This window comes from Eleutherodactylus coqui, chromosome 1 (assembly GCF_035609145.1).
Source record: "Eleutherodactylus coqui strain aEleCoq1 chromosome 1, aEleCoq1.hap1, whole genome shotgun sequence".
Lineage (NCBI taxonomy): Eukaryota > Metazoa > Chordata > Amphibia > Anura > Eleutherodactylidae > Eleutherodactylus > Eleutherodactylus coqui.
Genome location: NC_089837.1, coordinates 64,035,920 through 64,180,098, shown reverse-complemented (window position 1 = coordinate 64,180,098; position 144,179 = coordinate 64,035,920). Strand labels below are relative to the sequence as shown.

General features: G+C 46.9%; 2 protein-coding genes across 3 annotated transcripts; both read right to left on the bottom strand.

Annotated features, from left to right (window-relative positions):
- Window positions 1-19,519: 19,519 nt before the first annotated feature.
- On the bottom strand, window positions 19,520-58,698 carry SDC1 (syndecan 1). Its single transcript, XM_066596883.1, has 5 exons — window positions 58,585-58,698; window positions 26,709-26,787; window positions 24,887-26,010; window positions 23,700-23,826; window positions 19,520-23,172 (listed from the first exon to the last, which is right to left on the bottom strand). The coding sequence occupies exons 1-5, from the start codon at window positions 58,639-58,641 to the stop codon at window positions 23,006-23,008; spliced, it is 1,554 nt and encodes a 517-aa protein (XP_066452980.1). The 5' UTR covers window positions 58,642-58,698; the 3' UTR covers window positions 19,520-23,005.
- Window positions 58,699-82,579: 23,881 nt separating this feature from the next.
- Window positions 82,580-136,067, bottom strand: PUM2 (pumilio RNA binding family member 2). Of its 2 annotated transcripts, none has more exons than XM_066596861.1 (22): window positions 135,923-136,067; window positions 120,932-121,250; window positions 112,197-112,265; window positions 110,147-110,255; window positions 105,314-105,501; window positions 104,512-104,684; window positions 103,440-103,710; window positions 102,618-102,720; window positions 99,946-100,068; window positions 99,302-99,456; window positions 98,401-98,530; window positions 98,181-98,324; window positions 97,728-98,015; window positions 96,528-96,764; window positions 94,783-95,050; window positions 94,197-94,326; window positions 92,565-92,693; window positions 91,944-92,081; window positions 90,641-90,766; window positions 87,667-87,788; window positions 86,588-86,780; window positions 82,580-86,339 (listed from the first exon to the last, which is right to left on the bottom strand). In XM_066596861.1, the coding sequence occupies exons 2-22, from the start codon at window positions 121,235-121,237 to the stop codon at window positions 86,208-86,210; spliced, it is 3,534 nt and encodes a 1,177-aa protein (XP_066452958.1). In that variant the 5' UTR covers window positions 121,238-121,250; window positions 135,923-136,067; the 3' UTR covers window positions 82,580-86,207. The 2 variants fall into 2 exon arrangements, with proteins under 2 accessions (XP_066452958.1, XP_066452967.1); XM_066596870.1 differs by having other exon boundaries at window positions 99,946-100,065.
- Window positions 136,068-144,179: the final 8,112 nt, after the last annotated feature.

Below are 144,179 nucleotides of genomic sequence, written 5' to 3'. Positions count from 1 at the left end.
GCGAGTGCATTATATAGGCGGTTCTGTTCCCACTGTCATTTTTGGGGCATAGTTGGCACGCCAATAGTGGCTTGTTGAGAGAAATATCCGGAGGGAGGAGGTGCAATAGAGTATGTTAGCCTTTTGCTGGGCTTTCGGCACCAGACTTGAGTTAGCTGCCACTGGAGGAACTGCGTTGAGAACCCAGTGTCTGATTTACGAAGGGAGGGATAACATAAGGGAATCTTTAAAGGGGTTGTCTGGGACATTTACTATGGATGACCTGTCATCAATAGTTGATCTGCTTAGGATCCCTGCCAATCAGCTGATCGCTGCACCTGCTGTTAGTGCGAGCAGCGCTGTGCTATTTGAGTGGCCCAATGTGGTACTGCAGGCACAACTCCCATTGAACGTTGCTGTTGGCTACTAGGAAGGACTCCACCACTCCTAGTTGGCTGCCCTAGTCAGACTTAGCCCTGAATTAAGCAGGGGATTGGACCCAATGACCCTGGAGGTCCCTTTCAACTCTATGATTTTATGATTCTACTAGCCATACACTGTACTCTACTAGCCATGCACTGTGCTCTACTAGCCATACACTGTGCTCTACTAGCCATACACTGTGCTCTACTGTGTGGACAGTTTCTAAACCATTATGTATTGCATTATGAGCTACATGAAGCTTACTAACCTACTGGATGTGCGCTGTGATGAGGATGATGTAGTACACACATTCCTCATTGATAGCATTATGAAGGATCCTTACTGGTTGGTAAGGAATTAGGAGTAGTGAAAGTACAGCCAGTACAATTGTGTTGGTGCTTCACATTTGTGGAGCATTTTCCCTATGGGCCACTATTCAAAGAGTAGGACTTACCTGAGCGTGTCATGCAGTTTATGATGGCATTCGCACAAGAGTATAATGAGTGGCTCCATTAACCCATTAAGGACCAGGCACTGTAAATTTACGGCACTTGGTCGTATATAAAATTACAGCGGGGATTAAAGCCTTCTGCAACCAATCAGAAGCAGGACAAGTTGTCAGCTGTTAGTAACAGCTGATAACCCGGAGGAGGAGGGAGAAGTGGGTTTCAGCCCTTTCTGCCTCCTCCTTTATTTAGTACACATCGCTCAATGAGCACTATGTACTAACAAGTGAAAGTGGAAATCTTTCTTCTACTACGTGAGTCGGCAGTCAGTGACTGCCGGGTGACCTCTGGCATAGCAGAGCTACAGGTCCCAGCAGACCCTGATCAACTCTATATGTGACTAATGTCACTACAGGGGATGTTTCTCCCGTAACTGAGGCTCCTATGGATGCGGCTCCTATGGATGCCCCAGCTACAGTGGAAAAATGTCAAATAAAGAAAAACCAAAAATATGTGAATGTCCCCCAGAGGTCTTATATGACGTCATGGGGGACATAGATAGTAAAAAACATAATTACAGAAAAACAATAATATATACATAAGCAAGAAAATAACCCAAAGCCGACACCAACCAGAGCTGTCGCCGTATGCGCCCCAAACCATACATATTATATATCAAACGTCCGAAACAAAATGAGGAACCCGATCCGATACTTTATTTTAGCGTAAATATACAAATTAAAAATAAAACAACAACAAAAAAACTATAAATTAAAAAATAAAAAATTTTTTTTAGCTTTTTACCCCCAATAAAATAAGAAAAAAGGGGAAAAAAAGTCAGTGAAAAAGATATTAAAAAATAGCCCTATATGTCACGGGGAAAAAAACGCAGCAAAAATAATTTTGGTAGCTAAAGGAAAAAAAAATAGGGCAGTAAGACCACCACATGGGTAAAATCCCTGAAAAGTGTCTGGTCCTTAAGGAATAAACACAGTGGGAGCTGCTCACTGAAAATCACCGTCTTCTATTGAGTGGAAGAGCTGTAAGTGGAGGTATTTTTAGGAGGTTCTTCCATAAGACGACACAACAGATCTTGAGATACAACATATAATGGCCAAAGATGTAGTTTATACCAAGCTCAACAGCTTCATTATGGTAAGTGATCTGCAGCACAGCTCCCACCTACCATGTGCCATTCAGAATACTGGTGTCTTATTATATAGCAGGGCATCTTTTGGACCCTCATAGGCGTCAGGGCTGGGGCACATTTATGAAAGGTCGTATAAAAAAGTCAAAATTATCTTTTCAAATGGGTATTTGCGCAAAAATGTGCAACTTTCTCCCATTTTGCACTGGCCTGCAACTTTTCATAGAAGTTTAGCAAATTTCTCCCAATGTTGTAAACTTGACTCCCTTTCAGTGAATTGTTGGAGCTCCTAATCATCCGGCAGAGCTGGATGTGGCTCACAGACTAGTTCAATGATATAGTATACAAATTTGTGCTCCCACTTGACCTGCAGCGTTGCAGCGTCCGTTTTATGTAATTGCTTTAACATGCTGTAAACAAGTGGTGTCAACCCTGAGGCCGATTAATCAACTCCCGTTCTATTAGACAGGAGTGGCCCATTATGTCATGAGACGCAGCAACCCTCTATTAGAGTGTCTGCCACAGCAAATGACATTATGAAATGCCTGATCTAAATCATGAGTTTAGTTACAAGACTTCTGCTTTACGTAATTACTGCTCTGAAAAGTTGGGATGCCTTTCCAATAAAGTTGGTAGGGCAAGTATGGCTTAGATGTGTGCCCACCCATTGTAGTGTTGGTCAGCTGACCAGTATAGGTAATGGTAACACTGCTCAATTTGATCAGTGTTGGCCTTAGGTTAGATGGCACACTTTGCAGAATTCATTCCCAACCCCCCCTTCCCCCCTGGTCTTAATAAAAGAACAATATACATATATATTCACTATTAGTCTGTTTGTATTCTGTTTATGTAGAGAGCAGCAACATAGCAGAATACGCCACACAACAGCTCAGTGAATAGTGTACCAGAACCAAACTCATAACATGAATTCAACACCAGAACCAACTTCATAAATACAGCACCAGAATCAAGCTCAGTATATAGACACAATACAAGATCCAAGCTAATAACAAATGCAATTTCAGGATCAAGCTCATAACATAAGTACAGTACCAAAACTAAGCAATTGTGTTGCCTCAGAACATCAGAGGGTTGAAGACAGAGCCAGGAGGAGGATGGTTCATGTAGCTCTACAAAACACTGCCTGGGCAGACTTAAGGGGGGCAATCGCTCCCAGCCTACATTTGCCTGTTTTCCCCCACCCCTTTCCTCCGACAGTCCGGTCACATGTAGCTAAGGTCGGCCATCAATATGCTCATGTATAACATAGTGATAACCCAATAGCTGCTATGGGCCTATGGTGAGAGGGTTCTATAGTTCATGATGACCTAATCCCTCCTTCTCTATGGGTGGTTTGAATCTGTGGAGGGTCATAAAGGGGAAATGGGATGGGTACGTGAAGCCTAGTGAAACATAAAACTTATGATAATAATATTTATTTTATAGCGCCAACATATTCTGCAGAGCTTACAAGACAAGGGAAATAGAAACAAGACTACAGTTACATGAAGTAATTAATTGATGGAGACAGTAGGGGTGAGGGTCCTGCTCCAACAAGCTTACAAACTACAAATAGTGGGGTGATACAGAAGGTAAAGGGGCTGGAGATGTGCACAGTATGCCAAGGCGGAGCGTGTAGGATGGTATACACAGACAATGGTCAGGCCGTATAGTGGCTGAATCGGTATGACTGCAGGGGGTGGTTGATTACGGCTAGCAGGAACTGCAGTCGGTAGGACAGGGAGCATGTTATCCGAGGGGTACAGAGGGGTTTGGTTTAGGGGATACGATATGCCTCCCTGAAGAGGTGCATTTTTAGAGCACGCCTGAAGTTTAGTATGTCAGTGATTGCCTGGATAGCTTTTGGTAGCGCGTGCCAGAGGATTGGTGCTGCTCTGGAGAAGTCTTGGAGGCGGGAATGAGAAGTTCGAATTAAATGGGCACTTAATCTGATTTCTTTAGCAGAGCGGAGAGCGTGGGCTGGGTGGTGGATTGAGATGAGGGAAGCAATATAGGGTGGTGCTGCGCTGTGGAGGACTTTGTGGATGAGGGTGGTGAGTTTAAATTGAATTCTGTATTTGATGGGCAGCCAGTGCAGTGACTGGCACAGGGTAGAGGCATCCGAGTAGCGGCTGGGCAGGAAGATGGGCCAGGCTGCCGCATTCAGGATGGATTGGAGAGGGTAGAGTCTGGTGCAGGGGAGGTCGATCAGCAGCGAGTTGCAATAATCGAGCCGAGAGTGGATGAGGGCAACGGTGAGCGTTTTTAGCGTGTCCACGGTGAGAAAAGGGTGGATTCTTGCGATGTTCTTGAGGTGTAGCTGACATGTTCGGGCAAGAGATTGGATGTAGGGGGTAAAGGAGAGATCGGCGTCAAATATAACCCCAAGGCAGCGTGCATGCTGTCTGGGAGTGATGGTGGTGCCACTTACTGAGATGGAGATGTCAGGATGAGGTCGGTTAGTAGAGGGTGGAAATACCAGTAAGTCAGTTTTTGAGAGGTTCAGTTTTAGGTAGAGAGAGGATATAGTGTTAGAGACAGCGGACAGACAGTCGGTGGCATTCTGGAGGAATGTTGTTGTGATCTCACAGGAAGAGGTGTATAGCTGGGTGTCATCAGCATAAGGGCGAGCACCCACTGGCGTTTTTTTACCTGCGTTTTGCGTTTTTCCTGCACAGGCATAGAGATAACATGTGTTCCTGTCCACTGGCGTTTTTTTTGCGTTGCGTTTGCGTTTTTAACATAGGAACTGTCAGTTGCATATGTGTCCTTATTTTTCTCCTAATGCACCCATGAAAGTCAATGGAAATTAATGGAAACGCGGCGAAAACGCTGCGTTTTTTTCCCGCGGAAAACGCAAACGCCAGTGGGTGCTCGCCCTAAAGGTGGTATTGGAGGCCAAATCTCCTGATGGTGTGTCAAATAGAGGCTGTGTAGATGGAGAAGGAGGGTCTGAGAACTGAGCCCTGGGGGACCACAACAGTAGGGTGAAGAGGAGGGGAGGTGGAGCCAGCAAAGCAGACACTGAAGGAGAGGTCAGATAAGTAGGAGGAGAACCAAGAGAGAGCAGTGTCCTTTAGTCCAATGAAGCAAAGCATACTGAGGAGGCGTTTGTGGTCAACAGTGTCAAATGCTGCAGAAAGATCGAGGAGGATCAGCAGGGAGAGGTTGCCCCTCGATTTGGCCGTCAGGAGATCGCTTGACACTTTAGTTAGGGCAGTTTCAGTCGAGCGTAGGGGGCGGAAGCGGGACTGTAGGGGGTCAAGAAGAAAGTTTTCTGATAGCTAGCTTATAAGGTGGGAGTAAACTAGGTGTTCTGGTAGTTTGGAGATGAAGGGGAGGTTGGAGATGGGTTGGTAGTTGGCAGCATCTGTCGAGTCAAGAGACGGTTTCTTTAGCAGTGGGGATATGATATCGTGTTTGAATGAGGAGGGGAAAAGGCCAGAGGTCAGAGAAAGATTGAATATAGTGGTCAGGTGGGAGATGACCACCAGGGGGAGGGACCGGAGGAGGTGTGAGGGAAGAGGGGCGCTAGCGCAGGTGGTGGGGCGAGTAGAGGAAAGCAATCTGGAGACTTTTTTCTCTGTCGTTGGTCTGAGTATAGAGAGTGAGCAGGAGCTAGATGCAGTACTACCCAGACTAGGGTCAGGGCTAGTTTAGGGTTGGGAGGTTATTTCCTGCCGGGTGTCATCAATGTTCTTTTTGAAGTAGGCAGCCAACTCTTCAGCCTTGAGATCCATCATGGGGGAGGTGGAGGGGGCTGCAATTTTGGGCTGAAAAGGGGGTGGAACGTGTCAAAGAGTCGTTATAGGTTGTTAGATAGTAAGGAGAAGAGAGAGGTAAAGTAGACGTCTTTGACATGGTGAAGGGCTAGGCTGTAGGTTCTGAGCATGAATTTAAAGTGGCAAAAGTCTGCAGACTTTTGGGACTTTCTCCACAGCTGTTCAGCACACCTAGAGCACCGCCGGATGAAGAGCGTTTGAAGTATGAGCCAGGGTTGCTGCGGTCTTCATCGGATGGCTTGGGTCACGGGGGGCGCCGCTTCATCTAGGGCATGTTTGAGAGGGATGTTGTAATGTGCGGCAGCCAGGTTGGGGCAGGAGAGGAGAGAGATAGGGGACAGAGAAGACTGTAGGGACTCAGCAAACTTTTGGGTGTGAACGACCTGAAGGTTCCTGTAGGTACGGTAGGTAGGAGGGTCTGGGGAAATACTAGGATGCTTGACAGAGAGAAGGAGAGGAGGTTATGGTCCGAGAGCGGGAGAGGGGAGTTAGTGAGGTTGGAAGCAGAGCAGAGACGGAGGAAGACCAGATCAAGAGTATTGCCATCCCTCTGAGTGGGAGAGGCTGTGAGTTGTAAGAGACCAAGGGAGGAGGTGAGCGATAGAAGCTGAAAGGCAGATGGGGAGATGGGGTCATTGGTGGGGATGTTGAAGTCTCTTAGGATGAGGGTTGGGATTTCATAGGAGAGGAAGTGAGGGAGCCAGGCAGCAAAGTGGTCCAGAAACAGGCGATGCAACACAAAGGAAGGCTCCATAGGGAAACATGGGCTACAAAACTTCGCAAATCAAGGCTGTATAAAGCATGACCCAATTTTTCTTTCTCGCAACATAGCAGCCTACAAAACATCGCTAATGTTAAGGAACCCATAGGAAAGCATGGGCTTCACACACGTGATTTGTAGCGCTGTCGCATCGCGAGAGAATCGTGCAATTTTGTCGCCCGTGTGAAAGCGACCTATTGCAGTCCACAGGGGTTCTTGATGACAGGAATAGCGCTCAGACCAGCTGTCAAAAATACCAGAAAGCATGGTGAGTGCCCCAAGCAGAAGTGTGAACACAACCTTTGTTCGAGGCCATAGTTTGGTTTTGTCACTAAGCTATCCCAGTAATAGATAGAAACAACTGAATAGAACTCAACGCAACACAATGACTTTTTATTGCCAATTTGTTTTATTTGATCTTTTTGTGCTAAAATTACATTAAAGGGTTTTTGTTTATTTTTTGCCTTTTTCTAATGACAAGAATATGAATTCCCAAAGAGTAACGAAGATTAAGAAGATTGACTCTTGTTGATCAGCAAGATAGAGTGCAGTTTGAGGTTGGGATTTTAAAGCTATTGCTTTAAGCTCTTTGCTAGGAGATGTAATCATTTTTCGCAAAAATATTTTATAGTTTGAGTAATCTTGTCCTGAGGCCTCGTACAACAAAACCTGCCCGAAATTACCTAACACTACTCCTCTGTTACTAAACGGAAGTATTATTAACCTCTTACAGCTAGAGAGAAAACACAGGCCTGAAGACCATTTCATCTCAGCATAGAAGCTATAAAGTTACAGGCCCAAAGCCTGAGACTGCAGGACTGAGAGATTCTGACACTTCCTGTCCTGATATCTATATCCTGCCTGGCTTAAAAAGTGGCAGTAATATGTGTATACGTGGGGACATTTGTAAGGTGGCAGCACCCCGCAGAAATGTCACAGAAGACTTTTTGAATAAAAATATTATTTTCTCACAGAGGCACACCAACTTGTTGGTTACTTTCACTTAAAGTGGTACAGCACACTTGGTGGGAAATACTCTTAAACAGTTCATAATACCAAGATGCCAAAAGGATTGTGTGCCACACCATTAGTCCCCCAGAGAGTCAGGTTGCATTCAAGATGGCTTCTGGCTTTTCCCTGTACCTTCCATGCCTCTGATGATCTCAGGGAGGCCACCCTCAACAATAGTCTATCCTTCCTAGACGTTCCTCGTGAGGTTGCACCAGTCACTTATTTATGACGACTCCGGCACCTCTGTGGGTCCTTGTGACTGATACACTTCATGGGATTACTTCTTGATCATCCATGACTGCATATACATACAGCCCTGTAGGCTGCCTAACACTTGAGCTTACGGAGTATGGACCCTGACTACCAAGATGATCGAAACCATCTAATTCAACTGGAGCACGGTCTTTCTTACACACCACTTGGAATAGTAACCCAGTTCAGTAACTTCACTTAGTGCCCTTTTACATGGAATGATTCGTTCGATCATGCAAATTCGAATGATCATTCAATGTAAACATGGCCATTGATGAATGATTCATTCGCTTATTGTTCATTCATTTTATACAGACATAAAAATTATCGTTTCGTATAAACTGTGCTCGTTCAGATTCCCTGGTCTTTTGGCCTGATGTGACCCTGTGGACACCCAACACACCTTTCATTAGGTTACACTCTCAGTCTCTTAATGGTGGGCTTCCATTCAGCAATACAGAGGGTCTACTACCAGAGCTGCAACAGCTACAATAGTGTAAGGGTCTGGATATGTTATTTCTGTGGTACAGGCGTCTAAGAGTGAAGCACTGCCCTCACAGTAAAGCGGCTCTGGAGTTGTGCTTTAAGCCCCACCACCTCTGGTCTGGGACCTGGCCGGAAAGGAGATGAGGAGTGGAAAATTCATTCTGGGGTCCACTGTACAGCAACATGCAAATAATACCTGACCCCATTTGTAAATTCCTGACAGCTACATTTTCCATACACTTCAGTGGAAAGGTGGCTGCGCTTGTGTCCACCGAAGTATGTGCCACTCAAGCAGGTGCATGGGGTTGAGGGCCCACCGGGGGATTCACCTGGTCTCATGTGGACTAGTCTGAGCGTGGTCCATGAGATGCACAGATCCCGCCAAGCATGGTGGCCTGTAAATGTACACCTTCCGATGACCACTGCATCTGGAATTGCAAGTACCCACTAAACATCTACGGAGGTCACATTACCAGGGGCAATTTCAATAAGGTAACTGCACAGTTATGCTTAATTAGCATCAGTTATACAATAACCATCACTTGCATAATACACATTACTAATGTGCAATAACCTTCAGCACTTATGCAATGAATCCTCTTTATAGCATTTCTCCCAATAGATCTCAGCATTTGCACAACAAACATTAGCATTTTACTCCTCACCAGCTAAACTCTAGCAAGCACAACAATTGTATAAGATTACCTCAACATGCACTCGCATTTTAGTGCTTTTACTCTTAACCCGTTAGAGATCGCAATACGCCTTTTTACTGGCCTCACGAACAGGATTTAAAGATGTACATACATCTTTTTAAGGCAGGTTTTTGGCTGGCTACTGACAGCCAGGTTCCTGCTCTATCAGCCAGTAGCAGAGAACCCTCCGATCCTGGCAGCTTACCCCTCACATGCCACAATCAATAACAACTGAATGTAAACAGATGACAGAACGAAGAGGCTCCTTTTTTGACACCCCGCAATGCAATCACAAAGTACCAATGGGTTTCCATGGCAGCCAGAAGTCTGACAAATCAGCCTACTAGGCCACCCTCTGGCAGAGTTTAATAGGCTGCTCTCATAAGCTTTCATAGAATTACATAAGTAATGCAGTGTCCTATTCTAGCGATTGAACAATTGCATTTTCAAGTCCCCTTCAGGGACTAAAAAAATAGTGTAAAAAAATAAAAATAAATAAAAAGTCTAACTTAAAGAGAAAAAAAATGAATAAAGTATCCACAAATTAAAGAAAAAAAAGTCAAACATAATAGGTATTACCACGTTCGTAACAGCCTAGACAATTAAAAGATTTTGATATTTATTTTTTATTTTATGTGTCTTTATTGTGCAAAAGTAGTAAAATATAAAAAGTCTATATAAACCTGGTATCGCAGTAATCGTGCTGATTCACATAAAGTTATGTTATTTTTGCCGAACGGTGAACGCTGTCAAGACAAGACCTAAAATCAATGACAGGATTTCTGGAAAAAAAAATTTTTATTCTCTGTCCCCCAAAAATGTACTAAAAGTTATACCAACATATGATATGTACCCCAGAGTGATGCCATTAAAAAATACAACTAGTCTCACTAAAAACATGAGCACATACGGCTTTGTGAGCTAGTTATGCTTCTTGCAATGTGATGATGGTTCTTAAGGCACACAATAGGATGGTCTCTAAGGGGTTAATCAACATGACTTCATTACATTTCCCTTAGAAGAATCTTATCAAATCTCTACAACTACGCTCTCGCCATATGGTATTTACCAGACTACGCTAGATTAACTTTTCTAATCTGTTTTACCATTGAAATCAATTTGGGATTTTACTAATTCTTCCCCCACCCCCATCTTTATGTGGTTAGCTGTTTCATTTTCAGGTTTTTTTTTTGTTTAGTTCTAACAGGGTTTCCTTATACCTTATTAGACAATACTTTTTTATGGAAGAGGTCCCCTGATTAGCCTCCTTACCTTTTTGAATGAGAACTTTGTAATACTTCATTTTCCCTCTGGAGGCGCTGTAGGGAAATTGAACACTTACTACCAGATCTCTTCACAGTTTACAGCTGATTGCTGTAGGTACTAGTGAGGGGACACTGTGATCTGCTTGTTGTCAAATGACCCTTCAAGAAGGAAGAGACTGTCCAAATCAGAGAACCCCTTTAAAGGACCCTATTTTAAAAGCATTAGTGCCTAGGCCTTAGAATGAGCATTGCCTCCTAGTATACCGTACAGCTTGGTCTGCAGGGTGTATTTGCACAGCTGTGGTTAATGTATGACTAATAGTATTGTTAAATCATTACAGTATGAGTCTACGGCCACTCCTTACAGAAGCCTGGTACCATCTAACTGAAAGTAACCCAGTGTTTGTTGGGCAGGTTTCCATGGAAGTTTTAGATAGGCTTCAGAAAAAAAATATTTCCGTTCTATCGACCCATAACACCACCCTCATGATGTGGTCTGATTTGCTGAAATCTCTGACCCGAGACATATGGCAACCAGGCAGAATAAAGGAGAACAAAAGTCTTGGCACTCACTTCAGATACACTTTATAGCAGATAAGGACAGAAACCAGCAGATAGCGAGAAATCTGACCGTGTTGAAACTTGGCTTATCCCTGCAGTTGTGGGAGAAAACTATGTAGAGATAATACTTACAACTTACCTGTACATGCATGCGTGGAGTGAAATTCCTTTAATTTGGTATCTGATTATCCAGAAATGAAGCAGGAGGCCTACCAAAGGCCTCAGTGTCTGCCAGGTATCTCAGCCCATCAGACCTCACCTCCAGCAGTCTGCTAGGCTGACGACTTATGCATAGTATACTGCATTACAGAAGTAATGCAGTGTACTGTGCTAGCGATCAATCACGATCTTGTATTGCACAAGATCAGAGCAAAACAAATTAGGGAATTCTTTGGAAAAAAAAAATGCTCCTATGGATGACCCAGTTATAGTAGAAAATAGCAAGATAATACATGAGGCCAATCCGTACTAGCTGGGGAGTTCTACAACTAAAAATACAATAGTGGAGTTTAAACAAACCTTTAACTCATAGCAGGAAAAAAATGGCTGCAGATTTCCAAACCTGTGGCTCTCTTGCAGATACGTCGTGGAATTTCACAGCGGGTTTTGTTTAGTTCAAAGCAACGGCTGTGAAATCTGCGGCTGTTTCTGCACCAAAATCCACAACAAAATTAAGTAGATTCGATTGCGGAATTTTAGTGCAGATTCACAGTGGATGTTTTACACTGTGTATGAAACCAACTTAAATGCTGCAGATGTTCTACCCCTGAATCCACAGCATTTCCGACCTTAAGGCTGGGTTCTCACTCACCGGAATCCCAGCGGGAATCTCGCGGTTTAGCCGCAGCGAAAACCCGTGAGATTTCCGCTGGGAGAAGCGCTGCTTCAAAACGCGCGAGATTTCCGCTGGGAGAAGCGCTGCTTTAAAACGCGCGACACTAAGCCTATAGGAGAGCGCGGCTGCAGCAGAAGGAGGAAAAAAATGGACATGCTGCGACCGGCGAATCCACGCCGCAGCGCTGACTTTGCTGCGGCAGATTCGCCGTTGCGTGTGGATGAGATTTCTGAGAAATCTCATCCACATGGCTAGCTAATCACGGGATTAGCGGCCGCAGGCGGATTTGCCGTGGCGAAATTCCGGAAGGGATTTCCTCAGCAAATCCGCCCAGTGTGAACCCAGCCTTAGGCTAGTTTCACACGAAGTGTAGACTTAAGGGCTCCTGAACACTTGCGTTTTTCTTGCGCGTTTTTTTTCACACGATTGTCAATGGAACTTTCCAATGTTAAAAACGCATTGCACAAAAATCGCAAAAGCACCAACTTGAGATGTGTTTTTAACATTCGAAAGTCCCATTGACAATCGCGTGAAAAAAACGCGCAAGAAAAACGCAAGTGTGCAGGAGCCCTTACAGTGTGAATTCGCACATTATCTTGTTGTGGATTTTGGTGTTGAAATAGCTTCAGATGTCACTCATGTGTTGAAGTGAATGAAATCCGCTGTGAAATATACAAGTAGAGCATGCTGTGGATTTCAAAATCCGCATCATAACTCGAATCCACAGCAAACATTTTCTGTTAGGCTGTATTTGCACGCGCAAGTGAAATAAAAATCAGACCTATAATTGCGATTTTCAGGCTTCTGGGACGTATTTCAGTATTAAAAAAAGGGCATCAGGCTTATCCAGGGAATGACATTGTCATGTTTCACAGCATGGTGAGTGTTAATAGAACAAAACCCAAAAGATGACATGGTGGAATTTCTGGGGTTTCTTTTACATATCCCCCCCCCCCCCCCAAAAAAAAAAAAAAACCAAAAACATAAAAATACACACATGTACTCCCAGATGGTGCAATTAAAAATTGTGCTGCAAAAGAGGAAAATGTTCTGAAAGTGCCACAACTTCTATATATTTTTGTCTACATAGCTAAGAAAATAGCTTCATCATTAAGGTACAAAATAGGTCAATCATTAAGAGGTTAAGGGATCCAGTACATGAGCGGGAGATATGAAGGTGATCTGCCAAAGAATGTAATGTATTTTCTTACAGAGCAGCCGGTTCGTGGTCGATCCCAGGGTTGTATTTTTCTTTCCAAGAGTCAAACAGAATTTACTAATTATGTCCTGCAAAGTTCTAAGAGAAATCTATTGCAAATTTGGAAAAATTGTAGTTTTTGAAACGGGGTTCAACAATTTGGTTATAGAAAGTTCATAAAATTTTTTGATTGTCACATTTTGTACTTCTTTCATACTAAAATGATGTACTGCAAAATTAGCGCGGTACATCCTATCAACACTGACAATTCTCTTTGAGGCGGCCGTATCTGCAGGCGCCTGGTTAATATGACCAGGATCAGGTGACAATCTTCGATGCAGGATGAAGACCTGAGGGTAAATAGTCAGAGGTCAATGGGTCATAAAATGATCCGAGGTTCATTGATCTTCCGTTCTGTTCCGTGGAATAAACAATGATTATCTTCTGAGGAAAAGTGTTCTGCAGCCTGTTAAAACAGATGACTTACCAGCCTGTTACACTGGGCTGACTGAATGGTCATTGGTAAGTGATCATAGCCCGATGCAAGTATGAACCCTGATCAACTGTCATGTACGGTTTTCTGGCTTGGTTTCATATTCCCAATCATTGTTTTACAGACTTGTTAAAAAGTCGTACATTGATCTGAAGGAATTCTGCCATCCAATAGGTGGCGCTGTAGAGGTATTGTGCCATCTTTATTTCCCTGATCGAATGACAAATGATTAGAGATGAGCGAGCACCAAAATGCTCGGGTGCTCGTTACTCGAGTCGAACTTCCCGCGATGCTCGAGGGTTCGTTTCGAGTAACAAACCCCATTAAAGTCAATGGGCGACTCAAGCATTTTTGTATTTCGCCGATGCTCGCTAAGATTTTCATTTGTGGAAATCTGGGAAATTCACGAAAGTGATGGGAACGACACAGAAATGGATAGGGCAGGCGAGGGGCTACATGTTGGGCTGCATCTCAAGTTCCCAGGTCCCACTATTAAGCCACAATAGCGGCAAGAGTGGGCCCCCCCCCTCACTGTCAGCATAAAGATCGTTCTCCTCTGCCACAGCTGCAACAGCTGTGGCAGAGAAGAACGATGTTAGCCCATTGAATTCAATGGAGCCAGCAATACAGCCGGCTCCATTGAAAGCAATGGGCTGCCGGCGAGCGCGGGATGAATTTTCGGGAAGGGCTTAAAAATATAAGCCCTTACCTGAAAATCATCCTAAAATGTGTAAAAAAAAAAAAAAATGTATACTCACCTTTCCGCTGAAGCCGGAGTTCAGCCGCGTCTGGCCGGCAGTTCGCCTGAACTGCTCTCTGTAGTATTCAGCAGCCGGGGATTTAAAATCCCCACCTGCTGAATGAGCTGCCCCTGATTGGTCCCTGCGCTGAGCCAATCAGAGGGAGCTCTCACTCACACCCATTCATGAATTCATGAATGGGTGTGAGTGAGAGCTGCCTCTGATTGGTCACAGCCTGAGCAATCAGAGGGCAGCTCATTCAGCAGCCGGGGATTTTAAATCCCCACCTGCTGAATACTACAGAAAGCAGTTCAGAACTGCCAGTCAGACGCGGCTGAACTCCGGGTGCAGCGGAAAGGTGAGTATACTTTTTTTTTTTTTTTTTACACATTTTAGGATGATTCTCAGGTAAGGGCTTATATTTTTAAGCCCTTCCCGAAAATTCATCCCGCGCTCGCCGGCAGCCCATTGCTTTCAATTGATCCGGCTGTATTGCCGGCTCCATTGAATTCAATGGTCAGTGCTCGTTTAATCGAGACGAGTACTGCGTGGTGCTCGTCTCGAGTAAAGAGCATCTCGAGCACCCTAATACTCGGACGAGTATGCTCGCTCATCTCTACAAATGATACTTTGCCCTTTTGTTATTTAGGAGTTACATAGTCATTAGTTGGCAGTAGATCTCATGTAAACAAGGGATGTGCTGTAAACAATGATCACTGAATGAGCCAGGAAACGATCATACAATCACTTGTAGATGTCAGAATCTAAAGGCCTCCCCACATATACGTTAGCACTTTATCTAAAGCCGCCACTATTGGTGGAGCTACTCAACATCACCCTGACAAGCAATATCAAGGGAAAGGAGGTTCAGGGATGTTGGATTTTAACAAAAGATAAGCTAGTAGCAGAGATGTTTGACTGAGGCTTATCTCCCTAAAGTATAGAAATGCTTGGCCACTCCAAACGTTCATGTGCATGGGGAAGTTGGTGGAAACCGCTCTTAGAGGCTTCAAGTGTTCATAAACCTTTATCAGTCACAAGGAATATATTTATTAAAGAGATTTCCTTAATTTAACACTATCCAATATGTGAAAGATGGGTCCAACCCACCCAGGGGTCCCACCCAACAGCACACCACCTTCACTGCACTACCATATAGACAGCGCCACTCATGTCTATGCAGTGGTCTCCAGTAATGCTGCTGAGCCCCTTCACTCCAGACAGCAATTTTAAGATACTTCGCCTAAAAATGGTTGTACCAATATATAGTTATCCAATATCCTATTGATAGCGGATAACCTTCTGATCAGTGGGAGTTCAACTGCTGGGACCTCCAGCAATCCCAAGAATTTGGATCCATATGAAAAGGAGCAGAAGACTCTCATGCACACCGATTCTCCATTCACGTCAATTCCAGAGCTGGATATTTCAGAGACCAAGCACTCAACAATCTCTGGCACTCATTCAAATTAATGGAGTGGCGCACACAGGGAATCCGTTATCTATGAATGATTGCCCGTTTATTATGAATGCAGGCAGACCGGAACGATCCCTGGCCCGCTCCATCTCCATTTCACTTGGCAAAGGTCATTCCTATGTAAAAGCACAGAAATGATAGTCACTAAGCCGACCTGTGGGGCATCTACGTGCGATGGATTGTCCTGTGTAGAAGCTCAAGTCTCTGTAGGGTCGTATTAGTCTGGTGTTTTGACGGTCCTGCAAAAAACCCACTTCGTGGCTATGTATTTGCAATCACTTTGGCCTCCTGCACATGCCAGGGTCAGATCCGGCATGTGGGATACTGCAGCATGATGTGACCTTGTGCCTGGCCGGTGACCATGCTCAGCTGTACGGATTCTTTTTTTTCCCCTGTACTGCAGGAGCGCTGTCCATCATGCCAGGGTGCATGCGCAGTACAGATAAAACCGCGTCGTCGCTTGGCAATGACGCAGATCCTGCAATCTTTCTGCAGTGCTTACCACGGAGGGGCTGCAGGATGGGCGGCTTCCATTGACTTTAATGGAAGCAGTCTGTGTGGAAAACCGCATAGAATGGAGCATGCTGTGACTTTTCTGACGCGAGTGGAAATTTCCGCTCATGTGCAGAAAGCAGCGGCTCTCCATAGGAGGCCATGGGTGGTATTTGCTGCAGAATCTGGGAGCAGCCACCGGCCCCGGATACCGCAAATCAAATCCACCCTTGTGCAGGAGCCCTTACGGTTACCCTAAAACTAGATCATTGCCCTACAATTCAGCAAAATGTTTGCATGTGATGAGAACACATACAGAGCCATTTCCCACGAATGCACTAATCAGTCTAATTCTTTTGCCCTCATGCATTCTAATACCTAGAAAAGAAAAATCTTGCCAAAATTTGGCTTCATTCAACTTAAATATTGAAGACCATCTACAGGTCATTTACAGCCATCATCACCTAAAGCGCTGTGGAATACGTTGGCGCTATACAAATGATTATATTATGTGATAAGGATTAATCAGATGGCAAGAAGATTGTAAGGTATAAACCCGACTCCACATGTCCGCTCGGTAAATAGCACTGCTAGTCGTCACCTTTAAAAGTTAAGCCCTTAGGATCAGAGATTTGTCAACACGGTCATTGTGCCACCTTATCGAGAACTGTGTCAGCAAATAAAGTCATCAGACAGGTGTAAACTTGTATACATACAGATCATCTCTGCGGGAAGGTGACTGCCCTATAATAACTGCTGGTCACAGGCGTATGGCTGCACTTCCAGACATTATAGGCGGGGTGGACAGCGCACTTGTCCAAAAAAGGACAGCAGCCAAAAAGCCACCCAGTGGATGTAGGACCAAAAAAAGGACCCTTTCCCTCCCGTGCTGCATAATAAAAGCACTGAGTTTGTGATGCCTTAGCTCTTACTGAAGCAGGAACGTTTGGCTGCTATGGAGGCCAAGCCCTACACATTTTAAAACACATGGCCGGATATAAAAGGACACCTGCTAGTCTACAAAAGACATTTCAGGAGTTGGCAGATTTCTAATTTCTAGATTTAGTGTCCCTTTAAAATTGTACCGGAGTTTAAAAAAATATACCAGGTTCCCCTTACCCTCTTCATTTGCTGCCGTTCATACCATTTCACGTTTAAGTGGTCCGATTTTCAGCTAGTCTTTCATCTTTCTGTTGCTCTGCTGTTTGTAATCCACTACCAGGCAGGGAGCATGCCACAAGCCTAATATTCTGCCAGTAGTTTACTGTCCTGTACTTCCTTTCCATGTTTCATTCCCGTCTCTGGTCCATTCAGCAGTGAGGCAGGATCTAAACGCTCAGCCATGTGTTGTCCCAAGATTCAGGCAGAGACATTAGGGCAGATATACTATTTGAAATGAAAACTTTCTGATGCAAATTGCACAAGAAAACGGTTGTGCATGCTTTGTGCTACATTTACTGTGCGTTTTAACACTGACATCTGAAAATAGGGCATGACTAAAATTGCACTAAATATTGCACCACATTTTTAAAAACTGTCAGAATTTGTACAATTTTTGGAGTACACTAAGACAACTAGTGGGTGGTAAACGTAAGAATTTACACACACATATATATATATATATAGCTCTTTGTCAAAAGATAAACAGAACATTAGTTGTGGCTGGAGAAGTTTTGCGCTGTCGACATAGTTGTACAAGGACCTTTTTTTGCAGTATGTCTTGTAGTTTCTATTGGCATTCTGGGGCTGTAACAAAATCAGTCAAAATGTTACCATTGTGAAGTGAACAGCATTTCATGATCGCATTACAGGGGGCCGTTTGGTACCCTGCAAAAAACTGATTGGGGAATTTAAATGCCGCTGTCAAATCCCACAGTGGTATTTACAAGGTTAGTGTTGCCAGGTAGTGTCAGCTGTGAGAAGCAGCCAGCACCTGCATAGTATGGAGGGAGATTACCCCCTGCCCCCCATACAAACCCCAAAATGCACAGGACCCAACTACGTTGTGTTAGGCCTCTTGTCCACGGCATGTGCGGATTTCCGCTGCGGAAGACATGCGTGTCAGTGCGGATGTTTTTAAATGCTCGCTGGCAATTGCAGATGCTCCATGCGGAGGGAAGGTGGAGGAATTGCATGTTTTAAGTGCCTGCCTTCCCCCTCCTGCCTACTTGGTCTCCAAGCACCAGAGGGGCATCCGCCTACAAATCCGCTATTGAATTGCAGATCGATCACTTCCATAGGAGATCTATGGAGCCCATCCGTGTAGAATCTGCAGTAACATGAAGCATGCTGTGATTTCTTTTCCGCATGCGTCATCCACAAATCAGATCCGCAGGTGTTAATTGAAGTGCGAACGCCCCATGATTCCCTATAGGCGGCTTGAACAGCGGATCGGTCGCAATTCACATCTGCCCATGGATACTGAGCCTTAAGGGGTTAATAGTAAAACTGCCATTCTCCATAAAGGGCTGTCGAGGAGATAAGTTAACTTTGTGTGAAAAGCTAAAATAAATACATCTGTTGCCAAAATGTCAAAAAAGTTCGCAAAGTGACTAGTTTAAAAAGAGAAAAAATGAAATTGCCCCATCATGTACAGATGTCCTCAGATACAAGTTATGGGCTCAAAACGTTACAGACCTTCGTAGCAATGGCGGCATCAGCCATCAAGTAATGTGTAAATATCTGCCATCTTTAGACTCAGATTATTTTTTCTATGTGGTATAAATTGGTTCTACCAACTACATTTCGAGACCAAGGTAAGAATTGAGGAAAAGTTGAAATTACCAATTTTTTTCATATTTTTTTGTGCACAATTCAGGCATTATTGGACCAAAGATTGATTTTTTTCCTCCTTTGCATTATATAAAATGAGGAAAATAAATAAAATCATCAACTTTGCAGCGGTGTTTCACTTCAGCCAAAAGTAAGGGGTCAAAATCCTTCTAGTATTCAATCCATACACCTTAAACGTGCAAGAGGGATTCAATTAATCTTCCATCATCCCACGCTCCTGATCATGCCAGCCTCCAACAGCTCGCTGCAGCAACCTCCCTCGCTTCAGTGATTAAGGGCAAGCAAACCAAGCCCATCTATTTCCAGACGTAATGGAAGTTGGGGGCACATGAGATGGAAGCTATGGGCAATGAGAGTTGCACCAGAGATTCTCAGGTGCAAGGCATCACCCATGTAACCCCCCCCCCCCCCCCTACCATTCCCTTTTGTCTGCAATCTCCCTGTAGCTATAGAAGTGAATGGAGCGGTGCTCATATACACCAATGTCAGATATTGGGATGTGTAGAGGTTGGGATTACTGGGGATACCAGCGACCAGACCTTTTCTCTATCCTGTGGTTAAGGGTCATTAGACATTGTATGGTCTGAATGGATTACATAAGATGTGTTTAAGAGGGTCACAGACTGTTGTCAGCACTGAAGTGACTGTTCATCACAGGCGTTGATAAAAGTATCCACAAAAGGGTATTTTAAAGTAAAATTTTATTGCCTTTTACCTTTACAATATGTTACAGAAAACATTTTAAAAAGTCACATGGTACAAAGTAATAAAAGTTCCTTAAACTTTGCGATACAAGAGTGTAGCGGTCTAACGCCAGGAACAAGGTGGTGATTCAGAAGCGGTGGGTTGTGACAACCGTTGTAAAGGCACGTTTAGAACGTAACGCAGCAGGTTTATTAATCTGAAAACAAAGAAACAGCCAGCAGGTCTTCAAAATAAACAAAAAACACAACTTTACTTATTGCTTATTTCTTGTGCATTAATCCCTGAGTTGTGAGCCCTCATTATTGGTTTTTAATTAACTACATCTTTCCAATCGTAAAGTTGGCCATACACATTCGATAAGTCAGCCGAACCCAGTAGGATCATCAGATGATTGGATGATCGAGAAAGGAGGATCAGGTTTTAAGAACATCGATCTTTTGGTCTTACTGGAGATAAAACTGCTGCTAGCAGGCTTACTCCCATCTTGCCTTAAGATAACCACATGCATTCTCACCAGAGCCAACTGTGCGCATTTATGGTAGAGTCAGGAGATACGGCTGTTTGGTAGTCTGTGCATCAGCTTGTGTATAGCCTGCTCAGTGCCAGCAAGTGCATTCTCACCTGAGCCTTGCAAAGGGGTATTAAGAGATGCAGGACACTTGCATCCAAAGTCACTTCATGGATCCCATCCACCGGAGTCTTCAGATGTTGTATGGTTGTGTTGGCAAGACTACATGCCACCATTGTCTCTTCACAGCCGATGCAAGGTTTGGCAAGAGGATGCAGTCATTGCGACACCGTCCGACCACCATTTAAAAGGTATTCTTGGGCATACACTTATCGCCTAACCTGTGAATGGGTGACAGAAGTGGATTGGTGTGGGTCTCACTAGAGACCCCCACAATCCCAAGAACAAGGCTCCCCATGTCCCCTTTACTGCACCCTATTGCAAGTGATGTGGTAACCAAATGCAGAAGCGGACGAGTGGGCACAGTGCCACACCAGTCATTTTAACGAGGCGGATGGAAATGGCCAAGTACAAGCGCTCGGCTATCTCAGATAGTCCCATTGAAGATGAATGGAGCAGTAGTGTTCACTTGGTCACTATTCGTTCGCATTCCATGTCACTATTAGGGTGGTGCAGAGAAGAGGGGGGCATGGGATGCCTGTTCTTGGGATTGCTGGGGGTCAGCAGTAAAACCCCTGCCAATTGGCTTTTATCACCTACGTTGTAGATAGGAAACACCCCTTTAAAGATGCAGTTTGCCCAAAACTGGTTCTATAAAACTGGGCCAGGGAGAATGCAAACCAAACAAAAAAAAAAAAAGTAAAAAAACACTAAGAATTTATTGAACCTATTTACAGATAAACATGCCATTCTGCAAAGCTTTCCATAAAACCCCAAAGAATATGGAGTTCGAGTGCTGGCATCAACTTTAATGGGGCCTGCAGAAGCTGGCCACACAAGTTCCCAGAATAAGTGTGGTAAAAGGAATTCTTGTTCTATATTTTTACAGATTCACTAAGTTTTCTAACTAAAATATTCCCCAGTACATATATTACAGCACTAGTGTATCGAGAAGAATAAAAAAAAAGAAGGTCTTGGGCAGATGGGAAAATACCCACATGTGTGGCACACCTCTACAGAGATATTGCTTGGCATATAAATACTGGGTCACGGTCAGAGTCCATATACAGTCACTAGAACACAGGAGAAGCCATAGAATTACCTCCACAAAAATCTGATTACTATGGCAGTAAGAGAAGCAATGGCCTCTTCCTTGCAGTCACCTTTGTCCGTCTTCGATTGCTCTAGTCCTAAGGACTTGATCCTCGGCTATGCTATATAAGGCCGTAGTACATCCATAGCAACCGGTCTGTTTCAAACGTAGACAGCAGGAAAGGCAATAAAGACTTGAAGATTAAACTCTTCAACATAGGCAGTTTTATTTACCAGATTTTGGCAGAAAAGCGGCTTTAATACCATTACAGAGAGAGTCCTGTACAGCAAACAGCAGCACAGGGAAACTTAAAAACCTGGACTGAACCCGTAGGGGGTATATAAAAGGGACATTTTATCCATCATATATAGCATCCTACAAAAGGTGTAGAACATACATATAGTTTATATTCAACCATCCCAATGAGCAGACTTACGGCGGTATTACATCAATCTTACAAAAACAGAAGTGAGGCGTTTGAGCAAAAACCTTCCCTGTAACAGTTCAATATATGAAGTTTATAATGGGATTGTAGTGTTTAAAAATATTTTAAAAAAGTTTAACTCCAACTTGCTCAAATTATAAAAAACAGTTTAGATGGTCAGACCTATAATTGCCAGCCCTCCGCTAAAGAACTAGTGCGCTCATCTCCCCCCCCCCCCCTTACTTTTAGGTCCATTTTATGGAATGACACATTTAAAAGAAATCTGCTTAATTCAATCTTTGGAAGTACGAGTGAGAAATGACATTTTTTCTTCTAAGCACGACGTACTGTACAATATAAGGAACCAACGTTGCACGTCCAACAACTGCACTCACTATACTCATCCACTAGTAACATTTACAGCAAAAATATACAGATACGTAAAAACAAAAAGGCATAGTGTTATGTTCATTAAGGTTGGCACTGTGAAGTAGAAAAACGTTTTTTTGGAATTGCTAAAACAAAAAAACAAATTTTAAAATAATTCTGCAACAGCAAACAGAATAACTGTTAAAAGAAAACATTTAACAAGCTAGTGCAAGGAGATAAACTATGCATTGTAGAAAGGTGCACATTTAACCACTGACATTCCGGGAATCAACATAACATTCAAAAACAAGTGAATAAATACGTGCGGCAGTTTAAAGCATTAAAAAAGAAAAGGAAAAAAAAAAAAACAAAAAAAAAACCAGAAACGAACAAATGAAAAGACACCTAAAGCATCTGGGAGAAATTGGATGTACATTTTTGGAGAACCAACTTCTGGGTTCCTATCTAGATGTACCGTATGTTTGGTGTTGGGAATGTAAAGGTTTTCTCAGGATTCCAGACTTAACACTTGTATATTAAGTGCCATCGTGGACATCCAGATATACTGGGGTTCCGTACCTTTTATCGATTTGGGGACAAAAAAGGGGGGGGGGGGGGGGGGGGAATAAAGTCTATGTATAACTATATACAATTGAAGAAAAAAAACAGTTATTTCTGGGAAGAGGTTTGTGTTGAAGGTACTTTCTTCCTGAAAAGGGTCAGAGCGAGGTGTGCTCTGTGACGATGTACCAAAAAGGAGTCCAACGTGTGCGTGCCGTTCTAGAGAGGCACTGTACTGTGGAAAGGCACGGTGAAGACTTTCTCCATAAATAGTGTCCAGTAGTCGTCCTTTGAAACAAACAAAACAAAAAAGCCACAGAGCAAAAGCTGTGAGCCAAGAATGAGGAAGTAGAGGCCGATCTCTCAACTGGGATCTGAAGGCTTGCTGGACTATGCGTAGAACTCCCTCTGTTCCCGTGGTTTCTGATATCCACCATTGGACTGTTTAGGTTCCTCTAGAGAGTAGCTTCCTTCGTCTTTCTTTTTCATCCTATATAGTACAAATGCGACCAAGAAGGCAGCAAACACCAAACCGGCCACACCACCTGCAATGATACCTGGAAGACAAGAGGTTGTAAACGGTCAAGTACAAGACCACATAAAACAGCTCCATCGCAACACAGCCTGGAAAGCCCACCATTAGATCCTGGAGGAGGTAACACAGCCTCACTTCTAAGAACGCAAATATTTGCATCCTTCGTAGCAACCAGATAAAAAATAAAAATCTGGTCATGTTGATAAGAGCCCTTGCATCAGGGTCTACAGACTAAAGGCCCCCCACACACGCTTCTTTTGGCAGACCGGTGTTAAATGTTTATGAGGGTAGAGTTCAGGGTTTCAATGCCCGATCTTATGTTCCCCTTGGATACAAGTCAATGCCGAAGCTCTGACTGCAACTTCTTCCACAAACATGAACACTCGGTGGGCTGAAAGCCATTGAAGGTGTATGTGGGTCAGATGAATTGAGGCTTTGGATATGCCCAAAGTAATGTGCTTAGGACCATGCCCGTTGGAGATTAGCGTCTTCATTGTGATACTTCAACTATGGCAACCCATACAGAAGACCACGTAGTAACAATGTTACCTGCAAGAAGTTCTTTCCTTTCCATGATTCCTTGTGAGGCATTAGAAGAACCGTTATCAGGTGAGGGGTTTTCAGGGATCATTCTACCCTCTTTGACGACTGGAACAGTCCCTTCAAAATATAGTTCCTAAAAAAAGACAAAAAAAAAAAAGTTCCACCATGAACTATAAATTGTACTTCATTATACATCATGACATCTGCTGGGCGAGAGCTCCAGCACAGCACCATGTCTTACATCGCAGCCAAATACCTGATGCCGACTTTCTGGCCAACAGGTCTTCCTGCTAAACATATACTCATCTACAGTCAACAAGGCCCAAGAGCTTAGCAATAGGACTGCATGGCTATATAGCACCATTATCTTTAAAGGGGTATTGTGATGAGCTATCACCCATCCAGTGGATAGGCTATACCTGCTAGCTCTGTGGGGCTAGGAAAGCTGGGACTAGCCAGGTTGGATTGCCAGAATGGGGTCCCCGTGGCTCCCATTTACATAGGGCAATGGTCAAGCATGTGCACTACATCTTCATTCAGAAGTCTATGACTGATGGAAGTAGCCAAGTGCTGTACTGACTATGCTAGTCATTCTCAGACTGATTACTGGATATGTAAAGGGGTTATGCCAAAATAGAAAGGTTATCCTTTAACAGGAAAGGGGACAACCTTCTGATCTGTGTTGTGCGACTAATGGGACCCACCAATCTTGGAGGGTACCAAAAAGCGCTTGTGCACTGCCCCTCCATTTTAGGGTGAGCTATGGAAATTGCCGAATTCAAGAACATCCATGAAAAAAGGGGCAAAAGCATGCACACACACAACCGCTGCGCCATTCAAGCATGTACTGTCGGGACCCCCACCACTCAGGAAGTGATCCTCCATCTTGTGGGAAAATGTTATATCTTGGCAAAAGCCCTTAAAAGTGGTAACTTTCTATCACCTAAAACAAAGACAACCTCTGGCCACCAGTTAGTGGTCTCCTGCTCGACAGTTCTCCAAGTCGCCATTACCAAAACTGTTCATTATGCAGTCAAAATCTGGCACTCATTTTACATCCATGAAGAGGACTTGGATGAACCGTGGCAGCAACACTGAATGGAGGGCACCAGGTATGTTCTACATATTGATTAAACCATATTCGTTTAGAACGGCCTAATGAGAAAAACAAAGTTATACAAAGGAGGGCTTACCCCATCTGTCGGTCCTGATGATCCTTCCTCAGAGTCTGAAAGATCGTCATCAGAGGGACTCCTAGAGACGTTGCAGACAACCGTAGAGCTAGTGAAGTCATCTTTTTCTGCGTCACCATTTATTAGTGGACCAGCCGTTGTGCCTCCAACATCTGGAACATGGATTCTCCTGCCCTTTGGTTCGTGTGTGTGGACTTCATGAGGCTTTTCAGGTTCTGTAGACCCAGGTGTACTGGGTGTGGTATCGTGGTGATGTGTATGGTCAGGATGGCCATGATGAAGAGGTTTATCCTCAGCAACAGCAACTGTAGGTTCTTCTTGAAGGTTATCCTCAGGTTCAATCAGGTCAGAGGGAACTGTAGTCTCTTGTTGAATGTCTGATCCATCCAGTGAACTTGTGGTGGTCTGGTGAGGGTGAGGATGATGGTGATGATGATGGTGGTGGTGGTGGTGATGATCTTGTGTGTGAGATTCCTCAGGTACAGTTGAAGTTGTTAGAGTGTTTGAGCCTGGAAGCAGATCAGCATCTATTGCTTCTATGGCAACTTTCTCATCACCTGCATAGGTACTGGTAGAGCTGGAGGTGGTTTCTTCATGGAGAACACCATGCTCTATCAAATGCTCAGCAGTAGTGGTCAGGCTCTGGGGATGTAGTTCCGGCTCTTCATCTGGCACATCAACGGTAGTATTTACAGGCAAGTCATGAGGTCCTCCAACAACTTCAGGAGGAACATCTGTTGCATCATCACGTCCATCAGACTCAGGAGATGATGTGGTTGTATGATGGTGAGGATGATGATGATGATGGTGGTGGTGGTGATGGTGTTTCTTTGTGTCAATTTCTTCTATGAAGTCATCTGTAGAGGTTTGCTGGGACGGAGATGTTGTGGCTTCCTGCGTAGCCACTTCTTTGGCAACTGTATCAACAGCAAACAGGTCCTCGATTACGTCATTATGACCTTTAGTGGTTTCAGCAGACTTTGTAGTAACTTCCATTTTAGTTTCTTCCTGGTCCACAACCTCGGGCTCCTGAGCTGCTGTAGACCCCTCTATAGTAGGTACCAGAGTTGACACATCTGTAGAATGGATCTTTACATCCGAAGACTCCAAATTAACATTGAAAGCTTTAGAAAAACAGAAAATGAAACACGTTATATGGATACACTTATAATCTCAGAATTTACAGAGTAACAGCTATTAAAAAAAAGAAGGAACATATCAAAAGTTCTGATCAGGTGTTCAGAAGCTGAAAAGCCTGCTGATCGCTGAAATTAAGAGGCAGAAGTGCTCACCCGAATGCTGTAGTCCTTCACCTGTCAGCGCCTCTTGGCAGTTGAAGGAAGCATAGATGTCTATGGAAGTCTATGTCAGTCTTCAGCTTCCAAAAGGAGCAAAGAAGCAACGACAGCCGAAGGGACCCAAGTACTCTGGGGAGCGCTATAGCCACTTCACTCAAGTTTTGTAGTGGAGTCTGGGACCCCATTGATAACTGGACATGTCCCTTTGAAGTCCTTTGAAGGTGCGGTTACCCTAATAAAGTGACTGGGGCATTATACGGCACGATTGCGTATCCAAACAGCAATATTTGAGTCAAAGTCCTTTGTGGAACTGGCAGAGAACCTAGCCTAGATTTAGTTGGAGCACAGGGCAGCTGAGATGCGACTAACGTATGAACAGGCATGTACATCTTCATATATTGGTTGCATCATGGCCTTGGCTATATCAAGACTGGCGGTGGAAATGCTGGTCCTGGTAAATTTCTCCTTAAACCGCAGCAGAGTAAAAGGACACATTTAAATTAAATAGTAAGATATGCCCTCACCATCAAATCCTGAGGCACCAGAGAAATCCTCGTCATCTCCAGAACCGTCCTGGTCTTCAGGGGGAATCGTCTTCTCAGCCTGGAGATGGGGCAAAGAGGAGGTTAGTATTCACCAACCCAGGAGGAACATTCAGTACAATCAGAACTTACCAGGAAGGTAAGAAACTTACTACTCGCTTACCATATTGCATAGTGTATATGTCGTGCGTGTAGCAGGTGTTCACACGGCTTGTGCCATTAGGTTTTGGGTTTTTTTAACTCCCGCTAAGACATTAATCAGCATCTGAAATGCTAAAAACCTCATAAATAAGGCTCCTTTCACACCAGCACTTTCATTTCTGTTCAGCTCCATACCAAAATACTGGAACTGCTGGATCCAGAGAGTACAGAAAACAAGCGGCGCCCGAGACCCCATTGACTATAATGGGTTTATTTGGCTTCTGACACGCCAACTAAAATCTCCCAGACAATAGCGCAGCATGTTGCGCTGTGGTCCAGGATTTTGTACTGGAAGCTCCAAATGGAGCCTCAAATGCAGATATGAATAAAGTTTAAATAAAAAAAAATAAAAATAAAGCAGGATAAACAGATGTTAAAGAGCGGTATGGAGGAATGACATGACAGGCGAGACCTTTATATAGCCAGCGACATGTAATACAGTATTTACATGTGCAATAAGCACTAGAAGACAACCCCCCCCACTTGTCCCTGCCAATTAAAATCAGTTTTTAGATGCCACCAATAAAACTGAAGTCCTGGGTACATACATACATACATGGAAGCAGCACTTAGGGTCCTCATTCACAGCCCTCTCGCTCAGCTGTGCCACTGACTTGTATCGTATCACTGCCCATGGAGAGCTGGCCATGTAAGTGTTCGGCAGCTCCATTCATTTCAATGGGGCTTTGAAGAAAATAGCCAAACGGCACCCAGCTATTAGTCAACGAGTTGAAATGAATGGCGCTGCTGCACACGTGTGGCCAGCTCTTTGTGAAGACTGACGCCATACAGGTCAGAACAGCGCTGCAGAGTTCAGGGGAAGTGGGGCAAAAGCTCCCCCATCGGGATCAATGTAGTGGCTGGGCAGAAACTAACTTTTTCCACCAATTTACCCTTTAAAGGGGTTGTCAAGAATTTTACAATTAATGGACCATCTTCATGTTAGGTCATCATTAGTTGATCGGCAGGCAGTGTCTTCCAGATCCCTACTGTAACTAGAGACCCATAGCAGACAACGTGGGCCGTAGGTGCAGCAGCCTGGTTTGGTAATGCAGGCATAGATCCCATAAGACACTGCATTACCAACCTGAGCAGCTGCACTATGAACAGAGCCGCCCCCACCGGACAACTACTTACTCTTGAGGACCTAGTGTCTGGATAGATCAATAAAGTCCTAGAACTCCTATTTAACCTGTCTGTAAGGCTCATCTGACATGCAAGGTCTGCGTCTCTCCTGTTCACCCATCCGAGTCCTCCCAGACCGGCTCCCTCGCCCAGGGTGCCTTAACTGGTCAAACATAAGCCGTCCCAGTCAAATACCAAGATTGACCTCTAACCAAGTCATTGCCCTAGAGGCGGCTGTTCTCACCCCTGACCTTCCTGATATCTAGATGATACACTTGGAAGACAAGTGAAGATATCTATCATGACCTCAGATAACAGCAGTGTTAGTAGAAAGTCTCCAGGTCATCTGTGGGGTGAAATGCTCCTGCACAACCTATAACCATGGAGGGGAACATGTCCATTTCCTGCAGTGGGTTGGGAGGGATATCACTCCTTAAGGAGAGAACCTAGGAGGTGTGAGGAGATTTATAAGGCCATCCATGCTCCTCTGGGAAATATATGCAAATATGGAAGTTTGAACAACACCTCTGCAGCGCCACCTATTGGATGGCAGCATTCCTGCCAATCAATGTCCGACCCTTTAGACCGGTGTCTGAAAGTCGGAAATTGCTGCGTACGGCCAGTACTATTCCAGTGAAGATTGTGTGATGGACGAAGTGACCAATGAGTCTGATGGGTCTCGATCTCCATTCCCCCTTCACACAGATGGCACCTCCTTACCGGATGTCATTTCAAAATGTTGAAGTTTTCAACTTTTTAGCACATAAACCATCAGATTACGGTACAAGTAAGCTTTTTACCATACCATAGTGACTTGTCAGACGTTTTGCTCAGTGGAGGGTCCAGATGTCAAGACCCCCTACCAATCGTTAAAATGAATGGGCAAAAGCCATCATCTGAGAGCTATGCTGGTTTCGCTGGTGCCGTGTGGACTCTACAAGCCATTTATGGATCCTGAACAGTCACATTGCTCTGATCAGCGTTTCTGCCCTTTAATTTTAGTGGTTTCTGGGTGTCTCTGTACCCAGACCCCAATCATCAAAACTCCTGATACCCCTTAAGTGACTGCGCACCAACAGTACAAGTTTATGCAACAAAAACCAAAGTGGAAGCTCAACAGTAACATTCAGAGCTGCCCAAATACTAAAATGGGTTCAGCATATCCTTTCCTTATTGAAGCCAAATAGTGAAACCTTTCCCATTCGTTTTCTGTACAGGTACGGGGCGGCCATCTTTCGCAGGCTACGGAATTTTTGCAAAAGTCCAACCATGTTTGTTGTCACATTGGCACATGTGGATAAAGCATGGTCTGTTGCCGAAAAACAATTCAAGAGTGCCAACCAATATAAATAGTTCACTTCTACCATCAGATGCACGCTTGACCAAATTATGAGGTAGTTTGTGCATCATTGGGGCATTAAGACAAGTGCTCATAGAACAGTCAGTCATCCGGGGTTCGGGGGGGGAAGCAAGAGCTGCTAAGTTATCACCAAAGCTACACGAGTGCAACCCGAACCTGAAGTATCCATCTGACTGCCCCAGGGCCAAAACCGTGAAGCACAAGACGTGTCCTCCACACAGTAGGTATACACAAACCTCTTCCAATGTCTACGGTAAGGAGAGAGGGGGGAGGGGGGGGGGGGGGTGACATCCAATTCTTATGACCCTGTTTGGTCAACAAGACTCTGCCAAAGACCTGCAATGTAAGCCCTTCGTACAGCGAACAATAAGGGCTCTTCAAACAAAAGTCTCAAACATTAAACCTGGTTTTTCCAACTTTACACTCCTCAGGAGGACAAGTGTCTGCCTGCGCCGCTGATCCTCTGCCAGGAGGGCATACAATTCCCTGTGCCGTTGGCTGCACTGTGCAATTTGTCTGCCAAAGAGTGTGATGCTCCCGACGGTTCACCGGTGAGAACTGGAGTGGCCCTGATGGACAGACATGTACCAAGAGCAGATTTTTTTTTTTTTTTTTTAACAGATGTGCATCACAAGAGCACATACAGGGCACTGGGTAAAAAAAAAAAAACAAAAAAACAAAAAAACCCCCAAAAACACCGCAACAGCATAGAAAGCCCCATTTACAAGTGACCTATGGAGGAAGTCATACAGTCAGCAGATCCTCAGCAAGCGGTGAATTACAGAAAATTACAGAATTTGCAGCTTTGTAAAGTAGCATAAAATAGGGAAAGTAGCGCCGAGGGCAGAGGCCTCGCCCGCTGTTCTATTCCATTCAGAGTGTCACCAAGGACATGCAGGAAGTCACAGAGGCCATTACTGAAGCCCATTAATCACAGCAGTCATAACAAGAAGCCACTGTTAAGTCAAGGTTAAAACAACCTTCCAGCCATCTTCCCGAGGCTATTAGCTGCTGCTGAAGCCCAATACCTACAGTTTAAGTCCGCCCTGCAGAATAGAAGCCCCGTGGAAAAGTTTACAGTTTTAACCCTTCATGGTACAGAAGGAAAAAAAATTGATTGAATGAAGACTGCTGCATGCAACTGCAGTTCTCAACACATTAGGCTGGGTTCACACGGAGCAGATTTGCCGCGGAAATGCCGTGCGGAATTTCGCCGCGGTAAATCCGCATGCGGCTGCTAATCCTGGGATTAGCCAGCCAAGTGGACGAGATTTCTCAGAAATCTCGTCCACACGGGACGGAAAATCAGCTGTGGCTAATCCGGCAGAAACCGCCGCTGCGGTGCGGATTTGCCGAACGCAGCATGTCTTTTTTCCCGCTGCGGCCGCTCTTCCTCTGCTCGGCGCTGATCCCGGGTACACACCGACTGTGCACCCAGAACGTTTTATCCCTTGTCTTCTCCTGCGGAACAGGATTCCCAATGCACACTATCAGTGTGCAACAGGATCAGCGTCACTACACGATTACCGGTGGGGAGCTGCGCCACCCCGCCGGTAATCACTACAGTGGTGAGCGGCCATCGGCAAGTGTGTTATAAGTTTGCCACTACGGACCATCAGTCGGAGCCCCCAACTGTTGCTCGTTAAGCCCTAAAGCTCCGTGGAGCACAGTTTGGGAACGGCTGGCGTATACAGTAAGCTCCCTCTAGTGGTGGCCAGAACATTAATTTATGTGCTGGGAATTTGGACTACTGCATCCTGAAATCTGACCTCAAAACTATAAATGACATTAAGAAATAAAGTGTGAAAACTTTGAGGTTTCTCTAACCACAGTTTATTAAGGAAAAAGGAAAGTTAAAAAATTTGGAGTTTTCCCAATGACAGTAGTAAGAATTCCTGTGATCTGACAGTCACTTCACCCATTACTACTAAGGGAAACTAATCAAGAGTAGCAATGCAGGACTGAGCACTGTACTGATAAGCAGACGGCTACCGCGCTGCAGCCTCAACTTTCCCATAAGTGGGAGGAGACCATAAAATTCCCTAACGAGAATCTAAATACATAGACTCGTCCATCATAATTGTTAATGAGCTTTTAAGGTTTTGGCCGCGGGGCATAATGTAATGAACAGATCTTAAATCGTAAAACATTTACTAGGTTTTTCAGGCATGTGGTTACACGGATTAATGCTTTACTCCATGCTTAAGTCAAATGTAGTCACATCATGGGGAAAGCCAGATGACTACACAGTCTGCAATTAGCTACTGTAGTCATCAACTGAAACCTCAGGCCTCTAGTATGGAGTTTTCCTGCATATATATATTTTTTAATAGTTTGTACAGAATTAGATCTACAGAATATAATTTCCACAGTCAGACAGATTGAGGGCAACAACCCCTTAAAATACATAATGGCTGTACCAAATGCCCTGCATTAAGTTTGGGACTATGCCCAAGTGAAATTTTGAGCTAGTAGATGCATAAGGGTGCCATAATGGCTTCCATATGCTATGCACTAGGAAACTAGCAGATTCTGCTCCCTCTGTAGCATACACACATAACTGCTTCTTATATAGTTGTACTGAGCAGTGTAGGTGCAATTTCAGTAGCTGCAAGTCAATTACCAGTTAGCTGTTTCATATCTGATTATCAATCTACAGAAGCTTACCCCAATAGATAGGTAGCATGATTCCACCATCTTCCATTCCCCTCACTTCATGTAATCTTTGTATTTCTCACTAGAGATGGCCACCACATGGCAGACAGGCAGTGGACAGCAGGTTAGAAGAGAGACCCCTAGTAGCCAAGAACTCAAAACATGTTCTTGTACTGAAACATCTCTCGGGTAGATAAAGGAGTTTGCACTTATGTTAACACTGCCAATTTGATAACTAGCAAAAGTGGTCTAAGAACGTGGTGACCATTTAACCTCTGGTTAGGCCCTTTTGGTCAAAAGCTGGAGCTCCTGGTGCATGTGGAAGTAGAATGATGGTCAAGATTAATTGGCGGCGACTTCATGAACCCTCACAAGAAAAACTTGGAAGTGATCAGCGATCTCATGTTTGAGAAAGGAATCCCTAAACCGAGTCTTGCACAGCGCCGACTCAGGTCTTTGTTGCTTAGACCTTGTACTCAATAATTGGCCTGAGTGATACAGTCAACTGGCGTCACGAGTTAAAAGAGCACATCTTAAGACCCTAATTATTTCATACAGCTTAATACAAAGCCTTTAATAGAATATAATGTAGATTAAACCAGGGATGACTGGGAGAGCATGCTAACAGATGACCTAGATATGACAGCAGAGGCATGTTGTAAGCATGAGTCTAGGGAGTGTTCAGAAGGCCTGGAGACAGAGTGTCTGGTGGCTCAAGGAAGACTTGCAACAAATGAGTGCAGCACGAGAGAAGCCCTGCAGGCAAGACTTGGCAAAGGGAAAAGAAAAAAAAGTGAACATAAGACGCGCAAGACAACATAAGTCATTTTATATGAGGACCTCAGGACAAAATGCAGAGGGAGGGGAGAACCAACCACTCTGTCATTCTTATGGCGTGTCATCTATAATAGTGGTTGGAAAAGCTACTATAAATCTTAAGGTAGTTTTAGATGGTCTTATACAGCGGGAACCAATCAAAAAGAGATCATGTCAATTGGTGATTGTTAATGCCACAGAGACTAGTATGTGGGGCCAAGTGATCGCTGCCATGAGCGATCGTCCCCAAATAGAAAATACTTGCTACTTGGTTGACTGCGGGTACAGGGAAAAATAATGCCAACAAGCAAGCATTTGCGTGTTTGTTGGCATACTCACAAGAAAGTTGAGCATACCATTTGTCAATTGGTACCGTGAAAATAGACCCTTAGGAGCCGGCATTAAGCTTTGAGGCGCTTTAGCTCCATGGACTCTTCATTCATCCAGCTTGCATACAGGGGTCCCATTTCTGATTTTGCTTAATCCACATTAGGCCAGCTAGGACTTCGCAATTTAGTACAAGTAGTTGAGATTACTAGAGGGTCACCAGGCTAAAACACGGAATCCATGTTTTGGACAATGCATGGTAATTTTTTATACATACTTTTATGTTCTGTTGTGGCTTTGTAGTTACGACAACCCCCCTCCCAATCAAGTTCGCCCATAATGACAAAGTGACAGAATGTTTCTCAGATGAAAAACTAGAGGAATTCAAACTTTTTTTTACTGACACAACAGTCAGATCCTTTGGGATGGCACTTGCAATTTAGACCTGGGGGCTTTTATTTCTCTTAATCTTACAAGACGTTTTTACACCTTGGAGTCCCCTGTGGTAAATTCAGTTGATTGAACATAATTTTTTAAAGAGGCACGACCCCGTCTATATAAAGATCTCACAGCACATAGAGCCAGAGCCAAAGCCAAGCGATGGAGGAGGAAAGTACCGTCTGCTGCTACACTGAAAGTCCAAGAGCACAGCGGCTTTCATAATTCTTACATGGAAGTTTGGAACCACCAGGGCTCTACACAAAACTAAGTAATCGGAGAGGAAAATAAAAGGGCCATGGTAAGATGTGACCAAGAACAGTCACTCAGGCTGAGCTCCAAGGATCCAGTGTGCAGATGGAAGAAACTTCCAGGTCACCCATCATTGCAGCCTCCACCAATCTGGGCCTTATGGCAGAGTGGCAAGAAAGAAGCCTCTGCGCAGTAAAAGACACAAAAGCCTGTCTGGAGTTCGTCCGAGTCCTTTAGGTGCTTTTTGGCAAAGAAATCAGGCGCCGCTCAACACCATCCCCACAGCGAAGCATGGTGGTGGCCGCATCATGCTATAGGGGTTGATGTAAAACTGAATGGAGCAATGTAAGGAGATATTCTTAATGAACACCTGATCCAGAACACAAGGGACCTCAGACTGGACAGAAGGGTCACCTTCCAACACAGCAATGACCTTAAGCACACAGCCAAGACAATAGGCTTAGGGACAACTTGGAGTGTCCTTAAGTGGCCCAGCCAGAGCCCCGACTTGAACCCAAACAAACATCTCTGGAGATACCTGAAAACCGCTGTCCACCGATGGTCTCCATCCAACCTGACAGCTTGAGGGAATCCGCACAGAGTAGTAGAAAGTCCAGGTGTAAAAAAACCTAGTGGCATCATACCTAAAACGACTGGAGGTGGTCAAAGCTCCTTTTGGCAGCAGTTACAAAGTACAGGATCTGAATACTAGGTTAATGCAAAAGGCTGGTTTGAAGTTTTACATTTTTTAAATGAAAAACTGTTTTCAACTTGTCATGGCATATTGTGTGCAGAATGATGGGGAACAACATTTTTTTAGTTTAATTTGCACAAGGCCATAACAAAGTAAAAAAGTGGAAGTGTCTAAAGACTTTCTGGACCCAGTGTGTAAGGGATATCTTGTCACTAGTTTTTCTACAAGCATTGCATGGCTGTGACCACAAGCATGCGGCCGCTGGTTCTATTTCCAGTAGCGTCCTGAACTACCGCCAGTCACAAGCCTAGACCAGCCATAATCACATGCCCTTATTTAACACAATCTGCCTTCTTTCTAGTGACTAAATCGTTCCCTGTTCTCATTTAGAGTCAAGAACATCCTTATTCAAAGCCTCACAGTAGACTGGATTCGTCATGCATTTTAGGAATTTAAGAGTGGACAAGAAGAGTCCTTGACGAAGAGCCGTCCGCCAACATTGTAGACCTCCAGAACAATGCAAGCATTACACAAGGCAGAAACAGATTATGGCTTCATGAAGTCCAGCAACATACCCATCACCATCTCATCATTTTGCTCCTTGGAGAGCTAATCTGTCAAGTTACAAATGGCAATCCAGGCCTTGAAGGAAGGGTTCTCAAAACAGAGCATGAGGCTCATGACAATTTGGAGGGAACTACTGCAGGAAGGTGAGTGGTGGTACCGAGACAAAGTTCTCCAAGTTATATTTTAAAGGTGTTGTCTCGTAAACTACTCCTAGCCAATCCTCAGGATAGCTCATAAGTTGATGGGAGCCCCAGTGACCTACTGTTGATGACCCATTAAAAGCAGATCACCAGACCTCCTCCACTGATCTACTGCTGACCTAACCCAAGGATAGGCCATGAGTAGTTTACAACGCCTTAAAAAAGGTAATGCTTGCAGAAAGAAGAAGCTTCCTATTCTGTAAAGTAGGACTTCAGTTAGCAGAAAGGGAGTTTGTTGCCAAAGGTCAGTTTTTTTTTGTATTGTGCAATATTTAATAGTCAATTTTATGAGCACTTTAGCCAGATGGCAACTAACAAAAGGTGCCAAAGTTCCTGACTCCGAATCAGTCTACTGGCACAAAGACTTCTGGGTCAAGTACTGTAACCATTTCCTCATCTGTTCATAGGTGCCTCCGAGGAGGAGAATACATATCCTTGTGGCAAGAGTATAGGTAGGCAGATAAGTAATGGAGGTTGCTGAACATTTACAAAAAGTTCGGTCCAAATTAGTTTGAACCGAAAGCTTATCAAAAAACACAAAAACTGGTGTAAACCCACCCCCCCCCCCCCCCCCCCAAAAAAAAAAATACCCAAGTGTTATGTAGTGCTTTTATGGCTCTTCGTGTTATACAAAGGACTAGTGTTGAACAACCAACCAGTAGAACCCCGTTTTAGATTAAATGTTGTCAAGTTTGGCACAATCTTATAACCCCATTTTGGATCAGTCGTTGCCACTGGTTCGGTTTGCACAACACTACAAATGAGTTCATGAATAATCATCCACAGAACTAATGACTACTGGAAGGGTAGTCAGCCCAGAGTCTATATCCGACTTAACAGGCCTTGCAACATGACTAGGGGTATAAACTAAACCAGAGCACCCATGTAGATACAGCCATTTCATGGGTGGAGTTTTCCTACATCAAAGTGCAAGTCACAACATTGTGTTTAATTAGAACGTCTAGCGCCTGTGGCTGGGTTCCATGGTGCGGCTAAGGACATGCAATCGGCCCATTTTTCCAACTGAAAATTAGTGACCACATGGTCATTCTGCAATCTGAGATTATAGAACATCCGGCATGATCACCCTACTGTATACTAGCATTACTGGTGCCACCAGACCGCATCAGCAGGGTGTTAGCTAACAAACATGAGTCTCTTTAACGCAAGCTTACTTCTATGACTGCGACTTGCCAAGCCGATGTTTGCAGGTACTAAGAGCTGCTAGCAGACAGGAGGTGAGCGACGGCCGCAGAATGAGCCTGCCGTCACTTCTGCCTCGTGTGCCCGCAGTGATTTGCATGAGACACCTCATCAGGAAGGTCTGGAGCAGAAGAATGCAGAATTTACAAGGAAGTACCCAACTGAAAAAGGGAGTGCCAGCCTCTCCCGAGGCAATGTAACTAGAAAATAATGAGCCCAGAACAATCAGAGAAGTGACCATGGACATAGTTTTAACGACATCGAATATGAATAAGCAAGTGCATGTACAATTACAGCTCCATAGAAGACCAATACCGACACCGGCAATTGATTAATATCCTCTGGACTACCACTGTCTGAACTGATTTCCAGGGGTGACAGCGAAGATCGGGGAGCTGGACAAGTATGAGAAATACCTCTGCGGACTCCAGAAAATTGCCACAGGAGCACCAAAACTAAAGGCCCATTTACACGCAGACACAAGCTTTCAAAGGATTGAAAAATTACAGTTTGTGATAGTTTAGCAATTACATTCATTTGCACGTAAATGAGCCTCCAGCAGCTGTTTGCCAATCCCAGTATGTGGTCTGGACTTTGCAGGGTCTGCCATGGGATGTCAGCTGAATACAATGTAATCAGCTGCTCCCATGGAGAACACAGCATGCGGTCCCTGCCATCTCTCCGGCTGAACAATGGATTTTATGTTCATCTAAAAATCATCGTTCAGCCAAAGAGTGAAGGATGGAAGCATTTACACGCAACGATTGTCGCTCAAAAGCCATCGTTTGAACGAATTTTGAGTGATAACCGTTGCATGTCAATGGGACTTTAGTAATGGTGCCATACCTCATAATGGGTTTCCTTTTTATGTTCTGATTGGCCATAGCTGATCACAAACAGCTTTGTGAAATCAGACTACCAATGCACTAGACCTGCTCTAACACTACTAATGCACAGTAGAGATTAGGTAGTCTGAAGATTTTGGACATCTAACATGGCTGACAAACAGGACCTGGAACCAGCAGATCTAGAAAACAAGAACAGAAACCAACACTTCCATCCCGAACTTACGTTATACCTTTAAACCTATTCAAAAAGTGTCACACCCCTCCTGTAATATCACACACCCACCATGTTCCCCTGCTTTTCCCCCTCCAGGCTATTCACATCAAGCTGCTAAAAGTATTTCCTGATAAGTTTGATCCCAAGATCTTCCACAATTTTTGTAGTCTGTCTTTGGAATCCATTTTATCAGTGTCTTTCTGTAGATGGTCTCCAGAACTGACCCCAGGATTCCAGAGGTGGTCTCATCACAGCAGGATCACAATCTCCCTCTTTCTACTGGTAATACCTCTAACTATACAGCAGAGCAAGGGTCTCCTTCCTAGCTGCTTGTTCACACTGTGGACTCATTTTGGGTCGGTCAGAAATCAGGACCCCTAAATCCTTCTCTTCAGAAGTCCCAGATAACACAGATAAGCTAATTGGATACTCATTCTGAGGATACCTTCTCCACAAGTGCATTATTTTATTTGAAAAACCTTGAACTGCAGTTCCCATCGTTTTGACAGTTTATCCAGTAATGGCTTTTAGATAAAACGAGGTCAGATTGAACTGGCATTGTCATCACCGCTTAGGTAGCCCATTTAGACCGGACGATTCTTAGACGTGTGAAAACACTGAATGAGAACCGCACCATTCCCACTGAACAATCAGTGTGTAGACTGCAGAAGCAATGCACGAGGCGGCGACGATTTCTATGCCGGCCGAGCGAGAACCGCATGATTTGTTACTTGGTTCAAACACTAGCCATTGACTGAGTATCAGGCAAGGAAGGCAGAAAAGTAAATGTGCAGTAATATAACGCCTCCTCCGGTCCTGGGACAGAATTTTGTCTACCACAGAAGGGTTGCTTTAGTCATCAATTGTTTGGTCTGCAGCAAAAAATAAAAACAAAACAAAAAAAAAAACCACACACAACTATTGTGAATGGTCAATTACGACACTTCTTCCACTCAAGCCAAAACCACAGACTAAAAATGCAGACTTCCCAGTTTACAGAAGTGTCAATGCGTCGTTATCACTTCTGCATATTTTCTAAGACTTCAGTCAGTTGCATGAAACCCGCAGCTTCAGCTTGTTGTAGGAGCAGCGCTCAACACGTCCTGGACGGCTGCAGACTATTCACTTCTACATACAAGATGTATGGAGATGCTACATTGTAACGGCCCTGCTTGTATTGCCGTGCAGTCATTTGTCCAATTTGCCTTTACACGGGCAGATAATTATTCGGATTCCCTCATCCAGCAATATGAGCCATTATCATTCAGTGTAAATGAATAATTAGTTTGATTTTTGTTCGCTGTTCAGTTTCTACATACAGAAAACTGAACGATGTATCTATCGGCCGTGTAGACAGGCAGTTGCTCAATCATGTATGACTGCCTGCTTACTATGAATGGAGGCGGATGGGCCAGAGCAATCCCTGGTCACCCTCACCACCTCCATTCAGCAGCGGCACAGGAATGATTGGCACTGGGACAACCTGTTGGGCATCAACGCCCATTACACCCTCTAAGATAAAGGTATCCCCAGGAGTCAGAGGTGCCCCACCTACATGTCCTGATCCCCTCACCAACGAAGCTATGCACTCCATAGTTAGAAAATTCCTCTAAACTTCTAGAAGTTTAATAACTTTCAGGAGTAAATCCAGACGGCAACCCCAGATGTCACCACAACCGCTCACTTATGGGATGTATCGCCTCAGATGGTCAGTTAGGCAAGACCTTTACTTATGATGCTTTAGACCTGGAATCCCTTTTACCCTTGGTTGCAGTATCCATCATGTGCAACCTACATTCCTCCAGTTCAGTGGCATGGTGTTCGGTCACATCAGCATCGAAGTTCCGCTCAGAACCTGTTGATTTCTGCTAGAAAATAGTGCAAAGTACTGCAGCAAGCCGCACTATTTTGTCCTGTAAATTCTGGCAAAATAGCAGACATCGAACGAATCCCATTAGTCACATTCGGTTCCATCATAAGAATGGAGCATGAAACCGAAACTCCCCAACACTGATGTGAACAAACCCTAGTGGCAAGCTGCTGGCACCCAACAATTGCCGGGGTGAACCTGCAAGTATAGCCCAGAAATACTGAGAAACTCTACATCATGATCTGACCAGCATAGGAGATGTCCAGGTCAAAGGCAAGATTAAAAAAAACAAACAAAAAAAACAACAAAAAACAAAGTCTTATGTGGGTTTTCTCATGGAAAAGTCCAGGTATGTGTGCCTCTACCCCAGCTGCAGCAAGTCTCTAGGCTCAGCCACCCTTCATGGATGCAATAGCCCAGTGAATAGCCATTTAGGAACAAACACTCTCCCCTAGATGCCGAGCAACTTAAAGGGCAGTAAATCACATTCTGTACTTCCGTGTCTAGATGTTACTACATCAAGATCTCACCTACAATGGTTTATATATTAATCTGGCATTATTAAGATCCTGCAGTTATCTCTATGAACCCTGGGATCAGCTCTCGAAAAATAGCTAAAGTCCACTGCCAATAGCAAAGGTTTCCAGATGCATGAACCCCTTTCATTAAAAAAAGGATAAGAGACCAGGAAGGCATGTCTATAGGAATCAAAGTGTAATGGACAATTAAAGGACTTCATTAGTACTTAAAAAACGTGTGACCTGGCTTATCATAGGATGGTTCGTTAGCGCCAAGTCAGATAAAATCTCATCTGCCCTACTGGCCAAGTGTAGTGTCTACAATTATGGAGGGGGAGGGGTGGTGGAAGAGATTGTAACTTGAATTCAACAAATGCCATTTTCCACAACACAGGATATTCGGGGTGGAACAGGACACTTTTGGAATAAGCCATCTTTGCAGAGAACGTTTTGTAAGTATGTGAGCCATTTTGGCTATAACATGTTGCCAACGATACAGTAGGCATCATGAGAAGGACACAACCACTTGTAGCCATGTTCTGAAGAAATTAAAGAGGCGACTTCCTTAAAGACTTCTACCTCCGTTGTGGACGCTTGAGTAGAGATCTGGGACCCTTCATTACGGTACTACAGAACTCAACCGTGAAGAATCATTTCTTACAAGTTGCTTGAACACGTTTGCCCGATGTTACAATTCATCACTAATGCTGCCTTTACACCTAATGAGACCCTCACGATTCTCGTTTGCCCGAGCGGGTTATGTCATCCCAAACTCGTTCACACTTGGGCTGCCCGTTTAGACAGGCAAATCATAGTTGGGAATTGTGAACTTGTGAGCGATTAGCACTTTTACTGACAAGCCATACTTCTAGCGTGATAAAACCTTTATCAAACTACAAGATATTTTGACCGCTAGTCAATATTGTAAGACCTTTCCAAGAGCAGCAATGCCATTAACACACCAAGTCTAGGACAACTGTAGATACTCTATTGGCCGTCTTGTCTGAAGTAACCTATCCATGGATCTGTCCGGAGAGACTTCTTGTCGAGTAAGGGATAGGGCAAACCTGTGCCAATATGACCAACCTGGGAATCCTTAAAAACAACCGAAGGCTCTCACATTATGCCAAACAGGACTGTTAAGCGCTCTTGACTGAGGAGTCTTGAGGTTGTTCACCTTCCCCGTGCCAAGGTAGCTCCGTTAACCTTGAGCGAGCACATGAGTCACGCTTCCAGTCCCCAAAGCTTGAGCGAAGGTGGTGTACAAGGTCACTGGCTTCAGTGTACTCTGTCAGGACTAATCCTGTTGTGACTCAGTGTGAACAGTACACAAGGGATTGCCAAATCAGACAGAAAGACAAGTCAAAACCCATGTCTGTAGTGTTCGGACAATAAAATGCGATATCACTGGGAGAGTTCGTGCAGAGAGCCTCATTAAGAACTAAAGCAACCAGTTTTATATTTACAGAAATAAGTGGGGGGAAAAAGTAGGAAATTTTGCAAGAGTGGTTGGCAGGCATGCTACGTTTAGGTTGATTTAACGGTGGTTTTTGGAAAAACCCTGCACTTTGAGCTCAAGTCAGAAGTGGACCCAACAAGAATGGGAAATCTAAAAGAAGGGCTTCTACTTCTGTCTGGTTTTAATATTGGGTTTAGCCAGGGGCGTAACTATAGAGGGTGCAGGGGATGCGGTTGCACCCAGGCCCAGGAGCCTTAGGGGGCCCATAAGGCTCTCTTCTCCATATAGGGAGCCCAGTACTATGAATAAAGCATTATAGTTGGGAGCCCTGTTGCAGGTTTTGCATTGGGGCCAGAAGCTTCAAGTTACGCCTCTGGCTTTAGCTCAAAGAACTGCATCGAACTGTGGAGTTTCCAAAAACAAGAAATGTGAGAAGCCACCCCTAACCGGTCTACATGGAGGGCTATATAGTAACAGCATCAGATTGTAGTCTCCATCCACAAGTACAGAGGAGGATTACAGAGAATACGAGCTTCAGCCGAGGGGCTGAGATCTTATAGACCCCAAGAAGAGTCTAGGCAATAGTGGACAAGAGGGATGTATCATGTCATGTAGAAAAACCCATCCGGTAATCCAATGTGATAGTCAAGTACACAGCAGGTGCAGTCACACATTGTAGTAAAAGCATTGTAAAAGACAGTGATTTAGTAAAATTTTGACAAAACCAGGAAGAATGAACACATGCCAACAAGGTTTTGAATAAAGCCAAGTGAGTAAAAGTTTCATTTCTCTCTGGTAACATAATTGGTAATGTCTGGCTTCTGCCGTAACATGTAGGTCACTTGGCTCTTCAGACACATGACTGGATACGGGTGATGAACACACCCAGGTTAGTGTTATAACATGTCAGGTGTGATGAGATCTGCACTGGGCAGGATGCTGGGCTTGGCAGGGCTTCTGAAAAGTACAGATGACTAAGTGAAAATCAAAGCCGACTCCAGATAAGACACCGCGCCATTCACTAGATTGCGTTACAAGGAATAAGTCACGCTTCACTTTTCCTTTCCAGTGCCAGTTACCGAGACAAGGGATGGAAAGTGCGATTCTACTATATGCAATATTTAAGCAGTGGAGGTGATGCCAACTAGAGGTATAGAAAACGGGGGCCAATAAAGTTTTCCGGTTGAACAGACCAGACTATCAGTTACATCTCCGGACCTAGTCGATATGGGTGCAAAAGTCTATAAGGGCGAACAGCACATAGCGGTGCCATCACCTGAAGGGTGGCGTGTGGAAAGGCTTTATATCAACTAACAGGGGAACCCAAAGACTTAAAGTAGTTGTCCAATTACTTTTTCTAATGCCAATAAGCTCCTTCAAGAGCACTTACACGAGCCAGTAGAGGTGGCAAATACCTTTGTGACGTTTTCTTCATTTATTCCCCCCATGCATCTGGTGGGTTCATTTCGATTCATGGTTTCTGGCTACATCACTTCCCCCCTGCCTGCTCCTAGTCTCCCCCATGGATGCCGGCATGGGCACATGAACAGCAGGAAACTATGCAGACGTCAGCTCCATTGAGACTAGACGATGGGTACATCCTGCCTTCCTCCATCACTCGCATGCTGATCCCAGCCTTGGAGGAAGGCATGTACCCCGAACCAAACAGCACATCACTAGAAGACAAGACATTCAGTGGCGGGTGGCATTACATGACCAGGCAAACGAATGGGGAAACTCTTTCCTAATAAGTATATTGAAGTTTATTGCTATGATTATGTGGGGGAGAATTGGCTATGGCGATATTGTAACCAGGAACCCTTTTTAACTTTGTGTTTCTATGGTTGCTGGGAGGTATTACCCCAATTCTGGAATAAAGAGATCCATGACAGATTCACTTTGAAGTGGTGAGACTTGGGGCAATAGCCAAATATCTACAGACACTTTGCTTGAGGCTCTACCAAGCGATACACCATGTGATGAAGTATCCATTGCAAAGACAAACAGCGAGACCCCTTGTGTCGTCTCTGGTATTTTCAGGAGTGGAGGCTACACTTGTGAATATGGAGAGATCGGACCGTGAATGTGTAAGGGGGTGGTGGGAGTGTGCCATTGGCTGAAGTTGTGCCGATTTATATTGACAGTCTTTAAGAGGAGGTGGTTATGAAGGAGCTGGGTAAGGTGGGAAGCAAGCAGGACGTCAGGTGCCAAGTTGGACACATGTGGCAAGAGGAGATACTCCCTAATGCACAACTTGTCCTCTGGAGTGTAGCCCCCTGGTAAGGACTCTGAAGTCACTGTTTACACAGTCTTAGCTTGCAAACTGCTAAGTGGTTCATACAGCCAAGTAAAACAGCTCTTCCATTTCCTACTTCTACAATGTTATCCGCTACTAACGGGACTAAGGCTATGCTCTTAACTCATTTATACAAGAACAGAGTTCATTTATTTTCGGTTGAAATACAACTTGTTCTACTGCTATGGTGGTCCCTCCCGAGTTCACTTACCCACAGACCCTCCAATGCTCACCAAGCAACTAGTTCTATTTCCATGGACAGCCCTCACCGAAACCAGTATGGCCATAATCCAGCCACAAGTCTGATGGCCCTGCTGCATCAAAGAAGATAACGGGGACCATGACTAGCCAACCAGATCTCAACTATCCCATTAGGGAGGAATTGTGGCCCATTAATGCCACCGTTGAGAACTTGGATGACCTGAGGTCAACAAATTTGCTCCTGCTGCCCTTTTACATCTGGACTACACAACCCATGATATAACCACCAAGCACCATTGCTACAGAACACCCGTAACAGTAAACAGCTGGCGGACACAGTTGTAAACCCTTTTCTCACACCTTCCCTGCATACCCTTTAATAAGGTGTTGTAAGTCTTGAACCATTTTACCACATTATTAAAAATAAGACAAAAAAAGCACCATAAAAGTCAACGGCACTGCAGTACAACCCGCTCAGACCTTACCGGGCAAAAGTCACATCTATTTAAAAAAAAAAAAAGTAAATGCCAACTTCAGTCTAGGAAGAATAAAACCACTGGGAGTCGGCAGGTTAAGAGCAGGAGAGGTATCTGGAGGTTTATTAGTGATGCAGACCACAAGAGCGGCTTCAAAGTCACAGCTCATTAGGAAAGCGCCACAATATGTTATCTGCATTAATCAGTTTTATAGCCCAGTGTAGAGAATTAGAATACATTACAACTATAAGCACCATCAGTGTGCCCACCACTATAGTTATCGCACTTTAATGCCATTCAGAGTTCTGTAGAGACACATTCCCATTATAATTCATATTCCTGAGGTAGGACCTGTACCAATTTGAAGAACTTGGGTTCAACAACCACATTTGCCAATGCATTCTCCATAGACTTCAATGTCAACTGTTGAAAAAAAGTTAGTGAAAACTTTTCCGGTGTCAGTCATGTACAATTTTTTTTTTTTTATATCAGTGTTTCTCACGCAGTCGCTAGGCAATGTTGCAGGTACCCACAGCCTATCTGCAATGTCAATTACGAATGGGCTGCGGGTTAGACGGCCTCCATTGACTTTAAAGGGGTGGTCTCGCGAAAGCAAGTGGGGTTAAGTACTTCTGTATGGCCATATTAATGCACTTTGTAATATACATCGTGCATTAAATATGAGCCATACAGAAGTTATTCACTTACCTGCTCCGTTGCTAGCGTCCTCGTCGCCATGGTTCCGTCTAATTTCGGGGTCTTCTTGCTTCTTTAGACGCGCTTGCGCAGATCCGTCTTCTCCCTTCGGCTCCGCTCGGCAGCATCGCCGATTTGGCTCCGCCCCCTTGTACGCGTCATCGCGTAGCTCCGCCCCATGATGTGTGCCGGTTCCAGCCTCCTGATTGGCTGGAATCGGCACGTGACGGGGGCGGAGCTACGCGATGATGCGTACAAGGGGGCGGAGCCAAATCGGCGATGCTGCCGAGCGGAGCCGAAGGGAGAAGACGGATCTGCGCAAGCGCGTCTAAAGAAGCAAGAAGACCCCGAAATTAGACGGAACCATGGTGACGAGGACGCTAGCAACGGAGCAGGTAAGTGAATAACTTCTGTATGGCTCATATTTAATGCACGATGTACATTACAAAGTGCATTAATATGGCCATACAGAAGTGCTTAACCCCACTTGCTGCCGTGAGACAACCCCTTTAATGCAGTGAGTGTGGAGTCTGCAGCAAAATAGAACACACTGCGATTTTCCTATACGCAAACCAAAATCACAATTAGTTCCATAAGGGTACAGGAAAAAGCCAAACCCAAAAGTCACTGTTGGTCTGCTGCATCAGCGTTCGAGATCTAAAAAGGCAGTCAGTCTATGGACAACTGCCTGTTTACTATGACCACCAGAACGATCTCCTGCCTGCTCCACCTACATTCATTGAGCAACGAGCACTCCTATGTAAAACCACAGGAGTCATCGCTGGGATGCTGTCGGACGCTTTAGTCATCTTGTGTAAAAGAGCCTTACTTCCTTCTAATTTGTTATCCATTGTCTGTTAAGTCAAGTCCATCTAGTAATGGATGCTGAAACTGATATGTTGCCCAAAAAAAGTCTATGGAGAAGTGATGAAGTCGCTTTTGCATAGAGAAGCAAACACTCACCCAGAGATGCTGCTGCAGTTAGTGATTTACTGTGTCACAGCTGTTTAGTACTACTGTATGTCGTCTATGTTGAGAGCAAGATATTCTCTGTGCGCAGTGTATGAAGACATCAGCTAGTCTCCACCAAGCAGCTCAGGAAAGACTAAAGATGATTTAGTGTGCAGAAGTAAGGGAGGGGAAAATAGATACAAGTCATAATGGGCAAAAGTTGGATTTTCATGTACGCTAGCTTATTCTGAAAAGTCACCTGAAAGTGTGGGCACACTAGAATAGAAATATGCTCATTTTAGGGAATTAAGCTGCTAATGAGCGACGTGGTTGTAACGTGACATTGTAGAACGGCTAGTCCAGCAATTATAGTATGTGCTTTGAACAGTCCAAGTTTACATATTGTTAGAAGCCCATTTATAAGCATATAAAATAGCAAGAATCTAAAGGAAACAAAAGAAAAGCTCCAAAATAAATAACACTTAGCAGAAATACCTGACACCCCTTGCAATAAAGCCACACAACCCGCTGACTAGGCCCCCCTTCACTAACTTTATAAGAGCCAAGACGGTGAGGTTTTACAGTATGAAGCTGCTGGCTCCACATTCCTGCAGCCCCACGTAATGCAGACGGCCTTAACTGTAAATGATTATTACACCGACTAAACCCAGATTCCTGGCATATAGGACAACAGACACAGGAGCTGCTGCTATTACCCAGACCAGACCAACAGAAGTCCTACATAAAGCTAAGGGCAGAACCCAGAAAAGGAGAACCTCCATAACAAATTATAACAATCTGCACCCATGATAAGCTTCTGCTTGCATGTTATTAGATGCAGCCCATGGAGAAATCAGGGTCCCCTTCGTTGTCTTATGCTCCTTTAGGGATGGAGAACACAAGGGCTGACCGATTGTCAATACGGAGCTTTAATTGGCTTTAGTGGCCGATCGGACAACTCTAGCAACTTCTTGACTCAAAGATCCCAAACTTGGCCGGGGGACTTTCATCCCAAGTCTATCAATACTCTAAATTCTGCTTAGGGTGAGTCTACACTGGCACCAAATATCCTCAATCACCACCCTGGATGACATGTAACCTATATACCAGCACTTGTTAGCTTAATTAGGCAAGTGTGGCATTAGGCCTCATGTCCACGGCACGTGCGGACATCCGCAGAGGATGAACTGTGGGTCATCTTAAGATAGGGTTTTTTGCCTTGTGGGAGATGCAGATTTTTTTCTGCACAGATTCACTGCATATCATCCACCCGTGCCCGCAGCCATAGACATTCCCACCTGTCCAGCTGCGGGTCTTCTCCGTCCCAGACGGATCTTTCTTCTGCATGGCACATGCAGTTTTTTCCCCCAAATGTCCTGCTTTCCCGTGGATCTGCAGCATCAGCTGTGGCTGTGTCACGGTTCGGACGGCTTCCATTGTCTTGTCTGCATCTGGTTATTGATGGGGATGCAGATCTGTTGATCCTTACCTCCCAACGCAGGAGAGTTTAAGGGGTATTCACAATCCCCCCCAATTCATCCCAGAGGTTTGATAGCACTTAGTCATCTCCGGAACTTCCCACTAAAGAGTTCAAAGTTTGAGCAAGGTCAAAAAATGTCTAGACTCGTTGGGTACGATTTCTCTGGATCAGTGGAGGCCCCAAGGGCCATCTAACATGTATGGCCAACTTTAAAACACATTTACACTTGCCAAATATCATAGTCAAACATTAGTAAGCAGCTTTCTCTGACCCAGCCCATCTGTAATTGCAAACAATCAACTGATGAACAAAACCTTGCGGTTTTGTTGTCTGGCCCGTTTATTAATGCAAGAGCAAAAGCTGGTTGGCTGCACATCTCTCAGCTAGGAAGATGGGCAGCCGATCAACAATACATGTGTGGCAATGAACCGTCGTATCATCGATCACTCATGGTCATAAGGCCAGTTTCACACGGATGACATGTATGTGAAGCCCATGCTTTCCTATGGGTTCCTTCACATTAGTGATGTTTTGTAGGCTGCTACATTGTGAGAAAGACAAAAAGTGGGTTGCGGAATATTGCAGCGATGTGTGCGAACGGCAGTAAACGAGCGCTGACCCACGTGCTTTGTTACAAAGGGCCAATTATTGACCTGTGACGGCGGGCCCTTAGGGTATGGGACCACATGATGCCAATGTTGAACGCAAAACACATCATGTTATGAGATAGACAGGAGCTCCACAGCAAGTCTTTGTAGCAAGTCCTCAATACACTTCCTCCGAAGAGGAGGGGGCACACCAAGTGCAAACAAAGGGAGACGCCCCAGAACCTGTTCTCTTTATAGGCAAATTGAGCAATTGTGAATGCGAATGGAATGGTGAGGGGTGAGCATAAAACAGAAGCTCATGTAACACAAAAAAAAACAAAAAAAAAAACAAAACAAAACACCACACTTCAAGGAGTGAGCAAGTCTCCGATACTCAGACAAAAAGTTTAAAAGGGACCAAAATATATAACTTTTTTCTAACGTTACAGAACAGCCAACATCTACAACTATGTATGAGAAACGTGAAGAATTAAGCAGACTAGAGGATATAAATGAGATACTTTCAAGCCTCTTCTCATCCAGCAATCTCCTTGTAGGACATCAGCCTGGTACACAAGGCTTTGAACATCACCATACACAACAGGAGACCTCAAGATATGTCCAGCTACAAGAAGATCCAGAAAGATATGGAGAAGTCTGCATCAAACAATCACCTCTGACATCCAGTGGTGCTGTAGAGGCATCTACCCATCCTCGGTAGACCCAAGAAGCATCGGATTCTGCAATGGGCTTTTTCAACCTTCATTAGTTTTAGGCATCACCTCTAAACAGGCTGTATGGTAACCATTGATAGATCTAGGTCTGCCTTCTAACAATGCTGTTACTACTCGTTAATATGACAGCCCATAGGTTGCTGCAGGGAGGGTATGTACTGGCGTACTTGCCCATAGTCCACTGTAGTCTTTACAGGTGCAGCGCTTTTCCGAGGCTGGAGGGCTTTATTAAATAACCTCCAGGAGTGAGCCATAGAAATGTGATCCAATCCACAGACAATACAGTAAGCGATAGCACCCTGGGATGTGTTTACACAGAGCATCAGGTGAGGGCCGTGAATAGGAGATCATCCAGTCCTTCCAGCCAAGCAGATCACATTTCAATCATTAACAGCAGGACAATGGAGACACCAGAACTGGGATGAATGTGAGGGCCAGGAGACCGGAGACGTGGGCCATAACATATGCATAAAGCAATCAGTGGCTGCAAACTTGTATGTTGTCACAATTAAAAAAGGAGCTGCCCAGGACTTTTGAAACTTTTACCATTGACTAAAGGCCCATTTAGACAACGATTATTGCTCAAAAGATATTTTTTGAGCAACTTGAGTGATAATTGGTGTCCATTTTCAGCTCAAGTGATCGCTCAAACGTTGACCTTGCACACTGAGCGGGGAATGCAGAAGACAAGCGGGGCCACTTGTCTTCTGCATCCAGCTGTTCTCTGCTCGAAGCGCCCGGCTGTTATACAACCCAGCGGGGTATGCAGAACACAGCTGTACAGCTCTGTTCTTCATACCCAGGCTGTCATCAGGGAGTGGGATACAGCTGAAACAATAGTATCAGCTGTATCCCGCTGTGAATCCCTGATAAGGCTCATCCTTGTCTTTTAGCATGCTGAAAGACAACAATGAGCGATGGCTTAACGAAAATTCATGATGTCAGTGCAGTTACACAACGATTATCGCTCAAAAGACGGCTTTTGAGCAAATTGAGTGATAATCGTGTCTAAATGAGCCTTTACACTATGCTGAGGTTAGGTCAGCAACACTTAATTAGTGAGGGTTTTACTAAAAACCTTATGTGGACACATGCTACAGTAATACCGGCAGGGGTTGGCCACTTGGGATCCCTCGGCCTACAGTCAGTACTGACAATATTGCACCAGTCCAATTTGTTATTGCAGTAATAGCTCCCATTGAATTTAATGCATCATCAACCCACAAAAATGCTGGCAGCGCTATTCACACTGGTGTAGGTAACCGCTAATCAGAATGGATCCCAAGTGGTGGAGCCCTGCCATCAACTATTGAGGACTTATCCTGAGGATTAGTCTTCAAAGTTTAAACAGTACCAAAGTTTCTGGTAACCTCTAACTACAGGGGAGATAAAACCCCAAAGTTGGGGTGCAGTAAACAGTTAGACCTTGTCTGTCAGTGGGAGCGCACTGTGGATATCAGACGGTCCGGGCTGGATTAGCACAGAATTTTAGTTGTTTTTTTTTGTCCATGTAACCAGAGCTTGAACGCCCACAACTTTTATATCTAGCTGCTATTGGTTTAATTTGCTGCAAACTGGTGCAAGGGCCTCTTTAAGAACAAGATAGAGAGCTTCTACCCAACACTGATGGAACAAGACATCCAAACACTTCTATCAGCCCCATAAACCACATTATGGGGCTCAAAGTGGGTAGTCCGGGGAGCTGCGCTTCCTACTAGGGTTTTGTCCATGCGAGCCAGCAGCTCCTTTCTGAACACACGTCTCTCAAATCACCTCTATTGGGAAATACATGCATAAAAGCTGCTGGTGCCGGCTTAAATGTGATGACATGTTCCCTTTAAGTCAGCTTGCAAATGAGAACACCCAATTACTCAATAGTCGATGCCAGATTTAAGGAAGGTTATATGTTCCAATCATGGAATCTCAGTACATACGACTGGTGGGTACCAACTTAGGTGGGACTCTTAGGTTGCACCGCTTCCAAACCTTCTCAATATTGGTGACAGAATGGCTCATCCAAGAAGCGTCTTCATCTTCTAAGAATAGTTTTGGGGTCCTCTTAATTCTTGATGCTATGCACATGGACCCATGCGAGGAAAAACTCCAGACACGTCCAATTCCTGTCAACGTCACAGATTAGAAATAGGACATGCCAAGCCTCCGACAGCAGTCTTGTGTACCTCACTTCTACTAGGCGTCTGACTCTTAAAAGCCAGCTTATCCCATCGTTTGTCTGCAGCCAGAAGGTTGGCACCACACAGTTTTAGCCTAAATCAGAAGTGGATTCAACACTGGACAATATGGGAACAAATTCTACAAGTTAAGCCCCACTTAAGAGTGAGAAGGATGTTATCGCTCACCATCACCACGGATGTTATTAGTAAGCCACTTCTAGACGTCCCTTGTTGTACTCAAGTGGTCTCTTCCCAGCTGTCACTATTGTCCAGGTTGATAAGTGTTCATGAAGCAGCTGTCATTACTTTTGGGTGTGCAAGTCTCGTTCTTCTGCCAAGTGGAAACGAAACCGGTCTCGGCTATGTCTTCTGATATGCACGCTTTTCCAAGGACAAACTACCTGCCATGTCCTCAGTATTGGTGATTTGCAGGCTTACAGGAGGCTTCCAAGCCCATATATCTGCGGGACGCGAGCGGCACATCTGCAGCCTACAGTACACGGACTGGAGCTCGTCCAACAAAGCGGTCTACTGAAAGGCTTCCAACTCATTAGTCTGTGCAGTCAGGACACGGAGTGAGGAGATGGGTAGAGGGCCGTCACCGCTTCTTTCATGGAAGAACAAACCCCCATCTCTAGATGACATCATTATCATTCAGCAAGAGTCTCTGCAGAGAGTCCATCACCCACAATAGGCCGCTTACAAACAAGAGCGATGGGTCTGTAATGGGCCAAAGGATGGAACCAAGAAACACGAAGGAAGCCGAACATCTGATTAATAATGGAGGAATTGTTCAACTTGACTTCTGAAACCAAACTGGTTACAATATAACTATATCTAAGCTCAACACATGTCTCAAAAGGGGTCCAGTGTCCTTCTACAGGGTGGGCCATGGAAAAGTAGCCCGGCACCACTCCTATGAGAGCAATCTAGGACAAAGTCTATCTCTTGCCTATAGCAACCAATCACATTGCAGCTTTCATTTCTGATACTGCCGAGGTAAAATGAAAGATGCGCTGTGATTGGTTTGTCCACCCTGCCTCATTCGAGTGATCAGCTCAACTCCTTACACTATTCCTTCGTCTACCACAGACCTCTCCAAACATAATGGATCACTTTTTGATAAGACTATATTTGGCCATTGCGAGCTGTCGACTTTTCTTTTATGTCCCTCCAAAAAAACAGTTGTAGCTTGCAATGTTTTTAGTTTTTGCCATTTTGGGTGACTTGATACAAGTCTGGCCTGTATTCCATGTTGGGGCAAGGGGCTTTCCAACCACAAGTAATCTTTTAAACTGGACCAAGATGGGATGTGCTTTTTTTCTTTAAAGCCAGTGTAAATACAGCTAACACTGAATTGAGCGTGTCCAATTATGTCTGCATACGAAGCTAATCACCCTAGTTAATAGGAATTGTCGGCTGCTCTGGACCTCAGCTGTCAGTGCTGACAGCGCTAGAAACAGATCCTGCTGTCAGTCAGCACTGCAGCATCTCCTTCAAGCTCGGTCTAAACTGCCAGCAGTCACAGTGATCCGTAGGGACCTCGAGCGGCAGGCTCCCACCATGAGCTATCCAAAGGTTAGGTCGTCCATAGTGAAAGTCCCACACAATCTCATTAAAGCCAAGTGGGTCCATTTACTCACAGCAGCATAGGACACTCCAGAAGATAGATCCATCAAACACCCAATGAAAGCAACATCAAATCATTTAGTACATCCGACAGTCTCGTGTATCAAATAAAGTGTCCTGCATACACTACAGAGGCTTTCATTCTCCAAGCCCCCTACAGCAAACGGCCTGCAGGCCTAGCTAGGAACCAGAAAACAAACACCCTGCAGCAGAACAGGCAAGAGGTGAGCATCAACTGCAGGAACAGAGCGGTGCCGATAATACTAGGAACCTCCTGTATCAGCAGCCCCAATATCCACCCACTCCAACATATTATATACAAACACACGAAGCCAGACTACAGCCTGCCACAAGGCTTACAAGCCAGGTACAGGATTGCCACCAGTGGTGCCAGTGTACCCCTTCCTCAGGCGGCTGTGTAACAAGAAGCTAAGTGACCAGACTGAAGTTATATACCACTATGCTGGCTAGTAAGGCCACCCATACCTCTAATAAGAGACATAGTAGCACTTGAAGTACAGTTTTAGTATCCATGCACACTGGCACTTTCAAGTACATTGAACACATACAAAAAAACTACATTTAAAAAAAACAAAAACAAAAAACCCACAACTCACGCCTGTACATTTATAAGGCCGGAGTGGAGGACTGCAGTGGATTTCAGCTGTGAGGCCGGACGGCGGCCCTGCATACCTTGTTGTCCTGTATCGTGGATGATCACAGCGGCTCGCCGCCGGTCATGTGCAGGACAATCCCCCCGCCCAAATATTTGTATTTCCCACGCTGTCATATGACGTGGGTACCAGCAGCCCATGTGCAGGGTTATTGCGTATGGGCTGTGTGCCGGATAGCCTCCATTGACTTCAATGGAGGCCGCCCGCAGCAAAATAGAGGCGGCTGGGATTTTTGCTCTGCTTGCAGAATATGCAATTCATCTCACGAGCGGAAAAAATGAAAGTACATGCTGCGTTTTGCTGTGGAGCGTGCGCCTGGTGTTATTGTATGTGCAATATGAAATTAAAGTGCATCAAAACATATTTGATATGAAAGATTTGCATATTTTAGTTTTTTCCATTTTCATTTTTAGTTGGGGGGGGGGGGGGGGGGAGGGGAGAAAAACGAAACAAAAAAAAAACAAAACACACAATCCTATGGAAACTTAGTCATATCCGCCCCCCCCCCAAAATTGCAGTCCATGAGAAAGGTATGCATTGTTATGCAATTTTTTTTTTGGGGGGGGGGGGGGGGGGGGGACAGAAAAGTGTAACAGGCTAGACTTTTCAGTCCCACAGGGGAAAAAAAAAAAAGCAAAAACACGGAAACGTATGCCGTGCCAAATGGTAGTCAAACATTGCAAGCATGCCTTGTCTGACTAGGTTTAACCCCTTCTAGCCTGTGGGGCCTCATGCCTTCTGGTGTAGAGCTGTGCACAGGTGCAAACAGGCCCCTAGTACAGGCCAGCAGGGGGCGCTCCATAGAGTATCCAGTACATGCAGTCCAGCGGGTCTATAGGGGTCTGCAGTCATCAAGGGGAAACCACAACTTTACAAGGAGCTTCAACATCCTGCAGAAACCTAACAAGGGAGCAGCTGCAGCTAATCCACGAGTCAGCGACCGATTATACGGTTCTGGCGGGGAGAGGAGAAGTTCTATATATTCCTCCCCCCCACATTGTATAATCGGTCGCTGACTTGTGGATTAGGCTGCAGCTGCACATGGTGGCAGGTGTTGTGGGCGGGGGTCTCCGCTTCCACACGGAGGACTTCCTCCATGCAGGAGCAAATCCTGTCCCCAGCACAGCGCCACTCCTATATATGGGTCATGTCCGGTACTGCACACCTAGAAGCAAGCAAGTATAGGAGACGACATGCTGCACAAGATCAGCAACCTACAAAAACCCTACAGCAATGAACCAAAGCCCTCGGTCAATAACACCAATACACAAGACTGTCTGCAGTCCCATGTAAATCCACAAGTCACAGCAAGGGGGAAGGAGAAAAAAAAAAAAAGTAAAAAAATGATATCCTCCATTTCTAAGGGCGCCTTTATATAAGGTGGGCTGAGGAACAGTACAACGGCACCACTTATGAAAGCTGTCTAAAAGGAAGTCTATGTTGCCCATAGCAACCAATCACCGCTTTCGTTTTACCTCAGCAGCACTGTGACTGCTGCCCATAGCAACCAATCAGCTTTTATTTTACCTCAGCAGTATAAAATGTCAGCCAATCACAGTGCAGCTTTCTTTTTACCTCAGCAGCAAGTGAAGGCTGCACAGTGACTGTTGCCCATAGCAACCGGAGCTCAGCATTCACTTATACTGCTGAGGTAAAATGAAAGCTGCGCTGTGATTGGTTGCCTGTGGCAACCATAACAGTTTTCATAAGTGTGGGGTAGCTGGCTACTTTTCCGTAGCCCACCCTGCCCAAGTATTAGGGGCCATAGATAAACGCTCACGGTTTCCCAGGCCGCACGTGGAGTTTGCCATTGTTTCGAGTTCGGCTGCAGCAAAGCAGATGGCATTCAGACACAATGGCGCGGACGTGCGGTCCAGTTCTTTCTGCACTCACCCCAGTGATCAATGGTTACAGAGTTACTAGATAATATGGCCACCGGTTGTGTGACCGCGCACGGCCCTCTGTACACGTTTCCTTAGCCAATAACGTTAATTTACGTTAGTTTACCCCGTTTTGACACGACCGATTCCGATGTGGTTTCCGCACATTATTTCACATGTGGTTCTGAAATGTGCGCGAGAAAAACAAAAACACACACAACTCACAAAATTCGAGTCAGATTCAACACATGAATCGGAAGCGCTGAGCGGGGTGATCCGTGGCATCAGATTACAACCCACGTGGCATTTTCTCTTCATGGGTCCGATACTGAACAAGCGTTAGATCGCGCTGTACTCAAACTAAGGCAGCTCGCGCTTTTTACTGCGGTCTTTTGAACGCCGCGGTGTAACACTCCTATTGATTTCCGTGGGGCCTCGCAGACATGCGCCGATTGCTGCGTTTTCTAACACTGATATTTTTGAGCGTCATCTGCTCTATTTTAGCGCATTTTATCAATGATGGGGTGCGCCAAAACCCGCTGTGAGAGGCGGGAACCTGCCTCCGAAGTTGAAAGTAAAAAAATCGCAGCAAAGCGCCAAGACCGAAATCGTTGCGTCTTGCCAACAGAATGTGCGTGAGTGGCCCAAGGCGGGCTTCACATGAGCGCTGCCATTGGTAGAATGAATGATTATTTCGTGCGTGCATGAGCGTATTTTGCGCCCTACTAGGCACACGTTCATTTGCACACGGCAAACAAATGCAGCAATTAAGATGGCTAATTAGTTCCAGATGTGTTTTCCCAGCACAATTACACAGCGCTTCACGCAACTTCTTGCGTATTGTGTGCGACTTTCTTATTAACTTCCATGGGGACCTTTAGTGAGCAAATACACAGAAAATAAGAGCGCCAACCGAAGTGAGCGTGCAAAACACGTAAATGTGAGCGACCCCACTGAAGTCAATGAGTTCCGGTCGCTGCATGTTACGTGTGCAAATACACGTGTGAAGCCGGCCCGATTATAACATGACCTGGGAAAGCAGGGTGAAGTAAAAACATGGCCGACACCTCACAATTAGTCACCCAACTTTTTTAGACTTCTGAATGGCAAACATGGCTAGTTATGCCTTTCAGGTTTCAAGAAAAGTTGGGCGACCACCCACATGCCATTCTTATTGGTGGTCGCCCCAGTCTCCGAGGACCGCATCACTAACTGAAGTTAATCCACAATTATATATTACAAGTTATTCGCCATTCTGTGCCGCACCTCCCCCTGAAGTTACTGGACACCAGGAATACGCTGCCATGCCTCAGAGGACTGCCGGCAGAGGAACAGCTCCAAACTCAAAACTTTTGGAGAAAACTTTTTTGGGGTGTAAGACACCCCATCAGCTACTTATCACACAGACGGATGCCAACAGATGGAGGGGAGGAAAGCTTTCCGAAAATCACTTCCTTCCCTTCCATGAGCCGGGGAGCCGTGCCAAATCCTATCCACAGCTGGTTAGGCTGGAGACCCTCAGCTATCTGGGACCACTCTGAATTTAGGGTCAATTGGTGATATATATACATAAAACTCCTCTTAGACATAAGTGCCCAATTCTCGTTTGCCCTAGCGGAAGAGCTGGCGACATCATCAGCAGCTCGTTCAGCGTTACGCATTCCTATGCGAAATGCTGAACGGTGTTCACACTAGGCAATTTTTTTATGACGGGTGAAACTAAACAAACCGCATGATTCTCATTTGCTTGCGTTTAAACTGAGCGATTATTGCTCACTTGCGTACCGTTGTCTGACTTTGTGAACGATAAGTCGCTCCCGCCTTACGACGGGAAATCCTGTTACTATAATGAATCGATTATTCCAGCAAGGTGGTGGGATTTCCAAAGCCAGAAGACACTTATCACCCCTTTTAAAACGCCGCACGGTCCATAACATCTGATGCAAGTCTCGGTGTGGATGTTTGTCTAAGAATGGCGCAAGTGAGCAAGTTTTAGGAAAGCAGCTCCGCACATTTCATGAAATCTCTTCCAACATGGCATCACATCACCTGCAGTGGGACAAGTCATGTGATAGGAAAGAGGGGGGGGGGGGGGGGGCGGCAGTGGATACACCTGTGAGCCCCTCACCTGCGCCAGCGACGATAACTCAGGGATATTGGGCTCACCAACAGTGCAAGAAAACAATAGTGTAATATATACTGACGAAGCGTACAGTAAATGGCTCCCCTATAAGCTCCATGCGCATAGGGTAGTTCGGTTGCAAAAAAAAATAAAAAAAATTTTAAAAGGTGTTTTTTGCCTTATTTTACTACAAACATGGTAAAAACACGCGGTTTCACCAAGACATTTTTTGGTGCAGTTTTCACCACAAGCCCCCCCATGTGAATGGAGCCTATATAACGTAAGGTAACCTAGCTTCACATATTATGCATCCAATACTGTAATATACTGACTTACAGCATACCATGCATGCACTAAACGGCTCAGCCAATCAGGTCAGATTTCCACAGCGAAAGACCTGAATGGTCACAGAAGCGTGGGGTTTTCCACGTGGATGTACAGGAGGGGGGGGGGGGTGAAAAAGCATGCCCATCAATGCCCGCATTTTACCGCAGAACCCCCACACGGATGGCGATCGCAGAATACGCGATTCCAATCCGGTCGTGTGAGACCGCCATAGTGCACACTATATAAACATATTACACACACACTAAACACCCCAATACTGGGATTTCTCATGGAATCTTAACAAATCTGCACTGCAAGACGTTCACCGGACCACCCTGCACAGAATAGTGTAAGCCCAGCTATATACAGTCACACCTATAGTATTAGCACCTATTGTCATATACAATGCCTAGTACTCCCCCACACCTATAGTGCATGCACCCCCTGCCATAGCAGGCACACTATAGTGCAAGCAGACCCAGATTGCCAAAGTATTCACATCTACCATGCAATAAGACAAATATCTCCCCCATGCATTACAATAGTATCCACAATTATAGGATAAGATGAGCCAGCATAGCCAGCCACAGGTAGACATAGTAGTCCCACCTATAGAGGGGGCAGCAGCACCCATCCAGGTAGACTGGGACTAGTAGTTCCACCTATAGAGGGGGCAGCAGCACCGATCCAGGTAGACATAGTAGTAGTCCCACCTATAGAGGGGGTAGCAGCACCCATCCAGGTAGACTGGGACTCGTAGTCCCACCTATAACCTGTGCACAGGTATACAGGAGGGAGTAGTCCCGCCCCGGGGGCTGTATACCCGTCCGGCAGTATACACCGGCACAGCATGCCCTCCCACACGCGGTCCCGTCGCTTCTTACCGCCAACGCCAGTGAGCAGAGGATGCCAAGCGCACACAGCACAGGTAACACTTCCATCCTGCCCGCTCCTCCGTACACAGTGCGCCTCCTCACCGCCGGCTCCTGCTATACAATCCAGGGGCGGGGCAACCGCGAGCCCCGCCCAACCGCCGCACACTGTGTGACCGCAGCGACCCCTGCTGAGCCGGCTCTGTATCTGCACTGTCCTTGTCTGCTCAGTTACAGGGAGGAAAATGGGAATATACGGCAGTTACCCCTAGCAACCAATCAGAGCGCTGCTTCTAGTCTACAAAGGGGCAGAGAGAGATGAGAGCTGCAATCTGATTGGTTGCCAGTTTTCCTATGTGGTGGTTTTGATAGATTTCCTGTACATAGTAGGAGCCCGGGGCGATGAATAATCCTGTTATTTGCCCCTCTGCCACCCCAGGAAGTTGGCATTAACCCTTCAGGGACACTGCAGCTGGCATTAAAGTCATTATCTCACCAGAGAAAACCCCATTCAGGGCGCCTTTATACGAACGTATGGTTATAGCGTATTCTGCACATGGAATATGCTCTACCAGTCAGCCATAGGCTCCCATATTGCCGCAATAAAGATCACAGCGCATTCTATCTTGTCATGTATTACACATATATACATGCCAAGATAGTGCATGGCCATTGGCGGCCTGCAGCAAGTACGCAATGCCAGGACATACTTGCTGCGTGTCTCATGACTGCCACTTGCGGGCGGCACGCAGTTAATTACGCTGCTGTGAAGCTGCCCTCAGACAGTAGCGGCCGGGGCTCAAGGGACCCGAGGCAAACAGCGGAGGCCAGGGAAAGGCACGGCCTGCCAGACATGTAGTGTTACATGGCAGCCATCGGTCATCCATATAACACATGTACTGTATGTCTTTAGCCTTATTCACACCTCAATATATACGCGGCTATTTTAGCTGTGTTCAAAAATTGCGACCATCTAAGGTCTTGCTTTCCAATGTATTCATTCAGATGAGCGATTTTTGGGAGCGTGAAAAAAATTGCGCCAGGAAAAATAGGATATCGGCAACCATAAACAGCGACCGATTTTATATGGCACGTGAAAAGATAGGTCTTGCCCTATCTTTTCACAAGATATTCTGTAGGCTCCCATAGACTCCCATGGGAGCTGAAAAAAACGGAGGGGAAGGGAGTTTAGCTGCGTCCAACGCTGGGAAAAGAATACAGCTGCCTCTATTTAAGCATTAGCAGTCATTCCGAGGATTTCTGCTGACCGAGGGGTTCACACAATCGTATTTGCACAGTATATTACGCACTAAAAATTTGCGCCCGCACTACGGAGTGAATAGAGCCCATCATAGTAAGTGCCCCCCCTCCACACATGGGCGTGTCTTTCTCCGCTAAAATCCCCTGATTATCACGGCCGTATAACGGGACAAAACAAAGTTGTCGGGATTGACGCCCGTTAATTGTACGGGCGAGAAGAGATAGGACCGGCCCCATCTTTCCCGCAGGTAGTGAATACATCATGTGGGGAAGATCGGGCGGCACCTCTCATCCTGCGGCTTTTTTCAAACTCTGGCGCGGAGTTTGAAAAGCCGGGGAAGGAGAAGAAATTTCCCTCGTTCAGGCGCAGCTCCGCTCCATAGCTGCGAGCGTAGTTCCGCATACAGCAGTGTGTTTTCACCCTGAGTCTATGGTTTCGGCTCATAAAGGGGAATTGCGAGTCGGGGGCTGCCATCTATGATGTCCATGTGCTTTAATAGGGTGTTAACCTTTTGGCTATGTCCACATGGGGCGTAATTGTTTGTGGAGTGTCCGCAGCAAACATTGCGCAGCAGATCCACAGAATACACATTATTTGGTGCCAATTTTGGTGAAAAATTCACCCCCTCATATGAAGAAAAGGAATTCGCGCCGCAAATCCGTTGCTATGATTGACACGCTGTGGACGCAACATCTGCACCGAAGGTCAATTTCGGCACAGATCTTGTGCCGATTATTACCAATAAGGGCGGCTTCATATGGACGTATTTGTACAGGCAATATGATGATTTCAATGGGTTCATTCCCACATTTGCGCACCTAATGCTCCATAGATGCGCACCCAAAACCCACATAAATTGCGCATTACACTGCCCAATTCCATGGGAAAAGGAACACACCTGGATCTACTTAGGCTACTTAAATCAAGGCACGGGTGTTGCACAGCACCATGTGAAATATCCCTGGCAGCACAAAATGTACAGTAAAATGCATAAAAAAAAGCACTCAAGGGTGCATATAAGTTGCGCTAACGCGTGTGTTTCTGGGCACATGCCCGTGTGAAGCTGCCCTAAGGCCGGCTTTACACGAGCGTACGTGTATTCGCACGCGCATGATTGCCGCATTATTTCTGCAATGAACATTGCTTATTTGTGCGCGCATCGGCATATATTACTGTGCTTTTTCGCGTGCAAGAATATGCATATGCACACGCCAAAAAAAGGCTCCAATGCTGCCAGCCATTGAAATGGCTAATTAGTCTAATGAGTTCAAGAGGTGCTCTTTTTCCTGCGTAATTACATAGTATCTCACCCATCTTTTAGCACATTTGCACATCCCCATTGACTTCTATGGGGACTTTTGGTACACAAATGTGCAGGAAATTGGGCGTGTCGCAGGTTTTTTTAGTATGACCGAAATGGGCATTAAAAGTATGCACATGTGAACAAATCAATGCTCTCTAGTCTGTGTATTGCGCACACACAACTTGCATATGCAAATACATAAGGCGATTATCCCGGGATCAAAGCGGGACAAAAGATTGCAGTCAGGGGGCAGGGCTTAGCACAACGTATGATTTTACCCCTGGCGTTTCAAAAAAGACAGGGAGCAAATTCCACAGCATTTCCGCATCCCAAAAAACAGTCACAATCTGTACCATTGGTGTGGATTTTGACTGGAAATGACAGCTGCGTATCCGTGTATACCCCTCACCAGAGCCGTAACTTGAAGCTTCTGGCCCCAATGCATAACCTGTAATAGGGCCCCAACTATAATGCTTTATTCATAGTACTGGGCTCCCTATATGGAGAAGAGAAGCCATATGGGCCCCCTAAGGCTCCTGGGCCCGGGTGACACCGCATCCCCTGCATCCTCTATAGTTACGCCCCTGCCCCTCACCTCCTCCAAAGGCTTCCCGTTGTCAGCAGTCCCTGGCTTCTGGTTCCCAGCGGCCTGTAGTGGCCTCACCTGATCAGCGGCGCCGCTGGGAAGTGGAAGCCGGTGAGTGCTGGCAGTGGGAAGCCTTTGGAGGAGGTGAGGGGTACACGGATATGCAGCCGATTTCCAGTCAAAATCCGCACCAATAGTACAGATTTTTTTGGATGCGGAAATGCTGTGGAATTTGCAGCAGAAATTTCCGTTGCAGATATTCCGCCACATGTAAACATACCGTAAGTCAGCTTGAGATATGTTGCCACGTGCAGAGTGGCCTCACTAGTAAGTGTCCTGACATTAGCCTAAACAGAAATAGTGACCCCCCCACAGTAGCCCCAGTAGCAATAGTGTCCCCCACAGTAGCCCCAGTAGTAATAGTGACCCCCACAGTGGCCTCAGTAATAATAGTGACCCCAACAGTGGCCCCATTACTAATATTGACCCTCACAGTAGCAATAGTGACCCTCCCACAGTGGCCTCAGCAGTAATAGTGACCCCCTTCCCCAGTGACCTCAGTAGTAATAGTATCCCCTATATGGGCCCCAGTAGTAATAATGACCCCCACAGTGGCCTCAGTAGTGATTGTGTCCCCTTTACTGGCCCCAGTAGTAACAGTGTTCCTTATATTGGCCTCAGTATTTATAGTATCCTCTATATTGGCCCCAGTGGTAATAGTGACCCCCACAGAGGCCTCAGTAATAATACCATTACTACTGGGGCTGATAGAGGGGACACTATTACTAACAGTGACCCCTATATTGGCCCCACTATTAATAGTGACACCCACAGTAGTCCCCCTGAGACTGAAATACTTACCTCCTCATTGTCTTCCTCCGCTCTGCGCTGCTGCGAGCAGATGTTTGTGTGCTTGATCTCCTCCTCCCTTCTCCTTTCCTACAGAGGAACCAAGGAGGAGAGGGCAGGGGAGCAGTATCCCGGGTGCACACAATGTTATCAGAATGTGCATCCCGCAGCAGCCTCACTGAGGCCTTAATGCTGTGGATTTTCCATGTGAGTCCAAATGGAAAAACCAGCAGCACATCTGCCCGGTGTGGGCATAGCCTGCGGATTGGAGAATTCAACTGAAATCTGCTGCAGATCTGTACCAAAATCTGAGACATAATCCGCAGCCATTAAACGACGTATGAACACATCCTTAAAGGGGTTGTCCCAAGATCAATATCTTTCACCTCTCCACAGGCTGCCCTATGGGGACCATCACCAATCACTTGAATGAGGGTCCCAAGTCCCTTTTCCTCCTCCTTATCTCCATCAGTTGGACTGAAGACGTAGCGGCAAAACATATTGTCAGCTACTGTACAGATGCCTGTAACTGTGTAAGGTAGGATCGTCAGAGGGCTCAAGACCCCCATTCTAGTGATCGATGTGCATTCCGGGCTTCCCCCACAATCCAGATGCTGATTGATAGCTTTCTCCCTATGACTCTGCATAGGGAGAAAACTGTCAATCAGCATCTAGGACTGCGGCAGAAGGCGAAGGGCACCACATGAATATTATTGGACTCCGTGTTGCAATACTGGTCAGCACTGCACAGGTTAACCTGTAATTCTCAAAAGCTGCCTAACATTAACCCCTAAGTGGCAGAGCACATAAAACCTGACAGCTGGCCTTTAAAGCGATCCTGTGGGTCTGGAGAAACAAAGATGGCCACACCAGCTTCTTTGACTGCCTGCAGACTGTGTGGTGGGCTGCATTCCCACGAACTTATATGGGCTCGGTTTTCACGCCGAGCAGATATACGTCCTCCTCATCTGCAGGGGGGGAGGATGGAAGAGCCAGGAGCAGGACCTGAGCTCCCGCCCCCTCTTGGCCTCCTCTCCGCCCCTCTGCACTATTTGCAATGAAGGGAGGCGGGACGGGGGCAGGGCTAAGTTCCGAGAATTAGCCCTGGCCCCATTCTGCCTCTCCCTATTGCAAATAGTGCAGAGGGGCGGAGAGGAGGCAGAGAGGGGGGCGGGAGCTCAGTTCCTGCTCCTGGCTCTTCCATCCTCCCCCCCCCCCCTGCAGATGAGGACAACGTATATCGGCTCGGCGTGAAAACCGAGCCGATATACGTTCGTGTGAATTCAGCCTTACACAGGTGATGTAATTATTGTCGGTGCCTAAGACATTGCCACAGGTGTTCTTACCATAGGATATCCTGAAAACATGACCTGTTGGTGGTCCCTGAGGACTGGAGTTGGGGACCCTTGTGTTAGATAGCCTTACCGCGGAGATCCGTCTGCTGGCTCCTGCTCCCCGCCGGCGGCTTCCGCGGCGGAGATCCGCCGCGGGATACTGCAATGCCCGTGGACAGGCAGCTTAAGGGTGTATCAACACCGTAGATTTTTCTGTGTGAATTTCATAGTCTGAGTATAAAAAAAAGCAGCATGCCCTATTTTGGGGTGATTTTTTTTTGTAGGAAAATGGTCCATTCAAGTCTGTGTGTATTTAAAAATGGATTGCACTTGCAAGATGCGTATGATCTGTTTTAATCGCATGTTACCATGGCAACCATAGATTTTAAAAAAAGAAAATTAGGAAGCATTTAATTAATACGCATGTGAAAACTGCATGCAAAAAAAGAAAGAAGTCAGCCAGAAAAATCGCAAAAGCACATCGAAGTTGTAACCAAAAAAAGGTTGCGGTGCATACAGCCATTTAGAGTTCAAAAAATACATGGCAGATTTCCTTTAACCCCTTAACGCCACCGGACATAAATCTACGTCTTGGGCACATGGTACTTAATGCAACAAGGTGTAAACTTACGTCCTGTGGATGGCATGGGCTCCGAAGTGACCTGGCTGCGATCCCGCAGTGTGACCCGGCCGTGAATGACACCCTGCCCGTTGTTAACACCTTAGATGCTGCGGGTTCACGGAGGGAGCGTGCTCCCTCTGTGGCATCATCAGACCTCCGCTATGGAATCAAGTAGGGCCAATGGGTTGCTATGGCAAGCGGATGCCAGACAAGAGCATGCCATGGCCTATGATCACAATTGTAGAAGTACTGCAATGCATATCATGGCAATCACTGCTTCTCTGGTTTAAGTCCCTTACAGGGACATAAAAAGTGTGAAAAAAAAAGTATAATAAAAACTTAAAAAACTATTTTTGCAGTTTCCCAAAAGACATATTTAGTATCATATCCGTAACAACCTGTGTAAAAATATAAAAAGTTGAAAGGACTTTGCAGTGATGGAAAAAAAAAAAATTCCATAAAAAGTTTTTATTGTGCAAAAGTGAAAATAAAACAAAACTTTGATCCGCCCCTGTACCGCCCCTCCCATTGCAAACAGTGGTGAGGGGCGGAGAGGGGGCGGGAGCTCAGTGCACTAGCTTCCGGCCTGTCCCGCCTCCTCCCCTTGCAGAGAGGGACAGCGTATATCGGTCGGGCGTGAAAACCCAACCAATATACGCCCATCTGAATAAACCCTAATACTGCAAAAATACCCCTACATAAAACAATGACAGAATGATGTTTTCTCTCCCTGCCTTCCCAAAAAAATTACATTATATGTAACCAAAAAATGGTACCAAAAAACTACAGTTCACCATCCGAAAAAACAAGCCCTCCTGCTTCCATGTCAATGGCAGAAGGAAAAAAGTTACGGCTTTTGAAAAGTGGAGATGAAAATCCACCAAAAATTGTTGCGTCCTTCAGGGCCCTTAAGGGGTTAAATTACATACATGAGAAGTTCTCTGTAAGGGAAAGTTTGAAGAGAAGCAGTAGTTCCAGTACAGGGGTGAGGACGTGTAGCATGGCATACTGGGTACAGGCTGGTACATGAAACATGCCCAATGCCTGTCATCGCTATGAGTCAAATTCCGAAAGGTTAAAGGAAGGAAATCCAAGCGCTCCGGGGGGAGGAGGGGGGGGGGCGACGTCCTCCTATCAGAGACGCACGTTCCCATTGCAAATATTTTTTTTCAGATTCCCTGATGAATCATTTTGCTCTCTGCTTTACCCCAGAGGGCACTGCCAGTGGGTGAAATTGCCAAATATCCACGTTGTTTATCTGTTTTGTGAAGGAGTTCCCCTGTTTTATGCAAATAATACTTCTGCCACTTCCTACTACAATTCCTGCTTTAGTTTCCCACTATTTTATGGTTTTTCTATTAAGATTTCAGTGTAATTATACATAACAAAAGAAAAAAAATCAACCTTTAGGCTGGGTTCACACAGGGCGGATTTGCCGCGGAAATTCCGTCCAGAATTTTGCAGCGGCAGATCCGCCTGCAAACGCTAATCCTCGGATTAGCCAGCCATGTGGATGAAATTTCCCCTAAATCTTGGCCACACAGGATGGCAAATCCGCTGCGGCAAAGCCGGCATAAGCTGGTGCTGCATCGCGGATTTGACGGCCGCAGCATGTTAATTTTTTTTTTTCGCTGCGGTCACGCTCTCCTCTATGGGAGCGCCGTCCACAGCGGAAAAGCGAGCAGCCAGGCGGATTCAAAACCCGCAGCTAAGTGTCGCGGGTTTTGAAGCAGCAGATTCACGGTGGAAATCTTGCGGTTTTTCACTGCGGCCAAACCGCGAGATTTCTGCCCGGAATCTGCCCAGTGTGAACCCAGCCTTAGCAGGTCATGCAGGACTGCAACAATGGCTTAGAAATGTAGAAAAAAACAGATGTCATAACGATTAAAGCAGCAATAGTCTGACAATTCCGCATGCATGCCATATAAAATACAATTTTCAGATATCTGGAACCATAAAAAACAAAAACTAGAGACTAAAGCCCCATTTACACTGACAGATGATCACTCAAAAATCGCTCAAACGGCAGATTGAGTGACAGTTTTGAGCGATCATCTTTGCATAAACTTTTAAATAGCTAATTAGCTACTTAAGAGTTAAATGCAGGCGGAGCGGGACACCGCTGACAGTTCCGAGAACTGCTTTGTATATGCAAACAGCTACTTTGTTCTCGGAGCTATCAGCTGGTATCCCGTTAAGCTGATAGCGCCACGAACAGCAGGAGCTGCTTAGTTCTCGGAGCTACCGCTGAGAGCTCCGTGCGGGATACCAGCTGAAAGAATGCTATCAGCTGGTATCCTGCTGAGAACTCACACGCGGCGCAGATAAGTCTCATTACTGACCTTGCTAAAAGTCCAGGATGAAGGAGTAGTGCATGAACAGTGTGCGATGGCCGCCCGTTTAGATAAATGGGCCCTTAAGCACTCAGAGTAAACAATAAGAAACAAAGGAGGCCTTGGAAAGAAAAGGAAAAGGGAAAGACAGAAAAAGGGGAGGCAAGAATACATGGCAGAGAGGGAGGAAAAGCCTCTGCCAGCAACTCGTATGCAGCTGTCTTCCACCCCACACTGCCTCTTCCAGGCCACGACTCCAGCTCAACGCCCCCCTTCGATGCCCGTCCCCCTAACATCCCACCAGATTCTGGAACTCAGGTGAATTGCGGTATATGTTCCACAATACCCAGGCATGACCACTCAACCACGGCACCTCAGAACCATCGTCGCCCAGCTAAGCTCCCGCCCTCTCCCCGCCCCTTGTCCAAAGCCATCAATGGGAGGAGGTGGGACGGAGCGGCGATTAGCTCTACCTCCGCCCATTGCAAAGAACTAGCGGGGAGCAGAGGTGAGCCTGTGATGGGAAGGGAGGGGAAAGGGGCAACGGCATGGTAGTCTCGGTGTATATATGTGTCGGCAATAGAGATGAGCGAGCACCAAAATGCTCGAGTGCTCGTTACTCGAGTCGAACTTTCAGTGATGCTCGAGAGTTCGTTTCGAGTAACGAACCCCATTGAAGTCAATGGGCGACTCGAGCATTTTTGTATATGACTGGTGCTCCGCTAAGGTTTTCATTTGTGAAAATCTTAGCAAATCACCAAAGTCATGTAAAAAACACAGAAATGGGTAGGGCAGGCGAGGAGCAACATGCAGGGCTGCATTTCGGGCTCCGAGGTCTCACTATTAAGCCACAATAGTGGCAAAAGTGAGACCCCCCCCCCCCCCCCCCCACTGTCAGCATAAAGATCATTCTCTTCTGCCACAGCTGTAACAACTGTGGCAGAGCAGAACAATGTTATCCCATTGAATTCAATGGAGCCGGCAATACAGCCGGCTCCATTGAAAGCAATGGGCTGCCGGCGAGCGCGGGATGAATTTTCGGGAAGGGCTTAAAAATATAAGCCCTTACCTGAAAATCATCCTAAAATGTGTAAAAAAAAAATAGAAATGGGCCGGAGCTGTCCAGCGCAATGAATTTAATGGAGCCGGCAATACAGCCGGCTCCATTGAAAGCAATGCGCTGCGGGCGATCTCACGATGAATTTTCGGGAAGGGCTTAAATATATAAGCCCTTCCCTGCAATTCATCCAGAATTGTGTAAAAATAAAAAAAATATATATACTCACCTGGTCCCGGCAGACGGAGTTCAGCTGCGGCCGGCTTCAGTTCTCCTGAACTGCTCTCTGTAGTATTCAGCAGCCTGGGATTTAAAATCCCCGCCTGCTGAATGAACTGTCTCTGATTGGTCACAGCCTGACCAATCAGAGGCAGCTCTCACTCACACCCATTCATGAATTCATGAATGGGTGAGTGAGTGCTGCCTCTGATTGGCTCAGCGCTGAGCTAATCAGGGGCAGCTCTCAGCTGTCATTCATGAATTCATGAATGGGTGTGAGTGAGAGCTGCCTCTGATTGGTCAGGCTGTAACAAATCAGAGGCAGCTCATTCAGCAGGCGGGGATTTTAAATCCCCGGCTGCTGAATACTACAGAGAGCAGTTCAGGAGAACTGAAGCCGGCCGCAGCTGAACTCCATCTTTCGGGACCAGGTGAGTATATATATATTTTTTTATTTTTACACAATTCTGGATGAATTGCAGGGAAGGGCTTATATATTTAAGCCCTTCCCGAAAATTCATCGTGATATCGCCCGCAGCGCATTGCTTTCAATGGAGCCGGCTGTATTGCCGGCTCCATTGAATTCAATGCGCTGGACAGCTCCGGCCCGTTTCTATTTATTTATTTTTTTTACACATTTTAGGATGATTTTCAGGTAAGGGCTTATATTTTTAAGCCCTTCCCGAAAATTCATCCCGCGCTCGCCGGCAGCCCATTGCTTTTAATGGAGCCGGCTGTATTGCCGGCTCCATTGAATTCAATGGTCAGTGCTCGTTGAATCGAGACGAGCACCGCGTGGTGCTCGTCTCGAGTAACGAGCATCTCGAGCACCCTAATACTCGAACGAGCATCAAGCTCGGACGAGTATGCTCGCTCATCTCTAGTCGGCAACCATGCCGTCTGAAGGGCGCAGAAATGTTTGATTTGTGCGCCCGTTCACCAGTTTTATCTCTCCCAATGTAGCGTATATCGGCCGGCCGTGAATACGGCCGGCCGATATACGCTCGTGGGAAAGAGCCCTAAGATGGTATGGAGATGAAACATCTGCCGCAGTGTGCACCTAAGGTCTTGGATGAAGGCTGATTAAAATCAAATTGATCCGCTAGATGGGCTACCTCACCGGTGGGGGAGGGACGTTCATGATTTTCCCACTATTTGCAATGTAGAGAGGTGAAATCTGTGGGGAGATCCACAACAACATTTGCAGATGATTTGGGGCAGATTTTCGTATCCCATTTGGCAGGGCTGACTCAAGGTTTAACCCCTTTAGTGATGGAGCTTTTTTTGTTTTTTTTCCATTTTTGTTTTTTCCTCCTACCTTTTAAAAAATCGTAGCTCCTTCATTTATCCAATGTCATCACTATATGAGGCCTGTTTTTGCGGGACGAGTTGTATTTATCAATGGTGCTATTTAATGTACCATATAATATACTGAAAAACGTAAAAAAAATTTTAAGTGGAGTAAAATGAAAAAAAAAACAACATTCCGCCATCTTTCGATGCGTCTTGTTTCTGCAGCGCACAAACTGCAATAAAAATGACATGATAACTTTATTCTATGGATCAGTGTGATTACTACGATACCAAACATATATATATATTTTGCTGTTTTACTTGTATTTCTTTTCAAAGATGTTTAATTTTTTAAAATAATTTTCTGCCGCCATCTTCTGCGTGCCATAACTTTTTTATTTTTCCATGGACATAGTTGTGTGAGGGCTCATTTTTTTGCGGGACGTCCTGTAGTTTGTGTTGCTGCCATTTTCGAATACATACGACTTTTGGATCGCTTTTTTTTTTGCATGTTTTCCTGAAGATGGGTTGACCAAAAAAGCGCATTTCTGGTGGTTTTTTTTCCTGATGACATTTATCGTGTCATCGAGTTTATCGAGTAAATAATGCATTACTATGATAGATGGGACTTTTATGGATGCAGTCATACTAAATATGTATATTTATTTTATTATTTAGATTCTTTTATTATAAATATGGCAAAAGTTTTTTTTATTACCTTTTTTTATTAATAAGTAAAACTTTATTGATCCTATTTTTCCTTTTTTTAAATTTTTTTATTCCTAGATGAGACAACAATAGAGATGAGCGAGCACCCAAATGTTCGAGTCCGGGTTATTCGAGTCGAGCTTTTCGTAAAATTCAAGAGCTCTACTTGAGTAACGAACCCCATTGATTACAATGGGAGACTCGAGCATTTTTGTATGTGGGACGCCGGGTCACAAGCTTTTTTTTTTTCTCCTAGTCTCAGTCTCTCCCTCTCTCTGCAATAACCCCCGCACGGTTCCGAACATCGTTCAGGGCATTTAAAGGTTTAACAGCTCCGATGAGCCACGCAGCTTATCAGAGCTGTTGCCGCCGTGTGTCAGCTGTAAGAAACAGCCGGCGCTTGCGATGTATGAAGAGAGATCACCGCTCGACCTCTCTTCATACATAAACCACCAATACAGGCCATTAAAAGGCGTATCGGCAGTCACTAAGGGGTACAGCTATTTTACTATCCGGTAAATTCTATGAAACCAGCTAATGTTGGTACGTCATATATAAATATTAGCATCCTTAAAATCTCTTACAGATTGTCCCAATGTAGCATATACATCTGCATACGGTATATAAAAATGGCTAACAAACTATACAGGGCATCCCAAAACTGTGGAAACAGCCATATAGGATAAGAACGGATTGGCGGTTGTCCACTTTTACATACAAGTTGCGGGAAAGGGGGTAACCTGTGACCAACGTGACGGCCATTTTGAATGCTGCCATCTTGGATTCAACTCTAATGGGAAGGTAAGTGTGTGATATATCAAACTACATTGCGTGTACATAATGTTTTAAGCAGAACAAATTGTACTTTCTGTAGTTACCATTTTGGTTTACATATTATGTATTTTAGGTTTTATGATTCATGTAACTTTGGTTGGACAAGCAAAAAAGTAAACACCAGATGTTTTTTATGTTTTTCACTGCTGACACAAAATAAGTATATATACTGTAGTTATAGTACATATTGTATGGCCATACATCTTCCAAGAGATTATTTACACAGCAGCCAAAAAAGAGGAGACACTGACCAGTTTGTAAAGAGCCTACAAGACTTGATAGGAGTGTTATAGGGGAAGAACAAGAGGCCATGTCCCTTAGGATTGCTGAAGTTGCACCGTGGGACCAGTTTGTGTCACCCCTGCATTTGTCCGCTGTACAGATAACAGCCGACAGATTATATATCCATGGCTTCTAGAGATGAGCGAGCGTACTCGCTAAGGCAAACTACTTGAGCGAGTAGTGACTTATGCAAGTACCTGCCCGCTCGTCTCTAAAGATTCGGGTGCCGGCGGGGGGCGGGGAGCAGCGAGGAACGGGGGGGGGGGAGATCTCTCTTTCACTCGCTCCCCCTGCTCACTCCCGCAACTCACCGCTCTCCCCGCCGGCACCCGAATCTTTAGAGACGAGCGGGCAGGTACTCGCATAAGGCAATACTCGCTCGAGTAGTTTGCCTTAGCGAGTACGCTCGCTCATCTCTACTGGCTTTCCCTTTGTGCTTTTAGGGTAAAGTGGAAACCATGGATAGTACTATTCGCACTCCCTGCTCTATAATGTAACATATATAAAGTTTTGCTAAATGAAGCCCAGAAAGTTTTATTTTGCCATAGTTGTCACTAGGGGGATAGGAGACAAAATGGCTTCCAACGAAGACTGGAGAGTGCTTTGTGTCCTTGATTTTCAGGTCAAATAATAAGATAATAGTGTCAAATATCTAGTCCATTGTGCAATTAGCATCCATGTATACGTAGATACATGTGGCCCAGACATGTTCTTTAATTAGGTTCTCATTAGAACTTGTTTTGGAGACTTCTTATCTGAATTCAAAACGAAACTCTTCCAAGTTTGCAGATACCAGCATCTAGGAAGCAGCTCCGTCTTCAAGGTACATGATAGGAAAAAGTGATGCTGACAGTTTTCAACAGAATGGAATGATCCCCTACTTTATGAAGGGATCGACCTATGATTGTAGTCATCACTTATGTGGAACCCTTAACATTTTTGGCTGGACATTTTGTGGCTCTCTCTAGGCAGATGTTGGGTTGTAATTGGGCAGGTAGTTGACCCATGTGATTTAGCGAAGGGAAGATCTTTCATGGTGCTCAGTAGTGGGCAGGTAATTGGGATTAGCTTTCCTGCCAATGGTTAGGCTATATTTACAGGGCCGAGTGCAATGTTGGCCAGTGAAAAACTGAACTTTTTGCCTTGCGATTTTAATACACTTTTGTGTTTGGCACTGCTTAGCACTTCCTGGCTCTTTTTTCATGTGGTCTTTAAAGACAGATCACATGGCATGCGAGTACAATCCATTCTTTGAATGCTCCTATAGAAAACAATTGGCGAGTCGTGAACAAGAATTGCACAAAAATAGGACATGCAACGTATATTTAAACATAAGAGTATCGGTTTAAGTGAAAAAAAAAAAACACTCGTGTCTATTAAAGGGGTTGTCCCGCGAAAGCAAGTGGGTCTATACACTTCTGTATGGCCATATTAATGCACTTTGTAATGTACATTGTGCATTAATTATGAGCCATACAGAAGTTATCAGAAATTATTCACTTACCTGTTCCGTTGCTGGCGTCCTCGTCTCCATGGTGCCGTCTAATTTTCAGCGTCTAATTGCCGGATTAGACGCGCTTGCGCAGTCCGGTCTTCTTCTTTTCTGAATGGGGCCGCTCGTGCCGGAGAGCGGCTCCGTGTAGCTCCGCCCCGTCACGTGCCGATTCCAGCCAAACAGGAGGCTGGAATCGGCAATGGACCGCACAGAAGCCCTGCGGTCCACCGAGGGAGAAGATCCCGGCGGCCATCTTCACCAGGTAAGTAAGAAGTCACCGGAGCGCGGGGATTCAGGTAAGCACTGTCCGGTTTTCTTTTTTAACCAGTGCATCGGGTTTGTCTCGCGCCGAACGGGGGGGCTGTTGAAAAAAAAAAAAAAACGTTTCGGCGCGGGACAACCCCTTTAACTTATTTAAATGAATGGGTTAAATTTTAGTGTTAATTCTGTCCATTCGGGACAGAACTTGCACATTACAATTGCATGTGATCACAGACTATGGGCTCTTTCCCACGATTGTATATAGGCCGTCCGTTTTACGCTATGTTGGGAGAGATAAAACTAGTGAACGGGAACACAAATCAAACGTTGGTCCCTGCACATATACGCCGAGACTACCATGCTGTCGCCCCATTCCCCTCCCTATTCCAGGCTCACCTCTGTTCTCCTCCCTGCTCGTTCCTTGCAATGGAAGGGGACGGAGCTAAGTGCCAGCCAGTCCCGCCTCCTCCCATTGATGGCTATGGACAAGAGGCGGGGAGAGGTTGGGAGCTTAGCTCCACCCACATCCCACCCCTTGTCCGCAATGGATGGAGGCAGGATAGGCTGGCGCATAGCTCTGCCCCCTCCCATTGCAAAGAGCCAGCAGGGTACGCTGCTAAACTCCCTGTTACATGTGCTGCTGGGATCTGTAGTTCTAAGCTTCCTAACAGCCCAGCCCTCACAGGGTTAATTGATTGGCAAGCAGGAAGTACCACACACAGCCAGCTCAATCAATTAACCCTGTGAGGGCTGTGCTGCTAGGAAGCTTAGAACTACAGATCCCAGAAGCACAAGTAACACTCCCTTCCACCTCCGGCCACTGCCATGGGCTCCCAAAGGAGCCTATGCAGCGGCTGCCATATTCCGGCCCAAAAGATAGTTCCAGGACTATCTTTTGTGCCCAACATTAAAAAAGCCTGGCGCTATATTGGCCTGGCCGGTCGCTTTTACGTCTCAGGAATATGGCTATGTGATCTGATGCATTGGAATCTAATGTATCAGATCACAGCGTATCTCAGCCGCCCGTGAAAACAGCTGGCCGATATACGCTCATGGGAAAGAGCCCTTAGCTAAATAATCGCCATCTTAGAGGTCTGACGCAAGAGCTGGGGGACTAAGCACCTAAGGAGGGGCCTGCTCACTCAACTTTTGTGCCCCTTTTTTCCCCACAGACCTTTATTAGACCGGGGTAAAATTGCTCTTTGTGACTTAATCTCATAATGTTTGACAACTCAATATTATGGCTGAGCATTCGGGTTCTGTTTATACCTTTTGATTGTTGCTTGATGTTTAACTTTATAGATTATTAACCATAGCTGAAAGGTCATGGCCACTTTTATAGCCCTCTAAATAGATGTGTTATATTTTTCTCTGAAGGTTTTGATGCTAGTTTTGGAGTGAATAGTAGGACTTGTTTTACTGCATCTCCACTGCATAGGATAGCACACATTATTATCCAGCCAACGATTTAGAAAGCCATTGTCGAAAAATGGGAAAAGGACATAGGTGCTGTAGCACAACTATCCTGGGTGGATGGCCTGCAAACCATGCCTAAACTGCCGCTAGGTTAGGCACATTGCTTATGTTCCATAGAGAGTACAGAACTCCAGACTACAATATTGGGTTACACGATAGTCCATCATGTCACTGATGTAAGGTTCATTTGGCGGGTCGTTTTCATACGATATGAAAATTCCCAAAATTGGGAATCAGACAAATGCAAGTGCTTTGGTTTAAAGCCTTTATTGTATATTCGCACCAGATCTTCCAGTCTTTTGTTTAGGAAAACTGAAGGGGGAGAGGGTGGAGGGGGTTAAAAAAAATGAGTTGGGGGTAAATTTTTGCTCCAAAAATTCTGTTGAAAATGCAAGAAAATATCCAATGAAAAATAAACAAAGCCTTTGCCTGCTCCACCAGTCGGTCTACAATCTGATAGGTGAACACAGATATTGGCATCATGTTCTCCAGTCGTCCAGGCATTCATTCACATGGTTAGTCACTGCAGTCAAAGAACCTTATGATATTCCAGGACAGCAGGAGAAGACTCAGGTGAAGGGTGCATCAATCTTGAAAGTCTTACAAAAACCTGATGTTCTGTGCACTAAAACAATGTCATAATAAGGCTTAGTTTAAAGGGAGCCTGGCAGTGGGCACAGAAGCCGGAACATGATGCAGTTAACACCTGGGACATTCTATACAGCGTTGTCAAACTCTCTGCCGCCTCAGGGCAGCTCTTGCCAAGGACACTAGAAAGGAACATGGAAGACTCTATCCAAAGGGTAGGGGAAAGAGATCCGAAAATGGGCCCCACGTGGTAAAAAGATCTCTAGCAGAGAAGGTAAAGAGCAGCCAAGAGTGTAAGGGCTCCACAGACTGCCTGCGAAGTGTATGACCTATGATGTTTCCTTCAGGGGTGGTTCAAACAAAGGAGAAAAAGTTTACATGATCCTTGACGACTCTTGGTGCTGGAAAAGCAGCATATGACCGGAAACCGAAAACATTGCTGGGAGAAACGCAGCAGGGGTACGGCCACATGAGCACATTACAGTGCAGCGAGATTATGCATCGTGAAGAAACTTTTTAAAGACCCAGATAACCTCTTTAAAGCAACTGCAACATTGTGATATATTTTCATTATCTTATTGTTGCCATTGAATGGTTCATCATATCACCTAGAAGTACATAATTCTGGCTTTTCGTAGGCACAAGGGGGAGATTACAGCAAACTGTTAACCGCACCTGTTTCAAGTGAGTTTTAATGAGTGTACATGAGTAATATTATTTATGGCCATTATATAACTTGCAAGTAGTATTTTTCACCAGTTTCCACTAGTTAAGCTTCATCTTGATTAGTCAGTTGAGCGAGCAGATGGAGACTAGCTGTTATATCTCCCATATGCAGCACACTGAAGAGATTCTGCTCCCCCCACCTCCATGTGGCACATTGTCAGAAGCAACAGCAGCATAGAGGACACTATACAGTAATACTGAGCAGTGTAGATGGAAATCTAGCACTGGGTTGAGATAAAACACTTAACAGCATCTGTGTCCCTCTCATTCTGCAGTTACTTCCTGCCATAGACTTCAATGGGCAGCATGTGACCTGATTTCTCATTGAGGGCATAACCAATTTCGTAAGATGGATTTTCCCGTTAAATTTAGAATGATCGATGAATTAGGCCGGGCGCACACAAACGATCGGGATTCCCGCAGCAGAATCTGACTGTGACCCAGGCCGGTGACCCCACGAGCCTTTTCTTTCTGTACTGCGGATGACCACAGATGCTTGCCGTCGGTCATGCGCAGTACAGATTTTTTTTCTAAATATTGGTTTTCCCCACAATATCTCTAGGCTATGATGCGGGTACCCGCAGCCTATCCGCAAAGTCAATGGAGGCCATCCATTCGAAGTTTGCAGCAGAATAGCACATGCCACGATTTTTCCTCCGCTTGCGGTATACACAATTTGTTTCTGCGAGTGTGAAGGAAAAGCAATTTTTACATACGTTTTAATGCATGCTATTTCCTGGAGATCCTCCATGCGTACGATGACCGCAGATTCCACAGTAGAAATCCCGGCCGGCCGATATGTACGCTACGTTGTGAGGAGTAAAAACTCGTGAACGGGTGCACAAATTTAACGTTTGTGCACCTGTTCAGACAGCATGGGCCCCTGCGCATATACGCCGAGGCCGCCATGCCATTGCCCCTTTCCTCCCCAGCTCACCTCCTCTCTTCTCTGGCTGATTGCAATGGGAGGGGGTGGAGCTACGTGCCGCCGCCACCTCCTCCCATTGCTGGCTGCTTACAAGCTTAGCTCCACCCCTGTCCCTTGTCCGCAGCCAGCAATAGGACGAGGCACCGATTAGCTCGGCCCCGCCCATTGCAATCAACGGGAGTGAAGAGGGAGGGAGTTTAGCAGTCACTCTGCTAAACTCCCTACCACCTCCCTTCTCCGGCCGCTGTCATTGGCTCCCATAGGAGTCCATGCAGTGGCTGACGTATCCCAGCCCAAAAGATAGTTCGAGGACTATCTTTTGGGCCCGACATAAAAACATCCGGCGCTAAATTGGCCGGCCGGGCGCTTTTTCGTCGCGGGAATATGGCCATGTGATCTGATGCATTGGAATCCTATGCATCAGATCACAGTGTATATTGGCCGGCCGTGAAAACGTCGGGCCGATATACACTTGTGTGAAAGAGCACTTAAGACTACCACAGAAACAGAAGTGGCTCATAAGTGAAAAAAGGTTGATTATACCTATCGATAATCGGATTTTCAGGAGTTTCCACGGCAGCACCACCTGAGATAGCCTCCTCCTGGTTGGACAGGAACACACCGAGAGGTTAAAAGCTCCCCCTCTCCCACCTTCCTTAGTGACTTCTAAACGAATTGCTGGGGGTAGGAGCTTAACTTAAGAATCTTTACCTAGCTGGTATTTCATCTGTTTCTTCTTAATTGGAAATTAAATTTCATAAATTTTCTCTATCATTTTTTTCTTTTCGGGGGAGAATGTACTGGTGCTGTCGTGGAGACTCCCGGAAACCCGATTATCGGGTAGGTATAATCAACCTTTTTCCAGCCTCCACGAAAGCACCACCTGGGACGTACCAACTAAAAATTCAAGGGTGGGATTGCTGCCGAGACGACCTTATGGCCAAAAGGTCAGGTCCTCGTCTAGCTGCACTTTTACCCTATAATGTTTAACAAAAGTATGCGGCTTCTTCCAAACTGCGGCCTTACATATCTGTTCAACGGATGCTGAACTATGCTGGGCCCATGAAGAAGCTACTGCCCATGTGGAGTGAGCGTTAAATTCCAAGGGGACTTCTTTATTTGGTGCCTTATAAGCTTCTGTAATAGCCAGGCGAATCCATCTGGCCATGAAGCTCTTTGCTGCTTTATTCCCCTTATTTGGGCCGAAAAACTGGACAAACAAGTTGTCGTCTCGTCTCCACTGACTTGTGGTGTTAATATAATTCAAGACTGCTCTCCTGATATCCAGACAACTAAGGACTCGTTCCCCAGTATCCCTGGGTTTATCAAAAAACGAGGGGATCACTATATTCTGGGCTTTATGGAAAGGTGACACCACTTTAGGCATAAATGCTGGGTCTGATTTAAACACTAGCTTTGTGTCGGTGATCTTAAGAAAGGAGTGGTTGATAGAAAGGGCCTGCAGTTCACTAACCCGCCTTGCCGAGGTAATGGCCACTAGGAAGACTGCTTTTATCATTAGCATTCTTATTGGAAGTGACTCGATCGGCTCAAATGGATCTGATGACATGGCGCTCAGGACATAATTTAGGTTCCAGTCGGGAAATATATTTGTGGGCCTGGGTCGTAACCTGTCTGCTGCTGTCATGAATCTGCTGATCCACCTAATCTCTGACAGCTTGGTGTCAAACAGGTCACTAAGGGCCGCTACCTGAACTCTCAAAGTGCTTGGGGAGAGGCCCATATCCAGGCCTTCATGCAGGAATTCTAAGATTGAGGGGATGTCCGGGGAGGAACCCTGGGATCCCCTCTCCTGCCCCCATAAGATATACTTTCTCCAGACCTTCTGGTAGATAGTTGCTCTTTTCCTACTGGACATTAAGGTCTGTATTACTCTTTCGGAGAACCCCCTCCCCCTTGGTATGGATTCCTCAAAATCCAAGCTGCTAGGTGGAGTCTATGTTTGAGTAGTTTAGAGGGCCCTGCGTCAGTAGGTCCACCTGGGCAGGGAAGATGACTGGGTCCTGGATACTTAGATTTTTTAGAAGTCCGAACCAGCTCCTCCTCAGCCAGAAAGGAGCTACTAGGATCAGAGTGCATTTCTGGGATCTGAAGTATTGTAGAACCCACGGGATTAGAGGTATTGGAGAAAAGGCATAAACGAGTCTTTTGCCCCGGTTTTGATTTAGTGCATCCACTGCTATTGGCTGGTCCCCTGGTCTGAGGGGGAAGAAGTTCTTCTCTTTGAAGTTCTCTCTTGTTGCGAATAGAACTAATTGTGGGTCTCCTCACCTGTCCGTCAGGAACTTGAAAGCCTCCTGAGAGAGGGACCACTCTCCCGGGTCAGCTCTTCTGCTGAGGGAGTCCACCTCTGATTCAGCAATCTTTTTAAATGTGTTGCCGAGACAGTCAGGACTCGAGCCTCTGCCCAGTGGAAGATCCTGTGAGATGACCTGTAGGGCTGGAGACCTTGTTCCTTCTTGGTGTCGAATGTGGGCTACCGCCGTAATATTGTCCGACAGAATCCTTAGGCGGGGATTGTGTACCAAGTCCCCTAGCTGTTGAAAGGCCTCCCACACTGCCCGGAGTTCCCTGTAGTTTGACGACTGGTTTCTTATTCTCAGGGGCCAAGGACCCCACCCCCAGGCACTTGCGTCTGTTGTGACGCATGTGGCCGGATTCTGAACCCAGTGAACTCCCCTTAGTTCACAGATGAGGTCCACCAGCGCAGGGATATCTTTATCGAATTTTCTATGCGCGCCCTTGTCCCTAGAGAGGACTGTCTTCTGTCCCAGGCTGAAAGGACAGCATTCTATAGGGGTCTGGTATGTGCTTGAGCCCATACTACTCCTGGGCTGCAAGATGTCAGGCTCCCTAAGAGGGACATGGCTTCCGTATTGTACATGACCATCTCCCCAAAAACTTCTCGACCAGCTGCTGAATTTTCTGCACCTTTGACTCGGGAAAGAAAAAGGGCATTGAGTCTCTGAATTGAGTAGGATTCCCAGGAATATTTTCTCTTTGCTGAGATTTAGGCTGGATTTCTCAAAGTTTACTATCCACCCCAGAAACTGAAGCAGGTTGAGGACAGTCGCCAGATGTTCCACTAAAAGCTCTCTGGTTTCCGCTATTATCAGGATGTCGTCTAGGTAAGGCACTATTGAGATTGACCTTTGCCTTAGGTGCTGCTACCTCCGCCATGATCTTTGTAAAGATTCGGGGCGCTGATGAAATCCTGAAAGGAAGACATCTTAACTAGAGGTGACCTGTTCTGCCCATGTTTAGCGCAAATCTCAGGAACTTCTGGGACTCCCTGTGGATCGGCACGTGAAAATATATGCATCCTTTAGGTCTATGGATGCCAGCTTCACTGTTATGGAAATTGACTCCATCTTGAATTTCCGATACCCGATGTAGGTGTTCAGGGGTTTTAGATTGATGATCATGCGTGACTTCCCGCAGGGTTTTCTTATCAAGAAGAATCTGGAGTAGTGGCCCAGGGTTTCTTCGTCCGGTGGTACAAAAGATACTGCTTGTAGATGTAGTAAGTCCCGAACTCCTTGTTGGAGTAGGCACAATTGTCGTGCCGAGCTCCCTGTGGTTACAAATTTTCTTTTGAGGAGGGACACCAGTTCTATGTGGTATCCCTGCTGCAGAACCTCGGGGATCCATGAGCCCTCGCAGATTAAGGCCCATTGGTCCGCAAAGTTTCCCAGCCTTGCCCCGACTGGGATGGCGTCAGGGTTTTTGCTTGGCCAGGTCCCCCTGATGGGGGGTTAAAGAGGAAATTCCTCCCCTTAACCCCCCTTAGGGTAACTCCATCTGCCCGTCTTGCCCTTGCCCCTATACGACTCGGGAATGCTGTGTTGGGGCCTGAAAAAAGGTTTCCCCTTTTTGCTGTTTTTCCTCCAGAAAACCCCTCTTCCGGTTGGCTGCCTTCTAGAGAATCTTGTCGAGGTCTGGGCTGAAAAGGAATTGTCCGTAGAATGGGAGCTTTTTTTTTTTTTTTGAGGCTAGGTCTCCCGACCAGGATTTTAGCCACAAAACCCTTCTGGCAGAATTAGATAGAGCGGTCGCCCGTGCGGAGAGCTTCACTGTTTCGGCTGATGCGTCACCCAGAAAATTAGTGGCCATTTTGAGAAACGGGAGAGAGTTTAGGATCTGCTCTCTTAGGAGTATGGTTGGAGCAACTGGAGCTCCATATAGCCAACAAGACCCCAAGGTCCTGGCCACGCAAGTCGCTGCTACCCTGGGCCTAAGGGTGCTAGCTGCTGCTTCCCAGGACCTCCTCAGAAGACCCTCAGTTTTCCGATCCATTGGGTATCTCAACTGTGTGGCGTCCTCGAAGGGCAGTGTTGTTCTCTTCGCTATCTTAGCCATTGGGACGTCGACTCTGGGTATTTCTTCCAATTTGCACACACCTCTTCAAACGAGTAGCGTCTCAACGCGCTGGTGGAAAAGGATCCCGTGTCGGGTTTTTTCCATTTTTTCTGGATTAATTTAGATATATTACTATGCACCGGAAAGGTATGCCTGCGCCTCTCTCCTAATCCACCGAAGATCTCGTCTTGGATGGTGCGCGGCTCCCTGGGCTCCTCCATCTTGAGTGTGGCCCTCACTGATTTTATGAGCTCCGCTAAATTTTCCTGGTGAAACAGGTATTTCTAGTAGTTTTCCTTGTCCGAGGATTCCTCCAGAGCTGCCTCTTCCAGTTCTGACCAGACCGAACTCTTTTCGGAGTCTGAATATCTTTCCGGACTATACGGCCTCTTGCGGCGCCTGGACCTGGAAGCCCGTCGGCGGCACTGTCTGTGATGTCAGAGCAGATCATGCCTTCTCCTTAACCAGCTTCCTGACGTCCTCTAGGAAACCACCCAATTCCTTCTTAACTAGCCTGGCCACGCATGCCTTGCATAGAGGCCTATCATACGTGGCCGGTAGCCTTCTTCCACACACTGCGCTTTTTTTAAGCTTTGTTCTGGGAGGGGCATCTTTTTTTTTATCTCCCTGGCAGACAAACAGAGATATGCGGGTAAGTATGCAATATCCCCGGTAACACACAGTGGACTTCTGCATTATTTTTTGCCCCACAGACTACTTACGACCCCTGCTGTGGCTAACGACTCAGCGATATCCAGTGCTGGAGTACTAATTTAGAAATTGGCACTGCAGTCACCCTGGATCAATCAAGCTAGCTATAGCAATGGCTTACCTCGTCGTGTAGTTTTCTCTCAGATTCCTTTTTATCCTTTTTGAATTTGGCGCCCTCCGCGCCAGGCCCCACCTCCTCCTGAGGTGCCGGCGTCGCGATGTCATGACGCCGGTCATGTGGCGGCGCGCCTAAGGGAGCCAGAGAGCGCCACGCCCGGCCCTATGCTGACAGCAGACCCAGGGAGCTCGCGCCCCCGGGTGGAGGAGGAAGCCGAGGCCCCCACTTTGAACCCCCCCCATGGACCGCCGTGGGAGGAATCTGGCCTGGGGAAACCACACCATGTGGCGTCCCAAGAGACGATACTCAGGAAGGGAGGACAGGCTGCAGACCACTGCCCTCCATTCCGTTGCAGGTAGGTCTTCATGCTGGCGTCTCCACCAGCACCTCCCAGTGATCCTGCCTCCTGGCAGGACAGGAAGAACACTGAGGAAGGTGGGAGCTTTTAACCTCTCGGTGTGTTCCCGTCCAACCAGGAGGAGGCCATCTCAGGTGGTGCTGTCGTAGAGACGACTAGGAAAAGAGGAATTTTCCTCTAAAATATTACAAAGAGTCTCTTATAGTTGTACTATTCGTTTACCAGCAGACGGTCTTACAGAAGAACCTTGGTGTTTGCGTGAAAGTAAAGACAATACGATAAACGAAAGGATTAAAAAGTCTTTTAATTATACACATGTGGTCACAATTCTGCCTTTTAAAAAGATCATTGGAAAATGTACATAAGGCCGCTTGTAAATGTACATCATCTATAGATTATTGATACAATGTGGTATGTTCACCGTAATTGACAATAATTTACATAAGGTTTTTTTTCTTTTTATCTCTTGGCTTTGAGCAGGCTAATCAAAAATACAGTACTATACAAAGCAAGCCACTGGCCTTATTACTCGGGAGGCTCTCCTGCGTGAACAGAAAACTTATATACATGGACATATATATATCATTTCTACTCACTAAGCACAATGTACTGCATTGTATCCTATCAACATGTTAGAGCCGCGGTGTAGAAACAAGTACGGGTTCTCCAGCGCTAGATAAATAGATAGCTGGTATTTATATATTTATATAGACTTTTTTTTTTCTTTTTTTTTACCAAGCTGTAGAAAGACTGGTTAAAAAAAAACAGACTTGATTTAAAGAAATTTACATTATACAACACTATTTGCCAAGGCAATATAGAGACACCCAAATGTACACTAAAATGCAAAAAAATGTTTTCGCCCCTTCCCAGATGAAGAGGCAAAAACGAAGTGACATATACAGCAAAAAAGGTTTACAAATGTACAATCTGTACAACCAACTACAAAATAAGCAAGGCTCGTATTAAACATTGAGACTGTAAACGGTCAACTACTCATTAGTTACACTTATACAATACAAAGCAGATATTTATATATGACCCAAAAAAAGGAAAGAAATTACAAACAGAAAGCCATTCGAATATATATATATTTTTGTTTTTACCTATTTTATCATGCGCAAAAAAAGGGACTTTTTATCCACTATCTAAATCTATACCATTTGGCTAATTATGACAGCAAAAAAAAAAAAAATTAAAAAGGAGAAAAAAAAAGTCACACCATTGTGTACATAAAAAGAAAAAAAAATATATATATATATATATCTACCACTGCAGAACTAAGCAATGATTAATAGTCAGTGCTTCAGTAGGTGCTAAACAATTAACAAAATGGGGTTGTTGTCGTAGTCTTCTCCGACTCCTGTATTTCATCTGTGGATTACGGGGCCGCGGATAGAATTTGATAAGCCCCAGAGTTTTGCAATTAACAGAGGAATGAATTGAAGCCTCTATTGCGTGATTTCTGCACAGGGTCCCTTTTTGGAGTGCAAGGGAGAAAAAAAAAAATTTAATAGGCCTTCATTATTATAAACGGCCTCGGATGGTGCATATATGGTAAAACTAGAATTAGCCGGCGTCATACGTTGGATTTAAATCGCTGTAGGCAAATTTGATAACTTTACAGAGAAAGGGGATGAAGGGAAAAAAAAAAAAAAATCACAGCTGTTGTGTATCCACACACATCTTTCCAACAGGCAGTAAAGTGTGAATGACCTAAAGCAATACTTGTCTTGCTGGACCTCAATGCCTACATAGCTCTGCTACATGATTCATGGAAGCGAATGATAATGCTCATCCATTCTGGCCTGAGAACAATGGTTCACAACCTGCGTACTACATACCAGTGTGTCCTTGTAGTTTAGCATGGCTGAAGAGCAGCAGATTGCAGACCAATGCATTACGCTGATTGCATAAAGCTTTTTGTGCATCCAATTCCTACACACACAGTCTTAGTGGACATTCCATTCATAGGAAGGTGGTCTAATTCTTAAAGAGGTTGTCCTACTTCTAGATGTTTTGCTGCAGGAAGAAGATAGCTCTATGCATTGTGCAGTGGCTCAGGTTGGTACTGCATGCTAAGTACCATTCACTTCAATAGGACTCAGCCTGCAGTACCAATCAGGGCCACTGCGCAGTGTATGGAGCAGTCTGCTTCCTGCAACAAAACCACTAGAAGTGGGACTATCCTTTTAATAGTACAGCAAGGTTGTATGGACCTTTATGTGATAACCGTGACAACGCTGAGGTAGGACGATATTCCTCTGCCAAGTCCTGAAAGGGATTAGAAAAAGGGGTCTGCTTTACCCTTAAAAACAGCACCACTTTTGTAGTCTGATCTCAGACTACCCCTTAACGCCTAAAGGGATTATCCAGTTGTATACCATTGATGGCCTATCCTTACAACATGCCAACATTAGTAAATTGCTGTTCATCTGGCGCCCGGGACCATTGCGCATCAGCTGTGAGCTGCTCCGAAGCGCTAACGCACGGAGCTGATATTTGCACGAAATAGACAGCTCCATTTCCAGTGCAGTGGTCAGTCTTGGTATAACATATAAAGTTCCCATTAAAGTTTACAGGAGAGAGCTACAATACCATTACACTGGCTACTGCAGTGGGAGCAGAGCTGTCTGCTTCCTGAAGAAATCAGCTCAGTGCACGAGTACACTGGCCCAGCAAATAGCTGATTGACAGGGGTGGCAGAATCCCCGATAATCTACTATTCATTACCTATCCTGTAGATAGACAATCAATAGTTAACAGAACAATCCCTTTAAATATTCTCAGGAGGTTGCCAAGTTTGCCTGGCAAGGTCTTTTTCATATATATACCCCTCCCTGCAGACTAGTGGATCCGATAAGCTGATTTAAATTAGGAATTATATGGACCCCCTAGTCCTTCTGAGACACCATACAATCCATCGTCTCAGTAGGCATCAACATGAAATATATAAAGGGGGTTATCAAAAACAAAAACTTGGCTACCACCACGATGCCTTGCTGGTCCTTAGGCTGCCATCCTATAAACAATGCCTCGGCTGTCACCTCTCCTGACGTGTATCAGTGAATACTTGTATTTCTAAATAACTTTGGAACATCTTTTAGAACTTTGCGTTGTGTGTCCGTGTTACAGTATAAAGGTATGTATAAAATTGAAAACTGGATGTTACCATTCCCCTTGTCAATGGGGTGGTGACCCAACACTTTCCAATTGGTGCTGACTGTATTAAAGCACCCTTCTAACATGGAGAATGGTAACAGTAGTTGTTCCTCATGGGAATTAATCAGTGGACTGAGAATTCGCACAATGATGCCCCAGAATCCAACAAAGATACAAGTATGTACTATAAACAGACACCAGGAGAGACGACAGAGAATGGAGTTACAGGACCTTGCCCGCGTGTAGGTGTCGTCTTTAAGCTCCGGTCCTTTATGTGCCTACATGCCTGTGGAAAGATACCTAAAGTAACTCAAGGAGGGATAAAAAAAAAAAATATTAAAAGAAATAAAGTATTTTATGTCACAAAATAACATCAGAACTCTATTTACAGTTGAATCCTCCGAGCTGATGGGAGACTGACCCGACCGGCAAACCAGCATTATTAAAATACTGTACTTTCCCTTTAAAAACTACCACTTTTTACAGGAACTTTACAAGGTAAAAATTTACAAAATATGTGAAAGCTTGATACAATTACATCATTTACAGGCTCTGGTTTTGTACTAGCAAGGCGGTCAGGTGAGTCTCCCAGGTGCTTGGAGGGAAGCCCCAAATGTACAGAAAGGGAGTACAATAAATAGTGTGGTACACATCAGCCAAGGTGAGAGGACGCGAGGTGGGAGGGTCGGAAGGTTTCTCGTTCGTGTGACAGATGTAATGTGAGGACTGTTTTCTGAATTCTTGGCTGTCCCTAGAGCATGCCGTTCGACGGTCCAACCATTGGCCCCAGGTCGCTGCTAGTCTTCATGTAGTACTTCTCCAGCTTGGCCAGTATGTGTTTCCCGTATGTGTATTTACGCAGGGTTGTGATGTGTGGTCGGATCTTGCAGAAGGACAAAAGAAAAACTGGTTATTTTGAGTGATTTCAAGAACAAACGAAACTTTCAGTGAAGGCTTTTAGTATTTACTAGTGATGATCCCAATACCCGCTTTATCTTTGATCCTGTTTTGCCCCAAAGAGTGGAAGACACTACATTTATGTCCTTTGCAGGTCACTTGTCTAACACAAGCGGATATATTCTCTATTAAATAGTGCTTGCTTTCCTTCGCGTGATCAAGTTGTGTCTTTACCTTATGCATGATGATCTTGCGCTGAGCGGGCTCGGCCATGTCAATCATCTTCTGCACCACGTAGTTTGCATACTGGTCCTTCATCATGGTGTATAAGGCACTGTGAGGACCGTCGTTCTGGCAGCAAACCTCATCAATCAGCAGTGCTCTCTCCGCGCGGGATGAGTGAGTGACACATTTCTCTACAACGTTACTAAGAAGAAATGGAAGAAGAGAGAGAAGCTGTAATAAAAAGCTGACAACAGCCTGCGCTCATGAACACAATCGGATTGTAGATTTCCTTGCCATGCATATAAAAAGGACTGCTTCTCAGCTGGGATTCCTGACTTGGAGAATAAAGCGCCTGGTTTAATGCTTGGGCCCCTTGAAGGTTTTTTCCCCTGCAGAGCAGCAATCCCAGGTACTGGCTTTGTAAGTGATTGCAGTACAATCCCATGCAATTTTAAATTAAAAATCCCTTTAATTCATCCAACCTTCTAATTAGAATGAGATGACTCTGATCATACTATCTCCGGCTATACAGCAAAGCTGTGAAGCGAGTTACTGAAAACAGGATACTCACATAAATAATTATATTATATACATCACTGTTTATCATACTAATTATATACGCTCATTGACAAAAAAAAATGTACAGGGATAGAAATGTCGGATTTCAGCAAAACTCGGTATGCCATTATGTCTCAGGCAGATATGTAAACAATTACAGTTGTGGAAAAATCTATAATGCTTGGACAGATCAGTGGCAAAAGAAGACGTGGCCGCCAAAGAACACAATGGCCGATACGGTCAAAGCTGATATCGACATGGATATCACACAACTGAATGAAGAGGTGCAAAACCGAAAACAATGGAGGGAGCTCGCCTTTAGGGCCGCTGAGGGTCATGAACGTCTAAACGGCCAACGACAACAGTAGTTGTGGACTGATTAGACACTAGAGCCTCCTTCATATTGTACAGTTTCCCCAGTAAACCTATCCTTTCATTCTACTAATGTAATCATATATTTTATCTGTCCAGCCAGTAAATTTACCTGAAAAGTGAGCAATTTTCCATAATCAGGAAAGACCAGTTTTTACCTTGCAAACTTGTGCTGACTCAGCGCTAAGACTTTTCCTCTAATTTCAGATACAATCTTGCTTTTGTCCTCTGATCGGCCATGTTCCAGTACATGTTGGATGACATAATTTCCATACTGGTCCTGTGATATGACATATAGGTTAGGATTTTGTGATCAGCAGTGACTATATCAACATATTATATAGCTGACAATACAAAGTACTTCGGGGGGAAGTTCAGTGATCTCCAAGATGCAGGGAGCTGTAGATTCGCAAAAGCAGGGGAACCAGAAATTATAGATCAACGGGACAGATATTTAATGATGATGTAACACTGAAATATATGTGCTGCAATGGGACAAACGCATACAATTGGATTGATGACATTTAAGCGAAGTGTAACCAGCACTGCTATAACCTGAATTCTGAATGCAGGTAAGTAATGCATTTACAATAGTCGTCAACGGTTTCAAAAATTATTCACTTAATGTTTCCAGTTATTTTAACACAGTTCAAAAGTGAACAAACCTAAAAATATAATAAAAAATTTTAAACTTAAACGCAATAATGTCTGAAATTATGATTTTAACCAAGCGGCTTTTTTCAGGGAACACATCAAGCACAACCGCTCTGCAGCACAGGCAGCAAATTATGGTTTGAAATTGGATGCAAACTATTCCTACAGGTCCCTCACCTTTTGTAGATTACGTTCCAACCCTCTGATTCTACATAACCAGCCTTGGAACGGACTATATTACAACACCCTCTAGGGCAGGATTTGGACAGTTTTGCTCTTCAGGACAGAGCTCATTGCTATCATAAATGGCAAGAAAGGCAATTATCTAAAGACGACAGACGGACAATTATAACCCTTAGGAGTGGAGGTCTGTCCTACAGAGAAATTCCCAAGAGAACCAAGGTGGAAGTCAGTGCAGTTTCCTATAATATAAAAAGGCACTTGGAAACTGACAGGAAGAGGTCTGGAAGACCAAAGGCCACTACAATACCAGATGACAAGTTTTTGAAGAATGGAAGGAGATCTTATGGATTGAGTAATCAAAATTAGCCGTCTTTGGTACATCACGCAGGGTTTTAATAGTCTGTCAAGTAGGTGAAAGGATGGTTCATGAGTGTGCGATACCAACTGTCAAACATGGAGTAGGAAGCGTGGTGCTCTGGGACTCTCTGCTCGATCTAGAGTTTGCAACTTGCACAGCATACAGGGTGACTGGCACACTGGACAAAAAGGGCTACAATAGCATTTTGATATGCTATGCAATACCCTCTGGTGTACGCCTTATTGGTATGGGGTTCAAATTACAGAAAGATAATGATCCAAAACATACTTCTAGGTTATGTCAGCACTACCAAAGATGACAAGAAGAAGCCGGTAGGCTTCAAAGAATGGAATGGACTGTCGCACAGTCTCCAGCCTAAAACCCCATTGAGCTGGACAGGAGGGTGAAAGCAAGGCAACCTACAAGTGCAGCACATTTGTGTGAACTCCTACAACAATGTTGGGAAGAAATTTTCTGAATAATATCTGAAAGCTGTTTGAGAAAGAATGCCTCAACGCTCTTATATCAGCTAGAGGGGGCTACTATAAAAAGGGTCAGAAATCTAGATTTAAATTTGGTAAAACAAGGTTTAGCCAGTATTTTTATTCAGCATAACGTGTTTATTTGTTCTATGCTTTCATTTCAAAGTACATTTGAGTAATTAAACTGCAAATATCAATATAAATGGGAAAAATTGAGTAAAACGTTTGACTCCAGAGTGTAATAAATATGCATATCACACATACATACGTAAACTGGTGAGGATACCCTTTACATAAAGATTTGCTGTTATGTTCACTGTTATATCTATGACAATTGCATGTAAATGCAGCTGTGACAGGTATAATGGTTAAGAGATTGGTAGATTTATAGGGGCATGATGGCAAAGCCAATAGAGACAACATGGTACCCCAACTGCAAATGTTAACACTTATAAATTTAGACATCAACTGACCTCCATCTGACTGGAGACACAACCGAGTAAGTCTGCTGTATGTATAACAGTTCAGAAAAAGAACACATTTTCTAAACTAAGAGACACTTTTTAGCAAATCTTATTTTTTTGCTATAGTTCAAAGTTGGGAGTCTGCAGTGCCAGACTCCCCTGACCACTTAATTGAGCAGAACACTTGAAGCGTTCTGCCTGGCACAGTAAATGAAGACAACTTGCTTCCCACAAGCTCTGCTCTCATTCCATTTGATCGGGACCCTTCTACACCTTTCTGAACAGTGCTGCCACTATCCAGTGGTCGTTATTCACCTCTGTAACCGAAGCCGAATCTCCCGAAGCATCCGTAAGTAACACTCCACTCATTAAAGCACCCCCTGGACAGTCCGATTCTCTGCTGCAGCCTGCAACAGAGCATCCGCTGAAGATGCCAACCCTAGCTGGGCCAGGCCCTTTGTCGCTCAGCTGGTCCATCTCCTTGTACTCCTATGCAGCTCAGTGTAGCAGCAACAGGTCTTCTCCTTGCCCAGAGGTGTGCGGATGAACAGAAGGGCTATTTAAGAGACTTGCACTATGGGTAAACCTTTCGCCCTCATATACTCTGAGGTGAGTGACCCACTACCATATATCATACTGTGAAGCACTTCACAGGCAAAACAGTGCTTCAAGTTCCCTGGTAGTGCTTGGAGGGTGCCATTCTGAAATATCCACTAGTGGAAGAGCCTATAACAATAGTAGGTCAGTCACTAAAACTACTCACACTAGTCTACATCAGAGGTCCACAAGGAATGGAGAGCCATTTCACAAAAAGAGAAGAGAGATCATCAGCAGTCCTCTCCTCCATTCTAGCTTCACCCCTTGAAGTGTGTTGACCCCAAGAACACTATACAAACCCATTTGCCTGGGTTGACATAAACCTCCATTCCCGACTGCATTGAACTACAAATTAGACCAATCATTTAAAGAAAAGGTCTCTAACGAGTGTTACCTGCACAAGCTGTTCTGTGCTCTCATGTAATTCTTCCAGTACAGGCATGGTCTGCTCGACCGTACAATGCTCCAGAATACGCTGTATGACCCTACAGCCATACGGATGAGTCGAAAGAATATACACCTGAGGGAGAAAGTTATATACTATATCATCATGACTCTACAATGAAGAACATGTCTGGAGCACGCAGCAGTAATGATCTACGTATAATAAATCACAGTATGGATGGCACCCTTACGTATTCACTTAACTTCATATAAAATACCCAACGTGCGCTGAAGGCTCGTATTGTAATTATTAGGGAGTCCACAAGACTAAGGCCGGGCTCACACGAGCATATCTCACAGCGTGCCGGCTACGAGAGATATGCATGCGGCATGCAACCAGTATGCAATGACATTACATACTGGCTGCACGTCGCCTATTGCCATGTACTATCTTGGTGTGTATGCAAAAATAATACGCACCAAGATGGAACATGTTGCGATTTTTCTTGCACGTGTATTTTGGACAATTCGTGTGAGCAGTAACATGGCCGCCTATGAGAGATTGGTACGGTGTATTCCGTTCGCGGAATACGCTGTCACCACACACTCGTGAGAGTCCGGCCTAAGTGTTGTCGTAAAGGGGGATCTGTCCACTCTTGACATGTGAAAATACATATATTATCCATAACACCACAATTCTGGAGCATTTTGGAACTTGATATTGTGCCGTTCCTCTGTTACTCCTCTGAGAAATCAATGAATAAATTGACAATTGGGCGTTACCGTTCCCCTTGTCAAAGTGGTGTGTCCCTGCACAGACCTGCATTCTGAGCACTGAATGGATAACGTCACGCATCAATGGTGAGGTCAGTGGAAGCAGGAGAGGGGGTTTATTTTTCACACTTATTTTCAATTATTTTATAACAGCCCTAAGGTCTAACAAAGCCCTAAATGTGGCACAGAGCACATATCCTGTGTCCGATACGTGTTGGGCGGTGGGATCACATGAATGTTTACCATATGCCTTGGGATTAAGGTTGTAATTTCCAGTTTCCCAGAACCAAAAAGTACAATTTTTCATCTTGAACCCAACTTCACTGCTCCTTAAATATTGCATCTAGTGCAATATCTCAAAGCTACAAGTCCAGATTTTACAAATATATCCATTACTGTAGTTATGGCCATCATTTAAAGCAAAGTAGTAAAGATATTACTGGCAGTGTGTGACGTTTTTCTTTCTTTTAGGCTTATTTTTGGATATTCGGATTGTTTTTAAGCTTTTCCCAGGTTACAATGAACCACCACACACACACCTGTCCTTTGAAGGCATCGATAATAAACTGGAGGGACTGTGGCTGGACACATTCAATACACTTCTGGACCACATGGTTCCCATTCTGATCCTTCACACACTTTAGAACATGTCCGTCCAGCTCCTTCACCATCTCGCTCTGGAAGGAACAGATAGCAAGTTATGTACAATGTGATCAGTGATGAAACAGATTTTACATGGCTCATTGGATTGGCCTACAGTGTAATGTGTATCAGCGCTCTCTGACCCCTAACAGAAGGATTGGGCATGTTGGAGATGGATCAGTCCGCAGAATACAGAGAAGACAGCTGTGGCCTAATGAGCATATGGCCAAGTAGCTAATCTAATGTATATAGACTGTGAATCAGGTGCATTATAAAAAGGCTTTCAAATCAGCAGCAAATTCATTACGGATCTCGCTATGAATGACTAAAGGTGTTGGTTGGTATGTTTGTTATGAGGGCGCCAATTGCTGGCCGGCACCTGGACTTATGCCCAGTGCTGCCTGGCAATCCTTGGATCTCCACCTGCATTTGTGGCAGAGTTCCACATTGTGTACGGGCGCCTTAAGAGAAACCAATCAAATCTGGCAATTTAAAAACGTATTATGGCCACCACTTACCTGCTGATCTGGAGAGATTGACTCAAGAGCTTTCTGAATAACCCGACAACCATACATCTGTAGCGCCAATGGTAGTACATGTCCACGTATACGAGTGGCCAATGCAAGCTTCTGATCCATGCTGCCAAACTGTAAAACAAATAGATGCCGTTCACTTGATAACATAACATGTGAAGGGTGTGGAGACAGGTTGCATGAACGCAAGACTAGAAATTAATGAGCAAGCAATGGACCCCAAACAAAACATGCACCTTGCATGTCAACTGCAAGCCTTACAAATAACTTGCTGATCAGTGGGGGGGGGGTCTGACTGTTGGGACTCTCACAGATCCCAAGAATGCAGCCCTGTTCGTCCGCAGAGTGTGGGCAGCAGAGGACGCGCATGCACACCTCCACTTCATTGAACTGTCAAGCACTCTATCAGACACCCACCGGTCAGAACGTTATGCCTAACCCTGTGCATAGGGGCTGTGATGGGACAAACCCTTTAGGGCCTTTGACGTGGTAAGATTATTGGGCATAAGTGTTCGCCCAAATGTTTGTTTGCCCGGAAATCAGCCTGAGTGTGCTACAGATCACCTGAGGAACAAAGTAAGGGCTTCTTCATATTTCTGATGCGGAACTTAAAAAAATGAATGGTTGTTGGCAGCACTTCTCAGTGTGAATAGAGAATGTGCTGCCGACAAAGATGATGCTCTCTGGTAATGAAAGATTGTATGAACCGTCATTCTGCTCCTAATAAGTCTAAAACTGGTCTGTGTCAAGACCATTGCTTCATGTAAAAGGAAGCTTATCGCAGAGCTTGTAAATAAAAAAAAACCTCCACCTCCCCCATTTCTGCTGGGGCTCAGATAACTGCGGGTCTCCTACAGAAGAGAGCAGTGGGGGAAGTTTAACTGGTCTAATTTGCGGTCAGTGAGGAAGTGGAAGATACGGATTCACCCTTTATTAATTCTCCATCACTTGGATGAGGACCTACTAATACAAATTCCTTGTTGAAGGTCAGCCTTAGTCCTTATTCCGATGGAGGAGCTTCAAAAGGGGCGGATTCCAATGCAGAATCCGGGATAAGAGTCTGCAGCAAAACGCAGGCATTGTAAAAAAAAAAAAAAATGTAACTTTTTCCCCGCTCACACTGAATTGTGTATTCTATAAGCGGAGGAAAAAAACAAGCAGCTCTATTTTGCGGCGGACGGCCTCCATTGAAGCCAATGGAGACTGTCTGACCTGCAGCCCATATGCAAACAACATTGCGTATGGGCCACGGGTACTTGCATCATTGCTTAGTGACAACACAGGAAATGCAAACAGTCAAAAAAAAAACCCCGGGTACTGCGCATGACCGACAGCGAGCCGCCACCGTCATACGCAATACAGAAAATTCAGACATGCAGGATCACCGGCCAGCTTTGCATGCGAAATCCAGTCCCCCCATGTGAGCCTGGCCTTACACCAGAGCATCTTGGGCACAACTCACATTGCATGTTTTAGCCTTGTCCGTGAATACTGACACATGTGTATAGGCTATAATGTGACCCCCTGCAGTCCGTGAAATACTATAAAATACGAGCGTCCGAATAAAGCCATACTTTGAGTACCAAGAATGACAATAGATGTATAAAAGTCACTAACTTCAAAAAACTTCTGTATAACATAATTCCCAAAGACATCAGTCATCAGCTGATAAGCAGATTGCAGGATCTCTGTGAACACGACTTGGCGCTCTGCTGGAGTGGCTCGTTCTAATTTCTGCTGGATAAACCTGGAGAATAAATAAGCATAGAACACTTTATACTAGATTTATTAGAAACTCACATTTAATAATGTTACACAAGTGCTGCCGCTGTGGTAACCCCATTCTCATTTCCCAGCGATGGGAAACTTCACCTATGAGACATTTAAGTCATAATTGTAAAAACCTCTCTGACCGTAGAAAGTGGCCCAGGCAACCGGCGCATTCTGTACTGTGAGGTGGTGGCAGACGTACATATACACCTCTGCTCCATTCACGTAGATGGAAGGGCTGGAGATAGCCAGCTCTACTATCTTGGGTGGTCCCACTGATGTGAATGGATCGGAGGTGTGCATACGTGTTCTTTGCTGCCCCCACACTTCTGGACGTGCCGGCCCTGAATTCTAGATATCGGTTACCGTGAGACAACCCCCTTAAGACTACACATTATGGACAAAAGAGTAAAATGATGTAATGCATATATACCTGGATCCATGCTGGTCTTGGGAGAACTCAATAATGTGACCAATCAGATCCCTGAGCTGCAAGTTTGGAAACCGATTGTTGCGGAAGTCTTCCAATAATCTACTACGCCCAGAAGGCATTACGTCAGATCTGTTGTATCGCGGACGGGAAGGTGGGAAGAGCTGGCTGCTGGAACTGAAGAAGCTGGATCCACTGGCAGCGCTGCGATACTTTGCTTCTGCTCCAGGGGCTGCAGAAATATACCGCCCGCTGCCGTTCGTCAGTCCTCCTGTGTAATAGAGTGTCTGTTAATATGCAAACCGTATGGTTTCATAGAGATAGACTGAACAGATGGCCCATCACTTATTTTTGAGCGCACCAAGTACAAGTCTACCCTAGTCACTTATCTATCCGCTACTGCATTACTAAGGTCCGTCAGGCTCGGCGTAGGTCTTTCCCCACCGTGGATGAAATTATTTAGACTTTTGTTAAACCCTTAAAAGTTGCACAGTTCCAAAGAAAACAATTTTCAATATTTTCACCTAAAATTGTTGTTTCCACTAAAGATATTGACCATACATCGTCCATGTTGACCAAGTAGGCATCGGACTGCAGAGACCCACCAATTGCTAAAGGGAAGTGCCAATGGCACTAGTAAAGAGCCATATTACTTGGGCATGTCAACTTTTGTCGTAGGCTGTATGGTGGGGCACTGGCCCCCAAACAGTAAAAACCTTGTAACTGCTCAGCACTTCGCTCCTAGAACCAATGTCACTGCATCCTAGTGATCACAGTAGCGAACTCCCACTGATCACACACCGATACATCCTAGCTACTATTTCGCCTTTAAGTGATAGGGCCCTTTTTTAAGTTGCACGACACCAAAATGAGCAAATGACTCAGAATCCACATGGCGAATATACTATCCGATTCCAATGCCGCTTCCTCCTGTATGTGATGACGTACTGTCCATACTGACATCACCTGACCATGGCTGCAATGTGGCCCGTTCCTGGTGATGTCATGCTTAGTATTTGGAAACCTTTTTTTATTGTTTCCCAATCTAGAGCCATGGAATTAAACTCACGTGTGTCTGAAAAAGCCCATTAATTGTCTATTTACAGAAAAGGTCATAATCTCAAGTCAGGCTCAGGTCCCACTTGAGTTGTAGGCTCCATTCAGAGCACTGTAGCCTTGCAGCATCTATACGGGGTTTGCATGTTTCCCCTGTGCATTTGTGTGGATTTCCTGACTCGCCTCTGTGGGCAGAAACTATTGACAACTCAAGTGAAATAAAATATGTGACTGCTACATAAACAATGGAGCCTGTTGGGCGCTGTTATCGTTAGTCATATGACGAAGCCAGCAGACTGTTACAGCATATATGGCAAATAGAGGCTGCGATCGAGAGGTGAACGGAGACCAAAACTATCTCTAAATTGTATGAGAGGTACAAGCAAGGAAAAACGTCTTTTGGTCAGTTATAGTCCAGAACATTACAGAAACCCCTACATGCCGTAAAATCACAGTAAGGCTCTTTTCAGACTGTTTGGTGCGCCCAGTGTCAGTACAGTCTCAGGTTTGCGGATGGAACCATAGGCATGGATATGTGACAGAGACCTCTTTAGTCTCCGTTTCACATAACTTCCATCCTTGTCAAATCTTTTAAACTGGATAGAAAAGAACCAAAATACGACCTAAACTATACAGAGTAATGTGACAAAAGATCATTTAGGGGGGGAAAAAAAGGAATTGGATTTCTTTACCTAAATGCAAACTGGATGATGATCCATGCGATGGAAGAGATGGCGGCGGTGTTAATGAATGTCCAGGCGTTTGGCTTGGAAGAGGCATGCCTATTGGGCTTGGAGAGGAGGAGAATCCCAGGCTATTGTAGAAAGGTTGGCCTATAGGTGCCAGACTGCTGCCAGACCTTTTGTACAAGTCCGAACTAGCAGACAGAGAATCTCTTCTGGAGCCGCTACCACCGGCCGAGTTTCCAACTGAGGGAGAAATGGGGAAAAAAATACACAACTGAAGACAACAAATGAAACTCAATATACATCAACAGCAAAATTCTTTTAAAGGGATCAGCAAAATAGTTTCTAAGCTGCTTCCCACAACGGTAACCAGCATCATTCAAGCAGGGCACATATTTTACCCCCTTCTCCCCAAAAAGGTTTAGTTACTTATATCAATGCATGCCCGATATGCTAATGATCTGTGCCTATAAGACCACTGCCATCAGTACCAATGTAAAGACCCAGGCGGACAGCTGGAAAAGGGGCTGGGTCTGAAGAATGACACACTGACTCAAGAGACCTCTCGGTGACGCCTATTCGACTCAAGACAAATCATTAGATTATTGGGCGCCCATTGATAAAAGAAAGAACTCATTAAGCCTTTTAGTAAAAGCTTGATTCATACTGGTAACTGTTATGCAAGCAATTTCAAACCTATTCTGCGGCTGTCCTCATTCAGCAGCTGTAAATCCATTTCTAGGGAATTTCCCAGCTTCTGTAGAACCCCACTAATCCTAAAAAACAAGGAAGCAGGAACTTGGATGGAGCGGCGGTCGCACATGTGCGGTGCTGCTCCATTAATCTTCAATGGGACTGCTGGAGACAGTCATCTCTTCCATCAGTTCCACGGAAAAGCATGGAGTGTCACTGTGCATGGTCAGCTGCCACGCTATTCAATCTCCACATCACTGCCATGAAAGAAGTGAGCCAGCAGTAAGGAGGACCGACGTGAGTGACCAGTAAGACCCCAACCGATAAGACTTATGAGCTATCCTATGGATAGGTGATAAAGGTCAATCTTTGGAAACAACTTGTCTGTTATCATCTGAGTCTTCTAGTTGTCATATTAGAGGAGAACCAAAGAGAACCAGAGACTTGGCTGTCCATCTGCAAAGCCCTCTCAAGTAAAAAACACTCACGGCTATGAACTTTGCAATAACTTACCTGATGATCCAAAGCCTCCAAAGGCCGAGCCAATAGCTGCCCCTAAAGAGTTGCTGCTTCCGAACCCTAGCGATGTGTTTCCCGGTTGCCCGGGGCCATGTGAAAACAGAGAGCTGCTCTGGGAGCTATTGGTCAGAGAGTTATTTCCATAGAACGAGCTGGAATGGAGGTTGGCGTTGGGCTGCGACTGCTGCTGCTGCGGTTGTTGCTGCTGAGGGGCCAACTGGCGGAAGATGCCATTTGTGGCTGCTGTAAGGTTGTTGGCACCACTGGCGGATACTGCAGCAGCTGGCAAGGAAAAAAAAGGAATGAAGCTGAACTGACAAAGAAGGAATGGAATAACCATTCATCTGCATAGAACCCCTTCAGAGATAGGTTATTGTAGCACAACTTAAATACATGCATTAACATTTGTAGCATTGGCTAGAAAGACCATGTATCGGATACACATACCAGCTTGTGCAGCTGCAGGACTGATGAGGACCGGTGTGGATGCCACCAGGCGCACTTGGGCAGCAAGCCCTGCTCTTGCTCCAGGACCAACCACCAAGGCACCACTCTGATCGTAATAGGCAGTGGGTGCAAGAACTTGATAGCCTGTAGCAGAAAACAAAGAGGTTTCACCAGTTCACCATAACTACTGTAGGCCAAGTCCTAGAGTAACTTCTCATACCTGACATACTGGTAGCCAGACCTTGCCCGAATGCAAGGGCAGAATTTGCAGCTGCGAGGGAGTCATTCTGTTGTCCTTGCTGTCCTTGGCTCGGTGTGAGTGGACGCTGGTTGGCTGCAGCCCGCATTACCTAAAGCACATCCATTATTGTGAGCTAGATAGTATATTTAAATGTATGCAAATATAGAAGACAACTTTTTGGTTCTTTTATAATCTCACACAGTAATTGTCCGGTAATTGTGGCCAAATTATAGAACAGCACTGACTGAGGGTGAGAACATCCATAGCAGAGCATGCAGTGAGACCTTTTTTTTACAAATACTTGTATGTTGGCTGATTGCATTTCATACAAGCACAGAAACGATTATATAATAAAAAGTTTTCACATACAAATCCCCCCTCACCCACCAAAAAAGGGAAAAATAAAAAAAATTAAAAAAAAAACGGAAAGTGCCACTTTTCCATTAAAATATTTAAAACAAACAGAAACGACTCTGATTTTGTATTCCCACGTTCATAACGATTGGTAATATAATTTATGGCAAAATCACTTATTTTGATTATGCTGCCGCACAAAAAAAAAATTAAGAGAAAGCAAATCAGAAAGTCGTTAGCATCCCAAAAATGGTACAAATGAAAGGTCGACAAGGCCTCATACAGCTGCGTAGACTTGGGGAGGGGGGGGGGGGGGGGTTAAACTTTTTAAATAAAAAACCCAAAACATATCAATACAGAATTCCCAACTAAAACAAAGTACAATGTGTCAGGAAAAAATAAAGTCTCAGAATCACCTGCATTTGTAAAAACAAAGTTATTACCACTTAAAGTGACAAGTCCGTTTTGAAATACTGGGCCAAAACTGACTGTAGTGGGAAGGGGTAAACCGTCTTTTGCTCATTACCTGTTGCTGATTCTGGTTTGCTTGGTTTGCCGCCTGCTGGTTGTTACTGTTAGCGGCAGAGGCTGCAGCAGCAGCAGCAGCTTGCTGCTGAAACAATCCGGCTGGATATACTCCCCAGGGAACACCATAATATTGCGGAGGTACAACCGCAGGTCCTGTGAAGTGCAGATGAAAAGTTGCATCAGTTATCACTAAGGGCTCCTGTCCACGGGTGATAGCGCATTGCGTTACTCGCGGCAATAATCAGACCGCGAGTAACGCAGTGCCTGCTTTCCATAGCGTTGCTATGGAAAGCGCAGTCTCCTGTCCACGAGCCGAGAATCATAGCGATTCTCCACTCGCGGGACTATCTGTCAGATAGGCTCACCGCAGAGAACGACGGTTCTCTCCCCCGCGTCAGAATATCACTAGCGATATTCCGCCTCGCCCGTGAACAGGAGGCCTTAAGAGTCTCACTTACCATAATGCATGCAAATAAAGAGGGCAGCATGGGTTAACATTACTGCTACTGGATTAATTTATATGAAGGAAACAAGTAATGTAAAGTAATAATCCACCAACTATTGATCACGTTTTTAGTGAATGAGTTCTATGTAAAATAAAAAAAATGCCTTACTGCACAGTTACTGTAAATAATGCAATACCTAGAGTTGCAGCAGCAGCCAGACCAGCAGCGGTGTATGGATCTGTGCCAGGGTGAGCCGTGCTAATGATGTAAGGGTTTGACACAAAGGCAGCTGGGGCCAGGCCTGCAGAGAACACACCTGCTGGAAGACAAAAGAGGCATTTACTAAAATGGTCAGAAGTGAAGCAGGAGACAATGACTGCCGGCAGCACGACTATAGAAAGCATCATACAATGGGATCATCCGGACAACATTCATGCACTTAGCGGACAAGTTACCAGAAGAACATGTACGCTCAAAGTTCAGTATATGAAGTGTTACTACGGCTGGGGTCCGACCGCTAGAACCCACCACAAACCGCTGCTCCATACAAACCGTGTCTTACTACACCAGAATACCCCTTTTAGGCCTCATGTCCACGGGGAAAAGAAGAATGAAAATCCGCAGTGGATTTTAACTCTTCTCCCGCACGCAGATCCGCACCCCATAGGGATGCATTGACCACCCGCGGGTAGATAAATACCCGCGGATGGTTAATAAAAGCGAATTTAAAAAAATATGGAGCATGAAAAAAAATGGACATGCTCCATTTTCGTGCGGGTCTCCCGCGGGGACGGCTCCCGCAGGCTTCGATTGAAGCCTATGGAAGCCGTCCGGATCTGCGGGAGACCTAAAATAAGAATAAACTTACCCGCAGCGGACCATGCAGATCTTCTCTTCTCCTCGGCCGGATCTTCTTTCTTCGGCCCGGCGGATTTGCCCGGCACATCCGCCGGCCGAAGAAAGAAGATCTGGCCGCGAAGAAGAGAAGATCTGCCCGGTCCGCTGTGGGTAAGTTTATTCTTATTTTCAGCCCTCATGTCCGCGAGGGGCAGGAGGGACCCGCTACGGATTCTCCATGGAGAATCCGTAGCGGGCCTGATTTTCCCCGTGGACATGAAGTCTAAACATGACTGATGTGATGCTTCCCCCCCCCCCCCCCCCCCCTTCAATTTTCATCCTTCCCCTGGATAGGTGAAAATTTAGATTAGTAGGGATCCGACTGCTGGTATCCTTACTAGAGATGAGCGAACGTACTCAGCAAGGCCGATTTCGCAATCGAGCACCGCGATTTTCGAGTACTTCACTACTCGGGTGAAAAGATTCGGGGGGCGCCGCGGGTGAGCGGGGGGTTGCAGAGGGGAGAAAGCTCCCCCCTGTTCCGCGCTGCTACCCCCCGCTCCACCACGCCACGCCCCACCCCCCCGAATCTTTTCACCCGAGTAGTGAAGTACTCGAAAATCGCGGTGCTCGATTGCGAAATCGGCCTTACCGAGTACGTTCGCTCATCTCTAATCCTTACCAATCCCGACAGCAGAGGGTCCCATTTGTCCCAATTCTATGTTATGCTATACTTGCAATTTTCGTCAGTCCCAATGAAAAATAGAGCAGCCACCCCGAATGTGTGCCTAGCACCCTCTTTACTCCGAAAGACTGGAACTGGGGCAAACAGGACTATCCCCTCTTGGAATCTGTGGGTCTCAATGTTTTGAACCTCACCGCTCTATCAAGGGATGGATGAAAACTAAAGAGGGGAAAAAAAGCCACATCATCAGAATACCCCTTTAAGGTGGGACGGGGGTAACAGTTTTAGCATGTGGCAGGGGTTCCAGTGTTTGATCTGATCCTACACGGATCTAATATTTCTCACTTATGAGGTGAACCGCCAATAAATGGGGTGGCTGAACCAGCACTATTTTAAGGGTCTCTGCCAAGGACACAACCTCTGTTCTTATGACCTATTAGGGCAAATGAATATCAGCACAGGACCCCCTGCCCAGTACCCCCTCTACGAGTGGAATGGAGACGTCCTCCACTGCTTTGGCAGTTAACGAGATGTCCCAGTATCAGAGGACAGCCATCCATATGAATAACGAACGTTACACTGGCCACAGTGATGTTGGGAGTGCCACGGGGTTCAGCTGTTCACCTGAAGCGCCACATACTGAAAAAGTTTATCTGCAGTGGAACAACCCCTGCAAGTAAATTTATGTCAATGCATACACGAAAAAAGTGGAGATCAGAAAAAGCTGTCAATGTCAAATATTGCCGTCAGCACAGATCATGGCAGTTAGCAGAGATATCAAATTATGGTCACTTCGTTAGCCTGGGCATTTCTTGCCGGATTGGACAGCTTTGGGTTATAGTGAAGACCCCGAGGCTGGCTAGGGACGGCGACCATTGTTAAAAGGGTTTGTCTTATGAAAACAAGTTATCTTCTATTCACAGGATAGGAAGTATCTTCTTGATGAGTGGATCCGACTGCTGCACCTCCATGGATCCCAAGAAAAGGCATTCAAAGCAACCTGCAATGAAGGCAGCAGGGGTAGCACATGCACGCTGCGGCTCAATGGAACTGCCAAAAACAGGCAAGCAACTGAACTAGGCCTTCTCTGGCAGTCCCATCGAAATGAATGAGGCTGAAGTGTGCGACCACCGCTGCTCTCAGTGCGAGACACTCTGGATCCCCGTTCTCAGGATCAGTATGGATCACAGCGGTCAGACCCCTGCCGATCAGCAAGTTATCTCCGATCCTGTTCATCCACCATTGGCGTAGACATAGAAGGCTAATGTTAAGGCACAGTGTCACACACATTCAACAGAGGAATGGAATCCAGTATTTACACTGTACAAATGGAAGGGATCACGTACCGATGTGAGGTTGTTGGGCAGCTGCCAATGCATATTGTTGCTGCTGTTGTTGCTGGGCTGCATTTAATTGCTGTACTGTTAACGCATTCGGCCTCTGGAAGAGCTATGGGGGAAAAAACAACAAACACTTAAGATTAGCTATAGGCAAAACAAGCTTTATAAATTAAAAGGAAAGTACTAACTCGGCCTAATAAATATACATAATATTATATAAAAACACATATCCCATTGTGGCATGTAATATGCAGCAATATAGGCTATGGGGATTTAACATATGGATGTTACATACGCATTACACACGTGAAAAATGTGTGCATAATATGCAGTGACAATACGTCCGTGTGAATGAGTCACTTTTCAGCAGTCATCTCATTATAATTATCATAGGCAGGATTACAATGAAAGGTGACCACGATGTATAGCCAACACAGAATCTACCATTCATAGGAGACGACAATCACAGCCCACCTGCTCCCCCTCCCTGCACGAGCCGCAGAGCATACCCACAACACAACATGCCATTTCCATAAACCAGTTTCTTATTTCAATTTAGCTTCTGTAAGGCAAATTCCTTAATGTTGTTTACAGCAGCTCAAACAAGATGCCCCCCCCCCCTACCCCATGGTCATGCATAGACCATAGAAAAAATATTACAAAAATCTACAAAGCAAAAAGCATAAAATGTATTTTAATATCTGGTTTTAGTTTGGAAAAAAATCCATAGGTCATCCACGTCATGGTAGTCCTGCACAGCATGATAAGGCGATGCAAAAAAAGAGGAAATAAATACTAATGTAGGCAACCAGTTCTTCTAGAACGAACCTGCTGCTGGGTGTTGTAGTCAAACAGCCCAACGCCACCTCCTGCAGAGTCCATTGGTAGTGGGTTGCCGGGGTAGTCAAACTGCAGGGAATCCAGGCCGACTTGTTCTATGCCATCCAGGGTAGGCCCTTCAGGACCTGAAAACTCATCTGCGAGGGGCTTGTTGACCATAGGGTTTGAAAGCTGCCCCAACGCCTCAGTCACATTTTGGTTCTGGCCAATTCTGTCTGCTATTTCTGTTGGAGAAGCTTGGCGACTTCCTGGAGTGCGGCTGTCAAAAAAACAAGCAAATGAAAAACACAAATCAGTGTTTTAATTACAGAAATCTAATAGCAAATACTAAATTGTGATGACTTCCATCTAAGGCCCCGTGTATTAGGCAGATTTCACACAAATGTGCATTTTTTGCATCTGCAATACGAATGAGTGTCTCAGTCCAACCGTGAGTCTAATGACCAAAGCTCTGAGCATCACAGATTTCTAAAATGCTCCGAGTCTAGGTCCGCAGACTCGCGGTCAGGCCAAACACTTGTCGTATTATAAAGGCATGAATTCTGCAGTCATACGTTTGTGCGAAACGGGCCCTATAGACGGTCATAAAAACAAAAGCGGTTTTCAAGACAAACATGATTGATGACCTATTCTCAGGAAAGGTCATCAATAGTTAATCACTGGGGACCTGCCTATCAGGATCCCTGGTGATGAGCTGATCGCCTGACCTGCTGTCATTGCAGTGGGGCTGGATGTCATCATCAGAGTGAAAGATGGAAGCATCATAGAGGGCTTCACTCCCATTGAAATTAATGAGCGCTCTGCCTCCTGTTACACTTCCACATCCGACCTCGGTGTCAGAGTGGTAAGTGCCACACGTGTAATAGGAGGTTTCAGCTCACATTGATTTCAATGGGAGTGAAACCATCTATGATGCTTCTGCCTCTCACTCCCATAATGATCAGCTGATTGCCAGGGTTCCCAAGAGGTGGATCCCCAGCGAATAGCTGTTGAAGACCTATCCTGAGGATATGCCAATCAACAGAAAACCCCTTTAAAAGGAGAAAGTCTTCGCTCTTACTTAAATTCTTTGCAGTCGGCATCAATCCCATTAGGAAGTCCTCGGCCGTTTAATTTGGAGACGTCATCGCCATCGACAGACATCAGATCACGTTTCTTTTCTTCTTCGAACGGAGAAGCTTTGCCTTTCTGCTCCACTTTCTCTGGTCCATCTAAATCACAGTCTCTTGCACCCTGTGGGAGAAAAAAAAAAAAGCACAAGTCAATAACTCCTTACATTCCGTGGAAATCTTAACCGTATCAATCCAATTTTGGGTTCAGGGTTTCCTAGGGGGCTTTCTCTTTCTGCCATTATACAATGGCACCATCTGCTGGCTAGTGCCAGTACTGCGGTATGGGATATGCTGAAGAGGCCCCTGACAGAGCGGCGAGTAATATACAGTAAGAATATCCTGCTGGACGTCTTCCGACATCAGAGCTGTACAGCATTCAATCAGAATTTCTTTAAACTTCAGACAGTGGATTGGAAAGGGTTAAAGGGCTTTTACAGAAGCAAACTATAGATAAACTATTTTGGGGATTGGCGAGGATCCCAAGCGGCAGAGTGACGGGAGAAAGCAGCAATACCGCTCTCTATCCATCTATACAGAGATATATATCTCTATATATACACACACTCCTCCATATCCATCCACTAACGAGGATGTGAACAGAGCCTTGTTCTTGTCCAGCATTAGGCATAGCCCAAAGAATCCGGTTTACCCATCCCTTGGACCATGGCAGGCTGTGCACCCCTAAACTGAAGTATATACACCGCCTGGTTAGGTTTTCAGTTTCTTTTAATGGTAACACCAGACACTCACGTAGGCTCCTTTCCTGAATCTGGGGTCCAGCTTGTCGGCCGGTGAAGAGCTCAGGACATATTCCACCATGCTTACTCCCAGACCACCACTTTCCGAGCGTGGAGACAGCACAGAGTTGACATCCTGATTTCCCTGAAAGCCTTGTCCGGGTCTTCTCTGCATCATAATGGGTTGTGACATGGAATGGTCTGCAATAGAAGAATTTGTAAAGCAATCAAAACCAGACCTCTCCATTTACATCTTACAACTGGACCCCCCCCCCCCCAATCATTTGTTTTTGGGGTCTTGTCGGTAGGTTCCTAACACAAACACAATTGAAACGTTAGGCAAGAAATTAAGAGGAAAGCCTTTTAGGCTGAGTTTACACAGGGCGGATTTGCTGCGGAAATTCCATGCAGAATTTCACTGCGGCCGCTAATCCCAGGATTAGCTAGGAGTGTGGACGAGATTTGTCAAAAATCTCATCCACACGGGACGGCCAATCTGTCGCGGCAAAGCCGATGCCATGGCGCGGATTCCCCGGCTGCAGCATGTCTATTTGTTTTTATTTTCCCCGTTGCGGCCGTGCTCCTCTCTATGGGAGAGACGGCCGCAACAGAAAAGCAGACGGCCAAGCCGCCCCAAAACCTGCGGCTAAGTGCCACGGGTTTTGAAGCTGCGTTTCTCCGATGGAAATCTTGCGTTTTTCCGCTGCGGCAAAACTGCGAGATTTCCGGCGGGATTCCGCCCTGTGAGAACCCAGCTCACTTTGGGAAAGTTTTTCCTTCATCGGTTACTTTCACTCTTCGTCTTTAGTCCAAGTCTATAATATATGCTGAGAGCTGTATAAGATGCAAGGGGTAAAGGGAACATAGATCCCCCAAATGTCAGCAGGATTTCCTGACCTATATAACGTATGCTAATAGCACGCACTATTCTGCAGGATGCCTCTACATAATTTACTACACCATCCTATACCGAAAATAAAGCCCGATGTCTACAAGCTGGACTGCGCCCTCCATTGGCTGAATGAAGCACTACGGCTACTTTTCATGCTGGGAGCTTTACTGGCATATACGGCAGTCAACCCAATGTGAAGAGAGATTAATATTGCGTTTTGGGTAACAATGTGCCTTTTAGCACCTAAAAACACAAAAAAAATGACGGAGCACATCCTTGTAATGGCTTCAGGCCACAGTATTTTTGGACATAAGGGCTTGCTCGCCTTAACATGTAATGCACAGTGCATAACTCCGCCGATAGCTTGCATTTGACCACAGGGCATGCAGCAACGTACGGACAGATGCGCTCATCCATAGCAAGAGCATTCAGCGCTTCTAACCATTCAAACAATGTCGTGCTCCACAAACGTCAGAGGTAGACGATGAGTTCACTCAGGAGTAAAATAATCTAAATATTTTATTATGTTCAATCGAGACGCATTTTAGGGCCTCGGCCCTTCCTCAACTTGTCTGTTGCTTGAGGAAGGGACCAAGGCCTTGAAACGCGTCTTTTGGACATAATATAATTATTAGAGTATGTTCCTTAACCGGTCATCACATTTGAACCCCATAAACTACATTAGGGGGGTCCAAGGAGCTTGTGTTTCTTACTCACCAGTCCCCCGTATCAATGAGTCGTCTCTGTGAAATCAGCATGCACGCGCCTCTCTCATTGTTCCCCATGGGAGAGCTTGCACAACGTACCATGTGTACGGTTTTCTTGAGGGCACGGCAGTGGAAAGGGGGGACCCGGTGAGTATAAAACCGCTCCCCAGTATTTCTGTCCCCTCACCTTTGTGTTTCATAACATAGTTTAATGAAGCTCAAGGATGATGACAGAAGCTTTGTGTTATGCCGTTCTTTATGTTCCCTTTGTCCAAAAAACTATTCAGTGTGAAAGCATTACGTTATCGGACATTCTGGAAATTACTTTTCTGCAACACTTGAAATAATTAGCTTTGTTATGGCGGTCAGGGCGTCCGGACTTCAGAGAGGAAGGCCCCCCCCCCCCCACTTAAGACCCAGTTGGTCAGATACTATTCAGAACTTCTCATGCTGCAAAAAAAATTGTGAAGCTGCAAATTTTAAAAATCAGGGAAATGGGGAACTTTGAGGGGAAAACAAAACAGAATAATGAGAAACTAAAAAGGTATTGCAAACACCCTTGGAAACGCATGGCCTGAGGGAGCATGGTGTGACGTCCGCCTCTGGTGCTCTACGAGTCAGGCGCTGCACCCCAGGCCCCGGCACTAATGTGACAGTGACTGGGATAAGAAACAACTGTTACATCAGTGTCCGGAGGCTGAGCTGCCACGGCAATGGTATAAGCTCCATCCACCACTGGTAGTCCTCTATACTGAACCCACAGCGGCAGAGGAGCCACATGGGACAGAACATGAAAATGAGTGTGACACTCTTGGTCAATGAGGGTCGCCTTCAAAAAGGGCCAATTGTAAGACTGTATAGTCTTAGAGGGTCCAAGTAATATTAGGGTCCCCATGGTGAACCCTGTTGTAATAGTGTTCCTAATAGTGATAAGTAACCCCCTGTATTGGCCTCTGGCCAGGCAGCATCCCTACAGTAGCCGCATAGCCTCTGTACATTGACTCTTCCTCGGCGTACATGATGGCGCACACAGATGCCAATAAGGAAAGGTCACAAACGCTGCAGGCCGGGTGAGTGGAACGCCTGTAGGGATGCTGCCCGGCCCGAGGCCACATAAGACGAGGTGGCGGGCTGGATTCGGCCGTGCAGGCCTTAAAGTTGGACAGGTGTGGTTTAGACAATACCACCCCCCCCCCTTCCTGATTGCTTTATCAAGCCTTGCTGCCTTTCAACATAGAAACTAAAATGACGCAGGAGAAATGCAGCAACGCCTGACCTGCGGGATTTTATAAGATCTGGAATCTGAGGAATCTAAGAGACGGGACACAGGGACGCGTGTTCGGGGATAAAAGGCTCATAACATTGCGAGGCTTTACATAAAAATGTGGGAAGGAGCCAGGCACGATGACGCACCATCTCCATCCAGAGAGGAGCAGTAGTGATCAATGTGTCAGTCTGCATCTGTTATGGACTGGTCACACTGCAGTCAAAAGCTACCCAACGGCTTGACTATCCCTGCTGTATATACTGTATGAGCATAGCGATCGGGCATTGTTAGCAGCTCATGGAAGTGGGGGGACCCTAAAAATAAAGTTTGGTGCTATGCCCCCTTCTCTGCACTGCAGCCCCCTCAGGCGTTGGACCCCCCACTGTTCGCAGATGCTAGAGATATATTCTACAGGTATAAGATGGAAATAACACTCCAGCTTCCTGCTCTGTAACAGAAAAGTAGTGGCGAAGAACGCCTGGCACAACCTGATCAGACGTGCAGCTCATCCCCTGTATGTAGTGCACTGCAAAGTCTCCCTGGCAGCCACTACAGCAGGACTCTGTGGCAACACTGAACTGCAGAGGAGTTGGAACGGGAAGGGTTGTCATGATAGCGCATCAGCCTGAGGCCTAAAGTCTGCACTGATATTACAGCATGAAAGGAATGTATGCCGAATCCCCATATACTTCTCAATAGGTTCTACACCAGGATCACAGGTTACCCCTATTCACAGAGATCACAGAAGGGGGCGCTGGTCATGCAAGCACGCTTAACCACCATTCACTTTCAATGGAACTCCAGTATTTCCGTTAGCCCCATTGAAATGAAAGGACCGCTGACCACATATGATCGGCCTGCGCTACTTTCATTCTGGCGTCACTGCGGGGGAAGAAGCGACAGGCAGAAGAGGACACAGAACTCCCATTCTTGAGATCGGTGAACCTGGAACAACCCCTTTAATATAGTTATTCCGATAACCATGTTCTTTAAAAGGGCCTCCGTCATCACTGGTGAGTTATTGGGCTCTAAGGTGAAGGGTGCGGTGGCTGCAGGGAGACGCTTGTTATAACCGCCAGGTCTCCTATGTACGGCAAGCGTACACAGCACGACTGTTTTCAGAAGGCTAAGTGCGCCTCATTCATTTCTACGGGACAGCATGCTTTCACAGCCTTGATGCATGATGATTCCTAGGGGACACAGGGCTGGAATGCCTTAAGGCTATAAGTGCGCCTCATTCGTTTCTACGGGACAGCATGCTTTCACAGCCTTGATGCATGATGATTCCTAGGGGACACAGGGCTGGAATGCCTTAAGGCTATCTAAATGGAATATTAGAGACATTTTGGGGACTTTCACGCTATCGTTCAAAAAATAGTTGGATCGTGTGAATTTAAATGATAATTGGTCAGTGTAAACACGGCCATCAATTGAACGAGAATTCAGTCAACATGTTGTTGCTTGTGAGCAGCGATCATTTAGCAGTTCACTTTCACTGGTACCATGCATATGAACGACTGAATGATATAAATGAAATGACAAACAATTAATTCGCTTGTATTAGACTGCCTGTCCACGGGTGTTGCCATATCCCGCCGTGAGAGCTGCTGCCCGGGGAGCAGGAGCCATCTGGCGGATCTCCGCGGTGAACCTATCTGACAGATAGGCTGACCACGGAGAATCGTGGCAATTCGCAGCATGCTGAGATTTGCTGCCCGCGAGCAGAGAATCGCTATGATTCTCTGCTCGTGGACAGGGGGGCTGCGTGCACTGCGTTCCTCGCGGCCGGATTATCGTGCGGGGACCGCAATGCAAAAACGCCTATGGACAGGCAGCCTTAACAGGCTGCACGATCGAACTCTGCAATCAATCGCTCCACGTGAAACAAGCCTCAGGACAAGCGCGAACCTCTCACCGTGCTACCAGATTGCACAAAACAAACAAAACCAAGACTAGAATAAAACTTTAAGGAGAACTTACGAGACGCTCCCCACGTATTCTCTGAATGCCATTCATCTGGAAGGAACATCCCTTTCTGTCCATCTTTGGCTGGGTTTTCCGGTTCCCAAAACTTTTTGGCTGGTAGAAGCTTTGAAAAATACAAAAAGGACAATAATCAAACAGGGCAACATCAGTTTATGAAAACTCAGAGTGTAATAAGCCAAAAACAAAAACTATACCGTCTAAATGTATTGCCCACAAAAACACCCCATCCAAAAAGTGTGGATGCTCTACAGCGCTCTAAACAGACTTATTCTTAAAAGGAATATCCCGTCCACCCAGAGCACCATTAGTGTGGTTGGTAGTGAACATGAGAGCAGGAGCGTACTAAAAAAATGCATCACCCGGCTCACTGTTACATCCCTTAATAGTACCCTAACTCAGTCCATGGTGTTGTGGGGACATGACAGCTCCCCTTTAAACTAGGCCATCAATGTCAAATCGGTCGAGGTCTGTCGCTCTTATATCAAGGAAAGGCAGCATGTCCCAGAAGCCAGGTATTTTCTTATACGGAGATCACCTGTGTGCAGGGCTAAGGGGTGTATTCACATGGGGTAACACAGACACGTCCCAAAAGCATGTATACTTGCAAGAGTTTTGATAAATCTTCCTAGCAGACTTCTTTAGGCGAGTACTGTGGGCACGCTCTACGCAAAAGTCACTACGCAGGGAGGGGGAGGAGGCGAGTTATAGTTATAATTTTTAGGCAATAGTGGATCCTGCAGCATTTGCTTCCTTTACAATAGAGGCATCATTGTAATCCTTCCCCAAGCTGCCCCCAGTGTACACAAGTGGTATTGCAATATATTTTAGTGTAGTTCTAGGAACAGCTTTAACAGCTCCTTCAGTTAAAGTACATACATGTACAGTTTTGTCAATGTTTTGTTTCTTGCAGAGCACAAGTGGGGGAATAAACCGTAAGGAGGCTTAAAGGCCGTTTGCAATGAGATTTTTGCAGCAACTTTGAAGGAGTTTTTTTGCATGGAACTGTTCGCAGCACATCTTTATTATTCGGCCAAGATTAGTACAGATTGAGTCAGAATTCACCTCCTCGCCTGAAAGAGTGGAATCCGTACCGCAAATCCGCTGCTGTAATTGACATTGTAATTGACTCGCTGCAGATACTAAATCCGCACCGCAGGTCGATTTTCGCATGGATTTTGAGCATATAAGTTTTTTTTGCAGTGTCCATGAGATTTTGAAAAGCTCATCCACTTGGGCTGTTCTTGTAAATGCCGTGTATAATCTGCAGTAAATCCGCCCCGTGTGCATAAAGCCTTATTGTCTCATGAAGGCAGACTCATTTGAAGAAACTGTTACCCCGATTTTAGGTGTACTCACAACAATTGGGCAAGTTTATTTTTTGCATCGGCTTAGAGAAACTTTGTGGATTCTTGCAGCATTTATGCATACCCTCTGTTTTCACATTAAGGGCCTTCTACATGGGCCAATATTAGTGTTCATTCATCTGATTATTGTGCCACGTAACTCAGGCAGTAATCAGCCGACAGATGAGCAAATGTGCACTTATTGGCCAATTATATCTTGTGTGCTACTGAACAAATCATCATCATTGCCAGCAGCACACGTCTCCATGTTGGGGTTGTTTCCAGCTGGAGGCACCATCACAGATATGGCTGCAAAGACCGGAATAAAAAGTGCTGCATGCACCAAAACTGGGCGGTAAGTGGGCAGACCCGATTGTAGTCACTGTGGTTTCCCGGCACGGTTCGGTTCCGTCCAGCGACAGAACCAGCCGCGGAGATTCTCCTTTCCTGAATAGATCAGGAACCGGGATCCAGCCTAAACAGGGGGTGCGCCTCCAATAATGATGAGTGTATGGGGTATGATCACTCGCACCCCATAGAGTCTGATCAGCCTGTGTTCAGGCCACTTAATCGCCAGTTTGTGCTAAACATTGTAAAACCACCCTTGCCCAAAAGAGAAAAGACGAGGAAATTTCAATGTACGGAGAACCGTAAATCTTTTTAAAATGCTACTTCCATCTACACAAGACGAACACGCTTACCTCTCCCATTCCTCGAGACTCTAAGGCCAGCGCCTGGAAGTCATGATTCATGTCATCTGTGGACCTCACCTAGAAACGAGAAATACGGCTATAAATGATCCGGCGGAAATGTTATTCATGCACAAGTAATATCCTCGGCCAACCCCGGAGTGCCGAGTACTGATGCAGGAGCTGCAGTATGTAGGAAGCAGGACCCATCTGCAGGCATTGCCATTTCGCTGTAACAGAGTAACAGGGGGGGTTTTGTAGATGACATAATTGGCAAAGAAGGGAATTTCAGGAATTTATTTACATGCACCCCTCCCCCCTTCTGCAAGATCCTCTATACTGGTTGACGTCTATGGACTCTAAAGGCACACCAGCTTATGCTTGAGCTAGGTGCCCAAATACAGGAAACAACCTTCGTGTTACATCTGCAGCAAGCATGTGTTACGTGTGCCGTTCTGTGTCCTCAGTAGTTCAGTCCATGTGTCCAATCTTTGTTTTAAGTCCACAAAAAAAAAAAAAAAAAAAAAAAAAGAAAATCTAAATTTTTGTTTTCTGCAACTTTAAAAGTAAAAAAGGCATCCGAGTTCTGTCAGTTTTTTCTATCCTCAATTGGCGAGTCTTGTCTGTAAATGGATCGGTTAAGTGAACGTGATGAGCTTATTCACGGATGAAACGCGCCAATCATTCGGGATGCAGAGAAAAAAAATGAATTGGGTCTATGATTTAGGATTACAAGTGGGCGACAAAGTGCAGTCCAAAATAAAAAATGGACACTCAAACTGCATTCGGACGACAAGCCTGGGTACAACACGGATGATCTCTTCTGAGCTCACGTGCCGGTCACATAAATGGGATAGGTAATCAGAGACTACATTGTAGTCTGCGTTTAAATGCGGTGGATCTGGATGTGGAACTGCAGTGGACTTCATCCCATCGATTGCTGGTGTGACATCTGCTGTGGATCTATGCCACAATCCGCACCAAATGGTCCCGAAAATCCACACCAGATCCACTAAGCCTTAAACCAAAAGTTTATGGGTTGTATATATGAGCCCCAAAGAGCAAATACAAGTTATTTCGTATACTCCACCTTGAAGGGATTTCCAAAAAATGACCAATTTTATGACGCATCAATCTGAGACAACTGGTGGATGTTGTGGCACATGAGAAACTCACAACAATCCCGAAAATGAGCCAAGGAGAATGGGAAAAATAATCGGTTTGCAGATTTTGCTTTACGTTTTTCTTTCCTCCCTCCTGGCATTGACAAGCAGTCCTGCGTCTGTGTGGCCTTGCTGGAAGCATTCTGCATCACACAACTGCTTGTTAAATCTCAAGTCGTATCGAGCGCTTGTGATCATCCGAGGCTCCGGCCACACAACATGGCAACGCTGTCACCTATACATATATACACACACACATATACACATATATATATATATAAGCAGCTACCGTACTTTATAGGTATGATCGGTGCAACTCCTTTTACACCCCCCCAGCACTAGACTCTAGACTAATATAGAACCAAAAACAGGGAAGTGTCCGATTCCTGACAATCACACACTGACTGCAGCGACCGTCAGGGAAGTGAAACAACCCATCTGTGGGGCGCGCTGACCTTTATTACTGCCTGGAAAGTCTGAAACTCTTACAGCCCTATTAACTAGAAAAGACAAGATTTTCACGTATTTGCAATAAGGTGGATGAGACTCTATGAAAGAACTGATCACTTCTGCCCAGAGATTTTGGTGCCCCCCCTCTAGGTCCTATTATAACTGAGTAGGGCCATGTGAGGTGGGCGCTACCCTAAGGCTTGTGCAGGTAGTGTATCATATACAGTACATGGCAAGAAGGATGTGGACACCGGACAGTCACACCTATGGGAGGGCTCAGTCACATTAGTGCTATGCATTTCGTTTCCAGGCCAGAAAAACAAAACCCAAACGGCCAAATGGAAGTCATATGATGGAACGAAAAAGACCCCACTGACTATAATGGGGTCTGTTCGGTTTACGGATGCAGCGCTATTCCTTCCTGCTCTTTAATTCAGACGTTGATGTGACACACGGCAGACTTGGGGCCTTCTTTAAGCTCCCAGCTGAAATGACAAATGAGAAATGCTGTCGGACAAACTACTGTTCGGCCAACAGATATTGACAGTGTATGAAGGCATTAAACTCATTACACCGACTTCGTCTTCATAAGACCGGGCTCACATGACCGGATCGGATTCCGTAGGTTGGAGGCTCGCAGTCTGCCATAGGGACCCCGCGTAGAAGCGCCTAGGCTCGCAGTCTGCCATAGGGACCCCGCGTAGAAGCGCCTAGGCTCGCAGTCTGCCATAGGGACCCCGCGTAGAAGCGCCTAGGCTCGCAGTCTGCCATAGGGACCCCGCGTAGAAGCGCCTAGGCTCGCAGTCTGCCATAGGGACCCCGCGTAGAAGCGCCTAGGCTCGCAGTCTGCCATAGGGACCCCGCGTAGAAGCGCCTAGGCTCGCAGTCTGCCATAGGGACCCCGCGTAGAAGCGCCTAGGCTCGCAGTCTGCCATAGGGACCCCGCGTAGAAGCGCCTAGGCTCGCAGTCTGCCATAGGGACCCCGCGTAGAAGCGCCTAGGCTCGCAGTCTGCCATAGGGACCCCGCGTAGAAGCGCCTAGGCTCGCAGTCTGCCATAGGGACCCCGCGTAGAAGCGCCTAGGCTCGCAGTCTGCCATAGGGACCCCGCGTAGAAGCGCCTAGGCTCGCAGTCTGCCATAGGGACCCCGCGTAGAAGCGCCTAGGCTCGCAGTCTGCCATAGGGACCCCGCGTAGAAGCGCCTAGGCTCGCAGTCTGCCATAGGGACCCCGCGTAGAAGCGCCTAGGCTCGCAGTCTGCCATAGGGACCCCGCGTAGAAGCGCCTAGGCTCGCAGTCTGCCATAGGGACCCCGCGTAGAAGCGCCTAGGCTCGCAGTCTGCCATAGGGACCCCGCGTAGAAGCGCCTAGGCTCGCAGTCTGCCATAGGGACCCCGCGTAGAAGCGCCTAGGCTCGCAGTCTGCCATAGGGACCCCGCGTAGAAGCGCCTAGGCTCGCAGTCTGCCATAGGGACCCCGCGTAGAAGCGCCTAGGCTCGCAGTCTGCCATAGGGACCCCGCGTAGAAGCGCCTAGGCTCGCAGTCTGCCATAGGGACCCCGCGTAGAAGCGCCTAGGCTCGCAGTCTGCCATAGGGACCCCGCGTAGAAGCGCCTAGGCTCGCAGTCTGCCATAGGGACCCCGCGTAGAAGCGCCTAGGCTCGCAGTCTGCCATAGGGACCCCGCGTAGAAGCGCCTAGGCTCGCAGTCTGCCATAGGGACCCCGCGTAGAAGCGCCTAGGCTCGCAGTCTGCCATAGGGACCCCGCGTAGAAGCGCCTAGGCTCGCAGTCTGCCATAGGGACCCCGCGTAGAAGCGCCTAGGCTCGCAGTCTGCCATAGGGACCCCGCGTAGAAGCGCCTAGGCTCGCAGTCTGCCATAGGGACCCCGCGTAGAAGCGCCTAGGCTCGCAGTCTGCCATAGGGACCCCGCGTAGAAGCGCCTAGGCTCGCAGTCTGCCATAGGGACCCCGCGTAGAAGCGCCTAGGCTCGCAGTCTGCCATAGGGACCCCGCGTAGAAGCGCCTAGGCTCGCAGTCTGCCATAGGGACCCCGCGTAGAAGCGCCTAGGCTCGCAGTCTGCCATAGGGACCCCGCGTAGAAGCGCCTAGGCTCGCAGTCTGCCATAGGGACCCCGCGTAGAAGCGCCTAGGCTCGCAGTCTGCCATAGGGACCCCGCGTAGAAGCGCCTAGGCTCGCAGTCTGCCATAGGGACCCCGCGTAGAAGCGCCTAGGCTCGCAGTCTGCCATAGGGACCCCGCGTAGAAGCGCCTAGGCTCGCAGTCTGCCATAGGGACCCCGCGTAGAAGCGCCTAGGCTCGCAGTCTGCCATAGGGACCCCGCGTAGAAGCGCCTAGGCTCGCAGTCTGCCATAGGGACCCCGCGTAGAAGCGCCTAGGCTCGCAGTCTGCCATAGGGACCCCGCGTAGAAGCGCCTAGGCTCGCAGTCTGCCATAGGGACCCCGCGTAGAAGCGCCTAGGCTCGCAGTCTGCCATAGGGACCCCGCGTAGAAGCGCCTAGGCTCGCAGTCTGCCATAGGGACCCCGCGTAGAAGCGCCTAGGCTCGCAGTCTGCCATAGGGACCCCGCGTAGAAGCGCCTAGGCTCGCAGTCTGCCATAGGGACCCCGCGTAGAAGCGCCTAGGCTCGCAGTCTGCCATAGGGACCCCGCGTAGAAGCGCCTAGGCTCGCAGTCTGCCATAGGGACCCCGCGTAGAAGCGCCTAGGCTCGCAGTCTGCCATAGGGACCCCGCGTAGAAGCGCCTAGGCTCGCAGTCTGCCATAGGGACCCCGCGTAGAAGCGCCTAGGCTCGCAGTCTGCCATAGGGACCCCGCGTAGAAGCGCCTAGGCTCGCAGTCTGCCATAGGGACCCCGCGTAGAAGCGCCTAGGCTCGCAGTCTGCCATAGGGACCCCGCGTAGAAGCGCCTAGGCTCGCAGTCTGCCATAGGGACCCCGCGTAGAAGCGCCTAGGCTCGCAGTCTGCCATAGGGACCCCGCGTAGAAGCGCCTAGGCTCGCAGTCTGCCATAGGGACCCCGCGTAGAAGCGCCTAGGCTCGCAGTCTGCCATAGGGACCCCGCGTAGAAGCGCCTAGGCTCGCAGTCTGCCATAGGGACCCCGCGTAGAAGCGCCTAGGCTCGCAGTCTGCCATAGGGACCCCGCGTAGAAGCGCCTAGGCTCGCAGTCTGCCATAGGGACCCCGCGTAGAAGCGCCTAGGCTCGCAGTCTGCCATAGGGACCCCGCGTAGAAGCGCCTAGGCTCGCAGTCTGCCATAGGGACCCCGCGTAGAAGCGCCTAGGCTCGCAGTCTGCCATAGGGACCCCGCGTAGAAGCGCCTAGGCTCGCAGTCTGCCATAGGGACCCCGCGTAGAAGCGCCTAGGCTCGCAGTCTGCCATAGGGACCCCGCGTAGAAGCGCCTAGGCTCGCAGTCTGCCATAGGGACCCCGCGTAGAAGCGCCTAGGCTCGCAGTCTGCCATAGGGACCCCGCGTAGAAGCGCCTAGGCTCGCAGTCTGCCATAGGGACCCCGCGTAGAAGCGCCTAGGCTCGCAGTCTGCCATAGGGACCCCGCGTAGAAGCGCCTAGGCTCGCAGTCTGCCATAGGGACCCCGCGTAGAAGCGCCTAGGCTCGCAGTCTGCCATAGGGACCCCGCGTAGAAGCGCCTAGGCTCGCAGTCTGCCATAGGGACCCCGCGTAGAAGCGCCTAGGCTCGCAGTCTGCCATAGGGACCCCGCGTAGAAGCGCCTAGGCTCGCAGTCTGCCATAGGGACCCCGCGTAGAAGCGCCTAGGCTCGCAGTCTGCCATAGGGACCCCGCGTAGAAGCGCCTAGGCTCGCAGTCTGCCATAGGGACCCCGCGTAGAAGCGCCTAGGCTCGCAGTCTGCCATAGGGACCCCGCGTAGAAGCGCCTAGGCTCGCAGTCTGCCATAGGGACCCCGCGTAGAAGCGCCTAGGCTCGCAGTCTGCCATAGGGACCCCGCGTAGAAGCGCCTAGGCTCGCAGTCTGCCATAGGGACCCCGCGTAGAAGCGCCTAGGCTCGCAGTCTGCCATAGGGACCCCGCGTAGAAGCGCCTAGGCTCGCAGTCTGCCATAGGGACCCCGCGTAGAAGCGCCTAGGCTCGCAGTCTGCCATAGGGACCCCGCGTAGAAGCGCCTAGGCTCGCAGTCTGCCATAGGGACCCCGCGTAGAAGCGCCTAGGCTCGCAGTCTGCCATAGGGACCCCGCGTAGAAGCGCCTAGGCTCGCAGTCTGCCATAGGGACCCCGCGTAGAAGCGCCTAGGCTCGCAGTCTGCCATAGGGACCCCGCGTAGAAGCGCCTAGGCTCGCAGTCTGCCATAGGGACCCCGCGTAGAAGCGCCTAGGCTCGCAGTCTGCCATAGGGACCCCGCGTAGAAGCGCCTAGGCTCGCAGTCTGCCATAGGGACCCCGCGTAGAAGCGCCTAGGCTCGCAGTCTGCCATAGGGACCCCGCGTAGAAGCGCCTAGGCTCGCAGTCTGCCATAGGGACCCCGCGTAGAAGCGCCTAGGCTCGCAGTCTGCCATAGGGACCCCGCGTAGAAGCGCCTAGGCTCGCAGTCTGCCATAGGGACCCCGCGTAGAAGCGCCTAGGCTCGCAGTCTGCCATAGGGACCCCGCGTAGAAGCGCCTAGGCTCGCAGTCTGCCATAGGGACCCCGCGTAGAAGCGCCTAGGCTCGCAGTCTGCCATAGGGACCCCGCGTAGAAGCGCCTAGGCTCGCAGTCTGCCATAGGGACCCCGCGTAGAAGCGCCTAGGCTCGCAGTCTGCCATAGGGACCCCGCGTAGAAGCGCCTAGGCTCGCAGTCTGCCATAGGGACCCCGCGTAGAAGCGCCTAGGCTCGCAGTCTGCCATAGGGACCCCGCGTAGAAGCGCCTAGGCTCGCAGTCTGCCATAGGGACCCCGCGTAGAAGCGCCTAGGCTCGCAGTCTGCCATAGGGACCCCGCGTAGAAGCGCCTAGGCTCGCAGTCTGCCATAGGGACCCCGCGTAGAAGCGCCTAGGCTCGCAGTCTGCCATAGGGACCCCGCGTAGAAGCGCCTAGGCTCGCAGTCTGCCATAGGGACCCCGCGTAGAAGCGCCTAGGCTCGCAGTCTGCCATAGGGACCCCGCGTAGAAGCGCCTAGGCTCGCAGTCTGCCATAGGGACCCCGCGTAGAAGCGCCTAGGCTCGCAGTCTGCCATAGGGACCCCGCGTAGAAGCGCCTAGGCTCGCAGTCTGCCATAGGGACCCCGCGTAGAAGCGCCTAGGCTCGCAGTCTGCCATAGGGACCCCGCGTAGAAGCGCCTAGGCTCGCAGTCTGCCATAGGGACCCCGCGTAGAAGCGCCTAGGCTCGCAGTCTGCCATAGGGACCCCGCGTAGAAGCGCCTAGGCTCGCAGTCTGCCATAGGGACCCCGCGTAGAAGCGCCTAGGCTCGCAGTCTGCCATAGGGACCCCGCGTAGAAGCGCCTAGGCTCGCAGTCTGCCATAGTGACCCCGCGTAGAAGCGCCTAGGCTCGCAGTCTGCCATAGTGACCCCGCGTAGAAGCGCCTAGGCTCGCAGTCTGCCATAGTGACCCCGCGTAGAAGCGCCTAGGCTCGCAGTCTGCCATAGTGACCCCGCGTAGAAGCGCCTAGGCTCGCAGTCTGCCATAGTGACCCCGCGTAGAAGCGCCTAGGCTCGCAGTCTGCCATAGTGACCCCGCGTAGAAGCGCCTAGGCTCGCAGTCTGCCATAGTGACCCCGCGTAGAAGCGCCTAGGCTCGCAGTCTGCCATAGTGACCCCGCGTAGAAGCGCCTAGGCTCGCAGTCTGCCATAGTGACCCCGCGTAGAAGCGCCTAGGCTCGCAGTCTGCCATAGTGACCCCGCGTAGAAGCGCCTAGGCTCGCAGTCTGCCATAGTGACCCCGCGTAGAAGCGCCTAGGCTCGCAGTCTGCCATAGTGACCCCGCGTAGAAGCGCCTAGGCTCGCAGTCTGCCATAGTGACCCCGCGTAGAAGCGCCTAGGCTCGCAGTCTGCCATAGTGACCCCGCGTAGAAGCGCCTAGGCTCGCAGTCTGCCATCGTGACCCCGCGTAGAAGCGCCTAGGCTCGCAGTCTGCCATCGTGACCCCGCGTAGAAGCGCCTAGGCTCGCAGTCTGCCATCGTGACCCCGCGTAGAAGCGCCTAGGCTCGCAGTCTGCCATCGTGACCCCGCGTAGAAGCGCCTAGGCTCGCAGTCTGCCATCGTGACCCCGCGTAGAAGCGCCTAGGCTCGCAGTCTGCCATCGTGACCCCGCGTAGAAGCGCCTAGGCTCGCAGTCTGCCATCGTGACCCCGCGTAGAAGCGCCTAGGCTCGCAGTCTGCCATCGTGACCCCGCGTAGAAGCGCCTAGGCTCGCAGTCTGCCATAGTGACCCCGCGTAGAAGCGCCTAGGCTCGCAGTCTGCCATCGTGACCCCGCGTAGAAGCGCCTAGGCTCGCAGTCTGCCATCGTGACCCCGCGTAGAAGCGCCTAGGCTCGCAGTCTGCCATAGTGACCCCGCGTAGAAGCGCCTAGGCTCGCAGTCTGCCATAGTGACCCCGCGTAGAAGCGCCTAGGCTCGCAGTCTGCCATAGTGACCCTACGTATAACCGCCTAGGCTCGCAGTCTGCCAGAGTGACCCTACGTATAACCGCCTAGGCTCGCAGTCTGCCAGAGTGACCCTACGTATAACCGCCTAGGCTCGCAGTCTGCCAGAGTGACCCTACGTATAACCGCCTAGGCTCGCAGTCTGCCAGAGTGACCCTACGTAGAAGCGCCTAGGCTCGCAGTCTGCCATAGTGACCCTGCGTAGAACCGCCTAGGCTCGCAGTCTGCCATAGTGACCCTGCGTATAACCGCCTAGGCTCGCAGTCTGCCATAGTGACCCTGCGTATAACCGCCTAGGCTCGCAGTCTGCCATAGTGACCCTGCGTTTAACCGCCTAGGCTCACAGGCTGTCATGCGCAGTACAGATGACGCTGGTACCCGCAGCCCTACGCAATGTGTCGGAGACCAAAGAAGAACCGTCCCTACCCTTATGAGTGGCAGTTATCCCATATTTAAGGAACGCGCGTTAAGAAAAAGCAGTTGATACAGTATTTCAATTCTATAAGCTATGACAGAAAGTACTTACGGACGCCTCCATGCCGTCTCCTGTCGGCCAGCGGTGTTTATTTGTGTAGCCGTTCACCTGTTCTCCAGCTTGCCTCTGGAAGAAATATCCCACCGTGGCATCGTCCTGTGAGCGGCCGCTCAGAGGCATCTGGGCACCGGCAACCCCAGGAGGAATGGCATGTGGGTTGTTTCCAATGGGCCCCGATGTTGCTCCTCCAGGGGGCATCCCAACCCCCAGTGCCTCCTGCCCATTACTCGCATGCATTATGCCTCTTGACTCTTGCCAAGCCACTTCATTCATGCCTGCGGCGCATGGGACGTTCATTCCACATAGGCACCTAGAGGAGAAAGAAAAAAGTCAATAAACTGATGGACTGATAAACAAGAGTTATCTACAGAAGGCAGACAACCCCGATCATTACAACACTGGACTAATATGGCTGCACAGGAAACAATTTGTGATCCGCCACCTTACAGTGATGCTCATTTTATAGTTTTTTCCCCCATTCTACTGCTTCCTGTCGCCATCCTTTGAACCCCCCCCCCCCCCCCAAACTTTTTCCATTGACAGAGCAGACGAGGGCACTTTTTTTGTGGGGCGAGCTGTAGTATCCAGCGGTGCCATTTTGGGGTACAAACATTTTGATCACTTATTAAAATTTTTATCTTGGGAGACGGTACCTAAAAAACTGCAGTCCAGGCATTGAACATTTATTCTCTGCTTGCTTTCATGGTGTAAGACGAAGAATGGGAGGTTTTAATAGAAGCTGACATTTTTTTATTCTGAATGGGCGCGTAATAAATGTTGTACACACACGGACGTGCAGCGTTTATACGCAACATCACCAAGTGACAGAGTAAAGGGGGGGGGGGGGGGGGGGGGGACAAAAAAAACACCCAAAAACTAGTGATATGCTGTCACGCAGCGCCCAAAAAATTGCTGCCATACTCGGCGATAGGCGGCTCACAGAGCGGTAAAATGCTGCATTATACACGCCGAGTTTTACCACACGCTTGCCCTTAGTAGGAAGACATCAATGGCAGGCCTGGGGGCCATTGCACAACTGCCACGGTGACCGGATGGCATCCTTCAGGGCGATTGGGACACAGCACTGCCTCCCCTTGTCAGGTACAGCGGGTCGCAACGGTCAGCATCGGAGATAACGCTGAACCCACCTGTTGTGGCTGGCTGACAGCTGCCCAAAGAACGCCAGCACCTGTTACCTATGGAGTGGCTCTGCTCCCAAGCCCACTCCATACGCTGACCCCCATCACGAAAGGCCATCGTTTACCATTCATTATCCAATGTAAAGCGTCTAAGTTGTGGGAACGCGCTTACACGGCCATATCGGAGGAGGGGGCGCCGAAATAGTAGGTAGAAAAAGGGAAGTGTAAAGCCACTGGGGGAGGAGAACAAAAAACAAGGTAAGAGAAAGAACCCGCCCGTTCTTGTAAGGAACATGCAGGCGAAAAAAAGGTTTCTTCTGCAGAGTCTGCGATGAGTCCCGACGTGTCAGAGAGGCTCTTGTGGAACGCTGGAAACCACGGCGGACATAGCCGCGATCACTAGCGTTAGACACCGGCGCGGGGAAGGAACGCCTCCATCCAAGAGGAATCTGTCAGGGAAGTTTTACACATATAAGCGGATGTAAGTGTTGTTTAATGACCAACGTACAGAGAGGAGCCCTTCGTACCCATAAGGCCTCATTCATAAGACAGTGCCGAAATACTGGCACTAGTAATCACTGCGTACTTACAACACAACCATAAAAACTCATCGGAGGCGCTTGATTTTAGTGCATGTAAAAAGCAAGGGACTATCCGTTTGTGTGAACAGGTATCATTCATCTACCAACGACTACCTGTTCGCAGTGACAGGAGGCCGGAAGAGACCTCCGCTGCGCTTTTGGTTGGGTAATAACTGATAGATCGGTGGGAGTCCGACCGCCTCGGCCATCTCCAGCAGCACCGCTGACATGGAATGGAGCGCAGTGCGCTAGCACCACCTTACCTTCATCCATTCATTCATTGCTATAAGAGAAGAATCCAAAAAGTGAGGCGGACGGCAGGGCGGTCCTCTCCGTTCACAAAATCCATAGGGGGTCCCAATGACGGGACCCCAACTGATTTATCAGTGGTTCCCCACCCTGTGGATGGGTGAAAACTTGAAATTATGTCATCTAACTAAAATAGCCCTTCAACCTGTTACTAAGGGCGGCTTCACACGAACGTAATTCGCTGCGTGCCGCCCGCATGTGACAGTCGCGCAGCCAGTACATGATGACATTGCGTACCTGCTGTGTGCCGACGATTGGCATACGCACCAAGCTAGAACATGCCACATTTCAGGCATATTTTGTGTAGTGTGTGATCGGCCACAAGGGAGCCAAGAGTATTCTGCGTGCAAAACCTGCATGCGGACTATGCCGTACTAATCAGTTCGTGTGAAGGAACCCTAAGGCCTCATGTCCACGGCTAAAAAATACTCGGATCCGCGCCCCATAGGGATGCATTGGATACCCGCAGGTAATTAAATACCTGCGGATGTCCTTTTCTCCTTGAGGTGCGGATTGCTTGTGCGGGAAAACACCCGCAACATGCTCCATTTTAGTGCGGGTCTACCTCAGGGAAGGCTCCCGCAGGCTTCTATTGAAGCCTATGGAAGCCACCCGGATCTGCGGCACACCCGTAGCTAAATTTCTGCTCTCCGGCGCGGGAGCGCAGGAGTTTTTTTTTCAAAAAGTGCATGGCGCATGCACGCGGCCGGTGTGCCGAGCACATCCGCCGGGCCGAAGAAAGAAGATCCGGCCGCGACGGAGGGAAGATCCGCAGCGTCCGGACAGGTAAGTAATTCTTCATGTCCGCGGGAAAGGAGGGACCCGCTGCGGGATTCTGCATGAAGAATCCGCGGCGGGCCTGATTTTCCCCGTGGACATGAGGGCCTTACACTGAGTGCCATAAAAGCAAGTGACATGGTAGAATTCCTGCATCCCACCCCCCTCAAAAAAAATAAAAATAAAAAACTTGCATAAACCATTTTCAATTGATATAATGTACCCTTGTGCCATTCCAAAACTCAACTCTTCCCAACAGTAAAGTCAAAAAGCTGTAGTTATGGACGACTCCGATGAAAAGCAAACAAAACAAAAAAATTTTTTCTCAAGACCCCCAAAAAAACTCCACACTCAAAAAGTTAATCCGACCAGTGAAAATCTGATCAGCAGCCAGTGAGCGGGAGGGTGGAGCGCGGAGGAGAACACAGGTGCCTTGTTGTGGAGACACAAGAGGTGTGCCCTGCGGCCTGCATGACATTATCTGCACCGTGAAGAGAAGAGCAGCTATTTCTGGGATGCGCTCAGCAGCAAACAAAGCCAAGTCTCCCAGCCGCTCTCTAGTACATGCTCATTATCCACCAGCGCCTTGTACCGGCCCCCCTGCGGCGTGTCAAGACCCTCAACGGGTTCCTTTGTCTGAGCCGCATTGAGCACAGAGGGATCCTCACGTTGATACGGTCGCTGCCGCCGACTAGGCCGCAACTGTTAGAAGAAAGGAGTATACAGCAGAAATGGGGCCTTCGGGGCCCATGCTTGGCGGCAGCCGCCTGACGCTGGGTGTAACAGACCGACTGCTAGTAAAACAGGCCTGGCGGAACGAATTGGATGGACAGCGCTGGTGCTACGGGGTGATAGTATATTCGCTTATTTTAATTTTTTAACCCATTGCATATTGTTTAAAAAAAAAAAAAAGCCTTGGAAAACTCTTTTAAGGCTAAAAGCAAAAATTCTGCATTTTAGCCTTTCAGATTGGCAGCATGCTTTAGGAGCAGTCATGGGTAACATGAAATTCTCCGCCCAACTCAGAGGACCTGTGTGATCTTGCTGACCATGCTTTACACTGCAGCTCGATTTGGCTCATTTTAATTAAGAAAGTGAACCTTCTGTACAAACTGAACGGAACTACTTTGCACACTGAATCACTGGGTTCCCAACCTCTGAGATCTGCTCTAAAGCCAGTAACCACCGCCAGATGGGGAGGAAGTGATGCACGGAGTTTGTACACAACTTCTGCCTTGACAAGAATATCACCAGGTCGCCAGAGAAAGTGCTGACGGAGTTGGATGCGTCGTTACACAACTGCGCCAATGTCGAGGCAGGTACAGACACCCAAGAACCCTCAGTGGTGGATCCAAGCGTAAGCGGACGTATATAGTACAAACACCTTATAAACGGCTGGCAACTACAAGCCAGCTTCCTACTATACCGTTACGCTCCGCAGCGCCCTCCGACACGCAGGTCTATTATGAGGACTTTGATGCGGATTTAAAGATGGCTGAATTCAGCACCCAAATCCGCATCCGAGGCGCGCTTACACATTGCAGATTTGGACAGTCCGCTGCAGCTCCATTAACTGAAAGGGTGCGATCTGCTGCGGGTCCGCACCAACATCAGCAGTGCAGAGCGCAGATTTTGACATGGGGAACTAAAATGCAGCATGTGTGAACGCACACGCCAGGCTCACAATGGCGTAAGCGCATTTTGGCCGCACAATTATACAGTATATCTGTATGAGCAAAATGCGCTCTTCCCCGCGTACTTCACCCGCTCCCACATGTATTTGTGCGCCTGAACGCGCCATGTGTTTGCACACACAAGATCACGTTGATTTTGTGCGTATATGTATGGCGAATACAAAGTTTTGTTGCGTACGTTGCCTGCATTTACACATATACACGTAAATACATTTCAAGTAATGCTTGAAAAAATACGTGTAAGAGAGCATGCTCCAGGAGCGGAAAAAAAATGGCAGCATGCTTTATTTTAACGCGGCCTCCATAGTTGTCTGTGGATTCGAGCAATCCGCAGCCCATAAACAAGTAACATTGTGTACGAGCGGAGGAAACACTCGCAACTTGATACATTTCATGCGAGCGCAGAAATCATTGTTCCTCATTTGCCAGTCATTACTTGTGACAGGCTTCCCAGGTACTTCCAGACCGCCCGACAAACCAACGATGGACCGAACGAGCGGATCGAAAATAAAGACAAAACAAAAAAAGGAACCCGAATACCTCCATGTAGCACTTTTTCGTTTCTTCCAACAACTAACTGCTCCGTGTAAAGGCACATTCACGATTATCGCTCAAAATTTGTTAAAAGTGTCCAAAGTGAGTGATAGTTGTTCCGTGTAAACGCGCCCATCGTGCACTTTTCGTTCATCGCTGCCGATTGTTCCAGCCGGCCGCCTCCATTCGCCGTAACCAGGAGCCGCTCAAAGACTGAACTACTTCTTGTGGGAAGCCGCTCAGCAGTCGTTCAAAACCGAGACCTAAACGAGTTTTCTCTCAATGCCACGTCCGGGGTCGTGTATACACAGACCGACAGTCGCTCATCGCTGTGAAGGAGGGGCTCCTGTGACCCGTAGGAGGCGTTACTTCCTGCCCTCCCCACACAATGTTGATTAGCACATGGCCTGTCATAGCAGGACACGTTCCTGCACATATGGTCTAGCAGTGGCTATATCACCACAGGGCTGATCAAGGAGATCGTTGCTCATGTAATATTTTATATATTGCACTACCAGCTGCATTAAAGATGGGCGATCGTTAATGCAGTCATTTGTCTCCGACATACCGTTTATTACTCATTCATCGGCCGATCATAGCTCTGTACGTAACGGCGCACCGATGGGATAAATGAATGCTTCCGGCTTTGCACACATTGCGCCTCATCCTACCGCTGGATGAATACATACAGGATGTATATGTCCGGTGGAGGCTCCTGACAAACGTCCCACCGCGGCATCTATTACCCAGAGGGACCTACTGGAAGACCTCTATCCCGCATGGTGTAGACAGTTTTTGCAGCGGCCCTCTGTATAGGAACGTGCAGTCTTTCCTCCACAGCTGATACATACCAACAGGCTACAAAGTATCCATCCAGAGCTTCTAACGAGCTCATACATCTTCTGCTCACTGAAGGGGCTCACACCGGTCAGCGCTCCACTCCCAATCACCACTGCACTTGTCCTTCTGGGAACGGAGGCGGAGCGCGCCAAAGATCTCTTCCAGCCATCGGCCTCCATGCTCTGTGAACAGGCAGTCCTTCAAAGACTGACTACCTTTTTACGCCATAGAGAAGTCAACACTTTCAGGGAGCAGGAAAAAAAAAATGAATAGCAGCTAATGAGCGATGTCTTACTCATGTCCCCGTCCGCGGTACGACTATAACCGAAAATCACCGTTTCAAGCTATTATTCAGGTAATAATCACTCCATGCAAAAATTCGAGGTGGTATAACAGGGTACTATAGAGCCTTCATGTCCACCCATATCACATCTAGATCTAAGCTGGAGGAAGCCCAACAGGGTACCAGAGCCTCTATGCTGGTCCTTATCACATCTTGCATCCATGCTAGAGGCGGCCCAACAGGGTACTAGAGCCTCCACGGCCACCCATATCACATCATGCATCCAAGATAGAGGTGGTACAACAAGGTACTAGAGCCTCCATGCCTGTTTATATTACATCTAGATCTAAGCTAGAGGCGGCCCAACAGGGTACTAGAGCCTCCATGCCAACCCATATCACAGGGAGCAGAAGGGTGGGGGTGGGGGGGTCGACTAGTAAATGCATACATAACCCCAAGAAGATCTGAGCTGGTCAGACCTCAGATCACATAACCTTATGAGGAAAAAGAATCTAGAAGCTTCAGATAGAGAGAAAGCAGATACATAATAAATGAAAAAAAAAATTATATATATATTACACACACACACACACACACACACACACACACACACACACACAACTAATTCTCTAACTTCCCGATGTCGCACAAACCTGAAATTTGGCACGACTATTCTTTAGGTCCTAAATAGGAAAAGTAGGAAAAGTAAAGTGGTCACAACTCGATTATTTAATGTTAATTGCAAAAGTAAGTGCACCCCTATGTAATGTAACCTTCTGATGTCGTACAAGTGCGAAATTTGGCACAAGTATTCTTTAGGTCCTAAGTGAGGAGAGTGGGCACATTCTGCAGAGGGACATCGGTACATGCAGTCTGAGGAGAATCTAACGCTCCTTTATGTGTATACATATTTTATTCCTCGGTTTCTCGGAAGTAACAACGACTTCATAAAATTTTCCGTGCCAACAGCATACACATTTTATATGTTTTAGAACATATATATGTTCTAAAACTGGACTGCTCCTTTAAGAAGAAAGCAGTGATATCATGTGTATTTAACATTCAGCCCTGGTTCGGTTGCCGATGCTGCACCCAAAAGAGGAGCCGTCACTGCAGAATCAATTATGTAGTAACCATTATGACTTGTGTGCCCCGATGCCACCACAGGTACACGCCACACCAATGACCGTCCTCTCACATCTGAACCATAGGAAGACTATATGCATCTGCAAGCACACCGCCGGAGGAAAAGTGCAGCAAAGCAAATGACCAACAACTTATATTTGTCCTACGCAGATAGCACAGACCACAGTCCAGAGGTCAGGATATCCATAGGACGGCCTTGACACTAAAAGGCAGCGGTCAAGACACAGAAAATGCTGATGTCATCAAGTTCCACCGCTGGGATCAAGCATTGCAGCCCCGCTGTGGTCCCAGTGTCTGCCGACGTCACCAGAAGTCAGCTGACTGCTGCAGCCAATCAGAAGCTGCAGTGTCACTACTCGTTCTCCTGGCAGCACATCCTGGGCGCCATAGTGCCAGAAGAGCCACCACTTCCGTGACGTCAGCTGTCACTACAGACACTGGGACCACGGCACGGCTGTAGCGCTGGATCCCGGCAGCGAAGGAGGGTAATAAGTGCTGCTCAATTATTCTACAGCGAGCCCTACTGAAGGGATGTTGTCTATATTTTGGCCCATGAACTAATTTTGCACGATAATTGTGTATACAGGGCATTACTCTGAATGGAGGCGGGCGTCCGGGAGGAGATCTCCGGTGCGCTCTGCCTGCATTAGCACTGCATGACAGTACAGGGGCGATAGTCGTAAAAGGACCCTTCCTCGCTCCCTGCCTGCGACGGCGTGCTGCCGAACATACTGAATGATTTCCATCTGTGTCTAATATGTTGGCGTTATACAACAAAGGAACAAAACAAAATAATCCCTCCGGCCGGCCGCTTATAATAACTCCGTACGCTGAACAAACGCGGTAGTCAAACACGCCCTTCAAGAACGGGAGAAGTAAAGTAGTAAGACAACAAAGACGGAGAGAAAACAACAAGTGAGAAGTTCCTGTCTGTATTGTATACCACAAGTAAATCTGCTCCCCTCCACCTAATTGCACAGGACTTAGTCACCGACTCCCCTCCTCCACCCGTCAACGGCGCTTTACCTCGCAGACACCATTGTGTAATGGAAAATGTGTATTTTCAGATCTTCCTTGCATGCCTCACAGACTGCGGGGGCTGGACGGACCTCAGGGGCCTGGTGACTGACATGCCTAGGCCGCCAGCACGGCCCGGCTCCCGGGGGGCCTAGGCCGCCAGCACGGCCCGGCTCCCGGGGGGCCTAGGCCGCCAGCACGGCCCGGCTCCCGGGGGGCCTAGGCCGCCAGCACGGCCCGGCTCCCGGGGGGCCTAGGCCGCCAGCACGGCCCGGCTCCCGGGGGGCCTAGGCCGCCAGCACGACCCACGGCCGGCCCGAATCCCAAGGGTCAGGTGACTGACGCGCCTAGAACGCCAGCACGACCTGCAGCCGGATGTAGATAACTGTACAACTGGACAATTCCTGACAACAAGGCTACATTCGCACGGGTGAATGCGATATACCGCACTTCTCAACATGCGCTTTAATCGTCGAAGCAAGGAGTTTTTCATGCAAAAACGCCTCCCATGACTTCTGGGAAATCGTGCTCCTCCGGCGCTCGTTGGACGATTGGAATGAGTTTTCCATTATTTTCCCAACATGCGTTGTATTTGCCTATCACATTTAAAGCAATCAGAGATGCGTTCCCAGGGAACACGAAAAAATAAGACATGCAACATTTTATTTACCGGGGGCGCTGATGTGGATGACTCCAATCTATTCCCACGGGTAATGTGCGTCTCGCAATGCGCGAATTGCACGCTCGTGTGAATGTAGCCTTAGGATTGTTGCCAAGCGACACTGGGGGTGGGTTGGGGGGAGAGGGGAATGCCTCCCATTTTTTTAAATTTTTTTTTAAATGCATGAGAAAAACAGAGGACACACAAGAAAGGCGCAATGTATACGGATGCAACACGAAAATACACATGGATTAAAAATTGGTCCGCATTTCATAAACCAAAAGCAGAGCTCCCTCCGTTACTGCAAAATACTTCCACTTCTATCGCTTCCCACCAATCAGGGCTCCCAACAACAGCGGGTGAAAACGTGCGTTCTGTCGTGCAAGAGAGGCAAAATTGCCGCCGTCACAGCATTATAGGTGGTTTTGCCGCGGCAGGGTAACGGTGAGCTGCGCTACGAGGGATTTGCCGTGGATGTTCTGTACCGACCCTCCGCACAAAAAATTTGCGGCATTTATAGTCACGTCGATGAGATTTTAAAAAAACTCTTCTCACGCTGCAGAAATCACATGACCAACGAGCCAATGATGGCTGAACCGTCCACCACGCAGCATCGCTGTCCGCGGAACACTTCCCCACGTTGGGATCCCCTCGGCTGCGTTCACACGGGGCGGAATTGTCACTGTCTGCAATTTTAATCCTGGGATTAAGCAGCAAAGCGGACGATCCGTTGTGGCCAAGCTGCGCTCAAACTGACATGCGGCGCGGAATTCAAAGCCGCGGCATGTTAATTGTGCAACTTTTTTAATAACTTGCTGCAAACTTTAAACTGACCAACGGGTTTGAGAATAAAAACTGTTTCCCGGAACCAGAGCGGGTAGATTACCTGTGGATGATGTCCTCGGCTGTCCCTCCGGTTCCAGGTGACATTTTTGGGCCTCCCATCATTTTCTAACTACCGTATATACCGGCGTATAAGGCGACGGGGCGTATAAGACGACCCCCCAACTGTCACCTTATACGCCGGTATTCAGTGGAGAAAAAAAAAAAATTTTATTACTCACCTCCCACGGCGTTCTGTCGCGCTCCGGCAGGCTGTCGCTCGCTCCGGCAGGCTGTCGCTCGCTCCTCGTCCCCGGCGCAGCATAGCTTTCTGAATGCGGGGCTTGAAATCCCCGCTTCCAGAAAGCTAATACACACGCCGGCAGCCATGACATCATTGAATGGCTGTGATTGGCTAAAGCACACGTGGCTTCAGCCAATCACACTATTCAATGACATCATTGAATGGGTGTGATTGCTAACACGTGCGCCTTCAGCCAATCACAGCCATTCAATGATGTCATTGAATAGTGTGATTGGCTGAAGCCACGTGTGCTTTAGCCAATCACAGCCATTCAATGCTGTCATGGCTGCCGGCGTGTGTATTAGCTTTCTGGAAGCGGGGATTTCAAGCCCCGCATTCAGAAAGCTATGCTGCGGCGGGGACGAGGAGCGAGCGACAGCCTGCCGGAGCGAGCGACAGCCTGCCGGAGCGAGCGACAGCCTGCCGGAGCGAGCGACAGAACGCCGTGGGAGGTGAGTAATAAAATTTTTTTTTTTTACACTTTTTTTTTTTTGTATTACCTGCGCATAAGACGACCCCCGACTGCAGAGCAGATTTTTCGGGGTTCAAAAGTCGTCTTATACGCCGGTATATACGGTACTGCTCTGTGATTGGCCAGTACTGATGACATGAGCAGATAGGGGTAAGCCCTACCACCACTAATGCACTGTGTACGGCCCCCGCAACTGGCGGAATGGAACGACCGTTTAAAGTCTCCTTCAGGAAATTTCCACCATAAATCCGCAGCATTTTTTTAAAAAAAACGCAGCGGATTCTAAATTTGGCGCGGGTCTACTTATGATGCAGATTTATTTTGCCTCGAAATATTAAAAAAAAACGCCACGGGTCCGCTATTTAAACCACGGCTGAATCTGCATCATTTAACTTACTCCATGTGTGACAGTGGCCCGGGGGCACCAACAGGTAGTCACTCGGAAAAGCGGAGAACGATTTATCGCTTGTTTGCTCTCCACAAAGTGCTTGTTCCTTCGTTGTTTGCAGACCCCTCATTCGAAAAATCTCCATGCAAACTCCTTGCCGGGAGGTTTTACGTCACGCGACTTTTCATCAACCAGCGACTATTTTTGGGTGAACTGAAAAAACAATGACTAATGAGCAGATTATCGCGCATCACCCTGTTGGTGGTCGCGTTTACACGGAAGGACTAGCGGTCGAAATTCACTGGATTGAGCGATCACGCGGCCAATAGCGGTCCAGTGTAAGGGCTTATTCACATGGCTGGGTGTGTCCCGCATATTTTTTATGACCGTGTGAGCAAGCTCTAAAGGTACCCCATTTTTTTGTGTCCCTCAGAACGGACTAAGCATGGTTTGCGATTGGGAGAAAAAAAAAAAACAAAAACCAACACATTACATGCTGTGTGATGTGCAACAAGTGCGATGGGATGTTCCCTATTGAAATCAATGGCAAACACTTGTCAATCCTCCAACGCGCAAAACAAGCGCCGGAGGATCGGAATGTCACAGAAGTGTTGCGATGCCCCTTTGCAGGTAAAACACACGTTGACAAGTGTGATATCACGCCTACCCCCAAGGGAATGTAGCCTACGGCCGGCAGCACACAGGTGATCCGGATTCTGCATATGGGAGCCTGCAGCGGAATATGGCTTTGACCGCAGCCAGCGACCTCTACTTCCTGTGTTGCGAATGACCGCGGACGCTCGCCGTCGGTCATGCGCAGTACAGATTCTTTAAAATGAAATATTTGTTTTTCTTGCACCATCACTAGCCAACGACGTGGGTAGCCGCCATGTCAATCGCAGATGGGCTCTGGGTCAGACGGCTTCCATTGACTTCAACGGAAGACGTCCGCAGCAAAAAAATAGAACATCCTGCGCTCGCAAATCACAAATCGCCGTCCTCTTATGTGAGTGGATAGGCGAATGTTGCTTTTTCGATGAATGCGGAGTACCGCGGATGGTTCGCGCAGGTGACTATCCCGAATTCTGCAACTGAAATCTGGTGGTGTGCAGGCGGCCTAAGGGTGTATTCACGTGGGCAGTTTTGCCGTGCGAATTCTGCGGGATTTCGAGAGCGACAGAAATCGCACCGGAAAAGAAGCCACTTATTTGAAAGCGTTAATTCTCACAAGTGAGTCCAAGTTTATATCCGATTTTTGTGCAATTCTTCGAGTAACGCCCATTACTTTCTATGTAAGTGTTAAACGCATTGCAAGTACGTACCATTCAATTTTCTAGCGATTGTCGTAACGCAGGTCGCTATTCAAAAAAAGGACGACGAAGCGCAAAATAAATACAAATAAAAAAAACAACATGAAAACAGCAGGAAAAATAGTCACACGAGGCGACTGCAGAACTACAGTAGTCACTAAGGAGATCCCTGCCCCCACCATGTGACCCCCATACATGGGAGCATGTCCCTGCATGACAATAGTCCCCAATGTGTGACTCTACAGCTATTGTCAAACTACAACTCCCAGCATGCCCCGGCAGGTCAGCAGGTCACGCTGGGAGTTGTAGGAAGCCTCAGGCTGCGATCTAAGCTTGTGTTATACAGGAAGACGGAGGAGGAACGGTCTTCCTGAGCACATTGTGTACTCAGCGTCCGCCGCTGCGATGTGACCGAGACGTCTTCAGCCGCAGGAACGCTCCTCACCAAGTGTCGCCTTTCACTCCTCCCGTTCCGTCACGCCGATAAATATTCTAGTCCGTCTGCCTTCTAGTTGTACCTGCTTCAGGATTTCAGAAGGCCGTATTCACATGGGCGACTTCCCCGTGCGAGCGCCATCCGGTAGCTGGAACTCGCACGGGGAAAGAAAACAGAAAAAAAACTTTCCGTGCATGCTCTATTTCAATCTGGAATCCGCACGGATGGCCTATGGAGGCCAGCGATCCGCAGCCCGTACGCAGTTAATATTACGTATGAGCGGCGGAAATGCTTGCAACTTCATAGGAAAATAGATAGAACAGCCGGAATGGCGTCTGGAGGAGAGAGCTTACTTCCACATCGACGATACGCTGTGCACCCGCATGGAAAAACGCACGCATACGCCATCTTCCACGACCATTACTTTCTGCGATGATTGCATGGCTTCCGCTGCAGAAATCCGACCCGTTCCTGTGAGTCCGGCCTAATTCGGAGCAGGGTAAGCAAGTGCCAACCCTTATGGGAGCAGTAATGGTGGCCGGAAGGTTGTCACCCAGCGGAAGGCAGAAAGCACCACAAGGCACTGTCTAGCGTTGAACTTGCCGATTGGCAGAACACCCTATCCCCCCCCCCCCCCCACTACAACCCTCAGCGAGTCCGGCAATGCCAGGTATAATGTAATGGTGAACGAAGAATCAGAGGCCACCTCTAACCGCAGGCAGAAGGGATACAAGTTGTTCCAAACTTACAAAGTCAGAAGTTTCTGCCAAGCTTGAGTCCGGTGGTAATAACCAGCAGTCATAAACAGTAATAGACCCGAATATACACTAGGTGCCCGCCCCCCCCCCCCGTAGGCCGGTAACGGTATAGATGAGATGCCTCCCCATGGGCCGGTAACCGTATACACGAAATGAGTCTTCCGTATGCCGGCAACGGTATACATGAGATGTCCCCACCCCCCGCCCCCAATGGGCCAGGCAACCAACCGTATACACTAGGTGCACCCCCTTCTGTAGGCCCGTCAACCGTATACACTAAATGCACTTCCTGTAGGCCGGTAACTGTATACACGAGATGCTCCCCCCAATGGCCCAGTAACCGCATACACCAAGTGAACCCCCCTCCGTAGGCTGGTAACGGTATAAACGAGATCCCCCCCCCAAGGGCTGGTAACCGTATACACCAAGTGCACCTCCTGTAGGCCGGTAACGGTATAAACGAGATCCCCCCATAGGCTGGTAACGGTATAAACGAGATCCCCCCATAGGCTGGTAACGGTATAAACGAGATCCCCCCATAGGCTGGTAACGGTATAAACGAGATCCCCCCATAGGCTGGTAACGGTATAAACGAGATCCCCCCATAGGCTGGTAACGGTATAAACGAGATCCCCCCATAGGCTGGTAACGGTATAAACGAGATCCCCCCATAGGCTGGTAACGGTATAAACGAGATCCCCCCATAGGCTGGTAACGGTATAAACGAGATCCCCCCATAGGCTGGTAACGGTATAAACGAGATCCCCCCATAGGCTGGTAACGGTATAAACGAGATCCCCCCATAGGCTGGTAACAGTATAAACGAGATCCCCCCATAGGCTGGTAACAGTATAAACGAGATCCCCCCATAGGCTGGTAACAGTATAAACGAGATCCCCCCATAGGCTGGTAACAGTATAAACGAGATCCCCCCATAGGCTGGTAACAGTATAAACGAGATCCCCCCATAGGCTGGTAACAGTATAAACGAGATCCCCCCATAGGCTGGTAACAGTATAAACGAGATTCCCCCCAAGGGCTGGTAACCGTATACACTAAATGCACCTCCTGTAGGCTGGTAACAGTATAAACGAGATGCCCCCATGGGCTGGTAACCGCATACACTAGGTGCCCTCCCGTAGGCCCGCCAACCGTATACACCAAGTGCACCTCCTGTAGGCCGCTAACGGTATACACAATGTGCCACCCCCCATGTACGCACAACGTCCCCCCCACTGGACACCCAGACCCCTCTTGCCCATCAGGAGCAACTTTGCTACCAATTGTCACCCTGAACAAGAGCGCCCCCCAGCCACCCTCCTGGGTGAGACCCCCAAGGTGCCCAACCAGCCACACCAAGTCTACCTGCCAGCCTGCTGAGCTCCCCGGCACAGGACAATGCTCACCCCCTCCACGGGGCTCACTCCCGGGCTTTCCCACCAACTACCATGCCGGGGCCGCTGCGGCCTTCCCGCCCCCGGGCTCGCGTAGTCCGCACGCCGCTCACTCACCGCCTGGTTCGGTGACCGCTCCAGAGCGAGGCTCGGGCCGCATAGACGGAGAGCGGAGGCTGCTGGAGGCCCGAGTCACAGCAACATGGCGAGGAGGAGAGCGGCGGCCCGAGTGCTGCTACTACCAGATCCTCCTCCTCCTCCTGCGCACTGCAGCCTGGGAGAGGGAGGAGGGAGGCCGGCGGCGCCTCCTCACTGCGGCCTCCACCTGACGGGCCTCACCTCCTCCTCCTCCTCACTTCCTGCCAGCCCGGGAGTCTCCACAGGGTGCCGGCCGCAGCCTGGGGCACTACACACGCGACAGGCGACATATGTGACGATATACAGGCGATATACACACACGACAGACGACATATGTGACGATATACATACGTGTATACATATATGGTGTGTGTAAAGCTGTGTACATGTGGGAGTGCAGACTTTACAACTTTTCAACAAGAGGGACGACTTCTTTAGCAGCGCGTGGTGCACCGCGCCAAATTTTGTGCTCAAGCTACGTCCTCTATTCCAAAATAGTGCCTTCAATGACCCCCTCACAGTATGGCTACCTGCACACGGGCGCATCTGCATTGCGGGCGACCGCCGCCGGGTTCAACAGCGAATACCGCCCATAGCGAGCGGAGACCAACTGCGGTTTCCACTTGCAAAGCAAAAATCGCAGTATTTAAGAGCAGATTCAGTGCGGACGGCTTCCATTGAAGTCAATGGAAGCCGTCCAACCCGCGGCACTTTGGCAATGTCGCGGATTCCGCATCTCGCTACGGGAAATGCGCATCCGACACGGGGAAAGCAGGAGTGTAAAAAACTACTGCGCGTGTCCGACGGCGAGCCGTGTGGACCGTCCGCAGTACGGATGAAGAGAAAGAAAGCGGTACGCGCGGACAACGCTGCTGCCAGGGCCCGATTCTGCTTGCAGAATGCAGCTCTGCCATGTGCAGGCGGCTTAAATGATCGCTATCTTAGACCCAGTAGTAATAGTAACCGCATAGTGGCACCAGGCATAATAGCGAGACTCATAGTGGCACCAGGAGTAATAGTGACACCCATAATGATAGTAATAGCAACCTCCATATTCACACTAGTAATAGGGACCCCGTTGGTAACAGTAACCCCCATAGTGGCTGCAGTAGCAATAGTAACCTCCATAGTGGCCCCAGTAATAATAGTAACCTCCATAGTGGCCCCAGTAATAATAGTAACCTCCATAGTGGCCCCAGTAATAATAGTAACCTCCATAGTGGCCCCAGTAGTAATAGGCCGCCTGCACACGGGCAGAAATCCCGCGGCGGGATTTCCTGTGGGATTTCCGCCGCTCAAAGCCTGCATAGGAGTGCATTACAATACGCACTCCTAGGCAGACGGCCGCGGTTTGGCCGCGCGAAATCTCGCGCGGCAAACAAACCGCGGTATGTCCTATTTCTGTGCGGGGCTCGCAGAGCCTCACACAGAAACGTCACTCACCCGGCCGCCGGCTCCGGTCTGCGCATGCGCCGGCTGCCTGGCAGCCGGCACATGAAAGAGCCGGGACCGCCGGGCGCGGGTGAGTACGCGCTCGTCCCTGCAGGCGCTCGGGTCGGGTCTCGCGGCGAGAATTCTCGCCGCCGGATCCGACCCGCTCGTCTGCAGGCGGCCATAGTATGCTCCATAGTTGCACGAATAGTAATAGTAATCCCATTAGTGGCCCCAGTAATAATAGTAATCCCATTAGTGGCACCAGTAGTAATTGTATTCCCTATATTCAACCCAGTAGAATAGTATCCTCCATAGTAGCCCCAGTAGTAATAGTGACACCCATAGTGGCAGTTATAATAATAGTGACACCCATAGTGGCTGCAGTAGTAATAGTAACCTCCATAGTAGCACTAGTAGTAATAGTAACCCTATTAGTTGCCCCAGTAGTAATAGTTTCCCCTATATTGAACCTAGTAGTAAGCGTATAGTAGCACCAGAAGTAATAGTGGCACTAGTAGTAACAGTGACACCTATAGTGGCTACAGTAGTAATAGTAACTCCCATAGTGGCCACAGTAATAATAGTAACCTCCATAGTAGCACTACCAGTAATACCGTAGTAACCTCCATAGTGACACTAGTAGTAATAACAACCACCATAGTGGCATCAGAAGTCATAGTTACCCTCTTAGTGGCCCCAGTAGAAATAGTATCCCCTATATTGAACACAGTACTAATAGTAACCCCCATAGTATCAGCAGAAGTAATACTGACACCCATAGTGGCACTAGTAGTAAAAGTGACACCCATAATGGTAGTAAAAGTAACCCCTGTAGTGGCTGCAGTAGTAATAGTAACCTCCACAGTGGCACTAGTAGTAACAGCAACCCCCATAGTGGCACCAAAGGTAATAGTGACACCTGTAGTGGCCCCAGTAGTAATAATATCCCCTATATTGAAGCCAGTACTAATAGTAACCCACACAGTAGCAGCAGAAGTAATAGTGATACCCATAGTGGCACTAGTAGTAATAGTGACACCCATAATGGTAGTAATAGTAACCCCTATAGTGGCTGTAGTAGTAATAGTAACCCCGATAGTGGCCATAGTACTAATAGTAACCTCCATAGCGGCACTAGTAGTAATAGTAACCTCCGTAGTCACACTAGTAGTAACAGCAACCCCCATAGTGGCACTAGTAGTAATAGTGACACACATAATGGTAGTAATAGTAACCCCTATAGTGGCTGTAGTAGTAATAGTAACCCCGATAGTGGCCATAGTAATAATAGTAACCTCCATAGCGGCACTAGTAGTAATAGTAACCTCCGTAGTCACACTAGTAGTAACAGCAACCCCCATAGTGGCACCAGAAGTAATAGTGACACTTATAGTGGCCTCAGTAGTAATATTATGCCCTATATTGAACCCAGTACTAATAGTAACCCCCCTAGTAGCAGCATAACTAATAGTGATATCCATAGTGGCACTAGTAGTAATAGTGACACCCATAATGGTAGTAACAGTAACCCCTATAGCGGCTGCAGTAGTAATAGTAACCCCCATAGTGGCACCAGAAGTAATAGTGACACCTGTAGTGGCCACAGTAGTAATAGTATCCCCCATATTGAAGCCAGTACTAATAGTAACCCACACAGTAGCAGCAGAAGTAATAGTGATACCCATAGTGGCACTAGTAGTAATAGTGACACCTATAATGGTAGTAATAGTAACCCTCATAGTGGCCACAGTAATAATAGTAACCTACACAGTGGCACTAGTAGTAATAGCAACCCCCATAGTGGCACCAGAAATAATAGTGACACCCGTAGTGGCCACAGTAGTAATAGTAACCTCCACAGTGGCACTAGTAGCAATAGTAACCTTCTTAGTGGCACCAGAAGTAATAGTCACACCCATGGAAGCAGCAGTAGTAATAGTGACAGCCATAGTGGCACTAGTAGTAATAATGACACCCATAATGGTAGTAATAGTAACCCCCATAGTGGCCACAGTAATAATAGTAACCTGCATAGCGGTACTAGTAGTATTAGTAACCTCCATATTCACACTAGTAGTAATAGCAACCCTCATAGTGGCAACAGAAGTAATAGTGACACTCATAGTTGCCCCAGTAGTAATAGTATCCCCTATATTGAACCCAGTACTAATAGTAGCGCCCCTAGTACTAGCAGAAGTAATAGTGACACCCATAATGGTAGTAACAGTAACCCCTATAGCGGCTGCAGTAGTAATAGTAACCCCCATAGTGGCACCAGAAGTAATAGTGACACCTGTAGCGGCCACAGTAGTAATAGTAACCTCCCCAGTGGCACCAGTAGTAATAGTGACACCCATTATGGCCCCTAGTTGTAATAGCAACACCTGTTAGCTGCCCCAGTAGTAATAGTGACCCCATTAGCAGCCCCAGTGAGCTTTCCACCCCAAAGTGAACCCCCAGCCACCTGACAAGCATTTAATACACTTGCAGCGCTGGTCCGACGGCAGCAGCATCGCTGCTGTAATCAATGCGTCGCCATCTGTATGCAGGAATGCAGATGCTGGGGGAGAGGTCAGAGATGGCACTGATTACAGCAGCGCGGCCGCTGCACATTGGGACTGGCGTAAAGGCCTATTTACACGGGATGAGTGTCGGGCAAACGGCAGGTTAGGTACATGTAAAAGAAAAAAAACGTATCCTGAAACTAGCCCCACTGAAAACTCAGTTATTGGATCCATATGAAAAAAATCAATAAGGGTTCATATCTGTGGTACGGCTTCCATTCTTCTGCTCTGCAAATCCCACATCTCTACTATAATAGTCAAAGGAGCCCATTTTACTGGATAAAGTAGTGTTGCATGCTGCGCTATTCTGTTTTACTGGAATCCGCAATGGAAGCTCCTCTGCAGATACGAAAGGAGCCTCAATCATCGGCCATTACAACAGGATAGCCAATTTCATTGCATTTACCTAAGCCTACTATCTCCAGAGGTCCCCTTGGAGCGAATGGAACCGTTTTGCGCATGCGCGGTCAGCCACTATCATTCACATTGGGACTGAGTTGTGGCTAGGGTATCTGTGTAATGGAGCTAGTGTCGGACGACTCCGTAGACTCAGGTTTGCTGAACCGGATCAGCCCAGTAGTCCATAGCTCGGGCTTACCTCTGCCGACTGGCATGGGTGTTTCATCCCTAGTGGGTGTCGCTGCCATATATAGGTCAGGTTTAGGCCACCCCGAGTCCACCAGAGACCGGGCTAGGAAGAGAGCTTTGCTGCGTGGGGTGAACCGGAGTGTCTGGGGACAATGTTTCATACACGGCTCGTGAGCTTGAAACTTGCATGTACATGCGAGTGCAATGCAATTTTCTTTCTGACCCATTGGAAACAATGGGCAGGATTTCTGCAGACTCATTGAAAGCAATGACGTCTATTACAGTATGAGTTTTGTGCGTCTCGCAATTGCGTGAGTTGCACAGAACAATCCTCCTCACTCCATGGCAAACAATCTGTATGACCAGTTTCTGCACAGTCTTGCTCTGGGTAGTAACACCAACTTGCCTTCCCGTCTCACCCACTTCCTGCCCCTTTATGCCCAAAACCCCAGTCTTTTATACATATCCTGTAGTAACAGTCAGCCTAAAACAATGTGGACTCCCCCCTTTCATCTGCATGACAGGTAAAACCTGTAGTGAGACCTTCCAATTCAGTGAGAAACACTAAGGGTTCCTGAGTAACATAACTGCATCTAATTTCCTTAAGGAACTGTTGACTTCTGCATTAGGATAGTCGGCCTTCCTGTTGCATCATAGGAACTAAAAAAGGTATCGCCAGCCACGGCCGGATCATCACATGACGGACCGAAGCCCACTGACTCCAATGGGGTCTGTCGGGCTTCCATCATGGGATTGTGTCTGGGACTTTGTATCAGATCTGCGCTGGAGGCTCTCTACGTAACCTATGGCACATGTCACCGAATATGCTGCAGATTTGGAACTCATCCTTACCCAACACCACAAAAACACCGCAGCACTGCACATCCTTGAACACTTTTTGCCTTACCTTTTCAGCTTATATACCCCTCTCCAGTGTAGGAGATGAGCAGCCATCATTCCCAAGGATATCCTGGGTCTGGAACACTTATGATTCAGAAATGCAAAAAAAACAGCAATTCTGCTAATCTTTTTTTTTTCCCCAAAGGTTTTTATTAAAATAGCAAAATTTGGTACCTATTACAATCAAGCGATATTTTTCCCCACGCAGGGGGCTGTATAGTCAAAGTTGTAGATGATAATATTGCTAAGCGTATACATTTAGTGTTATTTTGTAATATCCACCATTGTATCAAGAACAATAGAATATGTAACATTCACATCATAGAATATAAACACATAGCAGCATATAGGTCTTCCTGCTGCTTATCAGCTATACATTCCTATAGGTCCCGTGGAAAGACATCATCTTCGCGTACATATATATATCGAGATAGGTCTAAGTAGAAAGCAGATTGTGTCAAAGTCCCGGAAACTCAACTAGCTCAATCCAAGCCCCACACAGTACCAAATCTATCTAGTCTGTCAGACCGAATAGTATGGATTCTCTTGTAAGGGGCCATTAGTGAAATCTTATTGAGTGCTTCCTGAAAGTAAGATTGTTTCCATCTAGTTGCAATGTGGATTCTAGTCGCCATACATATACTTTGCATAGGTTTGTGTACTGTGCATTTACCTTTGGTGACCAACCTTTCAATGAATACATCGTTGGAGATTTCTGGAACGGGCCAATGAATATTTAATGAACCTATGACCATAGTCGAGAAACCTCCGGGCAAGTCTACCAGATGTGTAGCTGAGATGCAATTTCTGTACATCCACTAAAACATAAGGGTGAGGAGTAGAGATGACCGAGCGTACTCGTCCGAGCTTGATGCTCGTTCGAGTATTAGCGTGTTCGAGATGCTCGTTACTAGAGGCGAGTACCACGCGATGTTCGAGTTACTTTCACTTTCATCTCTGAGACGTTAGCGCGCTTTTCTGGCCAATAGAAAGACATGGAAGGCATTACAACTTCCTCCTGCGACGTTCCAGCCCTATACCACCCCCCTGCAGTGAGTGGCTGGCGAGATCAGGTGTCACCCGAGTATAAAAATCGGCCCCTCCCGCGGCTCGCCACAGATGCATTCTGACATAGCTCAGGGAAAGTGCTGCTGATGCCGGAGCTGCTATAGGGAGAGCGTTAGGAGTGATTTAAGGCTTCAAGAACCCCAACGGTCCTTCTTAGGGCCACATCTGACCGTGTGCAGTACTGTTGAGGCTGCTTTTAGCAGTGTTGCACTTTTTTTTTTTTTTGTATATCGGCCGTGCAGAGCATTGCGTCCTCAGTCTGCAGTCATTGTACAGAGTATAGGGCCAGTACTGGTGAGGCAGGGACAGTGGGAAAAGTGAAAGAGATATACTGTCTATATAGGCAGTGGGCTTTTTCAAAAAAATTGGGGAAAAATAGTATATTTGGGCTGCCTGTGACCGTCTTCAGTGTACTGCGTGTCTGCTGGGGGTAGTAGTCCTAATTAATACGCAGCTAAGCGTTACAGCAGGCTTGACTTCTGCGCTGTGAATTCCACTAGCTGAGTCATACGCACCTACGTCACAGTGGAGGCATGCGCAAAATTGTTTGCTGGCTCTGCTGTCTCCGTTACATCACCGCCGTCATCCCGCCAGAGGGAAAGAGTATACATATATACGCTGCCTACAGTATCTGTCTGCTGTATCAGCTCAGCATTTAAAAAAATAGAAGCAAAATACTTAAAGGGGTTGTCCCGCGCCGAAACGGGTTTTTTTTTTTTTTCAACCCCCCCCATCCCGTTCGGCGCGAGACAACCCCGATGCAGGGACTTAAAAAAAAAACAGCACAGCGCTTACCTGAATCCCCGCGCTCCGGTGACTTCTATACTTATCGGTGAAGATGGCCGCCGGGATCTTCTTCCTCCGTGGACCGCAGCTCTTCTGTGCGGTCCATTGCCGATTCCAGCCTCCTGATTGGCTGGAATCGGCACGTGACGGGGCGGAGCTACACGGAGCCGGCATCCTGCACGAGAGGCTCCATTGAAGAAAGCAGAAGACCCGGACTGCGCAAGCGCGGCTAATTTGGCCATCGGAGGCACCATGGAGACGAGGACGCTAGCAACGGAGCAGGTAAGTAAAAAACTTTTGATAACTTCTGTATGGCTCATAATTAATGCACAATGTACATTACAAAGTGCATTAATATGGCCATACAGAAGTGTATAGACCCACTTGCTGCCGCGGGACAACCCCTTTAAGGCCTACTAGTGGCCTGTCTTGACGGCTACTACTACTGAAATGGAACTAATACTGTGCTCCCCCTATACTGCTGCTAGTGATATGTTACTGGGGCCTGTCCAGACTGCTACTACTACTGAAATGGAACTAAGTCTGCGCTCCCCCTATACTGCTGCTTTGGAATTGTTACTGGGGCCTGTCTTGACTGCTACTATTACTGAAATGGAACTAATACTGTGCTCCTCCTATAATGCTGCTAGTGATATGTTACTGGGGCTTGTTCCTAATGCTACCGCTGAAATGTTACTAATTCTGGGCTCTACCTATATCGCTGCTAATGCTATGTCACTGGGGTGTGGAAACGGAGGCTTCCCAAAGACATGATGGCGGCGAGGCCATTTCCCACCAACGCGGTTACTGTTAAGGTGCATATAACCACGGACACGTGGAGAGGACACATAGTGCCTCCAAAACATCCCCCTCCTCCTCCAACAATGAAAACATTC

What these genes read in the sequence shown, in the direction of transcription:
- PUM2 (XM_066596861.1), bottom strand. Translation starts at nt 121,237, where the DNA reads ATGAACGTCCCATGCGCCGCAGGCATGAATGAAGTGGCTTGGCAAGAG. An exon ending in GCCGACTGCAAAGAATTTAA is followed by an intron (nt 103,711 to 104,511) that starts GTAAGAGCGAAG and finishes TTTTTTTGACAG; the next exon opens with CCGCACTCCAGGAAGTCGCC. An exon ending in CAATCTCTCCAGATCAGCAG is followed by an intron (nt 92,082 to 92,564) that starts GTAAGTGGTGGC and finishes TGTTCCTTCCAG; the next exon opens with AGCGAGATGGTGAAGGAGCT.
- SDC1 (XM_066596883.1), bottom strand. Translation starts at nt 58,641, where the DNA reads ATGGAAGTGTTACCTGTGCTGTGTGCGCTTGGCATCCTCTGCTCACTG. An exon ending in TCTGCTCACTGGCGTTGGCG is followed by an intron (nt 26,788 to 58,584) that starts GTAAGAAGCGAC and finishes CCCCATCTCCAG; the next exon opens with GCTGAGAAGACGATTCCCCC. An exon ending in TGGTGCCTCAGGATTTGATG is followed by an intron (nt 26,011 to 26,708) that starts GTGAGGGCATAT and finishes GTTTTTCTAAAG; the next exon opens with CTTTCAATGTTAATTTGGAG.